Here is a 144,179-nt window from a genome sequence, read left to right as displayed (position 1 = left end):
CTTGATTTCATTGAATCAGTATGTGCAAATTGGCTTTGGTTTTTAATCTCTTAAGTGATTTGATTATCGTGATCACAGTAGGAGGATGGGATATAAATCCTTTTTAGATACAGTCAGTAAATAAATTGTCATGTACATCCTATATGCACCTTCTTGCTGCAGAAAAGGAGTGGGGGAAGTGCACAAACCAGATTTACTAGCATATGTCCCAACTGCATGGCATTCTCAATTGGCGTAGGAGTGCCTGAGACTTGCTCTGTGCCTTCACTAAAGAGTCTTTACATCTGACAGACAACGTGAATCAGCTCAGAAGGTCTGAAACCTCCATGAACAGAAGGCATATTTCATTTGTTAAAAGTTAATTTCTAGCCACAAGTATCCTCTTTCAAAAGAATTACCACACATATAGACAAGTTTGCAGCATTTTTGGAAGTGTCTTTAATCAAGGCAAAGGAGAATTTGAAGATTGTTCATAATGTTTTCCTTTTCTTCATTTCCTCACATTTCTTACATTTTATTCCAGGATTTTGATCCCTAGAGATGTCAAACATGTTCAGTTGTGGCTTGATTCAGTCAGCATTCTCAGTAATTGGTACAAGTAGCTTTGGATATGGCTTGATAAGTATTGCTCTGTGCTGAACTAGATTGACTGAAAACACCTTCAACAGTGCCTTTCATGTCCCTATTCTTGTATGTTCTGTAGTGATGCTAACTGTGACAGATACTATGGATGCTCTCCATATCAAGTTCTAGTAGAAGGCTTCAGGAATGAAGACTAATACTGAAAATCTTGGTAGGTTAAGAGAGTGGCTCTTTATCTCATAGGAATCATTTGGATTCTTTCTGTGTTGTGTGTGTGCATGCCTGACTGTTTTCAAAAAGTATTAAGGAGTACAAAAGGAGGAAGAGAGGAGAAGAAATTCACCAGAGTATTGGAAGTACTCCACTCTAGTGACATATGTCAGGAAGGGCCATCTTTGGTCTTTGTAAACCTGGGAGTAGGTTAACAATAATATATGAATCTATTAACAGACAAAGTTGCCTTCTGCTATCAGAAGACTGTTCTCTTTGTGCCAGTGACAATAGCTCTCTGGCATCTCTCACAGAGGTACAGTGGTGCCTCAACTTTTGAACGTCCCTACTTACGTCCATTTCGAGTTACGACCAGCTCCGGTTGCAAAATTTTGCTTCTGCTTGCGACCGGAGCTTTCATTTATGAACAGAAAAAGGCATGGAAAAAGGAGGGAAATTCAAATTGCTAACTGTAGGTGGCGAAAGAGTCTGCTTCTTTGTAACAGTTAGAGAGTGTGCAATCCGAGGAGGCTTTGGACTGCCTCCTTCTGCTTCTGAGTGAGCATGTGTGTGTTTGCAGGGAGGCTTCGTGCTGCCTGGTAAGGTAACGTGCTGTTTTCTGTTTTTGTTTTAAAAAAAAAAAAAACCTGTTCTGGGTGTTTTTGCAGTGTGGTTTTGGGCTAGGGGGTTATGCTTCTGTGCTGTGATGGGTCTTGGGGGGGTTTGGTTGGTTGGTTTTTTCCCCATTTCTGATGGATCTTGGGGGGTTTGATTGGTTTTGGGGTTTTTTTCCCCCATTTCCGATGGGTCTTAGGGGGTTTGTTTGTTTTTTGGCTCCCACACACACACACACACACTTCCAATGGGCCTTGGGGGTTTTTGTTGCTTTTGGGGTTTTTTCCCGCAGTTCCGATGGGCGTTGAGGGTTTGTGTTTTGGCTTCCCCCCCATTTCCAATGGGTCTAAGGGTGGGTTGGTTGCTTTGGGGTTTTTTTCCGCATTTCCGATGGGTCTTGCATGCTTCCCTTGCTTTTTCCCTTGTTTTCTCTGCATTTCCGACCTGATCCCTTTGTTCTCTGTGCATTTCCGATCTTATCCGTTTGTTTTCTGTGCATTTCTGATGGGTCCTGCATGCTTGATTGCTTTTCTTCCCCCCCCCCCTTTGGCCAGAAGGGATTAATTGTGTTTCCAATGAGTCTTACAGTAATTTTTGGTGTGTGTGTGTGATTTTTTTCTTTGCCCAGAACAGATTAATCGCATTTCAGTGCATTCCTTTGGGAAATGGTGCATCAAGTTACAATCATTTTGAGTTACGTCCATCTTCTGGAACGGATTATGGTCGTAAGTTGAGGCACCACTGTATTTGCCATCCTTGTCACCTGAACTGTTTAACTTCAGACTTGTTTTGAAGATGTCAGTAATTGAAGGTGTATTCTTTGCCGTGTAATCATCTTTTTCACAATGAACAGATAGGCCTTCTCCTACTTAGAGTAAAGCAACCTTTTCTATATTGCAGCTTCTGTTTTCTGTAAGAGACTGTATAGCATAGTGATTATAGAGCATCTGATTGGCAGACCCATGTTCAAATCCTGATTCAGACATGATTGTTATAGAATGTCTTTGTGCTTTCTTTCCACTTTACCTATCTTTTTGTAGATGTTTTAGAAGTGTCTAAGTGGGTTTACTAACACAGCTTAACAGGAGTTGTTGAAAGAACTGTCTAGAACAAGAAAATCCAATGTGAGTGCAGGAGTATACTGGATACCTTGCAGTTGCGGCCAGGTATACATTGGAACCACAAAACGAAGCATCCACACCAGAATCAAAGAACATTTTATTTATTTATTAATTTATTGGACTTATATACCGCCCCATAGCGCTACAAGCACTCTCCGGGCGGTTTACAATTTTTTTAATTATGCAGGCTACACATTGCCCCCCTCCCCAGCAAGCTGGGTACTCATTTTACCGACCTCGGAAGGATGGAAGGCTGAGTCAACCTTGAGCCGGCTACCTGGGATTTGAACCCCAGGTCATGAGCACAGTTTTAGCTGCAGTACAGCATTTTCAACCACTGCGCCACGAGACTAAAACAACCAGAAAAATCTGCAGTAGCTGAACATGCCCTAAAACAAACTGGACATGAAATTCTATTTCAAAATACTGAAATACTGGACAACACCAGCAATCATTACGTCATCATTATGCACAGGGAAGCCATTGAAATCCACAAGCACCAGAAAACTTCAACAAAAAAGAGGAAAGTTTGAAACTCAACAAAACTTGGCTCCCAGCTCTCAAAAATACAGCATGCAAAAGGTCACGAACTCTACCCAACCGCAAGGTCAAGGGGATCACTACCATCAACCACAGTGACAGATAATCTCCTTATCACAACAATACACCCACAACAAAAAACACTAATCACCCCTCCACAGAAAACAATACACCCACAACAATACACACTGATCATCCCATCTCACAGCCATAAATACTCCATGCCCTAGCCAAATTACACCAGAGCACAGTTTGCTGTCCTCTGAAGATGCCGGCCACAGAGACTGGCGAAACGTTAGGAAAAAGCACCTTCAGAACATGGCCAAGAAGCCCGAACAACCCACAACAACCATGAGTGTTATTTGTTGTTTCCATAATGCAGAAAAAAATTAAAAACAAAAAAGATACAAATAAAAGGATCAAAGGAAATGCATTTCAGGATGAATTCTGCATAGATCCAGCTGTTCTGAAATCGTTGGCAAAATACAGTAAACCAACAATAACTGGATAAATGTATATATGATACATTACAGTTCTTCCTTTTAGAATTTGTGGGCTAGAATTACAGTTGTGTGGTTTTTTTCAAAAGCATTTGTGGCCTTTAAAGATGATATTGGAAATATCCCACAATATATATATTTTTAATTTTTAGTTACACTTCTGGGTTTGGGTCTTTTGTCTGGTAGCTGCTAGAATAAAGTCTTGATTGAAATTCTGTATAAGTAGGATGAATGCCTGCTGTGGAAAGCCAGAAACAGATAATCATGATTTGTACCCCTCCTTGGAAGTCTCTGTCTTAATTGAAGCAAGTGAAATTTTAATTAGCATGCTGGGGCATAATGATGTTCGCAGCATCTTTATCATGTTAATAGTCTGTCCTAGTTGAATATGTATTGATCTCTTCAGAAGTTGCTTAGAAGCATCTTTGATGCTGAATTACTGGAACACAGTGCTCCAGTCTGAGTTATATTGTTGTTGAAGGATTGCTTGCCAGAATGTACAGTTTTTAGAGATATCATTCAGCTGCAGCTTGGATCAATATCTAGTAGTTGGAACATGGTTGACTCATCATCTTCTGGGAGAGTTTGAATACAAATGGTTTTGCCTTCCTCAGATTACTGTTTTCTAGCCCAATGTGCTATTCTTTCCTCTACTGGCTTTTTCAACAAATTACTGAGCACATATAGAAAGGTACACAAGTGAAGAGCAATATTATGAAAAACAGCGTTCTTCTTCGTAGTCTCTGTAAATGCACACTAATGGGTTTTATCTGCGCCTGCGCAAAGGTTTCCGGAATCTTCTAGAGCTTAACACTGTTTGCTAGGACTGTGGTTTGCCCATCCTGGCAAGTGCCTCAGTTCCTTTTGCTGCGGAGAAGCCCTGGGAGACCTCCCTGGGTGTCCCTGCCACCCCGATCGGCACCTTCGGAGGTCTCAAAGGGCTTTCCCTCTGACATTGGAGGAATCCGTTTGAGAGCTCCGAAAGCAAAAAGGCAGGGAGAAAGGGCAGGAGATTCAAATTTCCAGCCCTTTTGCCTTGCCTTTTTGTCTTCGGAACTCTCAAATGGTTTCCTTCGATGTTGGGAGGGAAAGCCCTTTGAGACCTCTGAAGGCGCAGATCGCTCCATTGGCATCGAGTTGCGAATGGAGCCTCGTTCGTAGGTCGAGGCTCTGTTCGCAAGTCGATGCCAATTTTTTCCAACGGAGCCATTCATAAGTCGAAATATTCATAACTAGGCCCATTCGTAAGTCGAGGGCTGACTGTATCTTTTTTCCTGTCAGCTTTCTTAACTCTAACACCTTTGGCAGTAGGAAACCATTCTATATATATATATTCTGTTCTAATCAACATTCTCTGTAAGCTGCACTGCATCAGGTGCACCATGCTGCATCAGATGCGTGCAGCTGAGCCAGTGTTTCTACCCATTTGCTTCCAGTTGAAGCCAGAATCCTGTGCACATAGGACAAAGCCCCTGCACAACATTCCAGAAAATGAGAGAGAATGTTGGTCCTAATAGTAGTTTCTTGTCCAGAATACAAGTTATGTATCAGGTCAATAAAATGCTGAAGCACACCAGTTTCTTTCAGAACAAACATAGTTTCTCATGATCTGCACAGTCAAAGATTTTGCTTTAGTTTATAAAGCATAGGCTGATCATCTGAAATTCTTGGGTGCTTTGGATGATCTTGAATGCCTCTTCCTTTTTGAAATTGAGCCTGAAGATCAGGCACTTATCACTCCTTATAAAGTAAAAGCCTGTGCTGCAATACTTTGAGCATAATTTTGCTTGCATGATAAATTAAAGCAATAGTCCTATAGTTACTGCACTCCTTGGCATCTCCGTTCTTCAGGACTACAATTTATATAGAGCATTTCCAGTCTGTGGGCCATTGTTTTTTTTCTGTATTTGTTGACCAATTCTTGTGAGGATTTTTGACAGATTCATTCTCAGTGGTATGAAGCAGTTCTGTTGATATTCCATCTACCCCATGTTATTTATTTCTTCCTAATGCTTTCATAGCAGCTTTTACTTCTCTTTCTAGAATTGCAGGACATTGACCTAGTGCAATATCGATGTGCAGGAATAAATGGCTATGAATATCATTCTTGTGATCATTCTCAAGGACAGAGAATTCCTAATCAGAAATATTTTGCTGGCCTCTGAGCATATGGAGAACATTTTTCTAAACTATCAAATTGATGTATCATCTGTCACCCCACTCACTAAGAATTAAGCATAGTTTAAACCCAGTGCCATCATGTGAAGAGACAGATTGTCTTACATTCTGGTTACAGAGAGCATGTAACTCCCTTCCTGCAACAGCTTTACTAGCTGCCAATCCAGGCCCAATTCAAAGTGCTTATTATTATGGTTGTTGTTGTGGGTTTTTCGGGCTCTTTGGCCATGTTCTGAAAGTTGTTCTTCCTAACATTTCATCAGTCTCTGTGGCCGGCATCTTCAGAGGACAGCACTCTGTGCTCTGGTGCAGTTTGTTTGAGAGTTAAGTATTTATGGCTGTGAGATCAGCTTTTGTCCTTTTCAAAAAGGGTGATTATGGTGATCACTGTGTTTTTGTTGTGAGTGTATTGTTGTGATAAGGAGGAGAGATTATCTGTCACTGTGATTGATGGGTGTCATTAGCTGGTCTATTGTGTGTAGTGATCACCGGTCCTTTTGGCTGGATAGAGTTTGTTTATTATTATCATTACTTACAAAGTCCTGTACACTTTTGGTCCAGGCTGTATGTAGGATTGTTATTGCTGCTTATGAGCCATCTCGGCTTTTAAGATCTTACGGGGACCCCCTTTTCTCAGTCCAACCATCTTCCCAAGCTCACCTGGTGAGGGTCCAAGAGGGGGTCCTCTCAATGGCTGCTCTCGTGTTTTGGAATGCACTGCCCTAAGGAAGTCAGGTTGGCCTTCGCTTTTTTGTCCTTCTGTCATCAGGCAAAGATCTTCCTTCTCAGGCAGGCCTTTTAATAACAAGTGGGGGTGGGGATCTCAGGATTGCTATATTTATTAAATTTGGAGAGTTTAAAATATTTTTCAAAATGTTTTTTAAATGTTGTGGCAACAGAGTTTAGGGCATGTGGGGGTTGCTGTAACAAATAAAAAAGCTCAAGGCCCTCTGGCTGCATTGAATTTAAAACATTGCTTAGCACTCTTAGTTCAATGTTCTGATATTTCTGTGCATATTAAAATATAAGTTTCTGAATATAAATGGGTTTATACCAATAAAAGTGCGCACAGAGTGCAGATTTTTAAATAATTCATTCAAGTTAGACCGTTGTTGCTTCATCATATATTATTTGCAGTTGACTTTTCTTTTCAGTTAAAGAAGAGAGCTGTTATAAATGGTCCATTCCAGCTTCATGCTTAGCAGCCTAATTAGTCAAATACCATGTGCCTAACTTTGCGTGAAATATCCTATTACTTTTGAGATTTCAAATAGTGGAATTGTCCATGTAGTGCTTTTTTGTAAATTAACTACTGGCTTTTAAACTTTTTGTTGTGAAAAACAATGATGGTCAGTTTATTTATCCATACAGATTGCTTGCAGTTTCCTCATTCTGACCTTGACAAGGCTATAGTAACAAGAGATGCTTGTATAAAATGTAGTTAAACATGTCTCCATTTAAATATGCCTCTGTCCGTGGAGGGGTGGACGGTATCATCCCATATAGGTTTCAAACCCAGTTTCCTTATTCTAGATTGTAAACATGCACACACACCCATATTTCTATACAGTGGTGCCCCGCATAATCGTCGCTATCCAGAAACATCGCAATGCAGGGGGAGAACCCGATAGGGTTCCTATGGGGCGAAAACTCACCGTTATGCGAAGATCCTCCATAGTGCTGTCATTTTCGCCGCCTCGGTAAGCGAGGAAATCGTGCAAAAATGGTTGCGGCGGCCATTTTGGGCACCTGGCAGCCATTTTGGAACCGTCAATCAGCTGTTCCGCAAACATCGCAATGCGATGTTTAGGATATTAAAACATCGCAATGCGATTGCATTAGCGATCCCAAAAAATAGATCACTATGCGGATTCGTTGTTAAACGGTGCTCTCGTTATGCGAGGCACCACTGTAGTGCTTATGCAGATGTGTCCACTCAGTAAGAAAATGCTTAGCCTTCAGATTACTTTTGGTAGAGGTGTCCTCATGCACAACCTGTGACATCTTAGTTTGATTCATGCTGAAGGAATGTCCAGCTTAACTAAAGCCCACTGTGAGCATGCCTTCCCTAGCTCTGTCATGAAATTGTGCAGAGTGGTCCTTGAGACTTTTTGCCTCTAAAGCATCAGTTTGTGTGGCTCTGTGATGACAAACCTTATTGATGTAATGAATAGAGATGGACATAAATTAAGTTGTCCCCGACCCAGGCAAGGCGTCATCACGTCTGCACAGGTGTTGTGCAGACATGGCACCCACCTCCCCTGCATGCTCACCCATTCCTCGAGCAATGCACACTTCCCTTCCTGACTTCCCCAGGGCAACTGGCCACCCACCTTTTGCAGTCTGCTCTTCTGTCTTCCGCTTTCTCCATCAACCAGCCATACAAAGGCAGTGGAAAGGAATCCCTGACCCACCTTCTCATCTGAGAGGTCAGCTGACAGAGAAGGTGGAAGACGGAAGAGCAGGCTGCAAAAGGTGAGCGATCAGTCGCCCTGGGGAGGTAGGTAAGGGAAGTGTGTATTGCCTGAGGAATGGGTGAGCTTGCAGGGGAGGCAGGCATCATGTCCACACAACAACTGTGCAGGTGTAGCAATGATTGTTCTGAGACAGGCATGACTTAAATTTGTGCCCATCTCTAGTAATGAACTCTTGAAGAGAAGTTGGGAGGCCAGCTTCCAAAATATGACTTCAGAACAGAACCTTGTGCCTCAAGTAGTCCATCTTTATTCAACCTGTCTTCCCTCCACTCATTCTCTAGGTCTGTTAGACCCGTGATGCAGATACAATTGACAGTGGTACTCTGCGAGACAGCAACATGAGCTAATGGCCTTAGATGTCGTAAAAATTACATCTGTTGACTTGATATGCCTGTGAGTACTTTTGCTAGGCTTCCTCCTTGAACTCTGTTTGCATTGCTGATGGATTACTGCAGTTCTGGCTTAATATAAGGGAGATGGGGCTCTTCCTAGACTTTATATTTCTAACTGCTTTTAATTATTATTTAAAGAGCTCATGATTGCTGGCAAAGTTTGCGCATATGACAGCTGCATTTTCAAGGGTGATTGCAATTATACCATAAAATGGTTTAAAGAAGTATAGAAATCTGTTTTTCACTGATTTTATTTTCTTCTTTTTAAAGGTGACTTTCTTGTTCCAGATGCACAGTAGTCTGTTGTTGTAAACATCCCCGACTGGAAGCTGGAAGCTTTAGCTTTCAGTCAGATGTTTGCTACCACCGGCTATTCATAGACAACGCTGGAAGAAAATGATCCATTGTAAAGATCCACTGTTTTAACACTGAGATATACTGTTTTGTATACAGAGATTCCAAGCCATTCTCTTTACCATGTGATTGAAAACACTGGGTTTTGTTTTTTTGTTTTTTAAGGGTTGTGAAAATAAGGGTTCCCAAATTTACATTTCAGCCTTAGAAAGAAGGTACATATTCTCTGGACACATACATGGAATATCCATAGAGGTGGTTTCATTTACGTTCTCCTACAACATCAGTAGGATGATGAGGCTGCTTTACACTGAGTTAAATTATTGGTAAATTATTGCAACTGTATACACTTAATATATACACTGTCCAGCAGTAATTCTCTAAGACAGCGGTCCCCAACCTTTTTGGGGCCACAGACCAGCTGGGTGGAGTGAGCTCCATGTGGGGTGGGGCGGGGTAGAGGCACCCCCATGCGAGCGTGACACGCCTGCCGTGAGCACAACATGCCCCTGTGCGAGCATGACATGCCCACCGTGTGTGCGGAGATCCATATCCACGGCCCAGTTCCGGCAAGGCCGCGGACCGGGGATTGACGACCCCTGCTCTAAGGCCTCAGCCGGAGGTCTTTCTCAAGTCTATGAAATGTTTCCTAAAATCAACTTTAATAGAAATATGGAGATACCTTTGTCGTGACATGAATCTGCAGCAGTCATTTACACACCTCTATTTTTCAAACAGGCCGGTTGCATGATATAGTAATCTTGCCCCAAATCATAAAGGCCTGTCTGTTCAGTTTCTGTTAAGCGAGAGCTTGGAGGAACCAAACAATCTGTCTTCCCAAGACTCCTAAAGGAAGACATGATTTAAAAAGAAGAATATATTGCCTACCCTGTGAACTATTATTGTAGAGTGTGTGTGAAAGCCTGTTGACAGGATAGATAATATCTTCATGCTTATTGAACAGTATTTCTATTCATCTGAGTAAGATCTGAAGGTCACGGTGCCCAACTGTATACAGTAATGCAGCAACACAAACGTTCTGAGGACAAACGTGGTTCATGAGGGGAGGTGTGGGAACACCCAGAGGCTTCAGATATATTATTATAGAAATAGACTGAGTAAGGAAAATCCAGATACTCCATAGATGAAATGGATCAAAGGCTACTGAGGAAGGTTTTTGGCGGAGGAGATAGGGAGAGAAACAAAACCTAGAATTACTGAGAATTTCTTGCCCATCTGAAGCACAAACATCTAACTATGCTGGGATTTACGTCAAGACCAGCAAATAAAGTTTCTTGCCTGCTTAGTGAGTTGGATAAAAATCAGTAATTTTTAAAAATTGATTTAAATCACAATTTAAATTTCAAAAATGAAAAATCCAATTTTTTAAAATTTGTATTCTGATTTAAATCAATTTGATTTAAATCAGTTTCCCCCTTCTACTTGGTGTTTCTTAGCATTCATTTTTCATGTGTTTGATAGTATATTGCCCTCATTAGAAGGTGGAAGAGGCACAGATTGATTTGGATCTTAAAAAGCCATGAAAATTTGTGGCTCCTAAGTAATCTTGGGATGTATATTTCTGTAAGAGTAGATTATTGGGCTAAATGGCATACTGATTTTTTAAACAGAGGATTCTTCTAGGATAGGTTTGTAGGTCTGACAAAATAATCTATTTATTTAATTTTAGAGGGTGAAAAGTCAAATTTTAGAGAGTTTACCAAGGTTCTCTAGTTTTGCACTGCAACATGCAACAGTTTTTAAAGGTAGGTAACAGCCATGGAAGGCAGCCCATCTAGGAGAAGGAAAACTCCAATTTCAAACCTCCACTGCCTTGTGGCTATATCCACTCATGGAAAAGGCTTCAGGAGTTAACCTCGAGGCAAAATCCGGAGCTGGAGTCCCGAAGGCAGCATGCATCGTTCTGCCAACTCCTGCGACATTGCTGGAACCAGTTGTATTGGCCCTTGCCTTTCCATTGGACCATTTCAGCAATGTGGAGAAGGGGGATCTGCTGCTTGGGTAATAGCCTATCCTCCATATTACCTTACCCGGGCTTTATGCTCTGGAGAGGACACTCCTCGATTCAGAGCATGTTACCATAGTCTCTTGAGACTGAAGGATGCCTATGCTATGCAGAACAAAAATGAAAAGAAACGTTTATGGGATAATATGAGCTTTATTAGCACAGTTATGAGTTGTAAAAGGACTTGGATCCAGACTTCATTTGGCTTAGAGCAAACCTATGGAAATCAGGTGGTCTGAAGATAGTCATAACTAACTTGCTTCTGTTATTTTAATGAGTCAACCCGACACAGGCTAAGTTTAGAGCCAACTTAACTATTGCTGGGTTATGATTTTCACTCCTTGGTTTGCTTTTTAACTTCTTCAAACATTACAAATTTAATACTCCATTAACAGAAAAAGGGCAGAGAAATCAGCATACAAACATGCTGTTAAAATATATATATTTTACTTTAAAGAGGGCTTTGTAGATAACCGCATTGAACAGGCTGGTCTGAGCTTGAGCTGGGGGGGAAAAAAGGAGGGGTGAAAAGGAATGCAGATTAGCTCCATGGCATTCAGTGTACTGGTATCTCAAGATACTGAAGTGCAAGCACCTTTAAAGTGCAGCAATTCTGTATTCATTATTGTCGCCCCTTTTTTAGTTCATGTAAACATCCTACACTCAGCTGTATCACATGGAATGGCTGGGTGGTGGATGTTTACTTCAACTGATCTGGAAAGGCAGCCTTCCTGAATATCAAGAGTTCTGTTGGGGGTAAAGGCCAGTCAACAGCTTTCATTTCATTCGGCTCAGGTAAATGCAACTGTATACAAGTACCTGTGAGTGTTACATCTACAGTATAGTTCATCTTCAACTATGTAACTGAGTGAATCTTCAGTGCTGTGTGAATATGTGCCCCTAAGCAATATTTTGCGTCAGTGGTTCACTTAGAGATTTTATTGAGAATCTGAATTCAAAATTTACCCTTTTTTCATTTTTTAAAAAATCATAATTCCCAATAGTTAATGGTCCACTGTGTTGAGTACATTCTGATTTTGTGTAAAGGGAAACAGTGGATATTGAATGTAGCAGTCAGTACAGGTGGAATAAATGGCTTGCATACTTCTAAATCTAAAGTGTTGTGGAGGGGTGTGTGTGCCAAAATGAACATTTCAATTTCATTGAAATGCTTAATGACTATATGTGTTCCTGAAAGTTGGAAAGATGGTCTTTTAGAAGACATGGAAGGAAGAAGTAAAAAAAGAAGAGTCAAGTGGCAGCTTTTATTGAAAGGACAATGGGTAGAAAATATTTCTAGGAGAACACTACTGTCATCTAAAATTCTATTGTTTGGTAGTAAGTTGTACTAGAGCAAGTCATATTGAATCAGTGAATGTTTGGTGAGTCAACCCCTTAAGTTCCATGGATTTTAATGGGCCTAGTCTAGTAACTTGATTTAGCGTAGTAAATTTAAGTATAATAGGACCATTTGCATATGGGGACTTGTGGAGAAGTTGGCTTGCTGATTCAGTTACTCATTATGCTAACAGGATCTCAACCAATATGTTTTAAATAGTTCTTGATATGTGTATTGCAGTTGGCCAGATAGTTGTGTTTCTTACACATTGTAAGTTATGTAGCCATATATATCTTAAAATGTATGGCTTTACCTGGTGGGTGGTGACTACCCAAGCACTTAGCTGCCATTCAGTAGCTATTGACTCCTCCCTAGCACAGTCCACATATTCTCATTGTGTGTTCAGTTTTGCATAGATTATATGCTTCTCTACAAAATGGCTGCATTGTTTTGAACAATGGGGAAATAAATAGATCTCAAAGAAGAGGGCTCCTTAACACTGGTGATTTGATGTTCTTGTTTCTGCTGTGTTACAGTAGTTGTGTTTCTTTTGCTTTCCTGTCTAGTGCCCAAAAGTATAAATAGTGCCTCTCTGTGTTTATGTCTCATTCACGTTAAACTGTTAACCCTTCTGTTTGCAAACCTTCATATTTTATCCACAAAGCAGAAGGTACTGTACAAAGCCCAAGAAAAGTTGAGGAGTGACCCGTGCATGTCTGTGGTAGCAATTTTTTGAAATAAACATCTGACACACAAATCCCATTCCGCAATGTACAATAACAAGTCTTGAGACCTTCAGGGAATTGGAATTTTTTAAATTTCAGGTGGGGGGGGTGTTGATGTCTTCAGCTTTATGTGGTATGGTTTCTGGCAACAGGATTTCAACTGCTGTTTAAATCCAAGACTACAGTTATTGTATGAAGAGGAGAGAAAGCGGTGTAAGTTTGTACTCTATGAAACGTGAACATAAACGTTTGTCATAAGGTTCACTGTAAGGAACCCCCCCTACTGTTTGAACATTACAGATCAGACAGACACCATGTCTTACACTGATCATCACGCTATTTGCTACTAACCTCCATTGAATCTACTAGTAGAGCAACTGCTGAGCTACTAATGGGACATCTACTGGAACCCTAAAGACCTTTGCTTTGAATCCAGTACCACCAAATTCTTACTGTCTGTCTTTTTGATGGCCAGCTCTAGCCAGTGTGTAGACTAGAAGTCTAACCTGAGCTGCCACAAGCTCATTTAAATTAGAGAGGAGGAGAAATGGACTGGGCCATGGAGACGGATCTCACACACCCCGGACACATGCACGCTTCCCCGGACGCACGCTAAACCGGTCTGCGGTGTCAGAAAGGTTGGGGACCGCTGCTATAAAGGAATGCTTTGTTGGTTATTTCTAGTTATGGAATAATGACTGGTTTTGCCAGGGGTTTTTAAGAGATGGCAATTAATTCTGTAAAGTAGAAACCAAAGCAGTGTGAAATAGGAACCTAGCAGAAATCTACTCTCTCTTGGATGGTCTAAGAAGTTGAAAGAGGAAATTGAAATAGTGTCTATAAACTGAGGATGCAAACAGGCAAAGAAAGACCAGGAACTGGAAATCAGAACCAAGCTAGGGACTGAGGTGGAGGCCTGAGAGACCAAAAAGAAAAAGGGAACTGAAGGCTGGAACGTATGTTGCCTAAATCATGGGGTGAGCTAGTTGGCTTTAAATAGGAAAACGGTTTACATAGTCGTAGTAAGGATAGCTGTGTTAGTCCGTGCAAGCATTATAGGAAAAGTTTGGTGGTACTGTACCTTAAAGATACAAAAGTCTGAAAAAGTGGATTTTTCTGTGAAAGCTCACATTAAAAAATTAATAAAGTTAGTCTTGAAGTTGCCATCACAGTTTTACCTTTTTTCATTTTTATCTCTTTAACCTATAAAGCTAGTTTGCTTTCTCCCATCTCCTGATGGTACAGGCTGTGAGACCCAAATATTTTACATAAAAATAAATGGAAAATAGAAGTGTTGCTCAAGAAACGTGGATCTTTACATAGGCAGAGGATGTAAAGGAGATTGCACATTTGACTTACATTTAATATATGCCACTCTTGTATCCTTCATTTACACTATATTAATAGGCCAACATGCCACTTATCACAGAAGCAGCAGCTATTCATTGCCTTCCATATCCTGTCCTTCATACACAGCTGTTTTTACATTCAAGTGCCGCCTTAAAGCACATCTGTTTACCTTTGCTGATACCAATTTATCACCTCTGCCTCCTTCTTAATGTGTCTTGTTCTTGAATAGGAAACCTGTGCCTGGGGCTTATGCTCTTATACAATACCTGTCATTTCAGGGTGCTTTATAGGTAATTCAGTTTATCTAGTAAGGAAAGTATTTCAATCATGGGCTTTCATTTTATTTATCCAATGCTGCTAGCAACCAACAAAGTGTTGCTATAATTCAAAAAAAGGCCTCCCATGCACCAACCTTAGTAACTGAATAACAACTTGAAGATGGCTAGTATCATTAATCTACTGTATGTCATGCCAAAAAAGCCAGCTATCTTCTTGTCTCTACAGTTCCTTACATAACCAGCTGGAAAATTAATGTGTTTTGTAGAGAGGAATATCTAAATATGAAAACCATTTCTTCTCAGGGGGTCAAACACTAACGTATATAAGATCAAAAAGGCTTCATGTCAGTAATGGGATGAGCACACCATTCTGTGCAATAGGTTCTCATTAATTTCTTACCTCTGATCACGAGCTGAATAGGTATCATCAGAAGACAGAAACTGTATGGAGAGCTTGTGAGGACTGTAGAGCACTGGTTCTTAACCTTGGGTTACTCAGGAGTTTTGGACTGCAACTCCCAGAAGCCTTCACCACCAGCTGTGCTGGCTGGGGTTTCTGGGAGTTGCAGTTCAAAAACATCCGAGTAACAAAGGTTAAGAACCACTGCTGTAGAGGACAGCCAGGCATACTCCCCCACCTAGATTTACCAACTGCACAATGAAATAGTGGCTTAAGATGGCAGATCTGTGCTATTGAAATGGGAGAGTGTGTGTCTGTGTGTAAATATGTGTGTGTGTACTGTATACAGAGGGGTTGGTTGCATATAAAAATGGATATGTACTACCTTTAAGGTGATATCCTTCTCTCAGTTTTGCTGTCCTCAAAGGCTTCTCACTGGGTATTCCAAGGTGCTAGTTTTAATATTGTTATATCTTGATTGTTTTTCCAATGTATTCCACTGTGAGTTTTAACTGTGTTTCACTGTGTGTTTTTTTTAATTTGGGTACCTCCAAGGGGAGAAAGATGGTGTACAAACAATGAAATAAACAAGACTATTCTAAGGTGTGATTTGACAGACTCTGATTCCCCCCCCCCCAGCCCGCATTCCTCTGCTAGAATTTTAGTTATGGCTGGTTCAAAGAAGGGCATTGTGTTTGAGAAAAGGCACAAAATGATTCGGAATTCACTTGTTCAATACTGTTTTCACCTGTACTCTCTGGTAAGTGTAGTATTGAGTTACAATCTGTATGTAGCACATGCAAACAAGCAATAGCTGTTTACTGCAATTAGATCTGTCTACTAACCCTGCTTTTGTCAACTATTTGCCCTCCAGGTATGTTTGGCTATGACTAATCTTGTTCGAAATGGTGTGGGGATACAGTCCTCACATTTAGAGGGCACCAACTTAACTGACTTTAACTGTAGCACATATATAGGGACAATTTTTCTGTACAGTTTTTCATGGCTATCAATCAACTTTTTCTCTGTAGGGCTCGTTCTTGAACAAGATTATAGCCCTGATGTCTTATTAGACTTGATTCCCTTTACACTAATAGAGTGAGTTAAAGTTTTGCCATGTTTGAGCTGAATCATTAAATTTGTTTGGCTCAAGTCCACAAAAGCTTAACACCAAATAAAACTCGTTAGCCTTTAATATGCTGCAAGCTTCTTTTCAAAGTTTTGGTGCAATAGACTAACACACACACATAACAGCAGTAGTACAGAGGCTTGAGTAAGCATCCACATATAAATTTGATACTGACAAATATAGTCTTAGGTCTAATGAGAACACAGAATCGGGGACAACTGCACAAGGACTGTCCCTGTCACCCTATTCACTACAGAGACATGATGGCTGAACTTCAGAAGCACCTGGAAGAATCTTAAGATGTTCCTCATGGCGATGGACAGAATGACAAGGCTTCAACCTGTGCTTTTATCTGCAGAGACAAGCAATTGCAAATTGAAACCACCATCTCTGATTTTGTGCTGACATAGGAAATCAACATTCTGCAAGGCATTTCTAAAAATGGAGGCAGCTCAAATAAAAGTATATACCTATATAAGCTTTAAACTGGGCTCCAGAGCAGCGCAAATCTGGCACAGTTGCAGCTCACAGTCCGCTCTTGCTCTGTGTCTAATTGGGCAAAAGGTTTTCAAGTGAAACCTTGAAAAGAAACCGTTCTCTGCTATTCACAAACACACCCCGATTTTAAATTGTTCATATAAATTAAAAAGACCAACCTTGATTGTCTTCAAACAGAAAGGTTGGCTGCATCCACACCCCACCCCACCCCACCCCCCGGAAAGGATCCAGGCTTGGAACTCTTATGCAGCAATAATTCAATATGTAAGTTTTGCTCAGTTCTTGCAAATGAACAGCTGTGGTTTCCTTTGTGACAAACCTGGATCATGTTAGACCTTCCTCTCTTCCTACTGCCCTCCCCCAATTTTTCCCAGCAATATTTTCAGGTTAGTTTGTTCTCGCTATATGTGCATGGTAGGATAGCCTCAGTGTGAGCGGGTTCAACTTTGGGAAAACCCCATTCCCCTTTTTGTTCCCCAAAGAGTGGAGACAGGCCTTCTTCATAAACGTTTCTTTTACAGGTATTTTCAAACACCAGAGAATCATGAACAACTTCAGTTGGACCAACGGATCCCTCCTTTTTTCCCTTGCATTCAACATAACACTCCCTTAACCTGGGCGTCGCATCAAGGGTTCACTCCAAACCATTCGCGATCTGTGGGTTTTCTCATGGGCTTCCGCAGACTGGGACATAACGGTACCGCAACAGGGGTGCCGAGCCCACTCTCCCTCCGTGGGCATTTCTAGATGAGACATCACCACCTGTTTGGCCCCCTTCTGCCATGGATCTTCCTTCTTGGGAGGGGCATATACTGTCCATTCCACTGGTTCTGTTTCCCTCAGCGGCACAGCCAATCCTTCCTTCCTTTGCCTTTTCGGCTATTCTCCCTCTTTTCCTATCTTACTCCCCTCAGGTGTCATGTTGCGATATTGCTGTCCCCTTTCTATTTTCTCTAGGGGAAGTTTCATTTTAACACCCTCTCCTGTCCGGGGGTCTTCCATTTCTAAGCAACCCCATCCTAGAGGAATGTCTTCTTCCTTCACCTCCTTTCCTCCTTCTCCTTTATTTTATTTATTTATTTATTTATTTATTGGACTTATATACCGCCCCATAGCGCTACAAGCACTCTCCGGGCGGTTTACAATTTTTAATTATACAGGCTACACATTGCCCCCCCCCAGCAAGCTGGGTACTCATTTTACTGACCTCGGAAGGATGGAAGGCTGAGTCAACCTTGAGCCGGCTACCTGGGATTTGAACCCCAGGTCGTGAGCACAGTTTTAGCTGCAGTACAGCGTTTTAACTACTGCGCCATGAGGCTCTCAGTCTCCCGGTCTACCTCTCTTTTCCCTTCTTCCTAGCCCCCCGTCACCAGCTATCCCTCTGTTACTGGCTCGTCCCCTTTCTCGTCATCCTCTCACTCTTCTTTCCTGCTCTTTTTCTCCTCTTAGTTGGGCTGCTGCTGGCCTCAGCGTATACACTCGCTCTCATATCCCTCTGTGGTGGACACTGGAGGGGATGGCTCACCCTCCTCTTTTCTGTTGAGCAGGGGTACCTCCTCATTGTTGGTTCGCTCCTCTTTTTTGCTCAAGTGAGTGTTCAGGCTTGATTGAGTGCCCACTTCCCTGTCTTTCTGGTGGTGCAGAAAGGCTCCACACACAGCACATTTCAAATGAGTTGATTCCCCTCCTGTCTTTCTTCACTGTCTCTTTTACATTGCATGGATGATTTTGGTTTCCAGTGACAATTTTTGCTAATTCCAAGCCCTCTCCCCCTCTTTTGAAATTTCAAAATATAGAGGGATATCTTTAAGAAAACACACACACAGAGAGAGAGAGAGAGAGAATGTTTGTAGAACATTTTGGCTTTTTCCACTCAGCTTACCTATCCTAAGGAAAGGGTCTGGAAATCGGAACATAGCTTTCTAGTCTTCATTTTTCAAAGTGGGCATGGCAACATTACTTCACTGGAGAGGTTATGTATGTTTCTCTGTTGTATGTGTTGTACTTATACCTTTGCTTCACCATTTCATTAAGTCCTAAAACAGCCCTTGCAAATATCTTGGCACAGAGGGACTACAGCCACATCCCAGCTGTTCTTCGTTCCATCTTCTCCCAGCAACCATAGTACAGATCATGTGCCCATCTTCTAGGATCCTCTTGCACTACATAATCATACAGGAGGGAGGTTTTTCTTAGAATGTGTGCATAGTGTATGTATACTTTAAACTTGTTTTTAAAAGCCAGGAAGTTCAATTTGGGGAAAAAAAACACCTCCACTTTCTGAATGTAGGATATTGTGCTTCTGTATTTATTTATTTAATTTATATCCCGCCTATCTAGTCAATTAAGACCACATCCATGATTCAAACTGGCAGAAAATGGCCCAATATTGCTGCACATTATCACACCCACATTGCTGGCAGAAAAAAAGGATGCCAAACTTCACATAGCAAAGGACAACCTGAATTTTGAGCAGGGGGAAGATCCAGAAGCTGACTCCTTTCTTCATCAGTTAACCACTTCTCACACAAAAGCAAATGTCAGGGTGTTTTTCAAAACATTATTGAGGGAGAAAAGTTCCTGACAAGTTGGGCATGTGTATGCACACGTCTCTGCCTCCCTTTTTGCAGCTCTCTTTCCTCTTCCATGCAACAATTGCATGCAGTCACGGGCAAAGTCATGTGCAAGGGAGGCGGAGCCCTGCCCAGTGGGGCTTAAAATTAGAGCGTACATTGCCTGGGAACACAAAAGTAATCAAAATGCCTATACAAAATGTGTCTTTCAGAAATGCATTTTTTTGATCCAGTAGCCTCCCCGGTACATGCTGTAGACATACTGACTTCAGCAAAGTCTTTGACATTGTGCCCCATGATACAGTGGTGCCTCGCTTAATGATTGCCTCGTTAAATGATGAAACCGCTATAGGATGACTCTTTTGCGATCGCAAAACGATGTTTTAATAGGCAAAATCCATTTTGCGACGATCAGTTCCCTGCTTCAGGAACCGATTCTTCGCATTACGACGTTTTTAAAACAGCTGATTGGTGGCTTCAAAATGGCCGCCCGCTGTGTAAAATGGCTCCCCCCTGTGTTTTTGGACAGATTCCTTGCTTTACAGGCACCGAAAATGGCTGCCCCTATGGAGGATCTTCGCTGGACAGTGAGTTTTTCAGCCCATTGGAACGCATTGAACGGGTTTTCAATGCATTTCAATGGGATTTTTTATTTCGCTTAACGAGGATTTCACTTTACATTCCGCTGGAACGGATTATCCTCGTTAAGTGAGGCAACACTGTATTCTGATTAGCTGGCTAACTAACTGTGTGCTGGCTAGAGGAACTGTCAGGTGGATGCATGGTTACAGAACCATAGCCAGTGCATACTTAATTGATATCTCCTCCAACTTGAAAGATAAGTGGGTTATGAGAAGGCTCAGTTCTGGGTCCTGTGCTCTTCAACAGTTTTAACAATGACCTTGATGAGGGGGTGTAGACAATGCTCTGTTCCACATGAAACTGACAGCCATAAAACTCAGTGTCGTTACATGTTGAAAGCCTGAGGTCTTCATGTTTCCAGTGAAAGGCATTCAAAGAGAAACTCAACAAGGTGGGACAGTGCACCTTCCTCTGTGCAAGTGGAACAACCTGCTCTGAATGATACCAGCTTGTCTATGTCAAACTGCCTCTGTTTGATAAGCGCAGTTGCCTTGTCTAATCCCATTGTAAGGAGGGACTGAGGAGAGTATGTATTTGCATGATCTTTGAACTAAAGGATGCTTTTCTAGGGCTTGGTTCTTTCATTGAAGAAGGTGAAGAGGCCCTGAAAGAGTGAAAAACATGCATACAGGAGAGTGGTCCTGCTGGGCAAGCTAGCTGACTTGATTGCGGTCTTGCTAAAAGCAGGAATCTGCTCAGACCAATAATGCCCTTATACTTTTGAAAGAAAAGTCACGGTTGGACTACAGATCCAGTGACCATGCTGGCTGGGGAGGGGTTATGGAAGATGCAATCCAAAGAGTAACTTAACTTTTCCAAACTTGATATAAACAAATAATAACCCAAGGACATGAGCCCAAAATAAGCTCTAGGTCACTCCAAATGGCAAGACTCAAAACAAGATCTTTCCATTTATATCTTTCACTGGCCTGGCTGCTCGGATCATTTCCATTTTTTTGCTATTTCACCCAGAGAATAAGATAAGCTTTTTAACATGTGAGAGTTATCCAGATAAGTCTTTGAAGAGCGATTTTAAAGATATATTTTTTAAAAAAGTTTGAACTGAAGCATCATTCCATGGTATATGGAATATTAACAAAAATGTCCTGAGAGGAAATCAAATATTACCATTAGAATGTAATTAAAAGCAAGTTCCTGTAAGTGGGAAATGCTTTTTAAAATCCTAATATGTATGAGTCTTCCTCCTGTATATCTTAAAAATTAGCTAGCTGTTGTTTATATAATTCATTAACAAAGATAAACATGAACTTCATTTGCAAGCCTGATCAGACAGCTTTTTTTTTTTAAATCCATCACTGCAGAAACCATATTTCATCACCTTGGGCTTGGGCCCAACCACTTCATTAGCTCTGGGGCTACTCGTACTTGTCCTCTGCTCTTCCTCAGTAGCCTGTTGGCCGCCTTCCGACCTAAGGGGCCCATCTTCCAGCCTCGTATCTTTTAGCCTTTTGTTTCTGTTCATGGGGCGTTCTTGGCAAAGATACTGGAATAGCTTGCCAAATCCTACTCCAGGTGGATCGCGTTTAGTCGGAACTCTCCACTATGACCTGTCCGTCTTGGGTGCCCCTGCACGGCATAGCCCATACCTTCTCTGAATGACTCAAGCCCCTTCGCCACAACAAAGCAGCAATCCGTGAAGGGCTTATTTTTGGGGAAACAGGGTATGTTAAATAAATAAAGACAGGTGTCTTTGAATTAGACCATACCCAAGCTGTAGCACCAGCACAGAAAAGGCCCAGGTTTTGGGGTATGTGTGTGACAGCACCATCTCTATTGTTCAAACGCACTTGGCTATGGGCATATGTGCAGGTCCCAGGGCCTCCCTCTCTCCCTCCCACGTCAGCGCTAGCTAGCTAATTAATTAATTAAGGGCATCCTTTCCACCCGGACCATTGAGGGCAGCCTTGCTCGGCCTCTTCTTACACCGGTCTCTCTTTTATTTCTTTCACACAGACACACACACACACCCCTTCCACGTATGCCAACTACTACAGCATCTCAGCATCTCGGGGTCCGGAGACTCCAGGCAGTCGCGCCTCGGCCGCCTCGCTTTCTTTTTCTTTGCGCGAGTTCTTTGGCATCATCCTACCCCCGCCGCCGGCTACAGGTTCGTCAAGCCCTTCCAAGCTCCTTATCTCTCCCCCCCCCCCACAATAGCTCAACTCTCCTCCATGCGCCCAAATGGATGTTTGGGGCGGGGGGGGGGGGAAGAGCTGCTTCTCTTGTTCCCACTCCCGGGAAGGGAAAAATAAAATAAATCAAAAATATTCCCAACATGAATCCTGTTCCAACGACCCACAGGCACGGGGAGGCCCCACGGCACCTCCTTCACCATCGGACCCTCCCCAGTACCCCCTCCCACAACAACAACACCCCTGCTCCCCACCCCATGCAGTCCGTCTGTGCATGTTGGATCTTCTCTAGAAAGAAGCACCTGCTCTCTCTCTCTCCCCCCCCCCCGTGCTGGTTTCCTCACCTGTCGTGCATCAGTGCAGCTCCTTCCCCATCATCTTTCTCCCGGAATTAATTGCATTGTGCTCACTTCTGGATAAGAAAGCAGAGCAAGGCAGGCACCCCCGACCCACCCGCCAGCGCGCCGCTTCCACGCTCGAACCGGAGGCAAGCCCCCCCCAATCATCTTCCAAGCAGGGCACGGACCAAGCGCGCCCCGCTGCTCACCTCGCTCCGACCCTCCGGCCCAAGAGGGGGATCCGCCTCCCGTGAGCCCCCCCCGGCCCGGTCCCGATGGGGGGGCAGCCCAAGGAGCGGGGGGGGGAAAGAGAGAGAGAGAGAGAAGAGAGAGGAATCGAGCGAGCATCGGGGGGATTTTTATCCTTTCAGAAACACAAAACTTGACATCCCAACATTAAAAACGACCGGGGGGGGGGGGGAGAGAAAGGGCAAGGATCCTCGTGAGAGGGTCGAGGTTCTTCCCATTGCTGCGGGAGGGAAAAAAGGAAAAAAGATTTTGCCCCCCCCGTCTTTTGCCTTTCCTAAATCCTAACTTTTTCCCCCCTGCAGCCCCAAAGAATTTTTTGCTGATCTCGAGCTGCACCTGGTGTATGTATTCTGTTCTCCTGAAAACAAGACCTAACCTCAAAATAAGCCCCAGCATCGTTTTTCAGGATGCTCATAATATAAACCCTACCCAACCCCCCCAAAAAAGCCCTAGTTCAGTGAAAGCTTGCCTCCCACCACTGTACAGCAATCAGAAGATGACATGACCGACTGTAGATGGTTGTGCCTGAAAAAAATAAAGCATCCCCTGAAAAATAAGTCCTAATGCTTTATTTGGAGCAAAAATTAATATATGCCTCTGTCTTGTTTACACGGTAAGTCACGGTGTCTCATTTCCTTACACCCCTCCTTTGTTTAGGGAAGGGGGGGAAGGTCATTTAAACAGCCCGTGGAGAGATCCCTGTAGGGATCTGAAGCCTCTCTATCAGTTTTCACCCCGCTCCCCCCTGTGCTCTCCTATGCAAACTTCCCCCAACACCACCAATTCAATATACCCTTGTGCAGAGAGAGCATCGCTGGCCCTCTCTATTCACGCTTTGCAGGGGATCCAACCCCCCCCCCTCGGATTTCCGCAGGGTCCTAAAGAAAGCGCACTCCAAGAGCAGAAAAGACTGAGATTTAAAACGTCCCATCCACAGATTCTTTGGGAAGGATTAAGATGCCGTTCTGCGGGTAACTTCCTTCCTACACCCACGTTTTCTGTTTAGAAAAAAAACAGATTTAACAGTTAAACAGGGATGGCAGGTCCTCTCCTGCATCTGAGGGCAACACATTGGTACAGGGAAAGTAGAGGGTCAGTGGTTTTTAAGGTTTTCTGGAGCCAGAAGTTAAGAGTTCGATTCCCCACGGCGCCTCCCCCGATAGGGTCCCTTCCAGTTCTGTATTTCCATGACGACGAGGAGAAAAAGTAAGGCAAGGACAAAGAGGGGGGGCTGGTCGTTCCTCAAGCAACCTTCATCTGTCTAGGACTTTGGAGGGCACTGACCCAAAGGCAAGTGAATAAGTGCAGAAGACGACCCCCCCCTCCAGAATAAGTAATTGCCTTTTTTTTCTTTTTAATGTAGATTTCAAGATAAGGGCCATCATTTTGGCTGCTTACTAGCCAACTGAATCTTTGGCATCCTTTCTTGCAAGTACAACGATCAAAAAAGTTCAACCTCCCGCAAGAGCTCTACGCCACCTTTCAAGGCAGACCAACGCTTGCAGACCCTTTTATAGTCGCCAAGATGCGGCGCGCCTGCGCACGGAGGGAAAGAGAGGTGGGCGGGGGGGAAAAGAGGGACTCGGTGGGTGGGGTCTGGGCTCGCCCCGCCCAACCGTCGCTCCAGGGGAAACGTCGCGCGCCTGGATCGGCCCGACGGCAGCCCGCGCGCGCTCCCCCGCCCCTCGCTTTGCCGCGCGCGCCTCTGACGTCACGGGAGGGGGGGAGGAAGAATCAGCAGCTGCGATGTCGGACGTAGCAGATTCGCCATAATCCTGGCCCGCCGGCCCGTTCGCCGCCATTGAATAATAATAATTAATATTTATATACGGAAGCGTCTGCTTCGTGCTTTTGCTGTGTTGAAGGAGCTTCTTTCCCTTCAGGGTCTCGAAACAGAGGCGGGCGTTGGCCTTTTTTTCAGAGGGGGACGAAAGTGCTTCTCTTTTTAGTGACCCTTTTATTAAAAAAATAGATTTATTATAATTTTTTTTTGCTTCCCCCTCAAACCTCATAGATTATTTTACAGCTATGGAACCAACGTCGGCAGGTGAGTGGAAGCGGACGATTCGGGCCTTCATTTGTGGGGGGGGGGGGAAAGGAGGAAGAGGACTAAGAGGCGGAAGAACTCCCCACCCCCCTCCTTTGCGCGCGTAGACCTGAGGGACGAGGAGGCCGGAAATAGTCCTGAGATTTCCAAGGGGGTGCCGGGTCATGAGAGGCAACAAACACTTCCGGTTATTTTTTAATTCGTCGGAGGGTCTAATGCTCTGAGCGGCGCCCCGCATATGGCGGCGCTCCGGGTAGAACCGGAAGTTAATGTGACTGCATGTATTCCTCCCCTTTGCCCGGTCTCTTTCCGTGAAGGAATCCATCTGTCAGGAGTGAAGGGCGGACTTTTTTTTTTTGGATGTTCGTGTCCACTTTTTGGATGTTCGTGCGCGTAACAAAGTAGTCCCTGCTTCCATGCTGGTGGGACGATTCTCTGGAAAGACTCCCACTAAGGAGAGAGGGATCTTTTTTGGGGGGGGGGAGGGGCTTTTAATTATTATTTTATAATAACTATAATTATTTTACTGTACGAGTCCACCTTTTTCCTCAATACATTGTGTTTTCTTAGGATAATTCTGTAACAACGTTGTTTTAAATCAAACGGGTTCTTGTTCGCATGCGGCAATTTATGCCCCCCCCCCAAATTTCTAGCTGCAGGGCGAGAAAAAAAGATCGGGGACCAACGGAGCAGAATGAACTTCCGGTCTCCCCAGATTTGACTACCCCTTTTGGTTTGGTTCTCTTCAACTGGCACTTACTGGCTCAATAACTCATTAAGAGAAAGAATAAAAATGTTCCATTGACTCACGGTTCTTCACAGATCCAAGTAGCAGGTTGTAGGAAAAAAATAACGAGTGGGCACAGGAATGTGGCCGAACCGATTAACTAGCTTCATCCTCTGACTACGCAACTGACAGAACACGAACAGACTCTTGACTAGATAACTCGGAGGTCCCCAGCTTGCTTCAGCCCACACTGGGTTTTCTTTAGCTTGCAAACAGGATCTCGATGCTTCTGATGGGTGAAGCCTGGTTCTTTTATTTTATTTCTTTATTTAAAATATTTTTATCCTGCCTTTTTTTTCCTTAAAAAGGACCCAAAGCGGTTTGCATCATTAAAAGACAGTGGTTGCTCCATGTACAGGTTTTGTGTAATCTCACCAGACCGAGATGCAATTTTGACCTGCATTTTCCTAGAAGCTGTCACCCTCAGGAGCTTTCTTGCTGTGCTGTGCTTGAGAACAGGATCAAAGGTTTCATCAAAGTCTTCTCCGTATTTTTATAGAAATCCTTTAGCTACCACCATAGTCTTGCCTTGCAGCGTCCTGCTTCTCCATTTGCACCTTCTTTCAGCTTGAATGCCCGCTTGCACCCGATGGCTTTCTTGTCTGGTGGTAGTTCCGTTAAGTGTCCATGCCTGATTCTTGTGCATTGCTTCTATTTCTTCCTATGCATCTTTTCTCCAGCTGGTGCGGTCTGCTTAATTTCCTCCCAGGTTGCAGGCTTTTTTTCTTTGCAACAACCTTGCGCGGTAGGACAAGTGAGGAGCGGGTATACCCTTGTTGGGTCGTGAGAAGCGTCTTTTGGGGTGTTTCATCCAGTTCAACAGCCCGGACATCTCTGTGTCATAAAACACCTACCTGTGCCACCCAGTCCTCTCAAGGTTGCCACTCCAAGGGAGGCCAGGAAGTCATCATCTGCTACCAACAGGGCCTCCTTGGTCATGGCCCCCTCCCTTTGGAATGGGCTCCCGGTGGAACTGTGCCTGAACCCCTCCCTCACAGCGTTTAAGAGGATGCTTCAAACAAAGCCGTTCACCAAAGCCTTTGAGAACGTACTCTCTTAACATTCCATGGATTACCATCTTTATGCTTCCCATTTTCCATTGCTTGGGCCTTTTTTTATTTATTAGATGATTATTGTTTCACTTGTTTATATGTGGACCTTATTTCTTAGTATATTATTTGAGTTTTATTTTGCATTTGCTTTTACTCTGGATGCGCTCACTAAATATTTTTCAGTACAAAAACAACTGATTTTAGAAATCAGAAATTTCTATGTCACAGATGTGGGTTAGGAGAAAAAAATGCTTGAAAGGAGTTAATGGGTTGATTAACGGTTACTGAGCTCAAGAAGAATATACTAACAATAAAAACTCACTGACTGCTGACCTGTATTGAATAAGTTTCCTGTCTTTGCTGCTGACATTTCGTTATCCCGCCCTCTTGTTTTCCCATTTATGTCTTCCTGCCGCCTCTGCTCGTTACACCTTTACTCTGGTTCTCTGTTCTTTTTCCTGCGCGAACTCTGCGCATGCACCTTTTCCTGCACATGGCCCCAGAGTTGCAATTCTCCCTGATCCATCCTGTTCATTTGTTGACACGGCGGAGGCTTCTCATAACTTCCAATGACCCCTTAATTTAGCATTTCTGTATAAAATAAAACTTTGGAGCTGGGGGGGGGGAAGAGAACCGTATGGTATGCAGGAGATGAATCTCAGTGTGTAGAAAACATTTGCAAATTATCTCCTTGCATCCTTTCCTCCTCAGATTTAATCTGTCTGCTTCCAATATTGTTTCCAAGGTGCTTCTCTTCTTGAGCTCCACAGCTGTTGTGGGTGGCCGCTAGAGGTGGCTGTGAGCACACACAATGTGGTTGTTTCAGTTTTGGGAATGAACATGCAGCGCTTGACTTAGGAGCTGTTTGTTTTAATAAGCAGGATTGTCAGCCAGATAATTACTTTCAGTTATTTGAACCGATGAAAGAGAAATGATCAGTTACCTTTAAAGAAGTATCTGGTCTGTATTCTCGAAGGCTTTCCCGACCGGGATCTAGTGGTTGTTGTGGGTTTTTCGGGCTCTTTGGCCATGTTCTGAAGGTTGTTCTTCCTGACGGTTCGCCAGTCTCTGTGGCCGGCATCTTCAGAGGACTGGAGTAGGAACTCTGTCCATGCTCTGTATCTGGTCCAAGTATCTGGTCTGTTTGAAAGCTCAGGATAAGTGTATTTTCTTGTTTTTAATGTTTCAGATATCAGTTTCCTCCCTCTAAAAGTAAATTTTTTTTTTTGTTCTCATTGCGATCAGAGTGGAAACTATTTTAAAGAGTGTGTCTTGTGATGCATCAGTATCTACGATCTAAAGGTCCAAGCTGTCTCAAAGACCGTAACTCCCATGATGAGCCAGCTTGGGTGTTAAGATCATCTGGGGAGGCCTTTCTCTTAGTCCACCACCTTTAGAGGCGTGTCTGTTGGGGACACAGGACAACAGATCAATCGGCTATTAGTATCCGTCATTCTTGACTGCCACTGTAGGGGTGTTAACTTGGTTTGGATTCCTCCTGCTCTTGTAGAGTTGCATTTTGTTGCTTAAAATCCTCCATGGGTACTGTATGATTTATACGGTGGGAGGAAGAGGCATTATCATACTACTGGCTATTGATTACTTATTGGTGGTTTGACAGTTCTCATATCATTTCTCTCTTTTTTCTGATACTAGTCAGTCTTTCAGTGGCAGAATGGTTTTGATTCCATATCGAAGATGGGCAAATTACTGCTTATACGTTGAGGGTGGAAAACCACATCAATGTGCAATACTGTAAGTGGATCTAGCACAGCCCTGAGCAGGCTGGGACCCCGATGTACGAGTTTGCTAAGGGGTCAGCTTTACTCCTCCTTAAAAGTAAAGGTAAAGGTTCCCCTTGACAATTTTTGTTCAGTCGTGTTCGACTCTAGGGGGCGGTGCTCATCCCCGTTTCCAAGCCATAGAGCCAGCGTTTTGTCCGAAGACAATCTTCCATGGTCACATGGCCAGTGCGACTTAGACACGGAACGCTGTTACTGAAGACAATCTTCCGTGGTCACATGGCCAGTGCGACTTAGACACAGAATGCTGTTACCTTCCCACCGAGGTGGTCCCTATTTATCTATTTGCATTTGCATGCTTTCGAACCGCTAGGTTGGCGGGAGCTGGGACAAGCGATGGGAGCTCACTCCGTTACGTGGATTCGATCTTACGACTGCTGGTCTTCTGACCCTGCAGCACAGGCTTCTGCGGTTTAGCCCACAGCGCCACCACGTCCCTTACTCCTCCTTACTGTTCCCTTTTACATGGAGAAGGGAGCAGACTTGACAAATGCTCAGCTACTGCCATGAAATGCAGGGGGATAGCTTCACACATAGGTCTCTCTCTCTCTCTCTTTTTCTGGGAATGAGAGATTTATTTATTTATTTATTTATTTATTTATTTATTTATTTATTTATTTATTTATTTATTTATTTATTTCCCGTCCATCTGGTCAATCGACCACTCTGGGCGGCTAACAACAGACAAAGATAAAACAATTTAAAATATAACAATAATATACTAAAAGATCTCGGGCGAAATTCCTCTGTTACCCCTGATTACTGGGAAGACCCACAAATATCCACCCCATATGAGTTAGAGGCCCAGCCCATTCCTCCTGTTGTTACTGGTTACAGCTATTTTAACCAATAGCTTATTTCTTTCCATAGGCAGGCTTCTTGCTTAAATCAATAAGTTTTGTTTACCCTGAAGGCTCAGCACTTTTCTTTGCCATCTCTGTGAGCAAAGACATGGCCTCTTGAATATTATTATTATTTATGATTTGATTTACATACCACCCATCTGGCAGCCAGGGCCACTCACAACAGATGAACGTGAACATGATGAACAGATCACAATATAGCTTTTCTCACTACTTGAATTCTTTTTTTATTGCTGTTTATTGTATGAGCCAGGAACTGTTAAGGTTTTAAGATCCGGCCGATTCATGTAAGTAAAATCTTCATATCCAGTTCAGAAGTATGACTGGCCCTCCCATCTCATGCCCCCAAATTATCTCTCTTGAAAGGTGTTTTCTTTTTAACTTGAAGCATTGTGGGTTTTTTGGGTGATTTTCTAAATTTAAATACGTTATTCATTTATGACTAAGCAATTAGTTACAGTATTTATAAATACACAAGTTAAATTACTTATGTTGTAAATAAGAATATCAACATCATGTGACATCAAGTCTATTTTGACATGGTGGCCCTTTTCAGGGGGTTTCCTGGTAGAGAATACATAGAAGTGATTTACCATTCCCTCCTTCTGGGGCCACCCTGGGACTTTGCAGCTTGCCCAAGGCCACCCAGGCTGGCTGTATTGGTAGGAGGCACAGTGGGGAATCAAACTCCTGACCTCTGCAGCCAGATACCTAAACCACTGAGCTGTCCAGCAAATAATTCAAATTTCCTGCCCTTCCTCCCTGCCTTCGGAGCTTTCAAAAGGCTTCCTCTGACATCGAAGCCCTTTGAAACCTCCAAAGCCAAAAAGGCAGAGAGAAAGGGCGGGAAGTTTGAATTTCCTGCCCTTCCTCCTTGCCTTTGGAACTTTCAAAAGGCTTCCTCCGACATTGGCGGAAGCCCTTTGAAACCTCCGAAGCCAAAAAGGAGGCAGCATTGAGTGAAAGGAGGGAGCTGATTTCTCCCCAGCCACCCGGCTTGCTTTTCCATGGGAGGACTTCGGCCGGAATGGATTAATTCATTTCCAATGCATTCGTATGGGAAATGCTGGCTCGATTTACGAACTTTCCGATTTACGAACTGACTTCCGGAATGGATTAAGTTTGTAAATCGAGGGTTGACTGTATCTGACTACAGAACTAGAGGTTGGGAGTTTGATTGCTCGTTGAGTAGAGCCAGCCTGTGGGGCCTTGGGCAGGCTGCACAGCAATAAGGTGCCTGAAGAAGAAAGGCACATTGAATACATTTCATATACTCTTATGAAATGTGTTCAGAAGCAATGGATAGAAAAAAGAAGCTGTAAAATGCAAGCATAAGATTATGATTACAGTATTGTTTATTTATTTATCCAATAGGAATAGAATACGTCAGGGAAACTCCTCTGGGGAGTGTGCCTAGGACTGATGTCACGATCTTATGTATCAGAGTTGGAAGAGTGTGTGTAGCAACCCCAGACCTACTGGAGTATGCCACACTTTAACCAAGCTGCCACCAACCATTCCCTATAAGAAGTCACACAGACCAGGAATGGATTTTACTAAACAAAAGAACAAGGTTTATTTAAATAACAAACAGGGTAAATAAAAAGATCAGGTAAATAAGATACTGTAACGTGGCTTAGTCTCAATCATACATACAACAGTTTGGTTCCCCTAGAACCCTTTAAAGTAAAGCACAGACCCTGAACCTATCAGTTCTGGCTACCTATAAAGAAACCTGAACCTATCAGGTAGGTACTAACTGACACACAGTTGCATCCAGTCTGACACACAGACTCCCACTCTTTTCTCTCCACACAAGCTCCACATATATATACAGTACAGCTCCTCCCCCTGATGTCCCGCCTTCCACTCCCCATAGGATGGAACTTTCCCTCCAAACCCATGACAGACAGGTACCATCAGTGCTGTATGTAACACCTCCCCTCTTTATAAGTTGTTTTGCAGGGGAAAAGCTAAAGTGCTTTTCTCCAAAAAACAACCAGGATCAAAACACACAAAAACAGATATACAATAACATGCAATACCATACTTACTCTAGGTTAAACGCATCAATTAGGCATTTAAACATTAATATTTACAATACATTAAGTTACCTTTATTAATACAAACCAAGCTTGTTAAAAAAAAAACAACAGGTACATTTAACTTTTGGTCAACAAACTATACATAGTCCATAGTTTCTTCGCCGTCTTCACTCTTCGGGTCTTCTTGACAAGGCGTCAGCAACACAGTTCTTTGACCCTCTGACCACCTTCACTTCAAAGTCATAATCTTGCAGGTTTAAAGCCCACCTCATAAGTTTACTATTGTGGGTTTTCATTGTCTTTAACCACTGCAGTGGTGAGTGGTCAGTGCACAGAACAAAATGTCTTCCCCAGATGTAAGGTTTGGCCTTCTGAATCGCGTATACTATGGCCAGGCACTCCTTTTCCACGGTTGCCAAATGTCTCTCACCTTTCTGGAGTTTCCTACTCAGGTAGGACACTGGATGCTGGTCACCATTTTCATCCTCCTGGCAAAGAACTGCTCCTACCCCGCTGTTAGACGCATCGGTGTAGATGATGAACTCCCGGTCGAAGTCAGGAGCACGCAGCACTGGATAATTGATGAGCGCCTCCTTCAACCTCCGGAACGCCTCCTCACAGTCGCTGGTCCACGGGATGCGGTCATCAGCCTTCTTCCGCGTCAGATCGGTCAGCGGAGTCGCCATCTCGCTAAACCTCGGGATGAACTTTCTGTAGTAGCCCACCAACCCAAGAAATGATTTGACTTTTTTCTTGGTGTTGGGTCTGGGCCAATCACGAATGGCTTCTATTTTGGCCTCCAGGGGTTTGATCACTCCTCCCCCTACTATGTGACCCAAGTATTTTATTTCTGGGCTACCCAGCTGCAGTTTGTTCTCTTTGCAGGGCCTAGGCCAAAGCACTTCCTCCCCTGGGTTAAAGTGCCTCTCCCTGGCTTTCTGTTCATACCAGGTTTTCTTTCTGACCTTCTGAGCTTGCAGGTTCTCTGCTGCTAGCTCTAGGTTTCTCTTTAGGTCATTCATTAAAGAGTCTATATATGTCACAACGTCTTGTGGGTCATCCTGGGTGATCTGTTCCCAATTTTGTTTGATTAAATCAAGTGGACCTTTCACCCTTCTCCCAAACAAAAGTTCAAACGGACTGAACCCGGTACTGGCTTGTGGCACTGATCGATAAGCAAACAAAAGGGATTGCAGCTTCTGGTCCCAATTGTTTGGATTCTCTGCCAAGTAAGCCCTAATAATGCGCATCAGAGTCCCATTGAACTTTTCCGTTAACCCATTACTTTCGGGGTGATAGGCAGTGGTTTCCTTGTGTTTAATTCCACAGATTTGCCATAACCGTTTCATGAGCTTTGATGTAAACGATGTGCCCAAATCTGTGATTATTTCTGAGGCAAATCCCATCCTGGACATATACCCCACCAAGGCATCTGCCACTGTGTTAGTTTCAATGTTAGTCAAGGGTATGGCTTCGGGGTACCTCGTGGCATGGTCCACAATGGTGAGAATGAACCTGTTCCCCCTCTTTGTGGCCTTGGGCAAAGGTCCCACAATATCCACCCCTATACATTTGAACGGGGTGTCAATCACAGGCAAAGGGCACAACTTCGCTTTGGTCCTGTCACGGTTATTCCCCTGCCTCTGACACACATCACATTGTTTACAGAACTCCTTGATCTGCTTCCCTATTTCAGGCCAGTAAAAATTCTGTGTGATTCTCTGCTGTGTTTTGTTCACCCCTAAGTGCGCAGCAAACATCTCAGAGTGCCCCCTTTGTAAGATCATGGGGCGATACTTTTCAGGTACCACTAGCTGACTTCTGATCCCATCTCCCCCTTTTGAGATATTCCTCAGGGTCTCTCTATATAAAATTCCCTTTTTCTCACGAAATCTCGCTGGGGTTTCAGGTGTTAGCGGGGTGTCTGTCACCTTTTCGAAACACTTTTGGAGAGTGGCGTCTGCCTTTTGCTCTTGGCCAAATTTGCTGTCTGTGGTTAAGGTTTCCACCACAGCTTCGGAACTACCCTCATCTGCTTCCGTCTCGGGCTCTTCAGTACCCCCCTGAACTGTCCCCGTGGTGGCTTGTGAGCGTGTAATCACTAGCACCCGTTTCACATGTTCAGCCAGGTCATTTCCCACGAGCACGGCTGCTGGCAGAGTCGATGAAATCGCTAGCCGCCAAACTCCCCTCCAGCCTTGAAAGCTCACAGGTACCTCAGCTACTGGCAGTGAGATCACCTGCCCCTCAATCCCTGCCACCTTCAGGCTCTTATTTGGGATTATATACTGCCTAGGAATAATGTCTGGATGGCACAGGGTCACCTGGGAACAAGTATCCCTTAGCCCCCTATACTGATGGTCAAGTATTCCTACGTCCACCCCTGCGGTCTCAAACAATTGTGAATCTGTTCTCACTAGTAAGCAGCGCTTGACCTCCACAAGAGGACCATTTTCCCCAGCCTGATCAGCAGATGTAACTGTTCCAGATTGAGTAGCCATGGCAACAGGCTCCCTCAGTGGCAAGGAGCTTTGCTCTTTCTGGACACAGAACACAGCTTTTGGCTTGGTTCCACTCAAATCATGAGGCAAATTTCCCTTTAGCTGCTTTAATTTCTCACACTCTGAGATTAGATGGCCCTTTCCTTGACAGAAATAACATTTTCTGCTGTATTTTGAGTCTTTCTCATCTGGTTTTGGTTTTCCCTCCAAAATCTGAGGTCTTTGTGGTTTCATGTCTGAGGGCTTCCCTTCAACATGGGCCCCTCCCCCTTGCTGGTTTTTCCCTGGTCCCTGAGAGTACTTGCTGTAGGTTTCTTTGGGTTTACCTACAGATTTCCCCTCAGCACCTAAGGGCTTTCTTATTTGTTAAATAAAATCTGTTATCTCTGCCGCCTCTGTCACCGATTTCGGTTTCCTCTCCCTCACCTGGAACTTCAGTTCCCCATGCAGGACTGAATAAAACTGTTCCAGCGCTATCAGGTCTTTGAGCTGCTGGAAGGTCTCTGTCCCCTCCTGAGACAGCCATTTCTCTAGCAGCCTCACCAGTTGGGCCCCCACTTGGGTAAAAGTCTGCTCTGGTTTTTTGGTGAGTGACCTGAATCTTTGCCTCAGCTGTTCCGCATTTATCCCATGTCTGGCAAACACCAGTTTTTTAAACTCAGCGAAATCCTTCAACAGCTCCACTGGCATCTCTGCATAGACTTCTGCCAGGCTGCCACTGATCAAAGATCGCATAATAGTCATCTTCTCAGTTTCCCTTACTGAGAAGTCCACAAACGCTCTTTCCACGAGGGAAAAGAACACCTCAGGGCAATCTCCCTTGTGGTACACAGGGAATTTCTTCAGGTCAGTTTTAGACAGGCCGCCTTCCCCATTCCCTGGGTTCCCCTCATTATTATTGTTATTACTATTTCTACTCATTATCTCCAGCTTCTTCAGCTCAAACGCCATTTTCTCTCTCTCCAATCTTTCTTCTTTTTCCATTCTCTCTCTCTCTAATCTTTCTTCTTTTTCCATTCTCTCTCTTTCCATTTCTAATTGTTTCATCCTAAATTCATGCTGTTGGGCTAGGAGCATTTTTCTGTGTTCTGGGTTCTGTTCTCCCGTGCTCTCATCCTGCACTGAGCCAAATTCCTCCTCGGAACCTTGGTCTACCTGTGGGTCTCTTACTTCCCCCATTTCTGCCATTTGGCTTAGAGTCAAGGGCATAATCCCTCCCCAGAACAGGCTGCCTTCAAAAGTCAAGCCTCAAAATAAAGCGACGACTTTTTTCCTTTTGCCTCAGGAACAGCCTTCTATAGATTGCTGCTGTTCCTTCAGCACTAACTTGCTACTGTTGCCAGGCAGAATCCACCCCCTCTGCTAGGCATCTCAGCAGACAGGCTAGATCACTGTTACTTCACACAGCTTTGCCTCAGCCCTTTCCTGCCAAAACGGGTTGCCTCAGAGCTCCCTAATCTAGTCCCCAATCTGAGGTGGCACGTTCTTCCACTAGCGTACCTCCCCGTGAGGTAAGCCTAGAAGATTACCTACGCGCTCTCAGATTTTCCCTGACTAGACCCCCCTTGCTCTGGGCACACTTGCCAAGGCTTTGCTGGACCACTGGACAACTGGACCAGTCGTATCCCACCGCTGCCACCAATCAATGTAGCAACCCCAGACCTACTGGAGTATGCCACACTTTAACCAAGCTGCCACCAACCATTCCCTATAAGAAGTCACACAGACCAGGAATGGATTTTACTAAACAAAAGAACAAGGTTTATTTAAATAACAAACAGGGTAAATAAAAAGATCAGGTAAATAAGATACTGTAACGTGGCTTAGTCTCAATCATACATACAACAGTTTGGTTCCCCTAGAACCCTTTAAAGTAAAGCACAGACCCTGAACCTATCAGTTCTGGCTACCTATAAAGAAACCTGAACCTATCAGGTAGGTACTAACTGACACACAGTTGTACCCAGTCTGACACACAGACTCCCACTCTTTTCTCTCCACACAAGCTCCACATATATATACAGTACAGCTCCTCCCCCTGATGTCCCGCCTTCCACTCCCCATAGGATGGAACTTTCCCTCCAAACCCATGACAGACAGGTACCATCAGTGCTGTATGTAACAGTGTGTTCCTCCATATATAATGTACCACAACTTCTGTCAGTCTTAGCCATCATTGCCAGTGGTGAGGAAGCCTTAAAAGTTACAGGCCAGCATCATCTGGCTTGTTGTGGAAGTAGCACCCAGGTGAAATTCTGGGGAAAGGCATTTGTCTGTGCCTGGCCCAAGAGCCACCTCTGTCTGAAAGGATGTACTTTCAGCTACTTTGTATGTTCTTCTTCGTGGTCTCTGTGAATGCACAGTAATGGGGTTGCTGCTGCTGAGGTTCCGTCTCTTAGACGAGCTGCGAGCTGCGTTCGCCTCCTGCTTTCCAAAAGGAATTTAATCACCCATTAATGTGCATTCACAGAGACCAAGAAGAAGAAAGAGAGGTTACTTACTTGTAACTCTGGTTCATGGAGTGGTCATCTGTGAATTCACACTTCCCGCTCGTTCTCCCCTCTGTCCGTCACATCTGTTTCATTTTATTCAGCGGTGGGCAGTTTTTGGAACTGAGGCACTAGCCAGGACGGGCAGACCACATGTACTGGGGGGGGGGCAGTCCTGGCGAATGAGTGATTCCAGAAACCTCTGCGCAGGCACAGATTAACCCATTAGTGTGAATTCACAGATGACCACTCGAAGAACCAGAGTTACAGGTAAGTAACCTCTCTTTTTGCTCTCTTTTTGCAGACCTGTCTCCACTTTCTTTGGGGTGAACCTAGCAGAATTCAAAGGATGTCTGTCTCAATAGAGATGCATGGAATTGCAGAATACTGTATTACGCTGTGTACATTGTTGTATTCCTTGTTATGTGCTAGTCTCCATAAATACTGATGTGAGTTGAGGGATACAAGCAGCAAACCAATTAACTAGCAACTAGCCTCCACTGCAATTTATGCCATTGCACTTAAAGCTGGCTTAACTAACCAGTAGGATTCTGGGCAGGACTGCAGAAGAACTACACAACTTTAATGTTGACAATGAAGAAACTGAAATACAGTAGTTAGAGTTTTTGTATACCTTGGTTCAGTCATTGATCCTTATGGAGATTGCAACCAAGAAATCAGAAGAAGACTGAGACTAGGAAAGCCAGCAATGAAGGAATTTGAAAAGATCAGCACATGGAAGGATGTGTCACTGGAGATCAAAATCATGATCATCCACACACTCTTGTATTTCCGATTACCATGTATGGGTGTGAAAGCTGGACAGTTAAGAAAGCTAATTTGGGGGGGGGGATGTGTTTTGTTTGAAATGTGGTGCTGGAGGAGAAGCTTTGCAGATACCCTGGACTGCCAAAAAGATGAACAAGTGGGTCCTAGATGAAATTAAGGCTGAATGTTCTCTGGAAGAAAAAAAAATGCTGAAGCTGAAGTTGTCTTGCTTTGGGCACATCATGAGGAAGCAGGATTCTCTGGAAAAGACAATAATGCTGGGAAATATAGAAGGCAGCAGGAAAAGAGGAAGACCAAATGCGAGATGGTCTGATTCCCTAAAGGAAGCCAGATGTTTGCATCTGCAGGAGCTGAGCAGGCCTGTTGAGGACAGGACATTTTGGAGATAGTTCATTCCTAGGGTTGTCATAAGTCGGAAGCAACCTGATGGCACATAACAGGATTCTGGGCCACGTTAATCAATTGGATATTATGTCAACATCTCTACAGATATCAACTGGGTAAACTAAGTACCACAAAAGCAGCTTCACATGAAACATTCTAAGGTTGCCACCAGTGAAGAGGCCTTTTGCCTGTTGACCAAAGCAACGAGGCTAGCGGTGGGTTGACCATCCTACTATTGTGGTTGGCTGGCCCACTCGTCGACCTAGTCTGTTGGATGGAAGTCTGAAGGCACCGCTGCATGTAGGCACTCAGGCTGCTTCCGCCGAAGAGGAGGGAAGTACGATGAGAGAGAGAGAAAGGTTCTTTTCCGCCCTTGGAGACACAGAGATGTGAAAACCAGTCTGTTTTGGTTCATTTCTCAAAGTCCCACCAGCACTCTTTCTTGTTCAAGTCTTATCTCACCTTTTGTGACTTTTCCTCACCTTTCAGCAGGGAATTGTTTGCCTATTTGGTCATTCGTGTTTCTTAATGCATGGATATTTCATGCATTTTTGCACTGGCTAATAGAATGTGCCTTTCCATGTTTTCTAAAGAAATACCTTTTTCGTCGCACGCATGTCCCCTTGCCTCTGGTTCAGAAAAACAAAGCAGAACCTGATACTCACCATTTTCCTCCTGGCCACGGTTGTACAAAGATAGGACTGCTTTTTACTAATGTTCTCACGGACTATGAATTGGATAAATCTGAAAATGACAATAATAAAAAGCTGTGGTTAATGGATCCCCCCCCACACACACACACACCATCTTGAGGCATTTTATTCAGAAGTTCAGAAGAGCCGAGCGGCTCTTTTCATTGCTGATTCTAAAGTACCTTCTTGGACAGAGTGGGAGTCATCCGAGAAATCCAGCACTGGCTATCCTTAACCTCAAATTTTGCCCCTCCCTCCAGATTAGGAGGTGGGATGTGGTGACGCTGAGGGTTAAACTGCAGAAGCCTCTGTGCTGCAAGGTCAGAAGACCAGCCGTCGTAAGATCGAATCCACGCGATGGAGGGAGCTCCCGTCACTTGTCCCAGCTCCTGCCAACCTAGCCGTTCGAAAGCATGTAAAAATGCGAGTAGATAAATAGGTACCACCTCGGTGGGAAGGTAATGGCGTTCCATGTCTAATCACGCTGGCCAAGTGGCCACGGAAACTGTCTACGGACAAACGCTGGCTCTACAGCTTGGAAACGGGGATGAGCACCGCGCCCTAGAGTTGGACACGACTAGACTACATGTCAAGGGGAACCTTTACCTTTACCTTACCAGATTAGGAGCACAGTCTGAAAACCAGTAGTACACTTTTGAGAAGATCCCTTTGCTCCTGTTGGGTTCAGGGACCTCTCTTCTCTCCTGCATGCACCCTAAAAACCTGCCTCAGATGTCAGAAAATCTGGCACTGGCTCTTACAGGGAGAGGAGGGAAAAAGTCCCAATTCTGCTGTTGCTGAGTCCGGAGGTATCTCATGGAGTCTTGAATCTAGTCTATAGGGCCTAGCTGGCTTGGAAAGGTTACTTTTAAAAATGACATGTCTGAGAAGCCCCCATCCAGTTTGGTCTGTACCCATCCTGGCTGGAGGATTCTGGATGTTGTAGTGCAAAGGATAATTTTCTAAGCCGCCTAAGTCTAGCCCAACCCTTCCTGCTCCAGAGTGCATCACCGTGCGTCAGTCACGACAGGAGAATGGACTATTGGCATAGTTCTGATCCTCAACAATGAAATAAATGTGAATTGTAGTCTTTGATCCTTTTGAAATTGCTTGTGTTAAGCAATGGCCAGACTAGCAATGCCATCCTGGGCATTTTTATTGAGAAGTAAATTATACCGATGTGACCCTACAGCGCATCTGACTCTCTAGAACTCCAGCCCGAGGTGGGATAGATAATAGGAAAGTTGCAAGTACTGTATGGTGATAGCAGCTGATTAGTTCCATTTTCAAAGATCTTTTTTCCCCCTGTCAAATTAAAAATATACTGGAATAATAAATTCGGTTTGAGGGTGGTAGGGCAGGAGGAAAAGGTCGCAAACAGCAAGATGAATATTTTTCCATTTGGTGTACCTGCATATTTAATATATTAGCAGCTTTGATTCTCTGCATATGTAATTTGTTGTCTAATTAATTGCTCCGTTGACTTCTCTCCTGATGAATTGCTCACTGCTTCCTCATCAATTCTATTCATCCTTAATTTGGAATATTGCTTATTTGATTCTTTGCCTAAATTGGCTCTTTTAGTTTTTGCCCTGTTGATTCTCAGCCTAATTATCACCTGATTTATCAGTAATGCCCCATGTGTTTGTTTAGCTATTAACGGCAACAGGAGGAGCCTTATTAGTATTATTATTAGTAATAGCTATATGGTTTGTGATGTGATTTTCTTTTTAATTGCCATGAAACTTGGAAGTGAGAGACGTAGGGAACACACTGGTGACTGTGGTTTTCACTGTCTGCAATGGGTTTTGCATGCTGGCAACTTTGCATTTTTTTAAAAAAAAACAGTGATGCTGGTGGTCTCTTGGTGGGAGTTTCAGCAACTCAATAAATGTAAATAAAATATAACCAAAAAGCCCCACCTCTTGTTGAATGAAATTGCCATAAGTTGTTGAATGGGACAGTGACTGAAATAAAACTGGCAAGGCAATGCCTACAGAAGTGGTAGGTGGTCAAAGTGGAGAAGTCAAAGTCTCATCCAGGGCTATGCAATTTCTGCAATTACTTGTATGATAAGTGGGCCAAAGATTCCATATTCTTACCCGTGGCTGAGCGACTCACCCTATACAGCAGCCATTCTCAAGTTTTATTTGGCCATGGTCATAAAAAACTATAAAGTGGCGTGTGAAGAATTGTTTCCATTCTGTAGCCTCCTTCAAAATCTGCCCATGCCCCCATTGAGAAGGGATGTTATAGAGTGTTGATCAACATTTGAGCTGCTGTGGGAGATTATACTTCCATTTAGAAAGTGTACAGATGAGCAGCCCAACAGTGGGCAGGGGACTGGGTCAATCTCTGTGCTGTACTGAGAAACATCTGTGGCCATGTACTCTGATCCAGTGAACCATGCTAGAGCCATGCCCCATTGCCTGTTGGGAAAAGCAAAGATGGATGGGTACAAGAAGCTATTTTGTGACTTGTTGTTGTTTAGTCGTTAAGTCGTGTCCGACTCTTCGTGACCCCATGGACCAGAGCACGCCAGGCCCTTCTGTCTTCCACTGCCTCCCGGAGTTTGGTCAGATTCATGTTCGTAGCTTCAGCTTGTCCTCTGTTGTTCCCTTCTCCTCTTGCCTTCACTCTTTCCCAACATCAGGATCTTTTCCAGGGAGTCTTCTTTTCTCATGAGATGGCCAAAGTATTGGAGCCTCAGCTTCAGGATGTGTCCTTCCAATGAGCACTCAGGATTGATTTCCTTTAGAATGGATAGATTGGTTCTCCTTGCAGTCCAGGGGACTCTCAAGACTCTCAATTTCTTGACTATAGTGAGACAATTCTGGCTGGGCTTGCTGAACGTCTTTGGGCTCCAGCCATTATGCATTACTTCTTAGTGGCTGAGCCAAAGGAAGAACAACAACCAAAAAGAGCTCAACGTGAATAATTTTATGGCTTTTCAGATGACTTCCTACAATTGAAAAATGTTAATAACCCACTCTTTTTTAATGTATTCCAGGGAACAGATCCATCTTCATGTGTAAGCTCTGTAACTTATTTTCTCCAAACCAATCGGAGCTGGTGTCTCACTTCTCTGAGAAGCATTCCGAAGAAGGGATTAAGGTGGATGACATCATTATTCCGCTCAGACCTCTTACGACGCCTGCAAATCTAAATAAAAATGGAGAAGGTACTAGCAGAAGTCTGCAAAAATACAACTCATTATTACGGCTATTCTATGTCTTAAATTTCTAAGTTTGATTCCATCTCGAAATAGCCAGAGTCTCTGCTTAATACATGACAGCAGGAAAGTCTTTGCTTAATTTACGAAATCTTCCAGCTACCGTGATTAAATGTCTCTGCATAAGGCATAGGAGGTTTTGATGGTTTTACAAGTCTGCCAGAAGATTTGTTTGTTTCATGAATTATAAGTATTTGCTTAATGCCTATAACTTTACATTTTGAGCAGTTCTTCCTTTAAATTTTTTTAAAAAGCACGAATTCAAAAGCCTTTCATCTGTATGTAGGTGTATGCTAATAAACTCAAGTTACTTCTGCTAGCAGAGATTAAAGCACATGGTGGCTTATTTGGTTCTAGGTATGAAACAGAAGGCATGTGAAATGGTCTCAATCGGTATAGGTTTCTCAATGATCTGGTTTGTTCTTAATTCCTGGACTGACCCGTTGTGTCTTCATACTAATGCCTGGGGACCGAAGGGAAACTATAGTACCAGTGATGCCTCACAAGACAACATTAATTCATTCCGTGAGTCATGTCATATTGTGAAAATTTCGTCTTGCAAAGTGCGGTACTAATGATTGTGCAATTTAAAACAAACAAACAAAAGAAGAAAACATTTGTCTTGCGAAGCACGGCCATAGAAAAATTCATCTTACGAGTCACCAAAAAAAATTGCAAAACGCTTTCGTCTTGCGAGTTTTTCGTTGCATGAGGCATTCGCCTTGCAAGACATTACTGTAGTTTGTATCTCTGGGTGTTATGTGCAGAGGGATGCGTTAAAGATCTCTCCAACAATATGCTATATTTTAATTAATTGCACTGCCATTACATGAATGGCATCCACCGGCCAAAAGCCTTTTGTGCAAATAGCGTAACATTTGATGGCAAATTGCCCCAAATTAAGAAATTGCTGTAAACTAGAGATGGGGGTATTTGTATACGAATACCCTGGCAGAGGTGGAGATAATGAGGGTCACATTGTAGAATCGAAAACAGGAGCAGTGTTGGAACCTACTGTCATCTACATCAGCCATTCTCAAGGGGGCCCTGCCACATTTGAGGGGCCACAGACTGAAAAATGTGAGAAGTTTTTGAATTATATCCATTTGAGTTTTATCCTTGTTTGATAAGGGGCCCTGGAACCTAAGAAGAGCTCCTTAAAAGGGCTGGAGCAAATGTTGTGCTTGGTGCTTGAGAACTCGATAGCTCTGAAAGAAAAAAACAGTTAAACTTTTCTTTGGACAGAAGCCACTCCATCACAAATAATATTCTGGCCTGTTTGGCAGACCGATTGGCACAATGTGATCGTAGCATTTGCCAGAACAAAAATCCTCTGTGATTCATCTCCTCTAATAGCCTTCATTTTGTGCGAAGACAGAAGTGGGATTATTCATAATTCAGAATGGGAAATTAACACTAGCAGAAACCACGCAGCAAAGGTTGAACGATTTAGCTGATTACACTTATTCTGCCTAAGCAAAATGACAAAGGCAAATTCCTTTCATTTCAAAGGACAACATAGGCACCTGAAACCTTCGTATTACCATAAAAACATCCCTGAGAAATGTTGGTAATATTGATAAAATTGCCAACTAAGCCATCTGTGGCCTTTTAAGAAAGAGCCAGATTTTATAAAGCTTGTCCAGTCTAACCATCTTCAGGTCTTTCTTACTTTTCAGGAGACACAGCATGGGAAGACATGGGTGGGAGGGAGGATCCTTCGAACTGAGAAAAATAAGTGGCCTAGGATGATGCACAGGAGGAGCTGAAGGAAGCCTGCAATATGGAGCAGCAGGGCAAGTGGGATGATGTGTTGGAAGAGGACTATTGGACAGGGTAGAATAAGCCAAGTATAGAATGTTTCAAATATACTGTATAACAGAATAAGTTCACAGTGGCAGTTCAATTTGGGTTATGTGGTCTAAAGATATACATGAATTTGTCCTCAGTAGAGTGATACGTTCCACAATTACGAGACCACCTTGCACTGGGCTATTTCAGACAATCTAGTTCTACTGCAGTCCTACTGCAGAAACCATAGTGAGCGTAGTAGGTCCCATCTGCCAACTCCAGAATTTGCTCTCTTTGACACTAGTCTACCTGCGAATGTGCAATTTTAAGCTACTTATGATTGTAGACAGAGTCAATGGGGTGCAGCAGATAAACTGTTGTGCACGAAGGCTCGGGAGACCTGGGCTCAAATCCCCTGTTGCGTCCATTACATTAGTGTTTGTTTAGTCGTTACGTTGTGTCCGACTCTTCGTGACCCCATGGACCAGAGCACGCCAGGCCCTCCTGTCTTCCACTGCCTCATGGAGTTGGGTCAAATTCATGTTGGTCGCTTCGATGACACTGTCCAACCATCTCATCCTCTGTCGTCCCCTTCTCCTCTTGCCTTCAGACTTTCCCAACATCAGAGTCTTTTCCAGTCTTCTCATGAGATGGCCAAAGTACTGGAGCCTCAGTTTCAGGATCTGTCCATTACATTAGCTATGAAAAAATACTTGTAGGAAGGCCATGGTAAGCCACCCCTTGAACATCTCCCATGCCTCAAAAACCCTATTAGGATAATCAGAAACTGGAAGCTACTTGGTGGTACCTTTAAGCCTAGCAGATTTACTTTCTTCTGAGCATTTATCCATTTCGGGTCAATTCTAATGCATGAAAGCTCACACTGAAATAAGGCCGTTAGTCCATCTTTGTTATCCAGGCTGGAACACATCTTTCTCTCTGGATATCTGTAGCTGGTGATCCAAACCTAGCTATTGATATTTTTTTTAAAAAAGAGTGTGAACTGTTTTGCTGTGGAATTTTAATGCATAGCCTTCTCAAATACTCTTTCCCTGTCACTCATACATGTTCTCCAGGTAATCTGTGTGGTTATAAGTGCGGTTAAGTCATGGTTCTAAGAGTGTCACACAGTCTCTGATCGTATTATAGCATACTATTTCTGAAGCTCTTGAAATCCCAAAATTCTTTACAAAGGTAAAATCAGGTTTGCAATCTGTTCTTCGATGCAAATATATGATGCCAGTTAAAAGTTAACTGTTCCAAGTGCAGGGGTGAGAACAGTGATCTTAAAAACACTGTCGTTCTTCTCTGAGTATGTAAATGGAGAACAGCTACGTCTTGCTCTATCAAGAAATTCCTTTTAAAAAAGTTCTCTTATGCATTCTGTATCAGTTATGAAAAAATTTTAATGAAGCCAAGTGGTGTAAAACCCAAATCTGTGTTAACTTAGCCTCAGGCAGGTAATGAAAGCAAAGTTTATCATCGCAGCGGCTGTGATTTCTCTTTTCCTTTTTAGCAAAACATTTCATTCTCCTTTCCCGCCTCCCCCCTAACATGATGCACATTAAATTATAGACCACTGCAGTATGATTAGATGGTACTTGAATGAAAATGCATTTTTAAAAGAACAGTGAAAAAAAAATGGTTTGGCCGTGATCATTTATTTTCCCATCTCTTCTTGAAATGTCATTTCTGTGGGTATTAGTCTACACAGAATGGACTGCCTGCCCATACATTTGCATTATTTTAAACATAGGCTTCTTGCCTGTAATCTGCCGCATCATGATATAATAGAATCAGGATTGTACAGGTGGCTGCACTAAAACATTGAATTTGGGGCAAAAATTAGTTGATCTTCCCCCAGTGATACTAGTACTGTTCGATAAAGGAAAGCTGGAGCTCTCTTCACTCGTGGACCACTTAAGATGACAGTTTGGGATAGAGGGATTTCCCCCCCCCCCCGCCTTTGTAATCATCTGCACATCCTAAAGCAGAGACCTCTCAGCATAAGACTCCAGATTATGAGTATTCTGGAAAATTTTGCATTGGAAGATTTTTTTTAAATTATCCTGATGCCCTAAGTTGTTGTGAGTGATCTGATTGTGTGTGTGTGTGTGTGTGTGTGTGTGTGTGTGTGTGTGTGTGTGTGTGTGTGTGTGTGTGTGTGTGTGTGTGAGAGAGAGAGAGAGAGAGAGAGAGAGAGAGAGAGATAAGATCATTGGGTCCATTCCCTGTTGAGGAGGCACAGCGGGGAATCAAACTCCCAACACCCAGGCTTCACAGTCAGCTACCTAAACCACTGAGCTGTCTAGAAATTCTCTTTGACTAATTTACTAAACAAAGCCTTCAGTGTCCCAAAAGTGTCCTCTAATATATAAACCCCCTATTCAATAGTGCTCCGATCTCATATCTTCTCCACAAAATTCCACTAAGCTGTACCTGCCATATACATAAGCTGTTTCAAAAGAGAGAAGAATGTGGACCTCATCACCTAGTCTGTAGCCCTGAGAGAAATGTTACTCTTAAGATACTTGGATGCATGAACAACCTTTTGTATTATTGACATCCTTGGAATGTATTTGGTCATTACTAGATCATAGCACAGTGGAGATACTGCTTAAACCTTAGAACAGCCATGCGTAGCCACCTAACAGCTGTTCCTTCATGTTGCTTCAACAGAACTTCTTGTCGTGAAGAGAAAAAGAGGCAGGCCTAAGGGATCGACCAAGAAATTTTACACTGATGAAGAACTGGTGGAAAGCAGTAACTGCCCTCCAAGTGAAGATGTTAACCTGGTACACGAGGAAGGCGAAGAGCTGGCGGAAGTCCAGCCAGGTAGCTTGGAGTGCCGGAAGTGCAACCGGAAGTTCTCAAATTCTCGACAACTGCGAAAGCATATCTGCATTATTGTGAAACTTGAAGACCTAGAAGAAGGTGATCCAGGTAAGCGGTTTCTATGGGATAGTTTGGAGACAGTACTTAACTCCAGTGATGTTAAATCAAACATATAATAATTATTCTAACATGTGCTGGAGAGGGTGCCCAAAATAGGTATTTATTTTCATATGTGGTCGAAATGTGAGAATATATTGAAATGTTGGCATTTGGTTTTTAAGGAAATAAAAGAAATAAGCAAGCTAAACTTGAGCTGTGTGTTCTGAAATGGTGGTTTTATCAATATTTGAAAAGGAGGTATGCATCCTGGACAACTAAATAGTTAGTTTCTAGTTAGCAGCGACAAGATAGATTATAGGTAGGAACTGGAGAACAGCTTATAATTTCCAGTTAAGTGATTGGTATGGGGAAGCTTGGTTTATAGCTAGAGATGGGGGTATTCATATTTGTATGCAATATGAATACACCGCACAGATGGACATAACGAGGCCCCGGCCCCCTGGGGTCGGACCGTCCACTCACTCGTCTGTTGCTGCAGCCGGCTCTGCACTCCCTTCCAATCACAATGGAGGTCACAGTCGACTAGCCACTCGTCAGCCTGGCAGGGAGGCTCATCTTCCCTCCCTCCTGCCAGGAATGGCTAGTCGATCGTGAGCTCTGGAGCGATTGGAAGGGAGCACGGATCCCACAGCAGCAGTGGATGGGTGAGTGGACAGTCGGGCCCCAGAGGGCCGGGCCCCCATTATTGCCACCTGTGTGGGGGTTTCATATTCATATACGAATACCATCATCTCTAGTTTATAGCTATCAATGGTAAGCTTACATGTGACGTAAAAGTTAAGAGGGGGTAATTGACAGATATGTATTTATAAATATAAGGGAAGAATTTAACAATTTTTTATCAATAAAGACAGAGAGGCAAAGCCCATTGCAAGAGTCAATATAGTTCTAGAAGGGAGATGGGACTCCACAAGCGTAAATGGCGTAGGTGGTTACTCCCAAATGGTCCTAATAATTGGGAGCACTGTTTATTTATGTATTTGTATATTAGATTCCCCCCCCCCCTTTCTGCTTGTTTCTCAAAATCAAAATTTGAATAATAATACCGTATATACTGAAGTATAAGCTGACCCGAATATAAGCCGAAGCATCAAATTTTACCACAAAGAAACCTGGGAAAACTCATTGACTCGAGTATAAGCCGAGGGTGGAAAATGCAGCAGCTACTGGTAAATTTCAAAAATAAAAATAGATACCAATAAAATTACAGTGGTGCCTCGCAAGACGATTTTAATTCGTTCCGCAGAAATCGCTGTCTTGTGAAAACATTGTCTTGTGAAACGCGATTCCCCATTGGAATGCATTGAAATCTATTTAATGCGTTCCAATGGGGGGGGGGAAATAACTTTCTTGCAAAAATTGTCCATAGAAAACATCGTCTTGCAAAACACAGTTTCCCATACAAATGCATTAAAATCTACCATATTGGGGAAAAGCAACCCCCTCATCTGCACTGTCTTTGGAAATGCAGTGGGTGTCAGATTACCTTCCCCCTCTTTGTCTCTCTAGCAACAAAGAAAGAGGGTGAAAGGAATCAAAGCAGCCCCCTGGCTCCTGACAATGGTGACTCCTTTTGCCCTGATCCTTTACCACTGGGGAGAAAAAGAGTAAGAATGCAATACAAGACATCACCAGGACTTGCTGCCTTTGCAGTAGGTCCTGATGAGGAAAAAAGAGATGAAAAGGATTCTAGAAAGACCAGGGAAATCACAAATGCAGTCTCCCCCCCCCCATTAACACAAATTATGCAATTGAGTTCCCCACATTTGGGGAAATCATACGGATCAGCACACCCAAAGTGCAATGGATGAGCCTTACCCTGGAAAAAACACTTTCATGACCATGGTACAGTATTTCTCCTGCAAGGAATGCGTTGGAGTGGCCCTTGCACCTCCTACCCTCTTCTGTGCCCTGCCCCCCCAAGGCATGGTGACCCTGGCTGCACCTCCTGCAGTCCTGCCAGAGACCACAAGAGCTCCTCAGTATTTTGGGGCACCATGAGAGCTCCTCAGTGTTTTGGGGCTCCCCATCAGGGGCTAGGTGTTCCTCCCACAATCCTCTAGTGTACATGTATTAGCATAAGGTATTAGCATTTGCTAATACCTGTGCACTAGAAGATTGTGGGAGGAACACCTAGCCCCTGATGGGGGTCCCGTGGAGCACCCAAGGGGGAGATCCAAAATAGAGGTACAGGCAGGCAGAGAGTATAAGATAGAGTGTCAGAAGTTTGCACATACACAAGGAAACAAAGAGCACTCTTTTTAAGTTCTAACCAATCCATTCCTTTTACAGATTAAAAAATACCATTTCCCTATAGGTCTTCTTATCTTAGAATTGCAGAGCTGGAAGGGACCCTATGGCTAATCAGTTCCTATCAAGGAGGCACAAATGTGAATTGAATTTCCAACCTCTGGCTCTACAGCCAGATCATTAAACCACTATTGGATGAAAAAAATTTCCTAGGTAATTTGACAAAAAGTGAAAGAAACATAAAATAACACAAAACTTCCATGTTCCCCTCTGTGTGAATCATTCATGTTTAAGGGTCTCTCTTTGGGGAATCAACAACAGAACGCAAGAATATAAAAAGAATCTCTTTCATTTTTGATGTCTTTTTTAAATTCAGAAATTCCACCAATGCCTACTACATTAACTTGCTATTTAAAAGGCAAGGACTAAATATGTGACTCCATATGCCAAGTATGTGCTGTGTCACTAATCACGTGCCTATAAGTCAGAAATGTGAATCACATGTGCCTCCACCTTTGCCTGCCTCCTCTTGATACCTCTTACCCACTTCTTTCCCAAACAGAAAAAGTGAAGGACTGGCACCTCTCAATCAAGAGACATAGCTTTGATTTAATTGGAGGAGACCAATTCCAGTCTTTTGTTGTTTCAAACCTGAAAACAAAGTTCATATCAAATCTAGGTGTTTTTTCTTTTAAGGACAATGGTTGTTTTTTGGGAGGAGGTAGCTCCCAGTGGGGAGCAGTAGAATTAGCTTCCAGACCCTGCCCATCCCTTCTGCAAGAGGCTGCATGCTGTCTGAGCTATCTGGCTGTCTAGTTTGCTGGGAATCTGGCAGGTCAAGAAACTGTTAGGAATATGCAGTCTTAAGAGTTCACCCAGAACCCGAGGGATGAGTTTTTCCAACTAAGAAGGCAAGCCAATTTTGGCAGGGCTTAGTAGAACTCTTCTCATTTTCTTTGTGTCTCCTGTAGCCAAGCTGGCATCAGGTAATACCAAAGGTGCAGTAGTACCATTTGGCCATCCAGGATGGTGGCGCTACAGCACAGCAGAGAGCACATGACTAGCTGCTGCTTCTCAGACAGAGATGGAAAGAAAAAGGAGACTAAGTTTTACTGCTAGAATCCCTTGCCTTGTTTCATGTGACTCTTTATTGGTTTTGTTGATACATTTTTGCTCACCAACATTCAGGGTATTGTGTAAGCTGCAACAGGGAGGAAATAGTGCTTATATTGTTAACCCCTGGATGGCCCAGGAGGAATCTTGATATTCAGACATACTGGATCTTTTCATCCAGAAGCTTTGACCTCTTCTCCTTCTACAAATCTGCAGTCTTTGGGGTTAATGTACCATCCAGACTCTGCCCAATAACTACTATGCACTGGGTTCTTTGAGAGGTTTCCTCTATATATCCTAACAGGTAGTGAGACTAACATAAAATCTTGTATCCCACATACAAGGTTTGGTAAGTACATGAATCTCTGTTTTTCTTTGTAGCAACACTTCAGCTGTGGAGAAGCTGTGTATTATCAGGATAAGTGTCCTTTTCGAAAGGCCCATATAACAGTGATGGAGGGTCACATGGAAGCGAGGAAAGCTCCTCTTTAAATTACTGTTTTTGGGCTGCAGCTCCCACAAGCTGGAGGAATTCCTGGCGAATTCTGGAAGATGTCCAAAAGACATGAAAATCCATTCCCTTCTGGTGCTATAGGAAGGGTTATAATCCCATAGATGCAGGTGTAAAAGAGGGCTTTTTGTAGTTAGGTCTTCATAAAAATGTGAAGTAATGTAACCTGAACTCTTCATTGCTTGCAGCCTTGATTCTTCAGGGAGAGAGGATTGTTCTTCTCTGTGCAGAACCCTTACGTTTAGGCCTTCCTCAAACTGGCTTCAGCTCTGCCTTCTCCTGTAACAGACAGGCCCTGGATTGTGAATTTCAACTTTTTTGAACCCTTAGGACAAACATTTTTTTCACACTTACTTTGTTGGAAAACATTATTCTTGGTCGTCCTTATGTTTGTTTTGTTGGCCTGCCATTGATCTGGGGTCTCTCTCAATTAGAGGAAATCTTTGTCTGCTTCAGAATGATTCACTTATTTCTTGTCCCCTTTTTACCAGAAGGTAGATAGCTAATCCCATCAAAACAAAAAAGTTCTTTTAATCATCTTTTTCCCGCATCCAAAATCAGAACTTTTAAGGTTTATCTGGGACAAAAAAAATCAGTTCTCTTTCTCTGACTTTTTCCTTGTTTCATTTCACACAGCTGCCATGGGCCATAAAGTCTCTGGTGTCGCCCTAGCCAGCTGGCTAAAGATTTGTGTCTCCTTCTGTTATCAGCAGTCTTGTGCTGTTCCTGATGGGCTCCAGGCACACTCCACTAGGAGTATGGTTAACCTTACTGCCTTCACCATGTCAGCACTTTTATTAAATATTTAATTCTGCAGACAAACTAACCAACCAACCAACCTCCAGTTTATGAATGTGTGGTTTTGTGCTTCAGTACCCAGGGTTCAGAAAACCAGGAAATGGCCCAGTATTGCTGCACAGTATCATGCCCACAGTATCATGCCCATCTCGTGAGAAGAGAAGACTCCTTGGAAAAGACCCTGATGTTGGGAAAGTGTGAAGGCAAGAGGAGAAGGGGACAACAGAGTATGAGATAGTTGGACAGTGTCATCGAAACAACCAACATGAATTTGACACAACTACGGGAGGCAGTGGAAGATAGGAGGGCCTGGCGTGCTCTGGTCCATGGGGTCACGAAGAGTTGGACACGACTTGACTAAACAACAACAATCCCCCCCTTTTTAAAAAAAATATTTGTTTATATAACCAGTATACGATATATCATCGTAATGCAGTTTTGTCGTAAAGCGGGGCATGTGTAGGCATCCTTCAGTCTCGAGAGACTGTGGTATCGTGCTCTGTATGGAGGTCTTGGAACAGTGTCTTGTGTGGCTGAGAAGGCCAATTCGAGAGTGACAATCTCTTCCACATTGAAGACAAATACAATCTGTCCCCTGTCCAGCTCCCTGGTTTTGTTTGTTTCGGGATTGCCTCTTTGCCTCGGTCTGCTGTACAAGTGTCTCTTCAAATTGGGAGAGGCCATGATGCACCGCCTGCCTCCAGGCTGAACGCTCAGACGTCAAGGTTTCCCATCTGTTGAGGTCCATTCCTAAGGCCTTCAGATCCCGCTTGCAGATGTCCTTGTAACGCAGCTCTGGTCTCCCTCGGGGGCGGCTTCCCTGCACTAATTCTCCATACAGGAGATCTTTTGGAATTCGACCATCAGCCATTCTCACGACATGCCCAAGCCAACGTAGACGGCGCTGTTTCAATATTGAATACATGCTGAAAATTCCAAAATTAAAGCGGGGCATGACTATACTTTAATCAGGTCACGTCTGAACTCACAAGAGTCAGCTGAGCTTATTGTGCCCTGCATATAATCCCATATAACAAGCCTTATAAAGTGGTGTGTGAAGAATTGTTTCCATTCTGTAACCTCCTTCAAAATCTGTCCATGCCCCCGTTGAGAATGGCTGTTATAGAGTGTTCATCAACATTTGAGCCCCTGTGGGAGATGATATTGCCATATAGAAAGTGTACAGATGAGCAGCCCAACAGTGGGCAGGGGACTGGGTCAATCTCTGTGCTGTACTGAGAAACATCTGTGGCCATGCACTATGATCCAGTGAACCATGCTAGAGCCATGTCCCATTGCCTGTTGGGCAAAGCAAAGATGAATGGGTGCGAGAAGCTATTTTGTGACTTGTTGTTTAGTCGTTAATTTGTGCCTGACTCTTCATGACCCCATGGACCAGAGCACGCCAGGCCCTCCTGTCTTCCACTGCCTCCTGGAGTTGGGTCAAATTCATGTTGGTCGCTTCAGTGACACTGTCCAGCCATCTCGTCCTCTGTCGTCCCTTTCTCCTCTTTGCCTTCACACTTTCCCAACATCAGGGTCTTTTCCAGGGAGTCTTCTCTTCTCATGAGATGGCCGCAGTCTTGGAGCCTCAGCTTCAGGATCTGAAGCTGAGGCTCCAAGACTTTGGCCATCTCATGAATAGATTATACTCCTGGGAAAAGCGGGGTGAAGCAATAGAAAAAAGAGGAAGACCTAACATGAAATGGGTTGACTTAGTAGAGGAAGCCACAGCTGTTAGTTTGCAAGATCTGAGAAGAACATACAGTCAACCCTCGACTTACAAACGGCTCGAGTTACAAACATTTCGACTTACAAACCACTCTGATAGAAAAATATTGACTCGACTTGCACACTTAGATTCGAGTTACAAACCAAAAAAAGTGTTTGAGGTGGGGAAAGCATGACGTTTGAACTTTTAGTTAACCGTTGGCCAGTGAAGAGGGTGCTTATCTACTTCCTCGCTCTTCCCAGTGTTTTGAGAGTGGATTTGGAGACAGTCTTCAGACTGCCTGGTATTGCCTGGTACTGCTGGTATTGCCTGGTACAGTGCGGTACGGACTGTATTTTTATTTTTTGGCGCTTTTTAAATTTTTGATTTTTGGATTTTTAAAAGGTGTTCCCTCCCTCCTTTGCTGCCCTCCCTTTCCCCAAAAGGTGCTTGTATTGGCTTGTCTTGATTTAAAAGGTGCTTTTCAAGGTGATCTGTGTTACATAACAGCACTGATGTTACCTGTCTGTCATGGGTTTGGAGGGAAAGTTCCATCCTATGGGGAGTGGAAGGCGGGACATCAGGAGGAGGGGCTGTACTGTATAAATATGTGATGCCTGTGTGGTGAAGGGAGATGCTGAGACAGACTGTGAGACACTGGGTTGGGACGAAGCAGCAGCTGGGGAAGAAGAAGCTGTTGTGGGAGTCTGGGTGTCTGACAGGGTACTACTGTGTGTCAGAGTACCAACCTGATAAGTTCAGGGGTCTGTGGGTTAGCCAGAACTGATGGGTTCAGGGTCTGTGCTTTAAGTTAAAGGTTCTAGGTGAACCAAACTGTATGCTTGTGTGTGTGAGAATAAGCCACGTTACTTTATTTTATTCACCTGATTGTTTTATTTACCCTGTTTGTATTTAAAATAAACCTTATTCTTTTGTTGTTTAAAAATCCATCCCTGGTCTGTGTGACTTATTATAGGGAATGGTTGGTGGCAGCTTAGTAACTGTGTGATAGATCCCAGTAGGTCTGGGTTTGTCACATTGATTGGTGTCCAGCGTGTGGGATACGACTGGTCCAGTTGTCCAGCGGTCCAGCAAAGCCTTGGCAAGTGTGCCCAGAGCAAGGGGGGTCTAGTCAGGGACAGTCTGAGGCGCGTAGGTAATCTTCTAGGTGTACCTCACGGGGAGGTGCACTAGTAGAAGAACGTGCCAACTGGGGAGACTTAGATTAAGGTGCTCTGAGGCAGCCTGATTTTGGCGGGAAAACGCTGAGGCAAAACTGCGTAGCAACAGTGAGCTAGCTTGCCAGCTGAGAGGCCCAGCAGAGGGGGGTAGGCTCTGACTCGATACTGTTGCAAATTTAGTGCTGAAGAACAGCAGCAATCTCTAGGAGAGCTGGTTCTGAGGCAAGAAGGAAAAAAGTGGTCGTTTTATTTTGAGGCTTGACTTTTAAAGCAGCCTGTTCTGAGGGGGGGTTATGCCCTTGACTCGAAGCCAAGTAGCAGAAATGAGTGAAGTGAGAGACCCCCAGATTGACCAAGGTTCTGAGGATGAATTTGGCTCAGTGCAGGGTGACAGCACAGGAGAGCAGAACCCAGAACTTAGAAAAATACTCATAGCCCAACAGCATGAACTGAGGGTGAGGGAAATGGAGGAAAGGGAAAGAGAGAAACAGCGGCAATTTGAATTAGAGAGAGAGAGAATGGAGAGGGAGGAAAGATTGGAGAGAGAGAGAATGGCGTTTGAATTAAGAAAACTGGAAATGATAAACCAGAACAATAATAACAATAGGGATTCTGAGGGAGGCCAACTGTCTAAAGCTGACCTGAAGAAATTCCCTGTGTACCACAAGGGAGATTGTCCTGAGGTGTTCTTTTCCTTAGTGGAAAGAGCGTTTGTGGACTTCTCAGTGAGGGAAACTGAGAAGATGACCATCATGCGATCTTTAATCAGTGGTAGCCTGGCTGAGGTTTATGCCGAGATGCCTGAGGAATTGATGAAAGATTTTGCAGAGTTTAAAAAACTGGTGTTTGCAAGACATGGGATAAATGCAGAGCAGCTGAGACAAAGATTCAGGTCCCTCACTAAAAAACCAGAACAGACTTTTACCCAAGTGGGGGCCCAATTGGTGAGGCTGCTTGAGAAATGGCTATCGCAGGAGGGAATAGAGACCTATGAGCAGCTTAAAGACTTGATAGCCCTGGAACAGTTCTATTCAGTCCTGCAGGGGGAATTGAAATTCCAGGTGAGGGAAAGGAAACCGAAATCTGTGGCAGCAGCCGCAGAGATCGCAGATTTTATCTCCCAAATAAGAAAGCCCTTGGGTGAGGGGAAATCTGTAGGTAAACCCAAAGAAACCTACAGCAAGTACTCTCAGGGACCAGGGAAAAGCCAGCAAGGGGGAGGGGCCCATGGTGAAGGGAAGCCCTCAGGCATGAAACCAAGCCCTCAGAATTTGGAGGGAAAACCGAAACAAGAGGAGAGGGAATCCAAATGCACTAGAAAATGCTATTTCTGTCAGGGAAAGGGTCATCTGATCTCAGAGTGTGAGAAATTGAAGCAGCTAAAAGGAATGGTGCCTCAGAATTCTAGTGGGACCAAGCCAAAAGCTGTGTTCTGTGTCCAGAAAGAGCAAAGCGCATTGTCACAGAGGGAGCCTGTTGCCATGACTACTCAGTCTGGAACAGCTACCTATGCTGATCAGGCTGAGGAAAATGGTCCTCTTCTGGAGGTAAAGCGCTGCTTGCTGATAAAAACAGATTCTCAGTTGTTTGAGACAGCAGGGGTGGACGTAGGAGTACTTGACCGTCAGTATAGGGGGCTGCGGGACACTTGTTCCCAGATAACCCTGTGCCATCCAGATATTATTCCTAGGGAGTTTATAATCCCAAATGAGAGCATGAAGGTGGCAGGGATTGAGGGGCAGATAATCTCTCTGCCAGTAGCAGAGGTACCTGTCAACTTTCAAGGCTGGAGGGGAGATTGGCGGCTAGCGATTTCATCGACTCTGCCAGCAGCCGTGCTCGTGGGAAATGACCTGGCTGAACATGTGAAAAGGGTGCTAGTGATTACACGCTCACAAGCCACCACGGGGACAGTTCAGGGGGGTAATGATGAGCCAGAGGCGGAAGCAGAGGGGAGTTCAGAAGCTGTGGTGGAAACCTTAACCACAGACAGCAGATTTGGACAGGAGCAAAAGGCAGACGCCACTCTCCAAAAGTGTTTTGAACAGGTGACTGACGCCCAGCTAACACCTGAGACCCCAGTGAGATTTCTGGAGAAAAAGGGGATTTTATATAGAGAAACCCTGAGGAATATCTCAAAAGGGGGAGATGGGATCAGAAGTCAGCTGGTGGTACCTGAAAAGTATCGCCCCATGATCTTACAAAGGGGGCACTCTGACATGTTTGCTGCACACTTAGGAGTGAACAAAACACAGCAGAGAATCACACAGAATTTCTACTGGCCTGACATAGGGAAGCAGATCAGGGAGTTCTGTAAACAATGTGATGTGTGTCAAAGGCAGGGGAATAACCGCGACAGGACTAAAGCAAAGTTGTGCCCTTTGCCTGTGATTGACACTCCGTTCAAATGCATAGGGGTGGATATTGTGGGACCTTTGCCCAAGGCCACAAAGAGGGGGAACAGGTTCATTCTAACAATTGTGGACCATGCCACAAGGTATCCTGAAGCCATACCCTTGACTAACATTGAAACTAACACAGTGGCCGATGCTTTGGTGGGGTATATGTCCAGGATGGGATTTGCCTCAGAGATAATCACAGATTTGGGCGCATCGTTCACATCAAAGCTCATGAAACGCTTATGGCAGATCTGTGGAATTAAGCACAAGGAAACCACTGCTTATCATCCTGAAAGCAATGGGTTAACTGAGAAGTTCAATGGGACTCTAATGCGCATGATTAGGGCTTACTTGGCAGAGAATCCAAACAATTGGGACCAGAAGCTGCAATCCCTTTTGTTTGCTTATCGATCAGTGCCACAAGCCAGTACCGGGTTTAGTCCATTTGAACTTCTATTTGGGAGACGGGTGAAAGGGCCCCTTGATTTGATCAAACAAAATTGGGAGCAGATCACCCAGGATGACCCACAAGACGTTGTGACTTACATAGACACCTTGATGAATGACCTAAAGCGAAATCTAGAGCTGGCAGCAGAAAACCTGCAAGCGCAAAAGGTCAAACAGAAAACATGGTATGACCGCAAAGCTAGAGAGAGGCACTTTGACCCGGGGGAGGAAGTGCTTTGGCTTAGGCCCTGCAGAGAGAATAAACTGCAGCTCAAATGGGCAGGACCATATAGGGTCATTTCCAAGATGTCAGACCTGAACTACCTAATAGAGCAAGAGGAGAACCAAGCAAGGAGGGTGGTTCACGTGAATGCCCTAAAACCCTACTACAGAGGGGAACAGAGGGTTTTATTCGCGATAAAAGCAGCTGAGAGTGAGGAAGCTGAATTACCCTTCTGGGAGGGTAGAGGGGAAGTAAAATACAACCCAGAGGAGGTAAAGATCAGTCCTGCACTCACCCAAGACCAGCAGCAAGAACTAAAAATGCTGCTTAGTAAATATCAACAGGTGTTTTCCAACAAGCCGGGGATAGTGAAGGGAGTGATGCATCGGATCCACACAGGGGATGCACCCCCGCAGGCAGTATCCCCATACCGAGTAACGGGACCCTATAGGGACAAGGTGCGGAAGGAGCTGGACGAGATGCTTAGGGAGAACATAATCGTCCCCTCTTCTAGTCCTTGGTCCTCTCCGATAGTCCTTGTGGACAAGCCTGATGGGAGCATTAGGTTTTGTGTTGATTACAGGAAATTAAACCGTGTAACCACTCCTGATGCCTACCCAATGCCCAGGCTAGACAACCTGATTGAAACCATAGGGGGTTGTCGGTTCATCTCATCATTGGACCTGGTAAAGGGATATTGGCAATTAAGAATTGATCCCAGGGATCAAGAAAAGACTGCCTTTTGCAGCCCTTTTGGTCTCTATGAGTTTCGAGTCCTGAGCTTTGGTCTCAGAAATGCACCAGCCACATTCCAAAGGCTGATGGACCAGACCTTGGCAGGGCTCAGTGACTTTACAGTGGCCTACATTGACGACATAGGGATCTTCAGTAATACCTGGGAAGATCACCTGATACACCTGGGGTTAGTGCTGCAGAGGTTAAGTGCAGCAGGGCTAACAGTAAAGGCCAGCAAGTGTCAGCTGGGTAGCCCAGAAATAAAATACTTAGGTCACATGGTAGGGGGAGGAATGATAAAACCCCTGGAGGCCAAAATAGAAGCTGTTCGAGATTGGCCTAGACCCACCACCAAGAGAAAAGTCAAATCATTTCTTGGGTTGGTGGGCTACTACAGGAAGTTCATCCCGAGGTTTAGCGAGATTGCGGCTCCGCTGACCGATCTGACGAGGAAGAAGGCTGATGACCGCATCCCGTGGACCAGCGACTGTGAGGCGGCGTTCCAGAGGTTGAAGGAGGCGTTAATCAACTATCCTGTCCTGCGTGCTCCAGACTTCGACCGGGAGTTTATCATCTACACCGACGCGTCTAACAGCGGGGTAGGAGCAGTTCTGTGCCAGGAGGATGAGAATGGTGACCAGCATCCAGTATCCTACCTGAGTAGGAAACTTCAAAAAGGTGAGAGACATTTGGCAACCGTGGAGAAGGAGTGTTTGGCCATAGTCTACGCGATCCAGAAGGCCAAGCCTTACATCTGGGGAAGACATTTTATTCTGTGTACTGACCATTCACCATTGCAATGGTTAAAGACGATGAAAACCCACAATAGCAAACTTATGAGGTGGGCTTTGAACTTACAGGACTATGACTTTGAAGTGAAGGTGGTCAGAGGGTCAGTGAACTGTGTTGCTGACGCCTTATCAAGAAGACCTGAAGACTGAAGACGGCGAAAGAACATGGACTATATGTATATAATGAAAACAAAAAGTTAAAATGTACCTGGTTTTAAATTGGTTTGTATTAATAAAGGTAAATTGGTGTAATGTATATGGTAAATGTTTAAATGTCTATTTGCTTTGTTTAACGTGGAATGTAAGTATATGTAAGTATACTATGGTAGGTATAATGGTTGTTGTGTATTTTATGCAGGTTGTTTTTTGGTGAAAAGCACTTTTAGCTTTCCCCCTACAAAACAACTATTAAAGAGGGGAGGTGTTACATAACAGCACTGATGTTACCTGTCTGTCATGGGTTTGGAGGGAAAGTTCCATCCTATGGGGAGTGGAAGGCGGGACATCAGGAGGAGGGGCTGTACTGTATAAATATGTGATGCCTGTGTGGTGAAGGGAGATGCTGAGACAGACTGTGAGACACTGGGTTGGGACGAAGCAGCAGCTGGGGAAGAAGAAGCTGTTGTGGGAGTCTGGGTGTCTGACAGGGTACTACTGTGTGTCAGAGTACCAACCTGATAAGTTCAGGGGTCTGTGGGTTAGCCAGAACTGATGGGTTCAGGGTCTGTGCTTTAAGTTAAAGGTTCTAGGTGAACCAAACTGTATGCTTGTGTGTGTGAGAATAAGCCACGTTACTTTATTTTATTCACCTGATTGTTTTATTTACCCTGTTTGTATTTAAAATAAACCTTATTCTTTTGTTGTTTAAAAATCCATCCCTGGTCTGTGTGACTTATTATAGGGAATGGTTGGTGGCAGCTTAGTAACTGTGTGATAGATCCCAGTAGGTCTGGGTTTGTCACAATCTGTTGTCTGAAAGGTGCTTGGTTTTTTCCAGAAGGTACTTGTCTTGGCTGAAAATGTGCTTTTCAGGGTGTTCTGTTGAAAAGGTGTCTGTTCCCTCCTTCTCTCCCTCATTTCTTTCCTTTTTTTTAACCTAAGTCGTCTTAGGTTAAAAGGAAAGAAAGAAATTCTGCCCCTAGTGGTAGGAATGGATTAACCGGCTTTGCCTTAGTTCCTATGGGAAATGCCCCTCAACCTAAGAACCAAAAACAGCCAGAACAGATTAATTGGTTTTCAGTGCATTCCTATGGGAAATGCTGATTCGACTTACAAACTTTTCGACTTACAAACTGCCTTCCAATACGGATTAAGTTTGTAAGTCGAGACCCCACTGTATTGGAAAGTACAGTACTGCTAGGAACGAGAGGCAGTAGAAAGAGAAAACAATCTAACATGAGACATTGCTAGTTTGCAAGGTCTGAGTACCATTGTTAATGATAGGACATTTTGGAAGTCAGTAACTCAGTAGTCACCACACATCTAAAGTGATTTGATGGCACTTAGCATCTCTGGAGTTTTTTTTCCCCTTAATTACCAAACTGGCAAGATGGAATAGGCACCAAAGTTCTATAAGACTATCTCCAGTCACAAAGCAAAAACCAACAAAACAAAACAACACAAATCCTCCCAGTAATTTCACAGCTTAAATGAATCAGCTTCTGAATATTTATTCTCAATTTTCTTAAATATCTTCTTAAATATATTTTAAAATAAGTCCACCCCAGAAATACAAACTAAAATCTCTGTTTGGTCAGGAAGGAGTTAAAAAAAATCTCTTCCTGAGAGTCATTTAATTTGGCCCTGATTGGCAGGGTTAAAAGTTCAGATTTCTCTTCCCATTCTCAGTTTTTCTGTTTAGAAGGTTTGTGCTCATAACCAGTTTAGAAGAAAAAAAGTCAGAAAGTCAGAAGTTTTTCCCTTCTCAAATGGCTTCCCCCCCCCAAAGTTAGTATTAATCCCCCCCCATGCATGGATTTTCTCCAAATGAAAAAAGGGGGGCTGAGACTGACCATTCTCTTTCAAGATAAGCAAGTTTGGTCTTTTCAGTGTATTTGAAGTGTCTTAAATCTGCAGACAGAAAAGCTTGCGAGTATCTGCACAGGGGGTGTTGCAACAGCTTTACATTAAAAAATTTGTGACTCAAAAACCATTTGCCCAAACCTCCCCAAATTTGGTACAGAGCAAGAGCAGATGTTCTGCTACATCTGTGCCAGATTCAGTGCTGAACCAAGTTTCTAAGTTATAAATTTTTTGTTGCACTCTGGGGAACCCTGCAGGAAAATGGAAGGTTCGGCTTCATGTGCAATACTGTTCTGCAGCACATGGAGGTGGATGTGCTTTTGGCGTTCATCAGACTTGGTATCTAGAATGGATTTAAGGAATAGTATTTTGACTCCTGCGCAGCTGCCGTAATGCACGTATCCATGTTCTTTCCCATTCCAGAAATCATCAGTCATCATAATCAATCACTATCTTGCGCCATCAAGTCAATTCTGACTTACGGTGACCCTTTTGAAGATTTTCCAGGTAGCTAATACTCAGTAATGGCTTGCCATGCCCTTCTTCTGGGGCCGCCCTGAGACTGTGCAGCTTCCCAAGACCACATAGACTGGCTCTACTCACAGGAGACCCAGTGGGGAATTGAAGTCGGAACCTCTTACTCCACGGCCAGATACAGTGGTGCCCTGCTTGATGATTACCTCCTTAGACGAGGAAATCACTTAACGATGTGTTTTTTGCAATCGCTTATGCGATTTCAAAACGATGTTTAGATAGGGAAAATTTGCTTTACGATGATCGGTTCTCTGCTTCGGGAACCGATTTTTCGCTTTACGACGATAAGCAAACAGCTGATCGTCGGGTTTCAAAATGGCTGCCCGCTGTCTAAAATGGCTCCCCGCTGTGTTTAAGAAGGCTTTTTCACAAGACAGGCACCGGAAAATGGCTGCCCTATGGAGGATCTTTGCTGGACGCTGAGGTATTTCACTCATTGGAACGCATTGAACCGGTTTTCAATGCATTTCAATGGGCTTTTTCATTTTGCTTGACGAGGATTTCATTCTACAGTGATTTTGCTGGAACGGATTATCCTCGTCAAGCAAGGCACCACTGTACCTAAACTACTCAGCTCTCCAGCCAGCTCCCTTTCCAGTACAGTCCTGCACTTAGAGAGTTTCTGTTGAAATTAATGGGAAGATTCTTTTGTGTCATGGCTTCTCGATGTAAGTGTGAGAGTGAGATGGAGAGAGAGAGAGAGAAAGAAGAGAAAACCATCTGAGCTGCTCATGGGTTGGATTTACAGTGCTTCCTAACTTTGGGTCCCCAGATGTTCTTGGACTACAGCTTCCAGAAATCCTGGCCTGCACATCGAGTGGGGCAGGCTTTGTGGGGTTTTCATCCAAGAATCTCTAGGGACCTGAGTTAGAACTTCAATCTATGAGATCCTCACATCCAGCCTTATATTCCTTGCCAGCCTTTTGAGACCCCAGATACATAAAACATAGCCAACCAATGTAAAACTTTTTTTTTAAAATCTCCCTCCTTTCCTCTCAAACATTCAAACCATCGTGCTTACAGTTTGTGATTCAATTGGAATTTGAGCCTTGGGGAGCTCACCCATTGGTATTTGAAAGTAATTTGTCACATTGCAGTTAAACTTTTCATCTGATATTGATTCTAGGTGAAAATGGAAAACCTGGGTTTGGAATTTGAAGCAGCTGTTCTGTTCTTCATGTGGATTTTATATTTGGAAGAGCAGCTCAGGCCTATCTCTGCTGATACTGAAATTTAAATGTCTGTAAATTATTTTTAAGAAAGCAGATAGCTACTGACCCTGTGTAATGTTTTTCTTTTAAAGGAGTGTTTTTTTGTCTGAAATGACATCTTCTCGTTCTGTAATGGAATAATCAGGACTCATTTTAGACATATAGCTCCCTTAGGTGGATTTGGTTCTTGTCGTATCATTGTTTTCTTTTTTTTAAAAAAAATAGTTATTGTTATTGGATGCTTTCAGTATTGTACGGCTAGGATTCTGTGCCCTTCCATTTTTACACTCACCTGGATCTGCTCCTACAAAATATTAGTCCTTTTTTTTCTTCCTGTCCTTGATTTTTCTCCAATGAAATTTCTGCACAGCAGAATCTTTCTCCAGATCAGAAAGGGAATGGTAAACTCCTTCTAGTTGTCTAGCTACTGCAAACTCCGTGCTGTGTTTCCAGGACCAAAGAAATCGTTGGCGATCTGACCATGTTTGATACTAGAACAAGACAAGCTCCACCTCTAAGGTGCGGTAGCTCTGCAGGTGAGGACTTAGAACAGGTTTAAATCCAGACCATTTCTGTAGTCGATGTACATTTGAAAACACACTTGTTATTTCGTAAGTGTTGCAAGACTGCACACATAGCCATCTTGATTTCCGTATTGTGCTAATCACAACCATCTTGCAGAGGAGAAATAATGAGCAGGCTAACATTTGAAACAAAACAGGCCCTCCCCAAAGCAAACCTTCCAATGGCAAGTTCAGAGTATCAAAGTGGTCCCCAGCCTTGGGCCTTCAGATGTTCTTGGACTTCAACTCCCAGAAATCCTGGCCAGCAGAGGTGGTGGAGAAGCCTTCTGGGAGTTGTAGTCCAAGAACATCTGGAGGCCCAGGGTTGTGGACCACTGAATTAAGGGATCATGACATGTTCTAGGGACTTTCTTATTAAGGATGCACAGTACACGACAGAAGCACCCATTAGGGGCACTGGATAGAATATGTTGATGGACTGGACAGTCTGTCTCAAAAGGCTGTTGAACATACTGATTCGTATGTCACCAGCAGCCCCATCCCTCCTCAATAGATATATGAACGTCCTGTAAAAGCCGTCTAAATACAGATGCAGCCTAGCATCAAATTGCTGTGTGGATGATGCATTGGGATTTAAATTACACAGATCTGGATACAGGAGGTCAGTTTATTAGGGTTGCCAAATCAAAGTGCCAGCTGTTGAAACTGATTGCTCAATGTTCTTCTGCAAGGGAGAGCTGGAATGAACACTGTTTATCTCAATCAAGCTGTTCACAGAGAGAGAAAGAGAGAGAAAATGTCTTTAGAAGTATTTGTTTTGCTCATTCTGAGCAGAATGGGTTTGATATTCAGCCTAAGCAGCTTGTAAATCAGAGAGAGGCCAGAAAAGGCTGTGAGAGGTCCAGTTTGTGAGGCCGGAGCGGGGTGGGTGGAGGAATGTGGCCATATGCACGCCAGCAGGCTGGGCGTCTCTATCGGTCCAGGAATCGGGTAGGCTAATGAGAGAGTAGAGGGAAGTGCCATGGTTGATTCTCACAGTCCATTTGGCACCAGTTGATATGGAAGAACCAGGGACGCCTCGAATTGATGTTGCTCAGATTGTCGCTTGCCACGTTCCTTGCCATTGTCCCAACACTATGCGAGAACCATGTACCCATCAGCTGGCTGGCTTGGGATGCCTCGGTCACCCCAGCAATCAGGTTGACTCATATTAGTTACACGATGCCTGAAATTCTTTTGCACAGTTATGCAAAAGAGTGTCTTTTAGATGGGAATTCATATAATCTAAGAAATTGCTGTAGACGCTATCTGTTACAACTCAGTATTCAGCAGATACAGTATATGACTTCTTAACTTATGCCGTTCTGCATCAAAAATTCACACTGTTTGCATCATTGCACGGCAGGATTTCAACCACTGTAGTCTTGAAACATTCCCGATGCTGTTCTTTTAGAAATTATTGTTTAGACTACAGCAAAGAGTACCGTAGCAACTTTTGGATGTTTCTGCTGCCACAGATTAGTATGACTCTCCCTTTTTTGGGCTACGACCCTCAGCAAACCCCCGGAACTAGCCAGGCAAAGACTAGTGTTCCCCCTGCTTCAACAAAGAAAACCATCTTCACAGCTACGTGCTCCCCCTCCAGGTACATTCAGACCATTTTAAACTTTCTCTTAATCTGTTCCAGCCATCCTGTTTATGGGAACAAAATCAGAAGACTCTGCTGAAGTATTTCAGTTGCCAAGAAGACTTTCTGCCTGTGTACTGTTGACACATTAGCTAGATTTGGGACTTCAGAGCAATTCTTGGCCTTCGATAAGCTTAGATAATCTTAGAACTGGGGAGTTGGAAGGGACCCTATAGTATCATTGACTCCAGCCCCCGTCAAGGAGGTTTGGTGGGAAATTGAACGCCCAACGTCTGGCTCCACGGCCAGTGACCTAAACCACTAAGTGACTCCAGGGTTTTATCTGGTCTGGTCTGCTCTCAGCTGCACCAGTCCTCCTCCCTCTGCTGCTTGGCCATGGCCATCCGCCCAGCCTCATACATAGACTAGCTTTCAGGCTCTAGAGGTCTTATCTCTGAAATGCTTCTTTGTTCTTCGTTGACTTTGATATCTGAAAGTGGTTGTTGGCCTTTTAGAGCGCAGTCTCTGAAGATGTAACCGACTGATTAGTTGCCTTATTAAAAAAGGATTTGATGTCTGTTCATTTCTTCTTTTGTGCCTACATATTTGGACCTTCATGCATCTTAGCACTTTCATTGTATTGCCTCATATTTTGGCATTCTCTTTGCAGCTCCCAACAGACTTTATTTGTTGGCTCGTTCTGTCTGCAAGCCCCATCTTCTAATAGATTTGTACCATATGTTCAGTTAAGCCACTTCGTTTGCATTTGCACAGCTGCTAGCTTGCGTGTTGGCTGACTCTAATGGGCCTTTTCCCTCCCATTCATGCAGTCCAGCTTTTTTCTCTTCACTTGTACAGGAGGTGGTGGTAGGATCCAGTCAGCTGCCTGACCCATTCGCTAGTCCCCTTTGAAAAGCTTCATCGGTTAATGTTTTCGTTAAAAGAATTGCAAGCAAAATAAATGAGGCACCCATTGGAAAAAGAAAGGAAGCCTCATATTCATTCACAGATTACCAGTGTTATGTAAATCAATGAACATTGATTATTATAACAATGCTCAACATCACTTCAGTTTAACCCAGCTAGTTGGCAGAGTAGCAAAGCAGGATATTGAAGGGGGGGGGGGAGAGGAAAGAAGATGCTTGTGGCTTGATAGGATGATCAATGTTGACACCATCCTGGCCCCACCACTAAGCTCCTTGAATCAGTGGCAGTTACTGTAGGATTTTAATCTATTTTCTAATCATCAAAAGGAAATAATAGTTCTGCCAAGTACAGTGATTACTGTCATCTTTGCTCAGGCTTAGGGGAAAGAAATCCCTTCCCATTTTAGGGTGAGACACATGGGGAAATAAGCGTTACTGGTTCAGACCAAAAGTTTAGCTAACCTAGTAATGTGTAGTTGCCAGTGGCCAGCCAGATCCTCGTGGCAAGCCAACAAATGGAAGACATTGAGGTTGGCCATACTCAAGTGTTCCTGTCCTGTGTCTGTTATTCAGAGGTTGACTGGCACTAAACAGGGAATTCGCTTTTAAGCTATGACAGCTAAAAGGTGGAGAGCTCATTCAGATGTACACAGATGTTCGAAGGAACAGGAGACCAAACTCGAAGCTGGCAAGTTCAGTTATCAGGTTTACATGGGATGGAGTGAGGAATCTGGATAGGCCAGTGTGTTCTTAGAGCACCACCAGAACCACTTCTGAGTACTTCATGCCTTGAAAACTCTGGAAGAAGGGGGTGACCACAAATTTGAATCGAGTTTGCAGTACATGATAACTATTCATTTTCTCAACCCCAAAAGCTTTTCCAACTTGAATGTATCGGTTATTGGCCAAAATAAAGCTTTAGCTTGCTAATGTAGGCCCATTGAATCAGGAGAACTTGATTAGGTGTTGATTCTGCAAATCTCCACTGGTTCAATGCATGTACTCTAGTTATGACTTGCAACTCTTTTCACACGGGAGAGGCTGTGATCCCCAAGGAAGTCAAGCTCACTCTGCAGGGGTGATGACTGAAGGCAAGCAGTCTGTGTACCATGTAATGTACAGTGGTGCCTTGCTTTACGATTGCCCCGCAATTGCGATCGCAAAATGATGGTCTGAATAGGCTTTTTTCGCTTTGCGATGACCAGTTCCCTGCTTCGGGAACTGATGCTTCGCAAAACGACGATTTTCCAACAGCCGATTGGTGGTTTCAAAATGGCCACCGGGTAAATAAAATGGCTCCCCGCTGTTTTCTGGGACGGATTCTTTGCAAGACAGCCACCGAAAATTGCCACCCTATGGAGGATCTTCGCTGGACGCTGAGTTTCCAGCCCATTGGAACGCATTGAAGGGGTTTCAATGCGTTTAAATGGGCTTTTTATTTTCGCACTACAACGTTTTCATTCTACAGTGATTTTGCGGCAACGAATTAACGTAATGTGAGGCACCACTGTATCCTGAGAGAATTTCCCCACTGTATCTGGCAGGATTGCCAAAGAGACCACGTTCAGTAGTTGCTGTCATCAAGCCTCCTAAGGCACCAATCCATGAGTACCCCTGTTCCTCTTCAGAATATCCTACCCCAGTAGCGGTTGAACTCTTGTCTCCTCTCCTCATTGGTACTTGTGACAATTCGGTCTTAAATTTCATTCCCCAATCTAGGCAAAGAGCATCCCCTTGCCCATGTGGACATGTCAAGGTAGCCGCCTCATTCTCCTCAGTGTCAACCATAGATGTAGGATCAGTTTTGTTCTTGAGTCACAAAATGCTTCCCTTTCTCTTCCTTCAGTTTGGTGTTAAGACTTCCCCAGCCCTGGTGTATATTGGTGAGGAGGGACAGTAGCAAAATGTGAGCGCCAGTGTAGGAAATAAATCCCACCTCAGATGTGAAGCTGACAGGGTGAACGTTGGCCAGTCACTTCCCCTCAGCCTGATCTCTCTCAGAGGGTTGTTCTGAAGGTAAAAGGGGACAGTATCTCATATACTCCACCAGGAGCTCCCTGGAAGAAAGTTGAAATAGAATATGAAACCTTACATTTTAAAAGTAAGTTGTATTACTAATAAAGAATAATTATAACATATTCGCGAAGGCTTTCATGCCTGGGATCTAATGGTTGTTGTGGGTGTTTCGGGCTCTTTGGCTCTCCTCTGAAGATGCTGGCCACAGAGTCTGGCAAAACGTTAGGAAGAACAACCTTCAGAACACAGCAAAAGAGCCCGAAAAACCCACAACAACCAATAATTATAACCTTTGAACAGCAGATTTGGAAGGGACCCTCGGGTTCATCATCTTAAGGAAGCTCAGGGGGGAATTGAACTCCCAACCTCTGGCTCTACAGCCGAAGATCTAAACCACTGAGCTATCCAGCGGTACTCATTACTTATTAAATAGTTTATTGTGTTAATAATGTTGTGCTTTATTGTTTACCCAATAGGCCACAAAAATGCAGAGAACTCTGGTGGCCAACTCAGATGGCACCCATTGGAAGTTCTTATAAAAATACAGAGAAGAGGACAAAACAAAATAATACTTCCCTTGGCATCTATGGTGGATAAGAAACTGTCATAAAGCTTAGAACAGACTGTTTAAAAATGTTCCTAAAATGGCTAAAAAATGTCGTTTACAACTATCTTTATGAAAGTAACTATGGGTTCCTTATTGTAAGTAATGTGTTAACCTGTTATACCTAAAGTAACTTGTAATTCCTGATTATACCTAAAAGTAGCAAGTTGCAGATAACTGTTACATGTGACTAGTTACTCCAAGTTCGGCAGTGAGGCGTAAAATGTATTGAATGAGCCATAGTAATAATAATAACAGCAACAAAACAGAATACTTCCTTAGCCCATTGAGTGGTATAGATGTATCAGATGGGCGGGATATAAATCAAATAAATAAAATAAATAAATAAAATAAAATAATTGATGGTGTCCAGTAATGTACTAGAGAAGAAAGCTTCACAATCATCCTTTTACGTTATTTTTGATGTTTTGGTCTCTAGGTAATGATTCTGACGTTGACCTTGACAGGAGGGAAGACGAGCGAGAAAAAGCGCCAAAGAGGCAGCGTCTCCAGAGGACGGAGAAGAGCTTTTCTGCGAAAGAAGCAGACCAGGTCGCCGGAGCTAAGAACCCTATTATAAGCGTCTTTTTGACAGCCCATGAAGCTATTCCAGGTGACTGTTCACTTGTGGGAACAGAGAATGCTTTTATTTTCAAAAAGTCGTTAAGAGTAACCAGAACAGCTCCCCAAAAACATGGGCCCTAATGCGGAGAAGGGGGCGACAGAGGATGAGATGGCTGGACAGTGTCATCGAAGCTACCAACATGAATTTGACCCAACTCCGGGAGGCAGTGGAAGATAGGAGGGCCTGGCATGCTCTGGTCCATGGGGTCACGAAGAGTCGGACACGACTAAATGCCTAACCAGCCACAAAGTGGACTTGTCCTCGCCTCTCCTAAAGATTTTACTTGCACTTAACTCAGATCTTGCAAAGGCTTAATGTGCATGTAGAGTTGAGGATAGGCATGTCTAAACCTTTGCCTTATATTCCTGCAACTGAGAATCAGAGAACTAGACTTTGAACTTAGGATCTTGTTTCATTTTTTTTCCTGATCTGGGGGAAGGGAGGGAGGAAGAGTGTCAAATGCTGTTGCTTCTAAGCACCAAATTCCAAAATCCCAAACACTATATTTTGAATTTGTTTGAGGTGTCGTGAAGGGCTGACCTGGAAAACACAGAGAGAATTTTCCCATTGATTTTTCTCGCCTTCGTAGCCTTAACATTGCAGGCAACAAAGATATCTCTTTATCTCTCCAGTCATCCAGTTAATTCTCATTAGGCCCCTTGTCTTAAGAGCCTAGCATAAATTTTTGCAGGACCTTCCTTTCCCAAATAACAATATATTGGTCTTGTAATGCAGTTGTGCCTTAGTGCGGTGTCATAAAAAGCTTGTGGCTTGGCTGGCTAGTAGAGTCAGTCGTCCAGAATAGTATATTCCCACATTTACTCTGGCTTTTTGATTTCATTAGGCAATCCATTCACCAAAGGACAAGTCAGCACTTCGAGTCAATCATTAGCATGGCAGCTGAATTCTAATTGCCGAAATGGAAGTCCACTTGTAAGAGTGATCTCTAGTTCCCCAAACAATGCATAAATAGGAATCTTTGTATACAAGGCTACGACCTCATTCCAGTCCTGAAGAAGACACAGTCTTAAGACTTTAGCCCTGAACATTTGTAGAGGGCATAAACGAGAAGGGGTAAAGACCATTCTGGTCACAGTGGCCTGCTCTGGTTCCTTGACCCATTCTTAAGTCCTCCTAGATTGGTGTTTCCCAATATGTGTTGTTGTTGTTGTTTGGTCCTTCAGTCGTGTTGGACTCTTCGTGACCTCACAGACCACAGCATGACAGGCCCTCCTGTCTTCCACTGCCTCCCGGAGTTGGGTCAAAGTCATGTTGGTTGCTTCGGTGACACTGTCCAGCCATCTCGTCCTCTGTCGTCCCCTTCTCCTCTTGTTTTAACCCTTTCCTAACATCAGATTGGGTTGGGGTACCACCAACGGCCTGGGGGAGGTCGGGCACCAACCTGTAGGCTCTCAGTGGAGCACAAATCAAGTCAAAAGGCTAGTGTATATGTACTGATTATAATTAGTGATTATTTGTTGTTGTTGTTTAGTCATTAAGTCATGTCCGACTCTTCATGACCCCATGGACCAGAGCATGCCAGGCTCTCCTGTCTTCCACTGCCTCCCGGAGTTGGGTCAAATTCATGTTGGTCACTTCGATGACCCTGTCCAACCATCTCATCCTCTGTCGTCCCCTGCTCATGTTAAATAATTTCTTCCTTGACCTTTCAGAGCTGAATATTAAAGTTAGCATGTTTATGTATGCATGAGAAACAGATCCTTTGAAGGAGAAAGAAGCCTCTACTTTCTGAGAAGGGGTGACTTTACCCCATTAAAATTCCTTTTTATGCAGACTTGGCGGGGAGGCGCACAGGTTACTTGGCGAATATAAAAGGGAGTCACTACTTGAAAAAGGTTGGGAACCGCTGTTCTATACATCTGACCCATCTCTTGCCCCTGCCATTCTCTTATCAATGAGTGCTGGTGTGATGTTAGATGTCCCATCTCATTGGAAACTGGGAAGGAAAGTATCCTTATTAAAGCCCTGAAATGTATGTAAAGAGTGAGTGGCTACGTGTCACTATTTATGTCCTTTACTTACCAACCTCTTGGATGTATCTAGATTCTATGCTTTTCCAAAGCTGCTCCCACACCCTCGACTTCTCTTTTCATAGCCCCCATAATGATCATGTCTGAATAACTTCATTTCCCCAGAGAATGGTTCCAGGACTGGGACATGTGTCATGGTGATAATAAACATTTTACATGTATACGAAGCTGCACAATGAATAATAGATTGGGGGAAGGTGTAATGGCCCACATACAAGTAGGGAGACAGCATTCACAATTATTTGTCGAATGCAAGCTTTATCTGTTTATCTGCCAGGTGTTCTTCCTTTCTCATCATGCCTTCTTAATTATTTGTCCTTCATTTCCATTTGCTTTATTTCAGTGGTTTCAACAAAAGCAATCCAGCGTGGCCTTTCTAGATGAGCCCTTACTACTATAAACTGAAATGTGGTGCAGGAGTAATGTAATCTGACGAGAGTTCAGGAAAATACGATTTTACACTCCGATAAAGCAAAGCGGTTGCTAATAAGGAAAGGTGCATTGTGGATTTGAGGCTGAGCTGCACCCTGGGGCAGTCAGTCAGTGAAGTGTAGTAAAATGTTAGTCTAGGACTCAGGAGAACTGGGTTCAAACCCATATTTGGCCATGAAATTCGCTGGATGTCCTACCACCACTCCCTCTCTTCCAGCTGACCTACCACACAGTTATTTTTAGGACAAAGTGGGAAGCACAGAATCATGTATCATGTTTTAAGCATTTTGGTGGAAAGGTGGGGTGTAAATTAGAGACGGGGGTATTCGTATTCGTATACGAATACCCCACACAGGTGGTGTTAACGAGGGTCCAGTCCCATGGGGCTGGATGGTCCACTCATTGATCCACTGCAGATGCGGACTGTGCGTTTCTACCAATGATCCACGGTGCGCGATCTGCTTGCTGCTCCTGACAAGCCTCGCTGCAAGGTTGAAGAGTGGTGAGCAGATCATGCGCCGCAGAGCCATTGGTAGAATCATGCAGTCCACATCCGCGGTGGATCGGTGAGTGGACCGTCTGGCCCCATGGGACTGGACCCTCGTTAACACCACCTGTGCGGAGATATCGGTATATGAATATAAATACGAATACCCCCATCTCTAGTGTAAATGTATAAGATAAAGAACTACTATCATAGAATTATAGAATAATGGAGTTGGAAGGGGCCTATAAAGCCATTAACTCCAGCCGCCTGCTCCGTGCAAGAATCCAAGAATCCAGATCAAAGCGTGGATATTATCCTGGCTAATGCATGTTGCTCCATGCATATAATATTGTGAGTTGAGAGACTTGCAAGGGAAAAATCAGTGAGTGGGAGGGAGGCTGTTGTCTGCAATTGTCTCTCATTTCCAAATCCTACAGGAGGTGGCTTCAGTTGGTAGTTTCAAAGTTATATTTTTGCTTATTGAGGATGGTTCTGCCATTTCTCTCCTGCAAATGTCCTGTCTGGTACATATGACAAATACCAAGTTAGATGCCCAGATTTCCAATTAAAAATTGATTTTTTTCTGCTACTAAGGCTAAATCTAGAGTAACTTTGATCCCACATCTAGCACATTTTATTCCAAGGAAGAATGTGTAAAAAGGCCTTTTGCTTCTTTTGTATGTACTACTGGTTTGAGGTCTCTACAGCTCATAATAAATTTTAGTTCCAAAGTTTCCCTTCCCTTCCCTTCCCTTCCCTTCCCTTCTTCCTTCCTTCCTTCCTTCCTTCCTTCCTTCCTTCCTTCCTTCCTTCGTTAAATATACATGATAATTGACAACAGAGCATCAGTCACATATACATGTTGTTGAACGATTAGTCAATAACTAGTAGGGCTGTAGTTACTGTTGTGTAGAATTACATCATGTTGCTCATCTTAATAAATGATATGCTTTTAATTTGCTTGCAGGAGCTACAAAAATAATTCCAGTGGAGGCTGAGTCTCCAGAAACCGAGCAAGCAGCCAATCCAGAGACAACCTCTTCGGATGCCTCCCGGCGAAGAGGGTATCAGGAATATGCAATTCAACAGATTCCTTATGAGCAGCCAATGAAATCAAGCCGGTAACTTGCATTTTTTAAACAAAGTTCTGCTACATTCTGTGTGGCAACATTACACCTCCTGAAATGTCAAAGAGTAGTCCACCATGACTAGATAGGCGGGATATAAATTAAATAAATAATAATAATAATAAAGAGAACCATACAGCTGAAAGCTACATTTCGAGGAAGATTATTTGGAGAGTAACTATCCAGGAGGGAAAAATTATTTTCAGGAGAATCATTTTAGCAGTTTGTTTCAATACGCAGCACAAATGTTCTTTCAGGAGACCCTGGGCATTTTGATTTATGCTATGTATATAATATGAACCACTGGGATTTCTTCTTTTCCTATAAGAAACTAGGCAATGGAGCCACCTAGGAAGGCTGGCTCCTGAAATATGATAATCCCCATCATCTGTTTTCTAGACTCATTATATTAGTGCTGAGAATTTTCATAACATTTTTGTTTTATGCTAGTAGGGTAGTTGAGATTCCATTTTATGCATGGACATGTATCTATAAAGCGAGCCTCGTGGTGCAACATTTAAACTGCTGTACTGCAGCCACACTCTCCTCGTGACCTGGGATTCAATCCCAGGTAGCCGGCTCAAGGGTCACTCAGCCTTCCATCCTTCCAAGGTTGGTAAAATGAGTACCCGGCTTGCTGGGGCAGGGGGCGCCATGTGTAGCCTGCATATGAACATGTAAACCACCCAGAGAATGCTTCAAGCACTACAGTGGTGCCTCGCTTGACGAGGTAATCTGTTCCAGCAAAATCGCTGTAGAGCGAAATCCTCGTCAAGTGAAATAAAAAATCCCATTGAAACGCATTGAAAACCATTCAATGCATTCGAATACCTGCTCGTCCAGCGAAGAACCTCCATAGGGCGGCCATTTCGGGTGCCTGTGCAGCGAAAAATTCCTCCTAAAAACAGTGGGGAACCATTTTGAGCAGCCGGCGGCCATTTTGAAAACCCAACGATCAGCTGTTTTGATCGTGGTAATGCAAAGAATCAGTTCCCGAAGCAGGGAACCAATCACCAGGAAGCGAAAAAAGCCCATTAAAACATTGTCGTGAAGCGGATTCGTCATCAAGCGGGGTAATCATTAAGCAGGGCACAACTGTATAGGGCAGTATATATGCAGCATGCTTTGCTTTTTTGTGTGTGTGTGTGGTAAATCTCCTACAGCTAAACAGTTGCTAAGCAATACTAAAATATATCTTGACCTATGCCTTCTCCCTCAGAACTGAGGAAAGCAAACGTCAAGGGATTACGTCAACCTGAGGAGGGTCTGTCTCCCTCCTCTCCCCCCCCCCATTTCCTGCTGATAGGAAATGTAGGCACAGCGAGCATCCGCTCAGCCTTTATCAGCCTGATATTGCCGTTTAGCTTCTGTTTGCCTGCTTCTCTCTTAGGGCATTAGGTCATTTGCATTCTCCTTGTGCTTCTCCGTAGGTTAGGCGCAACTCAGTTGAAGATTTTCACCTGCGAATATTGCAACAAGGTGTTCAAATTCAAGCACTCCCTTCAGGCCCACCTACGGATCCACACCAACGAGAAGCCGTACAAGTGCTCCTTCTGCAGCTACGCCAGCGCCATCAAGGCCAACCTGAACGTTCACCTGCGCAAGCACACAGGGGAGAAGTTTGCGTGTGACTGCTGCCCGTTCACGTGCCTGAGCAAAGGCCACCTCAAGGTCCACGTGGAGCGCGTCCACAAGAAGATCAAGCAGCACTGCCGCTTCTGCAAGAAGAAGTACTCCGACGTCAAGAACCTGATCAGGCATATCAAGGAAGCCCACGACTTGCTCGACAAGAAAGTGAAGGACGTCTTTGACGAGCTGTGCTTGATGACTCGAGAAGGCAAGAGGCAGCTCTTGTACGACTGTCATACCTGCGAGCGCAGGTTCAAAAACGAACTGGACCGTGACAGGCACATGCTTGTCCACGGGGACGAGAGGCCCTTTGCTTGCGAGCTGTGCGGCCACGGAGCCACGAAGTACCAAGCCCTGGAGCTTCACGTCCGAAAGCATCCTTTTGTGTACGTCTGTAGCGAATGCTCCAAGAAATTTGTCAGCTCCATCCGGCTCCGGGCGCACATCAAAGAAGAGCATGGGGACTTGGCAGAGACGTCTGTCTTCGACAGTTCGATCAACCAGAGCTTTTGCCTCCTGGAACCGGGAGGGGACATCCAGCAAGAAGCCCTCGGAGAGGAGACATCACCAATGGCCACAGAACTCTCGCTCCTAAGTTCCAAAGAGCTTTGCGTAGCAAAGACACCGGGAGGCCCAGAGGAACTGAATGCCGTGGAGGGAAGTCAGTCCGATAACCCTGGTGGCAAGCCAGAAGCTTCCGCTTCACATTTAGATCTTGAAAGCCCTCCCGCTGAAGATGCAACGGATCCTTCGTGCCAGTCATCAGTGGAATTAACGTCCTTGGATGCATGCCCGCTTAGCGCTTCGGATGACTTCCTCCAAAAGGAGGGAAGTGCTCCTTCTGGTTCAGATGAGGAAAGGCCTCTTCTTGAAACGGAAGCTGAAGCCACCAGTGACCTATCGGGGAAGGAGCAATGTGAAGAAGACATTCAGCTGTCGGGCGATGGGAGCTCCGAGGTGAAGTTGCATTGCCAGGTTCCGCAGTGTGCTCCCGATCTCGAAGAAATGGGTGAAACCATCCATCTTAATGATCCAGAAGCTAATGAGTCAATGCCTGGGAAGGCAGGCTCCTCCCTCCCTCCGCTTCCTCCAGAAACTGAGGAAGTGCTCGGCGAGACTTCTGATTCTTGCCCACAGCCTACAGATAACCTGACTGGAGCGGCAGCCTTTATGCAGATTTTGGACCGCTTGCAAAAACGGCAAATGAACACTGCCCTTTGCGAAAAGATCAGGAAGGTCTATGGAGATTTGGAGTGTGAATATTGCGGTGAGGAGCATGCAAAGTTTGGAGGGTGGGGTCGGGCGAATGCAGGAGAGCAGCCTTGGTACTGCTTGGGACGTGCAACCCAGCAGAAAGGTTTGCTTTATTCTCTTCCATGCCTAGGAAAGAGAAAAAGAAAATGCAAGTTTTGTTTCCTTATTAGTAAGCATTAATCATTTTTACTGTGTCAGCTTTAAATGGAAACAAAAAAAAAGACAAACCATACTAAAATTACTAAAAACATCACCCAATGACCAGTGGATAAAAATCAATGTTTTTTTTAAAAAAAATCTGATTTATTTAAACCACATTTTAAATAAAGAAATATTTTTTAAAAAATTTTTGAATAATCAAAAATAATCAGATTATTTTTTAAAATTAATTTAGGGTTGATTTTTAGCCTTTTGTTTCTGTTCATGGGGTTTTCTTAGCAAAGATATTGGAGTGGCTTGCCAGTTCCTGTTCCAGGTGATTTTGAAGCTGAGGCTCCAATACTTTGGCCATCTCATGAGAAGAGAAGACTCCCGGAGTTGGGTCAAATTCATGTTGGTCGCTTCGATGGCACTGTCCAACCCTCTCGTCCTCTGTCATCCCCTTCTCTTCTTGCCCTCACACTTTGCCAACATCGGGGTCTTTTCCAGGGATTCCCTGGGGGGCGGTTTCTCAAAGCTGTAGTCCAATGGCCACACTTTCTCAAACTCTCTCTGCTTACCACGATCAGGATCCTAGTCATGTCGCTTCAGACATTCGGTTCACAAGCTGAAGTACTTTCCACTCACCTTGTTTTGTATCTACGCTGTTTTTTTTCCAGGCAAGCTATTTTGGTACCAGGTCCATTACGACATGCATGTCCGTACGCATACACGAGAACACCTCTACTATTGCTCTCAGTGCAGCTACTCCTCCATCACCAAAAATTGTCTGAAGCGGCATGTCGTCCAGAAGCATAGCAACATTTTGTTGAAATGTCCCACCGAAGACTGTGATTATTCGACTCCAGATAAATACAAACTCCAGGCTCATCTGAAAGTGCACACAGAGCTGGTAAGTGTGAGTTGTAGCCAATATTTCTGGTTAAAGTTGCTATGTTCTGTACAGAGTAAGTCACAAACCATGACATCATTCTGCTGTTTCGCGCAATGCGACATCTAAGTTGGTTGTGTACAGCTCTCTTGCTATCTGCTTTCTAAAATTCTCCAGGTTTTTACTGGTACCGTGTATTTGTTAAGAGAAGCCTATCGTAGTGTCTGTAACTTTCTTTTAGCCCTAGAAAACTCTGAATTTGGGGTGAATAATTGTAGGTTACCAGTAGAATTATAAAGGGAGTAGCAGTGTCTCCTTACTAGGATCCCATCTTGGCTATGAAGAGGGTGATTATAAAAGCAAAAGGTATCAGTTGATTTTGGGTAACTTGATTTCTGCTACACAGGTTAAAGAGACTAAGATGTATCTAAAGGAAGGATGGAGAATGTGGAAGTTCCCCTGGTCTTGCCACCCCCTCCACCAGCAGATTTACAGCAGTGACATCCACATTTGTAAAAGTTTGGGCAGCTAAAAAGCTGTTCTGGAGAAATGTCTTGTTTTCAAGTTCTTCCAGTTTTAACAGCAGCAAAAAAGCTCTGATGAAGCCAGTTTGAGGCTCTTCTGGTGGACCCTAAAAGTGTTCTCTATACACTTCCATCTTTAACCATGCTTGGATTAGGGGCGTTGGGCCCCCATGTTGATCAAAATCTATCTATAACTCTTCGTTGTTGTTGTTTAGTTGTTAAGTCATGTCCACCTCTTCGTGACCCCATGGACCAGAGCACGCCAGGCCCTCCTGTTTTCCACTGCCTCCCGAAGTTGGGTCAAATTCCATAACTCTACATACCCCAAAAAACATAACTACAAAGCATAAATAGTTGATTCTCTTTCACACACACATACAAACACCTTTAGGCAGAAGAGTTCTCTCTATAAAGGTTCTCTTCTGTAGTGTTGACAGTTCTTTCCATACAGGACTGTGTGTCATAAGCCTTAAAAGTCTTTATGACCCCTTCATCTAGAGGCTGAATTATAGATGTTGTGTTTGGGGTAAGTAGGCCACTTTGATGTCTTCACTGTTTGGATTCATGGGGTTCTGGGTTGTCAGGGGCACAGTATTTACTGAATATTTATTTGTTCAATGGTTGTTTGTTGGTATATTTATTGAAAAAAATCCATGTATAACCAAAACCAAGCTATTCAAACCTATGCAATTCAAGTGGAAAATGTACTCTTCCCCCCTTATCTGTTTACAGCCTTTATTACTGTGTTTCTTTTAAAAGCAAGAGTCAGACACGATACATCTAATGTTCTTAAATCTCTTTGATGCTGACGGGAGCTGGACTATTGGCCAATACCTCCAACAGTTAGAATTTCTGTATGAAAAAAAGAAAAAATGGTGAAGTTTACCTCCTACTCAGACTAACTACTGTGGTTTCAGAAGCTACAGGATAGATTTTGAGAAAGCAGTAGAAAGCTCAAAGAAAAAGGAAAGAATCCTTTTATAAATGCATGTTGTGATGCCTTGTGTTTATTGGAGTCATTTCATTCGACTTACGAGAAGATTTTTTTTTCAGTTAAATTTGTTTTTCAGATAACATTTGAGCTTGGTATCAGGTCATGTTCCTAGTTTTTATTTTCACCATGTGTTTTCTCACCAGGTGCTGGTTCTCAGTGTGTTTGTTTCTGTCAGATAGTTTGGTTCTTGTTGTTGTTTAGTTGTTAAGTCGTGACTGACTCTTCGTGACCCCATGGAGCAGAGCACACCAGGCCCTCCTGTCTTCCACTGCCTCCCGGAGTTGGGTCAAACTCATGTTGGTCGCTTCAATGACCTTGTCCAGCCATCTCATCCTCTGTCGTCCCCTTCTCCTCTTCCTTTCACACTTTCCCAACATCAGGGTCTTTTCAAGGCAGTCTTCTCTTCTCATGAGATGGCCAAAGTATTGGAGCCTCAGCTTCAGGATCTGCCCTTCCAGTGAGCACTCAGGGTTGATTTCCTTTAGAATTGATAGGTTTGTTCTCTTTGCAGTCCTGGGGACTCTCAAGAGTTTCCTCCAGCACCACAATTCAAAAGCATCAATTCTTCGGCAGTCAGCCTTCTCTGTGGTCCAGCTCTCACTTCCATCCACCAGTACTGGAAAAACCATAGCTTTGACTATGTGGATCTTTGTTGGCAAGGTGATGTTTCTGATTTTTAAGATGCTGTCTAGGTTTCCCATCGCTTTCCTCCCCAGAAGCAGGCATCTTTTAATTTCGTGGCTGCTGTCACCATCTACAGTGATCATAGAGCCCAAGAAAGTAAAAATCTGTCACTGCCTCTGTATTTTCCCTTTCTATTTTCCAGGAGGTGATGGGACCAGTGGCCATGATCTTAGTTTTTTTTTTGATGTTGAGTCAGATAGTTACCTACAGCTTTATATATAAGTTTAAACCTAGCCCAATGGCTGAAGATAGCAGGGAGGTTTTCTACATCTGTCCTGGGGATAAAAGAAAGACAGCCACCAAACCTCTGTTTCAGGGAGTAAAGGCTACTAAACATAGCTATTTCCTAGACAAATGCGTTGTAACAGATTTTCCTGGTAGGCAAACACCATCCATTGGTTTTTTTCTCTGCTCATAAGAAGGTGATGTTACCCAGGATCTCCCGCCAGGATGCCAGTTTTTGGTCAATCTCAGCAGCCAAGCTTTGCTTTCTCATTTATGGGGTGGGGTGGAGGGGTCGTGGAACCATAGGACTAACACAGAATTCCTTTACATTCCTCTGCAATGGTGGCGATTCATTTTATTAAAATCAATGCAATACATTCACAACCTATCCAAGGTTTTTGATTTCTCTAGAACTTTTCACATTAATAATCATTGAGGAGGAAGGAAAGAGCATTAAAGTAAAAATAAAATAAAATAGGTGTAGTGCTTAAAACCACACAAGCCTTCCATTCAATTCAGACTTAAGATGGAAATTAGGGTCTCATTGAGAAGCTCATTCATATTTTTTTTTTAAATGAAATCACTGGACCTAGAGCAGTGATGGTGAGGCCGAGTGCCCAAACTTGAACACAAAGCCAACTTATTTATTTGAAAGTGCCAACACTGTGATTTAACCTGAATACTGAGGTTTTAGTTTAGAAAAAAAACAACTGGTCTGCACCTCAAGGGTTAAATGCTTGGGTTTTTTTTCCCCCTAGGGGTATTATTAACAGAGAAATACTCATTGGTCCTCCATTCCCCCCGTCGGGCTAGACTCGTAATGGCTGCCATTGCACCCCTCCGCTGGACCACTGCACCAGCAGAGGGGAGTACCGAAATTGGCGGATGGGTATGTATTTTTGATGGCAATTTATGACTCATACGCCCACGGAGAGGGCTGTGTGCGCCAGCTGTGGGACGCGTGCCATAGGTTCACCATTGCTGTGTGTCTTCCATCCTCAAATATACTTGAGGCTGCATTCTTCTGGACTGGGGTGAGGGTCAATGACATCCCTTTTCCATGGCTTCCCTATCGTAAAAGTTGGATAGCTCGGTGGTTTAAGTCTCTGGCTGTAGAGCCAGTGGTCGGGAGTTTGATTCCCCATCCTGCCTCCTTGGAAGGGGCTGGACTCAACAATCCCTACTGTTGCTTCCAGCTCTGCAGTTCTGTGATGTTGATGATGATGATGATGATGATGATGATGATGATGATGATGATGAAAGTTTGACATGTGTTGGGAGAACTGTTTCTTTTCTGAATGATGTGGACACTTTCACGTCATCATCCCCCCCCCTTTACATTCTGGAATGGTGCAGCCCAGTAATACGCACAGCACATCCTTCTCCTGATTTGAGTGTGTTCGACCCTAAGAACCCACTTTTGAAATCCACATTTCTTTGCTACGAAGGTTTACGCGGGAAGGTATGGAGGAAATAACCCATGTTTCTTCTGTTGTGGGAAGAATCTAAAAGTGCTTCTCACAGAGAAGGAAAATGGTGGTGGTTGTTGTTGTTGTTGTTGTTGTTGTTGTTGTTGTTGTTGTTGTTGTTCAACCGGTGGCTAGTCTGAGTGGAAGATCTGTTACGCCAGCAGCCTAGATTCTGTTTCTTCTCTGTTTCTCCGGTCACAAGAGCAGCCTCCATGCAGAAAGAGGTTCAGTGCCCTTGTTAGCATTTCCTGTTCCGAGAACGAGGAACCGTGCAGAACACTACAGACCTCGACCTGTTTTGGCTTCCCGTTTTCGAGGGCTCTCTCTGGCTTTTCAGCCTTGAGCTTCCCTAATGGAAGCAGGGAAGCAGAAAGACAGAAGTAGACCTAATGAACTGCCACTTTGAGAAATACCACACTTTGCAGAACCAGGTGGCATGTGTCGACAGCAGTGTGTATGGAATTTTATTCGCAACATTTGCAGCGCTGAGTGCCTCCTCCTATTCCTCTGAAGATGCCGGCCACAGAGGCTGGCGTAACGTCAGGAAGAACAACCTTCAGAACATGGCCAAGGAGCCCGAAAAAACCCACAACAACCATCAGGCTTTCCTTCGTCGGACTGTTCAGGAACCAGGGTTAACAGGAGAAAGAAAACATAAAATAAATGTGACAAGAAAGGGGGAGAGAGGCTTGAGACGACAGCAGAAGAATATGCAGTTTTGGTGGAGTATATTGACACTCCGGGAGATCTGATTAGTGACTAGTCTCTACATTTGTCTGAATGACTCGGTATTGGTGCTCCTTGTGCCAGTTCAGTGTGCTCTGAAAAATTGTTATGTGATCTCCCCCCCTTGTAAAGCAGGTGCACAGTAGACAAAAGATTTCGGGCTCAGATTTAGCAGAGAAATGCTGCACTTGGTCTGCTAAAGCAATACACCTACGTATTGCCTGAATTATTCTATTAGGCACATGGAAGTTCCTGTCTTCCATAGAGACAGGGTTCATTTCTCATTTTTCCACTGCAGAATTTGTGCACTGGATTTTAATTTTTTTTTCACCCTGTCATAATTTTTGACAGGCTTCTGTGTCCTTTTTTTTTTAAAGTGCACGGATGTTTATCATGTTCAAATATGTGCATTTCTGCATGCCGTTTTGCCAACAGAGACATTGTTCAGGGGAGGTTTTATTCTGCAGCAAAATAAAATACTTAAAAATGAGTGCCTTTTCTCCCAATATATGTATTTTTCTGCATACTGTTTGAAATCTACACATTTTACTTATTCTGTGAAGAGGATAAACTGCATTCCAAGGTTCAGAAATGTACTATTTTTTTGACAGAGGTGATGTTTTAGTTCTGAGACAATCTGTGATTTAGTCTTATTGGAGTGTTGGGATAGGATCCTGAGTCAATTTTGGTCACACACCAAATCTGTGAGATTTTTTGACAAAGAGAGTGATTTTTGAGGCTGTTTCTGAATTATTGGAGTCAGCATCTATGCTGATGTGCAACCAGCCCCATTTTTATTCTAGAATAACACTTCCATGAAGTTGCAACGCTCCGAGACTTTCACTAAAGTACACATAGCCATCTGAACTCATCTGTTTCAAGACTCTTGGCATGCCATTATTTCCTAGCCTCAGTTTCCCAATTGTACCTCTTTGAATGGCAAAGAAAAACAAGAAAGATTGTTAAGGACTATTCAGTGTGCAGGGTTTAGGCACGTTCTGAATCCCTTGCCTGTCACTGTCGCCGCAAAAGTGCCATTGTAGAATATTTGACCTTTCCTTATCTCCTTCTGAAGTCTTCAAAGACATTTCTAAAGGCAGAAGTTCTGTTAAGCACGGGATAAAATAGCCCTCTGTTTGCCAAGGGAGGATGCAGATATAGAGAATGTGATGAGCTTTTTTTTCTCATAAAGCGATCTTTTATGAATCCTTGAGAGACGTTCTTCATCCTAATGATGAGTCCCTCATCTGCGATGGAAGATTTTCCTCAGGACTATCTACATGTTGCCCAGATAAGTTCGAGAATGCAAAGTCTCCAACTGAAAAAAAAAAAATCAGAAGGGCCACTAGAGCAATTAACCCTGAAATAATTACTCAGGAACACATTCTTTGGGCAGCAGAGAAAGAATGCTTTGCAAAAAAATGGCGCATGATGGAAGCTGCCACATGGACAACCCTTGAAGACAATGGCTTTGGCAAGACTTTGTGAAGGTCTCACAGGTCTCCTCTGAGGAACCAATCTGTTAAGAAAGACAACATGAATGTCCATCTACAGTATGAAGAGCGTAATTCCCTTTGAAGATAGTGGTCTGTGGAACTGGTAAGGGTGACTTTCAACTTGCCATCTTTGATGCCTTACTGTTGAACATGTGACTTTGGAGAAATTGTTGGGTATGGGTTTTTATTACATGGCTTCAAGTCTCTATGGTGTCTGAGATCCAGAAACTTATTTGTATAGTCTACCAGCCACCCCTGGGTGCAGTCATCAGGGGAAAAATGTGCATTTATGAAGAGAGCCGTATAACAATCTTCACTTCTCAAGTGCATTCCCTTTGCTACTGTGCCTGTTTGCCTGCCTCACCACCCCTTGTCTGTTTGTCCCCCAGTTCATCCTTTTTTCCCCCGTATTCACGTTTCAAACAGCTCCGAATTGTCACTTGTGAAGATGCCTTTTTTCAAAAGACGTTACTGCTGAAAAATAACGGATATATATTTTTTCTTTGAAGGTTGTGTGCATTGTATGTTGTTTTGATCAGGAAATACCTGTAATCCTCTTGTATTTGGGGAAATGTGAGGAAAATTCTAGCCTGCCATTCAAGAATTGCATATTTGGAGACACTTTGAAGATGGTTGTCAATCCATCAAGATTCTCCGTTTGATCTTGTTAAAGCTCATTGTTGGAAGCGCTTTCTCTCTCTCTCGAATGCATGCAGCTTGCCAAGGGAAGCTATGTAGAGATAACCATGCTATTCCAACTAGCCAGCATACCAGAGTCCTCAGAGATAGCAGATAGCATCTCCTGCTTTCCTTTGTGCAAGGTACGTTCTCTTGCCTTCTCCTAGTTTCTTCGCAGGACCTGTATGTTTTTATCCCTCGTCTCTCTTGGCATTTTGCTTTTTCATCCAGCGAGTGTTGGCATTTGCAGAAGCGTAGCATTGCATCTTTCCCAGCCTTTAGAGTTCCCAGGAGTCCCAGCTGAACTCTGTCCATATGTTGAAGATTGAGTTAGAATCTCAAAACTCATCAGCTTCACTCTGGATTTGTAATGCACATGAGGTTTTGTTCATTTATTTATTGGTTTCTGAACGATCTGGCTTCGTTATGAAGATAACCTATGGCACTTAGAATCCCTTCCCTTATAGCTTCTCTTTATTCTCGAAGAAAAGAGCAGAATGTAGAGATCGAGAACTGAATTCCTCTTTGACATTTGCTGAAAGACAATGGATCCAGTGTAACAATGTGTAACAATTCCTGGACTGCAAAGAGAACAAACCTATCCATTTTGAAGGACATCAACCCTGAGTGCTCACTGGAAGGACAGATCCTGAATCTGAGGCTCCAATACTTGGGCCATCTCATGAGAAGAGAAGAATCCTTGGAAAAGACCCTGATGTTGGGAAAGAGTGAGGGCAAGAGGAGAAGGCGACGACAGAGGATGAGATGGTTGGACAGGGTCACCGAAGCGACCAACATGAATTTGACCCAACTCTGGGAGGCAGTGGAAGACAGAAGGGCCTGGCGTGCTCTGGTCCATGGGGTCATGAAGAGTCGGACACGACTTAACAACTAAACAACAACATGTATGTATGCATGTAACATATTTTACCCTGCCTTTTTCCTTAAAAAGAACCCAAGGCAGTTTACCTCATTACAAGACAATATTTAAAGTTAAAAGTACTAAGTACAGAAATAGTAAAAAGGATCAAACAAATATACACACACACACACAAAATGGTGAAAGAAAAGCAGCACCAAAAACACATTGAAAGCAGTAAAGCACAACCATCTATTTAAAAATGCCACTCAGGTCATTCAGGGAATCTTGGCCAAACAGAAAGGTCTTTGCCTGCTTGCAGAAGGGCCACCAAGATGGGGCCAGGCTGGCTTCCTGTGGGAGGGAGTTCCAGAGTCTGGGAGCAGCGACAGAGAAGGCCGTCTCCTGTGGTCCCCACCAAGCGAACCTGTTAAGGTGGTGGGATCGAGAGAAAGGCCTCTTATGAGGATATTCACACCTGGGCAGGCTTGTAAAGAGAGATCCAGTCCTTGAGATACCTTGCCCTCCAGCTGTTTCAGGCTTTATAGGTTAGAGCCAGCACTTTGAATTCTGCCCGGAAACGGGCTGACAGTCAGTGGAGCTGTTGTGGCGGGGGTGTGTGTGTGTGATCCCCGTGTCCAACCCCAGTTCACAGTCTGGTTGCTGTGTTTTGTCCCTGCTGAAGTTTCCTGACACTTTCCAGAGGCAGCCCCTGTGCTCAGTTGTAGTTAAAACTGCCTGGAAATAGGTCTCGTTGTATCCATTAAACATATAAGTAAAGCCAGAGAAAGAAAGAAAAATGAAATCTGAAAATGTCATCAGGAATATTGCAAAAATATTTTGGCTCCTCGGCAAGCCTTCCATTATTTCCAGTCTAAACAGAGCTGTTTCAAGCTGCTTTGCTGAAATCTTTGAAGACCTGCTTGGAGTTGAGAGCTGCAGGTCCTGTAGCCCTTTCCTTGATGTCTAATTTCTTGATGGAATGACCTCAAAGCAGAGCCTCTTCAGAGGGTCTTGTTCTGGAACATGGGTCTTTCTGATAATGCCAGGAGCAGAGAAAGGTGTAGTTGGCCAGGTATGACTGGACTGCTGTTCTCAGCAGGTTTAGCTATTGTAGCCACGGATGATGTTGGTGGTTCAACAGCCCCTGGAGAGCCAGCGTTTCCCATCTCTGCATTTAGAGCCATGCGGTCTTGCAAGAACTCCCACAGTAGGGATCTACACTTCCTGCAACAATCCACCCCCCTCCAAGAAGTCACAGGGAGATCCATTTGCAGCCTGAAGTCAGCCCTCTTAAAAAAACACAGGCTGGAATTCAAATAAGTGAACTCTATTCTCCCACTTCGTTCCCATTTGTTGCCTTCATAGGATCCAAGCCTATATGGAATTGCGTTGTAGGATATTTCTGCTTCTGCCTTGAAGGGGTAGGTCATCAAAGCTGCAAATCGTTCCGAGATTCGTAGTGTAGCAATGAAGTTTGATTTTTGTGAGTCTTGTCATGATAACCGCTCTTTGCTTTTCATAACACCAGCTGAAATTCTCATCTGGGCCTTCCAGTGGTCACCTTGTTGGGAGCTGTGTATTATTTATTTATTTATTTATTGGACTTTATATACCGCCCCATAGCGCTACAAGCACTCTCCGGGCGGTTTACAATTTTAATTATACAGGCTACACATTGCCCCCCCAGCAAGCTGGGTACTCATTTTACCGACCTCGGAAGGATGGAAGGCTGAGTCAACCTTGAGCCGGCTACCTGGGATTTGAACCCCAGGTCGTGAGCACAGTTTTAGCTGCAATACAGCGTTTTAACCACTGCGCCACGAGGCTCTTATTAGTCAGCATGCAGGGGGTTTAGTAATCAGCTCAGTGAGCTGATGATATAACCTTTTCTTATTTCTTTAAAGGACAAAAGGAGCTATTCCTGCCCTGTGTGTAAGAAATCATTTTCTGAAGACCGACTTATAAAGTCACACATAAAGACAAACCATCCAGGTAAGATAAGCCCCACTGATGGTTTTTAATCCGGTCTATTAATGATAGCCTGGCCTGCTTTACTAATAGACTGTAAGTGCTTTAGATTTCCTACTTATCATTTTGTTTTTCTTTGTGAAGGGAATAGAAAGTCTTGAATGACAGGCTTGTTTATCGGGCCAGTTCCCATGGTATTAATATTATGATGACATATAGAGACCAGGAAAAGCAAAGCTTTTCCCAAGATTTAAAGATGAAGTGTTTGGAACTGAGGATGAATCTTTTGAGTGAGGGTAGCAAGTACCGTATTTTTTCCCTGTATAAGACCCCCCCCCACTTTTCTAATCCAAAATTAAGAAATCTAAGTGGGGCTTAGCAAGGGTGGGGGGAAAGGGATCAAACCGCTGCAGGATCGCTTCGATCCCTGCTTTCCCCTCCACTTGTTTTTGTTCTCTCCTCAGCTTACTTCTGTGTATAAGACGACCCTCAATTTTTAGTCTAAAGATTTTAGACAAAAGTATAGTCTTATACATGGAAAAAATACATTAGTTGGATGCTAAAGCCATACCTCCTGCACCACTAGATGCTCGGTCTGTGCTGCAGTGAAGATGATATAAATAACTTGGTATGCCATTCGTTTCTCTTCCGCTTATTCATAAGTCTGGTCCATCCAATTGGTGCATCACCTTGCAGTACTTTAAAGACACATGAAAATTTGCATGCGTTTTTCTGCATGTGCATTTTCTGCTAACATACATATTTTGCTTGTATGTACAGTTTTCCTTAAGAGACAGTCATGAGATTGTACTGCCCATGAACACGTAAGCTCTGCCGTCAGCCCCAGACAACCTCTCGGTTCAAATCCCGGTCCCTGCAGTCATTTCTGTGTTTTATGCCAGTGGTCCCCAACCTTGGGCCTCCAGATGTTCTTGGACCACAACTCCCAGAAGCCTTCACCACCACCTCTGCTGGCCAGGATTTCTGGGAGTTGAAGTCCAAGAGCATCTGGAGACCCAAGGTTGGGGACCACTGTTTTATGCCATGTTCCTCCCATAAGAATGCACTCGCTGGGTACATCTTTTAAAACACCAGTGTTAAGGCCGGTCATCATTATACGGGATGGAGATGGGAAAGTCTAGCCTTTTCATGATTTCTAGCAATTGCAGCATCACATCTGGACTCGCAAGCCTTCTGCAGTTGTTAACAAGCTGTCTGTGTGGATATTTCTGGCTCCCTTGGAAATCCCGGGTGAAACTTTAAACAAATGTTATGTGTCTCTCTGAGAGTATTGATGATCATAAATATTTGGTTAGCAAAGCTGCCCTGTTAGATATTGGCCGCCCGAGAATGCTCCCTACAGGAAAAACAGTTTCTGCACCGATGGTGCAGCTAGGCTGTAATTTAGCACTGAAACAGCTGCCGTGGAAGCTGACGACTCACAAGAGCAACAGCCAGTGCCAGAAAAGCCACAAATTAATGGAACTATTTCCTTAAGACAGGAGAGAAAGTAATGCCCAAGGAAATACACTTAAAAGATGCAACACAGGGCTATCTAAATATGTTCTGTTTTATTTATTTTTGACATGTGTTATCAGTGAAGGCAGAGCTTAGTCTATTTCTCATACTCCTCTGCTTCCCCCGACTTCTCTCTTGCCATTCCAGAAGTTTCGATGAACACCATCTCTGAGATTGTTGGCAGGAGGGTTCAGCTGAAAGGGCTGATTGGAAAGCGAGCTGTGAAATGCCCCTATTGCAATTTTTATTTCATGAAGAATGGATCAGACCTGCAGCGTCACATTTGGGCCCATGAAGGTAACTGTGGCTTAAGCAGCACCTTGCCGTTTTAGAAATCACACTCCGTAGAGAGCTGGTTTGGTCTTTAAAACAGAAGCAACTAAAAGTGTTTGCCCAGGAACATGCATAGAAAAAAATGTACATATATTTCGGGGGGTGGGGGAGTGGCGGTAAAAGGCTAGGTTATGCTAACAGCCATCATCATCATCATAACACATAGGCCAGAGTCCTGCCAAAAAAAAAGAGAAGCTCACACAACCGTAAATATGCACATGGTTTGCACACTTTAATGGGATGTCTATCCTGCAACTCTTTATAACCAATTTTGCAACCTGTGGGTGGGTGGTTGTGCAACAAGACACCCAGATTGCACAGACGGTTTGCATGATTGCTATGGTACACATTTTCCGCCCAACAGCATTCAGGCCGTGATAGGTACATACGTAATTTCTTGTTATCCAGTTGGCCCTCTGCCGGGTAGGTGGGGCTCGTCAGCCATGGAAGGTATCCCATCTGATAGAAGGAAAACTCCGATTTCAAACCTCCACTGCCTTATCCACTGATGGAAAAGGCTTCAGGAGTTAACCTAGATGCCAAATCCGGAGCTGGAGTCCCGAAGGCAGTTCGTATTGTTCTACCAACTCCTGTGACATTGCTGGAACCAGTTGTATTGGCTCTTGCCTTTCCATTGGACCATTTCAGCAACGTGGAGAGGGGGGATCTGCTGCTTGGGTAACAGCCTATCCTCCATATTGCTTTACCCAGGCTTCCTGCTCTGGAGAGGACACTCCTTGATTCAGAGCATGTTACCATAGTCTCTCGAGACTGAAGGATGCCTATGAGTTGGCCCTCTGTGGTCAAAAACTGTGACTGTTTCCAGTCAAGTTTGAGGGTTCCATATGCTGGCAGACAGAATCCTAGAAAACCTGCAGAAGGTTTCTTCTACTTCCCTGTAACTTTTGCCCATTAAAACTTCTCAGTCTTTTTAGCCTTGGGTCTGGTTTGTACCTGTCGAGTGGATGCTTGATTTCTCACGTAACCCCTGGAGATCACAATTCAAACACTGAATCTCATGAAAAGTATCAAGCTGAGATGGCCAGTGGGTGACTCTTGAGTTACGCATGTTGATGGCTTGTTTGTGCATGCAAGTCTTACTGTGATCCTGCCAACATTGTGTGCAAACCTGCACATGCAAACTGGCCTCATCCAATATCTAGGGGAAAAAAGGGGGGTTGCTGATTGGATTGTGCCACATTATAAAACTGTCACAGGGTAGAGGAAAGTGATGTGATTTTGATTTGCAGTCTAAGCATTTTTCTTGCTGATTTCTGCTTGGTGCGAGAAATCTGGTAAGTCTTGGTGGCAAGTCGCTGCTCGTTAAGGAGGTGCCAGTCGCACTCCTAGATGCGTGAACAGTCACACAGTTGGATATTTGCCAAGGAATGCCACCAGTAGCTGGTTAATAAGTGGACATTTGCCACCGAGACTGACGGGGTACGCCTTGCCATAACAATAATTGGTATACCTCTAATAAAGGCAAATGCTTCTGTTTGTGGGGCATGCGGTATTAAAATCAGTGTCGTTAATGCTGCCATTTAAACATAGGACTTTGAAGGCTGTCCTATACAGAAAGCTAGCACAGAACCCACTGGGGCAGAGCTTATACTTTAATCCTCTGCTTATTTTATCTTTGCATTCCTCCTGTATCACAGCTGTGGTACGATTAATGACATCCAGTGTATTCCCCTCCCAACCCTTTGTGGCTTTCGTTCTCTGAAAGCCATGCCTGACATGTCAGCTTTTGGCAGCCTCCCGCTGTATTCTCTTTTGGAGTTAAAGCAAGGTTTATGTAAATGAGCTGTTTGTGCCTCATCTAGTTGAAAAATACATGTTTTATGATTTTCTGCCTCAGCAGATAAGTCAAGAGTTATTCTGTAATTAATATTTTGAATCTCTTTTGTTTGTGTACTGATGAATCACAGTTAGTCCTCTGAGTGTTCTTCCCCAAAATGCAGCTATGTGCAGAAAGCTAAATTAAGTTATGACTATTGTCTGAGCAAAGGCTGCGGTTTTCAGTTCTGGGTAATCATGAAAAGCTCTTGTCACACAGGAGAGAAAAAAAGTGAAATATTGTGCTCTTACCTTGTTACCTGCCCGCCATGTATTGCCACCAATGTGTGTGGCACTGCATTTCTTCATCATAGGCATCCTTCAGTCTCGAGAGACTATGGTATCGTGATCTGTATGGAGGACTTGGAACAGCGTCTAGTGTTTTGACGCTGTACGTGAAGCTGGAGTGTCCTCTCCAGGGCACAAAGCCTGGGTAAAATAATATGGAGATTAGGCTGTTACCCAACCAGCAAATCCCCCCTCTCCACATCACTGAAATAGGCCATTTCTTATTATTTATTTATTTGAAATATTTTTACCCCACCTTTCTTTTTAAAAGGGCCCAAGGCAGCTTACAACAATTAAAAGACAATACGGATCTAGAAGCTTAAAACAGTAGGTATACAAATGTTTTGAAAAGGAATTTGACAAGTATTATTTTAAAAAAACAGAAAATAAAATCAATACTAAAAACACAGTTTAAAAACCGCAGAGCACCACAGTACATTAAAAAAAAAAAAATCTTGGTTTTCCAGTTGCTAAGGAAAAGCCTGCCTGAAGAGAAAGGTCTTTGCTTGGTTCAAGAAGGATGTGCATATGGAGAGGGCATGCAACCTGTCATTTGTCATAGAAAGACAACAGAGGAAGAAGAGGCATGAGTCAATGATGAAAGAATGTGGGTTTTTTTAAAGAAACAACAGTGGTCCCCAAACGTGGGCCTCCAGACGTTTTTGGACTACAGCTCCCAGAAGCCTTCACCACCACCTCTGCTAGCCAGGATTTCTGGGAGTTGAAGTCCAAGAACATCTGGAGGCCCCCGTTTGGGGACCACTGACCTAGACATAACTATGTGTCTTGCATAGTTCAAGGCTGTACCTCCCTGGTGGAGCACATGTTTTGTACCCAGAATATACCAGGTTTAATCGCTGGCACATCTAAGTGGAACTGTGGAGGAATCTGCCTGAAACCCTGGAGAAGTGCTGCTAATGGCACTTAGCATGACCAGGGATGGCCAAGGTGTGGCCAACGGACTGCATGTGGGCCCAGTGGCATTTCTGCTCCCACTCTTGGAGAAAATAGATCCTATAAAGAAACATCACTTTTTTCCTCTCCAGGAAAGATTCAGGAAGGTCGATTTTGCAGAAAGCCGCACAAGCCCCCACCAACTTGCCCTAAACAAAACTCAAAGTAAACTTTTAGCTGTTTCCCTGGTGTGTACTTTTCCCAGCATTTTCAGCCCATGGTAGGTTCTGCAGGTGCAAAATCGGGTCCTGGGCATCAGAAACTTGCTAGCCTCTTGATGGTCCAGGTGTTTGACTCAGGATTCCTGTTTTCCTAAAATTTAATACTCCCCTAAGCCTGATCCCAGCTTGAGAGGGGAAAGGATAATAACCTTTACCTGCATGCTGTAATCATGCTCAGAACCCCTCCCACCAATACCTCCTGTTAAATTATTAATTGATTGGATTGGATTTAGAGATCATCTCATTAGTGCACTTGCTACTGTTGAAGGAAAGCAAGCCTGTTCATATAGTCAGAGTCCTACAAAGGTCTACCTCTCTATCCAGTCCCATCGCCGCCACCCCCTTGCCATTGAGCTCCACCAAACAGAAGGGGGTTTGGAGATGAAGAACGGCTTCACAGAAGCAACCGTTTTCTCCTGCCCGAACACTGGGTGCGACGGACGGGCCGGCTTCCCAAACCTGCATGCAACCCTGTTTGTTCCTCTTTCTGTAGGCATCAAGCCGTTCAAATGTTCGGTGTGCGAATACGCCACGCGCAGCAAAAGCAACCTGAAAGCCCACATGAACCGCCACAGCACAGAAAAAACCCACTTGTGCGACATGTGTGGGAAAAAGTTTAAGTCCAAGGGTACCTTGAAGAGCCACAAACTCCTCCACACGGCTGATGGTAAGTAGCTCTTTACCGGAGCTAAAGATACCAACTTGTTGAGCACATTTTAAAATGATACTCATCAAACAGAAAGACCAGAATCTGGAAAACCTACTCGTTTTTCACGATTATTGCACCCCTCAGAATCTCCTAGGTACCTTGGCCGGTGGGATTCTGGGAATTGTAGTCCAAAAGGAATGTTCCCCCCCCAAAAAAAAGCTTTGAATGACTCCACCACAAAATTGCTTCTGGTAACAGTTCCATACACAGTAGGACCCCTTATCCATGGAACTAGTATCCGCTGATTCACATATCCACGGTCCGAAAATATTAAAAAGAAAATCCTAGTAATACATATATCTAAAAATGAAGTTATCAGAACTGGTCACTAGAAGGAGCCGGAGACCATGCTATGTATGACATTTGTTATTAAAATAGCGTTTGCTATAATCATCATTTTTCAGCATCCACAGATGGGCTTGGAACCAATCTCCCGCAGATATGAGGGTCCTTACTATAGTGGAACATGACGTTCTGGTTCCATGTGCCTTTTACCCAGTAGTATTCTAGGTCTCCACGTTTACCCAGCAGCTGCTTAGAAAGTGCGGTTGGGGTACATAGTATTTCCTGACAAATACAATAACGATCCACTTACAAAATGAGGATGATTCATAGCAATGTTTCACCTCATGCCTTACTGGATTTCTTTGAAAGCTTTATAAAGATTTCCAAATGTCCTCTGTGGAAAATGCATCCATTTAAAAAAAATGCATGCCCCACATTTGGTACCTAGTTTTATTGTTCTAGGGTAGAAAAGCTGAGAAGCCCTTTTCTAGTGTATAAAAGTGTCCCTTAAGACAAGAGTGGCCCATGGACCAGGAGGTGCTCCTCACCCTGATATTTTGGGGCACCCTCTACTGCGATACAAGCTACCCTTGCCTTCTGGAAACTGTATATGTTTTAAAATAGATGTGCTGCTTTTGAGAACTAACTTTAGTGAACCTCGTAGCACAGTACATTCTGCAGCCAAAACTCTACTCACAAGCTGGGTTCAATCCCAGGTAGCCAGCCAGTGGTTGACTCAGCCTTCCGTCCTTCCGAGGTTGGTAAATTGAGTTCCCAGCTTGCTGTGAAGACAATGTGCAGCCTGCATAATAAAACTGTAAACCACCCAGAGAGTGATTTAAGTATATAAGCAGCACACTTTGCTTTTGCTCTGCTTTAGTGTATAAAGTGAAGATTCCCAATCATCAAGGTGAGGTTATCTGGAATTTGCCATGACTCCGTTTCCAGATTTAGTGCATAAAGGTGAGAACTGCTTGTAGTATACAACAGTGGTCTCCAACCTTGGGCCTCCAGATGTTCTTGGACTTCAACTCCCAGAAATCCTGGCCAGCAGAGGTGGTGGTGAAGGCTTCTGGGAGTTGTAGTCCAAGAACATCTGGAGGCCCAAGGTTGGGGACCACTGGTATACAAGACTAAGAATCACCTTTCTTGATCAGACCCCATGTTCAACTTGCCCGGCATCCATTATCAACTGGCCCAGTCATTCTTACAAGCTTAGCTCCTCTCTGTCTCCCACTTTTCCATTCCTTACTTGATTCGAGAACGTCATCACAGCACCAGATCGATCCGTCTAGGTTACTTGCTATTTGTGGTAACTAATGAGGCTTAGAGACTGACTTTTTCCTTAGCCCAATTAGACAGAGAACATTCTAAACGTCGAGCCTTTTCTTTGCTCTGTTCTATGGAAACTGTCACCTTCTGTACAGGCTGCTGCAAAATTTCATCAGTAACTTAGAATGTCAAGAAGGAAACTCACTTTCTTGACACGTTTGTATAGATCTGCCTTTTTAGTTTGCACTTTTGGGGGTCTGTTTTAAGTTGTTGACAGCTGTATCTGAAAGGTTTTCAAACAGCATCTCTGTGTCTTGGCAATAAAGGAGTAGAAGAAGTAGAATAGGGTTGTTTAAATATTGCCTTCAACACACATTCTCACAAGTTTTAGAATGCTGATAGTGAAGAAGAAAAGGAAACCAAATTGTTCTGCAGTTGAGGAATGGGCAATGTGGAAATGGGGAAAATTTGAATGATGGAGGCAGATGTGGGAGGAACTAGTTTAGGTGTAGATTTAGAGGAGATTCCAGTAACGTTGCCGAAATTTTAACCTGATGACCACTAGAGAGAATCTGAGCACCATGTCATCCAATCCTTGTCACCAGATCATTAGGGAAAACTTCTCTCATTCTCTGCCTGGGGGCTGCAAATCAGAACACAGAGCGAATCTTCGCGATAAAGCAAAACAAACAAAAATGTTATTGCTTTCAAAAGTAGGAGAATCGCTGAAGTGGTTCTCGCAGAATAATAAAAGAGATTGTTTTCCAAGTTCTAAGTGGTAATTCCAAAGTACAAACTGAGCAAAGCAGGAATGCATAATGTAAAGCAGCAGCATGCATCTTACGACGACAGCTTCTCTGGCCAAGAAATGTTTTTATCTACCATAGTGCCTCTGCTTGACTTGACCCGGTGAATACAAACTTTCCAGACCCTCTCTGATGTCCATATATGGACACTTCCATATTCTCTCTCTTCTCCCACAAAACCAACTCATAGCCCCCTCCATGAAAGCTTTGAACTTCTAGAAATAACCCCAAGGGTGATCCTGATCTCTGATCTCGAGTCTAGTAGACCGGGCATGGACAATTTCGAGACGCCCAAAAGCCTCGCATATCCATCAGTTGTCTTTGGAAAGCCCCGTCCTCCCTCATGATCCCAACCCCTTCAAAAGAAAGAATACAAAAAATGAGGAAAGAATTTTCTGGTGGTGGGGGGAGGAATTTACTGGGCCACTTGCTAGTGGCCAAAAACATTAGAAGTATTTTTGGGGTGTGTTAAGAACTCTAGGGCTTCTGGGGGCTCCTCAAATCATGGCAGAATGTTTTCCCATGCCCTCAGAGGACAGGAGAAGTTGAAAGCCAATTGTTTTTCTTATTTTTTTTCTTTCTAAATTCAGGGGTGTGGTCAGCTGCACTGGTGCACATTAGTCTATAGGGGACAGGGATGTATGCAGCCCAGTATTACTACTTTAAGTGATCAGAAGTGAAGTGTGGAGAACTGATGGAGATACCATATTCTCTCAATCCTGTCCAGAATGGTGATTGAATCCCATCAGTTTTCCCTAGGCAGAACAACATATGAAGAGCATTTTTAGGGCTGCTATCCCAAGGTGACAGCAGCCGGTCCCTCCCTGTCAGTTTTTTAAATTGTTTTCCCACTATTTTTGTGGTGTTGAGGGAGAGTTTTATGGATACCATGGACCACCAGAAAGTTGAATTTGAATAGGTTCCCAATCCAATCAAACCGAACTCTCCTTAGAAACAAAAATTTCTAACTTGAGGCTTTCGTCATTTGGTCTCATCATGAGAAGACACGAATCGCTGCTAAAGACAGTAATGTTGGGGTACACTGGAGGCAATAGGAAAAGAGATCAAATAAGAGATAAAGGTAAAGGTTCCCCTTGACGTTTAGTCCAGTCATGTCCGACTCTAGGGGGCGGTGTTCATTCCCAATTCCAAACCATAGAGCCAGCGTTTGTCCGAAGACAGTTTCCGTGGTCACGTGGCCAGCACGACTCGACACGGATTGCCGTTACCTTCCCATCGTGGTGGTACCTATTTATCTACTCGCATTTTTACATGCTTTCAAAGTGCTAGGTTGGCAGGAGCTGGGACAAGCGATGGGAGCTCACTCCGTCACGTGGATTCGATCTTACAACAGCTGGTCTTCTGACCTTGCAGCCCAGAGGCTTCTGCGGTTTAACCCGCAGTACCACCACGTCCCCTCAAATAAGAGATAGATTGACTCAATATAGGAAGACATAGGCTCGAATCTGCAATAGTTGAGTAGGGCAGTTGAAGACAAGACCTTAAAAAGTCACCTATTCATCATACTGTAAGTCTGAAGTGACTTTGATAGCAGGAAACAAGAACTCCTCATCCTTCTTTAAAAATGAATTGGTTGGTTTCTGTTTCAGGAAAGCAGTTCAAGTGCACAGTTTGTGATTATACTGCTGCCCAAAAGCCACAGCTTTTACGGCACATGGAGCAACATGCTTCATTCAAGGTAAGAAGGCTGCTGCTAGTATGACCCGATTTTATGCGCTGTTATGTTGCTCAAATAGTTCTTGTTAATGAGGTACATTGACTGCTGTACTACTATAACTGTTGTTGCGCGATCATGATTTTGAACTGAAATAGACAAGGGGGCAGCTTCATAACTAGAAGGTGATTCAATTTTATTGCTCATCTACTCTGATTGCACAGTCAACATGCAAAGAATACCTATTGCTCCCATATGTTCCCCGTTGAGAATGGCTGGTCTACAGGATATCCTCTTGCGCTCACTGCCATTCGCACTTGTCGGAAAACAGCCCCAGCAATTGCTTTGTGTTTTGAGTCAGCTTCTGGGATTTTCCCTTGCTCGGTGTCACATTTATTTTAGTAATTATTAAGCGCTCAAAAGATAGCAGAGCATTATCATTTAGAATCCATCCTACAACTTCCAAAACAAACTCATATGTCTCTTGTAATCCTAGCTTAGAAGTTTTAAAGCGCTGTATTTTTGCTTTGTTTTTGAGGCATTATATTCCCTCTGATCGTCATTCTTGTGGATGTGGAAGGACACAAACAAAGGTTGCCTGCAGACAATTCCAGTGGCTTTCAGCAAATGCACATTTAATGGTCAAGGTGAATTTCAGTGTCATCGGAGCCAATTAACAACACTGTGCTCTATTTAAATATCCAGGACGTGAAATACTCTGGGAGTTGGTGCAGGGTTGATAATGGTGGCTTGTACTCTGGTGGGAAATGACGCTTCTTGAAGAAGGGACAGAACGAATAGCTGCTCGAATGGCGTGACCTATCTTTGTTTTACAAAGCCTAGAGTGGTCTTAATTGACTAGATAGGCGGGATATAAATAAAATAAATAAATTTTACAATGAGACGTTGGCTAAAAAGGGAGAATTGAATATTTAGAACGGACGGACGAAGGAGAAAAACACAAAAAGAAGATGAGCCAGAACCACATTGTGTTTATAGTTCAGACAGACTGGGAAAGAGGTGAGAGAACAGGAAAGATGCATGGATGTTGGCAAGTCTTTGGGACTGAGTCCGGAGGCCAAGTTTGAGTCTTTGGGTACCAGATCCCCTGGTCTGAAGTCCCAAATCCCAATCCCAATTAAAAACAAGCTTTCCCCCGCAGAAAAAAAGGGAGGATGTGGCTAGAGTTCAAGTCACTGGGGAAAAAACCCAGAATTGGGTCTGAGACGAGTCACTAGTGTGATTTAAGTCCTACTTGACAGGACGTCCTGTGACTTGACTCCCCACCCCTGGAAAGATGAACTGTCTTCTTGTTCCCAACTGTCTTCTTGGACATCATCATAGCTATTTTGGCAGTAGATGTAATAGCTCTAAACAGGGGCGCTGTGTTATCTCCAACTAATCTCCTTGCATTCTTCAGCCCATAAGTTCTTCTTCCTGCACTTCTTTTCTCATTTTTTTTCTTTAAATGATCAGGTATACCAGTCTGTACTTTTGTTTTCTCACTCACACTGTAAATATAATAATAATCTAATAATAATAATATTTATTTATGTTACGCTGTATACCAGAGCTCACGCCAATTGCCAAAAAACCAGTTAAAATTACAACCATAACATAATTACAGTGATAAAAACATAGAGTAAGCAATTATCATTCCATAAGGCAATAAACAAACAATCAAAATAGCTATCATGACAGTATAATAATTAAAGTACGGTAATTCTGTCCCAATAATTGCCCATTTCCATGGTCAACCCCTATGGTTCCAGGTTGAACAAGTAGGTTTTTAAGTCTTGTTTGAATTTGTCCAACTCTGGTTCCACCCGAAAGTATTGTGGAAGGGAATTCCATAATTTGGGGGCCAGATGAGAAAATGCTCTAAGTCTGGAGTTAGCCACCTTTGGTCTGAGGGACTAGTAAGAGACCAGAATCCACAAATCGAGTCCTCCTATGAGGAATATGCCACCCCACAAGTTCTGCTAAATAACTAGGGCAAGATAAATGTACTGCTTTAAATGTCAGAACAAGAATCTTGTAATATGTTCTTGATCTGATGGGTAACCAGTGCAGTACCTCTCCCTTTTTGCATTTTGTATGTTCTATGATTTCTTGGTCTTTGTTCATTCCCTTTAGTACTTCTTCATTGATTATTCCCTCAATCCAAGAAATCCATAGCATTCTGAAATAAATCCACATTTTAAATGCTGCTATATATATATTTATTATAGCATGTGTTAAAGTCTACAATTTCATAATATAGTATTCACATACAGTAGGAAATGGCCTTGACCTGTCACAAATGATAAATTGAACCACTGAAGATAAATTGTTTCTAAGGATTTTGTGAACCCAAGAACGTATTTACATCATATTTACATTTTTTGCATTCTGAGTTCATTTGGGACCCCTTCCTTGCATCCATTTTCACATATTTATTTTATAAATATGTTTCTCTTTTTTTTTTCAACTAGAGTCCCCAAAGCATCTTGCAACATTCATAAAATATAGTATTATAAATAATGGATACTTGGTTTGATTTTGTACGCTTCACTTTATTCCAAATGTAATAGAAAAAGATTGCCTTTCCGAATGACTGCTGTTTTATATTGACACACATAAAAAGTCCTGAGATAAGATTCCATAAAATTCAAATAATATTCAGAAGAAAATAAAATGAGGAAGAGATGGAGAGTCCAAATGGATTATGATTGGCAACAGTTATTAAGGCTTTGTCCCACGTATCAGCATGAGGAGTTTCTAGTCCACAAGCCTGAAATCGCCGGGTCAGTAGCCTCTCTATCTTTCTTGTCGGGTAGCATCTCCAGTGGGACAGAAGGAATCCTTGAGGACAGATGAGAATCATTTCATGTTACTGATCAGAGATAAGAGCTCTACCTGATCCCAGATAAGAGCTTATTTTTGCTTTGCCTGAATTGGCTGTTCTTATACGAGTTAGCATGGTCACTGGTTTCCCCGCCCCATTATGCTGGGTAGAAGATTCTTGAAGTTGTCATGCATAAATGTCTGCCTTCACTATAGTTTAGTAAAAATCAGGAAAAGGCTGTGTGGTCCCCTAAACCAGTAGGCCAATAAAGGTATCGCCTGTTCCTGCATTTGCGTTGCTTTTACTATAATATAACAGATTTGTTTCCCTCAATGCACCTGGGTCCTCATTTGGTTTTTGGTTAAACTACCTCCTGAGTACCATACAGGAAGCAGTGAGCTGCCAGATAGGATTTATTTTATTTTATTTCATTTTATTTATGGCACGATATTTCATTGAATCACTGCTTCCTCTCCTCCTCCTCAGCTTCCCCTTCCTGTTCCGGCTCACGGAGAGTTCTTTGAAATATTAATGGGTTTCGTGTTCTTAGAACAGCCCCAAAAAGTGACTTCCAGAATGGTTGGCAGAACCGAGGTGAACCTAAGAAAATGGGATTTTCACACCAACCTAGCTGTTTTTGAGGGCTGAGGAAAAACTCGTACCCCATTCAGTTGTTATTTTTTTCCTGTGGAAACTCACACAATGAGGGGAGGATTCTCAGTGTGTCCCTCCTGTTGTTACTCCTGCCACAGGCAGTGTGTTGGAAGAGCATCTTCGGCTGTTCACGGGGATGCGCCACATGAATGGGAACCCTAGAAAGTCAGAGTCCAGGATCACACGGAGAGTGGTCATAGATAGTGGTACACTCTCTGCTCAGAGTCATCCCCCCTCCACATGTTAGAGGGAAAGGAGACTAGGGATGGAGAGGGACTAGAGTGCTCCTCTTCTCTGGATAGCTCAGAGAGTTTGATATCTGCCTGAGGAGCCAGTGAAAGGGAGTTCAATTCCCCCTTGGGCTTCCCAGGAGAAGAGCCAGCCTGTGTAGCCTTGGGCAAGCTTCACAGTCCTGGGGTATCCTCAGAAGAAGGGAACTTTATGCCGTTTCTGTGTACTCTGTGTCTTGAAACCCCTGAAAAGAGTCACCATAAGTTGAAATTGATTTGATATCAAATGATAATACAGTGGTGCCTCGCTTAACGAGTGCACCGTATAACAACGAATCCGCATAGTGATCCCGAAAACGGGATCGCTAATGCGGAGGCATAGCGTCGGCCCCAATGGGCAAAACTCGCATAGCGAAGATCGGTAAGCGTTTCGCTTACCGATCTTCGCTTTGCGACGCCCGCAGATCAGCTGTTCGGCGGATTCAAAATGGCCGCCGGACGCCCAAAATGGCCACGCGCAGCATTTTCGCGCCCTCCCCTCTCTTACCGAGGGCGCGAAAATGGCTGCCAGACCCTGGAAACTTCGCTAAACTGTGAGTTTTGTGCCCATTTGGGCTTCCCCGTTCCGTTTAGCGAAGTTTTCACATAGCGAAGGTTAATCCGGAACGGATTAACCTCGCTATGCGGGGCACCACTGTAATTAGTATTTTGCATAGTTTCTAATGGTCTGAATAAGGCTTTGACCTTTTAAAAAACTATCATTGGTGCCAAAGAGTCTCTAAAAGCCCAGTTGCGGCAGAAGGAAGGAAAGCTTTTTTCCAAGCACGTGGTGTTGTGACCTTTTCTCAAAAAGTCATGGTTTTATGACTATTTAGGTGAGTGTGATTCTGTGTAGAGGACAGCTGGGGAAATGTTTTGTGCATTTCTCTGCCTGGGTGTTGTGTCTGTTTGTGAATGGGCATGCATGAATAGGATCTAGGTATTCATGTCGTTATTGCCTTCGTTGGTAATGGAGGGTTCCACCCACTGTTGGTATGGGCCACCCAATGTGTTTGCCCAACACCAGTTCAAGCCTTGGGCCGAAAATGCTCTCCATTCCATTATACTTGATGTGGGAATAAAACTCATTGGCATTAATGCGTTTACAAGTAAATACAGTAAACAGTACATAAATGTGCTGGAAGTGAGGCCAACATGATCTCTAGAGCTAAACTCATAAGGGACTTTCATATTTAGTCTTCATGATTTGCTTGTTGATTTGCTTGGTGGTTTCAGAAAATAATATTTGGTTATCTTGGTAGTCCATTACGCCTGTCTGGAATCTGTAATAATCTTGAAAGAAATGTTCAAGGTCATTTATACTGAGCGATAGTGCCGTCACAAAAGTGTTCAATTAAAGTATCCACAACTGAGTGGAGAAGAGAACCAGAAAAACACAGTCCGACAGTGGCGTTGAAGGGGGTCTGTAGAATGTTTGTTATTTTCATTGAAAATGCATCTAAATCTAGATGTAGAATTATTCAAGAATTTGAAAAATGTTCCTTAAGGCGTCTATTATGCCAGGAAGTTTTTTATCTTAAAAATGAATAACATAAGCATCTATAATTCTGAAATCACAAGCAACATTGTGGGTTTTAAGTAGTCCTTTGAATACATTATTCGTTCTTTCCACATATCTCAACACTTCAGAAGACTGAAAGACACTTCAGGTTTTTATTTTGCAATTTGTCTCTCTTTTTTTAACTTTTCCATATTTATGCAGACACAACAGCAGTTGTTTTTCAGATGGGATTGTTCTATCCACAGTAGTGTATTGTTCTGTGATATCCCTGAAGAGTAAATAAAAGTGTTTAAAGGTAGAATCAAAATCTGTGATTGCTTGTCCTTCTTCATCCTGTGGTCTTTATTACATTTCATCCTCCGTTCCCGATGATAAATGAGGAATGCAAATAACTACTTCTCAGAATTCTTATGTATCCAAAACATGTTTTAGAAATGTTTATGCATTCTTATATTTCATATAAAGTGCCTGACCCCCTTATTTATCTTCTGAGAAATCTATATATGGAACAAGAAGTAATAGTTAGAACTGGATATGGAAAAACTGATTGGAATGGAGGAATCCCAAACCGGAATTAAGATTGCAGGAAGAAATATCAACAACATCAGATATGCAGATGATACCTCTCTGATGGCAGAAAGTGAGAAGGAATTAAAGAACCTCTTAATGAGGGTGAAAGAGGAGAGCGCCAAAAATGGTCTGAAGCTCAGCATCAAAAAAACTAAGATCATGGCCACTGGTCCCATCACCTCCTGGCAAATAGAAAGGGAAGATATGGAGCAGTGACAGAGTTTTCCTTGTTGGGCTCCATGATCACTGCAGATGGTGACAGCAGCCACAAAATTAAAAGATGTCTGCTTCTTGGGAGGAAAGCGATGACAAACCTAGACAGCATCTTAAAAAGCAGAGACATCACCTTGCCGACAAAGGTCTGCATAGTCAAAGCTATGGTTTTTCCTGTAGTGATGTACGGAAGTAAGACATGGACCATAAAGAAAGCTGACCACCAAAGAATTGATGCTTTTGAATTGTGGTGATGGAGGAGACTCTTGAGAGTCCCCTGGACTGCAAAGAGAACAAACCTATCCATTCTAAAGGAAATCAACCCTGAGTGCTCACTGGAAGGACAGATCCTGAAGCTGAGGCTCCAATACTTTGGCCATCTCATGAGAAGAGAAGACTCCCTGGAAAAGACCCTGATGTTAGGAAAGTGTAAAGGCAAGAAGAGAAGGGGACGACGGAGGACAAGAGGGTTGGACAGAGTCATTGAAGCTACCAGCATGAATTTGACCCAACTCTGGATGGCAGTGGAAGACAGGAGGGCCTGGCGTACTCTGGTCCATGGGACACAACTTAATAACTAAACAACAACAAGTATTTCATATGCTAGTCAGCCAACCTATTTTCATGGATTTATTTGTGGTATCTACAGGGAACTTTGTAGGACATTGGTTCCAATTGATTTTTATAAGGTAATTAATTTTTGCACAGGCTGAAATTCCATTTTAGCTAGAATACCTCTGAAATAAGAGCCTGCATTTGTTTAGGGAACAGTGGTATTTCTGAGAGGCTGCCACTTCCATGGACAAGTATCTCAAACTTTCTGTTATAAAAACTAACATTCTAATAAGTTACTGGAGCACATTGCCTCCCTCTCCGTGTCTTGGTGCTACCCAAGGGCTTCATTCTCCCTCTATGTGGTGAGCAGAAAGTCTGGAAGCCATGTGCCATCCAAACCAATTCAAACAGAGGTGCCCCAAATCAAGGTCTGGAGATTCAGCATGGCTTTCAAATGTTATATCCACCACATAAAATGCTATGGCGCCAAACTGCTTCTCTGGATCCTCTCTATCGGAATATAACTCTCATTAAACACTTCCAAGTTATTTCTGATTTAGGGCAACTCTGTGAAGGGGTGACCCCCAAAATATCCTATTGTTAAAAGCCCACTCAGTTTTTGGAAACCCAAGACTACAGTTGTCCTTCAGCTTTTAGGGGATGAATTTCAGGGGACAATTGAAAACAGTTGGAGAATCAGACTTCAGAAGTGTCGGCTATAATGCTTATCAGACATTACTTGGCTGGTAAAAAAAAGCCAGCGTAGGAGCAGAGAGAGTGTTTGGTCTGAAGGTGCTCCTGGTTGAAAGAATGTGTCAGAAGTACATATCAGGTGGTCAGGATGATCCTACTCAGATATCAAGGTAAAAGTAAAGGTTCCCCTTGAGAATTTTTGTCCAGTTGTGTTCGACTCTAGGGGGGGGTGCTCATCCCCGTTTCCAAGCCATAGATCCAGCGTTTTGTCCGAAGACAATCTTTCCGTGGTCACATGGCCAGTGCAACTTAGACATGGAACGCTGTTACCTTCCCAACGAGGTGGTCCCTATTTATCTACTCACATTTGCATGCTTTCGAACCGCAAGTTTGGCAGAGATATCAAGGAGCACATCCCAAATGGAATCTGCACATAAATATCATAACTGATACTGAATAGCTTTCAGCTTGTTGAAGGCCACATTTACTACAATACATTGCATATATGAAGACAAAAGCTGTTTTACAAATTACATAGCATTGCATCTACAGTAGTACCTTGGTTTACAAAATTAATGCATTCTCCAGAAAGTTATGCAATGTGGAAGATTCGTAAACCGAAATGCGGATTGCCTTGGGAATTGGGGTGGCACTATAAATCTCCAGGCACAGTGTATCCTGGGGAAACTTTCTTCGCAAACCAAAAAAAGCAAAGAAGGTAAAACATAAATCGAGGGATTATTTTCAACGGATTTCCATTTGTAAAGTGAAAGTTACATAAACTGAGGCATTTGTAAACTGAGGTACTACTGTATCTACAGCCAAACCGAGTTATGGCACATCTCAGCCTTTTCCAGCACACTAGCATCTAGTACAGTGGTGCCTCGCTTGAAGATGTTAATTCGTTCCAGTGAAATCGCTGTAGAGCGAAAACATCATCAAATGAAATAAAAAACCCCATTGAAATGCATTAAAACACGGTTAATGTGTTCCAATGGGCTGAATACCTGCTCGTCCAGCGAAGATCCTCCATATTGCAGCCATTTTCGGTGCCTGTAAAGCAAGGAATCTGTCCTAGAAAACAGCGGGGCCATTTTGAAAGCCGGCGGCCATTTTGAAACCTGACGATCGTAAAGCGAAAAATCGGTTCCCAAAACGGAACCGATCGACGTGAAGCAAAATTCGCCCATTTAAAACATCGTTTTGCAATCGCAAAAGCAATCGCAAAAACTTTGATGTAATACGGATTCATCGTAGAGTGGGTAATCGTCCAGCAGGGCATGACTGTACACTGCTTCTCAGTCTATGGTATGCATACCACCAATGGGAAACAAGATTTTCATAACATGGACATTTGTTTTCAATTGATTTCCAACAATTTTATTGTAATTTTTTTTTACACTTAAAAGGTTATCTTAAATTATAGATCTATTACAGAAATAACTCTAAATATACAAGGGTCTTTTTTTAAAGTGAGCTTTCCATTTCTCTCTTTTTTCCTTTTTTGGGGGGGTAGGGCTTAAGATACAGAGATTGAGAAAGACCTTTCTTGGTCTTGAGCATCAGAGTATTAAAGCTGCATTTATTAATACTGCAGGACTCCTATCTACTATTCCATTCTGAAAGAAGTCCATCTTGAGCTTTTGTGCAGTTGAAACATGGCTGAGATGTTTTCAGTGGATAATTTGTGCATGATTGATTTATATTCTTTTCACTATGAATTATCTGAGCCTATGGAACTGTGTTAATTATGTACAAACCGTTGTGAATATAGAATTTTCTTGGATGCGGACCTGATACTTATTATTTGAGAGTAGAAGCATTTGAGGGTTTTATATTATTATTATTATTATTATTATTATTATTATTATTATTATTATTATTATTATTATTATTATTATTATTATTATTATTATTATTATTATTATTATTATTATTGTTATTGTTATTGTTATTGTTGTTGTTGTTGTTGTTGTTGTTGTTGTTGTTGTTGTTGTTGTTGTTGTTGTTGTTAATTAATTATTAGACTTAATACCCCGCCCCTCTAGACAACGTCTACTCGGGGCGGCTTACATGAATAAAATCACAGCAATATAAACAATATAAAATCATCTAAAACACAGTTTTAACACCTTCTTCTTCTTCTTCTTCTTCTTCTTCTTCTTCTTCTTCTTCTTCTTCTTCTTCTTATTCTTATTATTATTATTATTATTATTATCATTATCATTATCATTATCATTATCATTATTATTATTATTGGCTAGAATTCCGTTATATATTTACAGTGGTGTCTCGCATAACGGGCGCCCCCGTTTCCTATGGGGAAAATCGCTTTGCGATGATCGGTAAGCTGTTTCGCTTACCGATTTTCGCATAGTGATGTTTTTTCCCCAGCTGATCAGCGGTTCCAAAATGGCCACCTGGTAAAACAGGGACAGATTCCTTGCTTACCGGGCAGCTAAAATGGCCACCGTATGGAGGATTTTCGCTTGAAAGGTAGGTTTTAAGCCCATAGGAATGCATTGAAGGGGTTTCAATGCATTCTTATGGGCTTTTTAATTTCACATAGCGACAATTTTTCCTGCATGGATTATCGTCGCTGTGCGGGGCACCACTGTATGTTGGCACAAAACCAACAGCATAAATTCCAGGGGCCAATTGCCTCCAGTGAAAAACTAGACTGTTTATTGTGTTGTGTACCAAATCATGCAGCCGCTGGGGTGACAAGCGAAACAAGCACCGGCTTCTTAACTAGCGGTAATTCAGTGCTGAAATTTATGTTGTTGGTGTTACGCTGGTGAATGGAAGTATCAGTATTATGGCCTTTCTTATTCATAGATCTTTTTTCTTAGGCATGTTCCATTGGCATTTATGACACTGGATGTCTCTGGCCTTTCCTGTATTCCAGAATTACATCTAAAGGCCTGCTGGAATATTTGCGACTTATCCATGTGCATACTGCGTATCTTGTGTCGTGTACTTCCTTACTCCTTGCATTAATTTCTTTTTTAGTAGCCGTTTTTGAAAGGGGGACATGCTCGCTTGCTCTGAGAATTGTGCGTCTCCATTAATACAGGGCATTAATTTTATTGCTCTTTGATGTATTGAGTCACTAAAACTGCCCCAGTTGTTTTTGTAACTTCCCAGAGAGTGATACTACCTGCTGTGACAATCCATCTTTTTCTGAAAGAGATCAGAGTTCAGCAGTCTGGGCAAATGAATGCTTCACTGCACGGTTCTATCTTACTGTAAAATGTTGCAGATCGTAAAGATCTAATAAAACGCTGGCCGTATGACCAGCTGGGATGATGAGTTTGCCGGTGTTGCTTTGTATGTGTGAAACAATGGAACAAATCAGATTGTTTAATTATCTATTGAAACAGACCTAGAAAGTCTGGATTTGTGGCGTTGTACCTTGAGTGCATTTCTAAACGGTCTGGCTAATTCATTTTCTTCTCCCTTCTTTAGCCTTTCCGATGTGCACACTGCCATTATTCCTGCAATATATCTGGTTCTCTGAAAAGACACTATAACAGGAAACATCCCAATGAGGAATATGTAAATGCAGGCTCTGGAGAGCTGGCTGCTGAAGCCCTTCAACAACAAGGTAAGCTTATTTTAAAACATACAAGCCAATTCTTTCTATTAAGGGGCCAATATCCTTATTGCTTAGCTCCATTCATGGCTGCTGCTTCCCACTAATTAAAGAGTTTTCTTTTTTCTCTCTCTCTCTTCTTCTTTTCTTTAAATGTTGAGGTATACACTGGTGCCTCGCAAGACGATGATAATCCGTTCCACTGAAATCACTGTTTAGCGAAATCATCGTCTAGCGAAAAGCATTTCCCCATTGGAATGCATTGAAACCTGTTTAATGTGTTCCAATGGGGAAGAATCATCGTCTAGTGAAGATCGGCCATAGGAAAGCCGCTTTGCGAACCACCGATCAGCTGTTTAAATAGCTGTCTTGCAAAGCTTATATCCTGAAAACACCCGTTTTGCAAGTGCAGAGGGAGCTGTCAAAATTGTCATTTAGCGAAAATTGGTTTGCGAAGCAGGGACCAAACATTGTCCAGTGAAATTCCCCCATAGGAATCACTGTTTTGTGAATCGCTATAGCGATTGCAAAAAGTCAATGTCTAGCGAAAAAGTGTCATGCGGGGTAACTGTCTAGCGAGGCACCACTGTACGCCGCTTGTGTGCAATGATGCAAAGCCTTATGCACTTTGGCATTAAATAATAATAATAAAACAATGAAAAAAACTCTTTACTGCCAATCTGATTTTATCCTCAGGCCTATGCAATAGGATACTGCCTGCATATGGTTAAATTTTCATGCAGAGAATATGTCGCGATTGGTTTAAGTGTTTACTGGCACAGAATTCCTTTTTGTTCATGGTTAATGGCTTTGGCACCACCTTCAGGAAAAGAAAAAAAACTTGTAGTGAATTTTAGGTATGAATTGAAAATCCCTATGAATGAGAGAAAAGAGTAGCCAGCCCATTGTCCTTTTGTGGATCAGTTTGGGGGAAAATCTGTGCAAACATGATGTGTGCATGATGTGTGCATGTTTAAAATTTGTGCATGATGTGTGCATGTTTAAAATTTGTTGATGCAACTTTGCTTTGGTCTGGCGTCTTCAGTCTTGAATTCAATTAGGAAATTATTTATTTATTTTTATTTGTACGGAACCCTTTGCAGAGAACAGCATCCCTTGGTTTAATAAAATATAACTGATGGAGTAAGGAAGCCTGACATTCAACTCGTGAATGACTCACACGGATCTAAAACCATTGGGTAATGCCAACCAGAGTTGAACCCCTTGAATCAGCTGGAACTGAAAATTGAAACTTATGTAAATCTTTCAATGAGTCAACTCTGGTTTAGACATGCAATCATCACAGCTCTAATTGGGGAATAAAAATCTGATCAATTAAAATTCTCAGCATGCTTTCCCTGATGCTTCTACAGGGCACACTCAATTTGCACTCTTTTCCTGCCTTTCTCATGTGGGTCCCACTAAAGTCAGTTCAACGCCATTATAAATAATAAGTTAAGCATTAATGGCCTGGAAAAAGCATATTTCAACTATGCTTGCTATATTCTATTCTAATAGTCACTGGAAGATGGAAATTGAGGATTTGTATTAGTATTAGTAGGGACGTGGTGGTGCTGTGGGCTAAACCGCAGAAGCCTGTGCTGCAGGGTCAGAAGACCTTGCAGTCGTAAGATCAAATCCACGTGACGGAGTGAGCTCCTGTCTCTTTGTAACAGCTCCTTGCCAACCTAGCAGTTCGAAAGCATGTAAATGCGAGTAGATAAATAGGTACCATCTCGGTGGTAAGGTAAAACGGCGCTCCCTAGTCACGCTGGCCACGTGACCACGGAAACTGTCTTTGGACAAGCGCTGGCTCTACGGCTTGAAAAACAGGATGTCGGACACGACTGGACTAAAAATGTCAAGGGGAACCTTTACTTTTACTTATTAGTATTAGTGGTACCCAGTAAGATGTAATGGACAGAGTAATGGATTAGGACTTAGGAATCCTCAGATAAATTTGTCAGCTGTGCCCCGAAAACTCACTGAGAGTGTGGGGCTGGTAAATCCAGTTGTTAAATATCTCATTTACCTTGAATGCCCTGTTCAAGTCACTATAAATTGGCACATAAGAACAACAACATTAGTATTAGTTCTATTTATTCCAGAGTAGGAGAAAGAGCTGAACAGACAAGAGCCTTGAGGGTTGCGTGCAGGGCCCTAATCCAACTAGAGTAGCTGACACTGAATTAATAGAATGTCCTCCATGGATGTGCTATGATCCAGTGTCTTACCCAAAGTGCTTTTCAATTTAAGAGGCATAGTTCACTTTGGGCCCTCCATAAAAGGTTTGGCAACTCCATGGACACAGAGAAAACCGCCGGAGTTGTGTGTGACACATTTTGGTGTTGTGCCGTTGGGATTCCTAACAGCCCAGCTTTTGAGAGGGGTTTAAAGATTCAAGACATAATAGTGAAATAACATTCCTGCAAGGGAAGAAGTGGAGGAGACCAAATTAGATTGCATTGTAGTTGAAAATGCCGAGCTTTTCAAAAGAGTTGACTTTCTTATTTTATTTCTGACAGTTTGCAAGTTTTAAAGCCCCCCTCCTTTTTTTTCCTTCTTCAGTGACAAAAGGCAGAACTCCTCTGCTCCTGAGGAGCATCTAGTGGGGATTTAAAATTTCCCCCCCTTTTTTTTGTTACACTAGAATAGATGCTAGAATTACACTGCAGCTCCGGATTATGAATAAAACATCATTTTCCCAAGCGTTACATTCTAAAAGCATTTTTAAATTCTTCTTCTTCTTCTTCATTTCTTTATTTGCAAAAAATTCCAGTCTGACAGAAATCCTAACAGGCCAAATGCTCCCCTCAGTGTTGCAAGGATAGGGATGAAAGACAAAAACAGGGGGGAAAGGCTTTGTCCAAACATTAGCATAACTCTTGGAAATGAATGCACAGATGCAATTTTCTGGGACTTTAGGAAAAGCATGTATCAATTGTTTCATGAGTTTTTGAAGGGTTTCAGCTCTGTGGTGGAACCTTCTTTACAAAAGTGTTCCACTTTCAGTAAATAGGACTAGGAAAGTGGGTTGTTGTTTGTTTTTTTAGTTGTGATGCTGATGTGTGACCTTCCAGATCAGCAGCCACAAATATCAGTGCATCTGAAGAAGAGTATTACTTCCATATCCTCTTTATAGGCTTCCCAGCTGCATTTGGGCAGCCACTAGTCTGATTACTAGAAGAGAATGGCCTGTTTTCAGGATGCAGCCAAGCCGTCCCAGTGAGCGTTACTATCTGCAACAAATCTGTAATTTTGCTGTTTAAACCATCCTTGATTTAAACAGAAGTTTAAGGATCTGGAGCAGTAACAGCAGATTATGAATCTGGAATAGAGAAGTAAATGGGTACATAATATTTTTTGAACAGTTCCCTGTGGATACTCTTTCATACTACAATCTTATTCACCCTCCCAAACCATTACGAAATCTCTAGGAGAGCTTAACAGCAACACTGAGGTTTTCATGGGAATCCTCAAATAAAATAAGATAATGTCCATGCCACCACACAGCATTAAAGCTTGCTTGCTTGCTTGCTTGCTTGCTTGCTTGCTTGCTTGCTTCCATCCATCCATCCATCCATCCATCCATCCATCCATCCATCCATCCATCCATCCATCCATCCATCCATCCATCCATCCATCCATCCATCCATTATCAGCTCCTTCCTTCCTTCCTTCCTTCCTTCCTTCCTTCCTTCCTTCCTTCCTTCCTTCCTTCCTTCCTTCCTTCCTTCCTTCCTTCCTTCCTTCTCCTGGTTTGAAACCACGGTTCATTAATGCAATATAAAAATAACATTTGCAAGAGACATTTAATACATCGATATACAATACTTTTTGTCTATAAAAACCATGGGATTTCTCAGCTGGCATTTCAGAAATGTGAACTATTCCAATATGATTGGACTATGCACACTGGTGTCAAAAGTAGATAAAATATGTCACTCGGTGACCTTTTAGTCTCTATAGTGGAGTATTTAATGAATCAGATAGAAATTAATTTTCTTTAGCTCTCATGTCAATTAACTGCTACACAGTTTTTCTGCTAGCAGCTCAATGGCATGCGTCCATTTGTTTTTCCTTAATTAAAGTCACAGTGACAAAGGTGGCCATTTTAATTAAGATAGTCTTATTGTTACAGTAATTTTAATTTAAAAGAAATATAGAAAGGTTTTTTTCTTCCGATTGGGTTTTTATTAATAGGGTGGTAGGGGATGAATATTTCATTTCAGAGTCGGTAACTGCTGGTATCTATGCTGTGCTTTGTGCCAAAGGCACATGAAAATTATGTACTGTTATTAGCAAAGAAGCCATTCCTATGTAGCATAAAGAAACTACATGTTTAAAGCATTTAAATATAGCATTAGAGAGGGCTTAGAAAATCCTTAGAGGTTAATAAATATCAAGGGGGAAAGCATCATTTTAATTCAGTTTTACCAAACAAAATAGAGAAAATAATTCTGTTCCAACTGCCTATTCATTAAGTTCCTGTTGATGAAATCCACCTTCTTCATTTAGCATGTTTGTAAGACAGGTGTTCCCACAAGTGGTAAACTATGTCTGTTTCTCATAGGATATGATTTTCCTTGCTTATTTATATTGCATATAGCAGACTTACTTTTGTGATTGGTCATTTCAAGCTAAACACAACCTTAATTTGCAAGTCTGATTGACAGTGCACATGTCCCTGAGGAAAGCCTATTACAGGGTGAATAATAGATGAATAATTGGAAATTGTCTAAGTGCCTCCACTGACTTATGAGGATATTTACTCACCTTGTAAGCCTTTCCAGGAATGTTTTCTCATTCTTGGAGCCAGCTAATAGATGCCTTATTGGTATCACAATCAGCCTGTAGATGAGGCTTACATTTTGGGAAATACACTGAGTTATTTCTAATACCTGTTGTTCAGTTTAGTATCTATTCTGGAGTTCTTTCTAAGGTGCAGTAAAACATATTTTGGTCTGTTTTCCTGACTTACCACCAGCATTATTAGTGTACAAATATCCTCCCCATCATCCTTTTTCAGTAAGTTCTTATTAAAAAAAGGGTTTGGATAAGCCTTACAACTATGTCATGTTGTCAAACTCAGGGGGAATAAAAATCCCTCCATGTTTTGTCTTCATCCTTTCATTGTAAGATGTCAGGGTTTCTTTTGGATCAGAACAGAAAACTAAAAGCCTGCAAACAAGGAGGAACAAAACCAATTTAAAATTGCCACATATAGTGCCAGAGATTTTGGAAAATGGAACAGGAAACACCGATTTCCAGCTCTTGTTAAAGACTTAAAATATGTGTGTAAATTATTTATTAGTCACATCTACATCTTACTTTCCCTCTCATTAGATCAAGCCAAAATACCAGTCTGCCCTTCTCTCCAGTTTATCCTGATAACTGGGTGAAGGTCATCCTAGAAGTCTTGGAAACGCCAATTTTGAAGAACTGTAGAAACATTATTTAGTGCCCTCTGGCTTCTCTGAAGATGAATGGGGTCCAGCCTTCAGTGAATTCCAAGTTAAGTGGGTATCCAATCTAAAGATTCAATTACAGGAATATATGAGGGAAAGATATTCTCCAAAAGATTAAATAGACAGCTCTGAAGTTACACTTCCAACCTATCAGCATAAAATTATACGGAGAGCACCGTGGCCTCCTGACAGGTTAATTGAACAGAAATCCAGCAACGTTGTAATTACCGTCGTAACTCATCACGAGTGTTGGAAAATGTTCCCTCACAAATGCAACACCAGCACGGTTGTAATTAAGCCCTTTTTGGAACTTCATGTTTCAGATGATTAATTGCATGTTGAGTGCTACATGTGATGTTGCCACATTATACTGTTTGGGATATTTACCTTCAGAAATAAATCCTCCTTCAGAGGAGCTAGAAATCTTGGTTCCTCAGAACAGTCTCCAAGTCATTGGTCTTGAACAGTATAAACTTGACTGTCCACATATAAGAGGATGATTAGAATTTCTATTCTATCAGTGGTTCCCAACCTTGAGTCCCAGATGTTCTTGGACTACAAGTTCCAGAAATCCTGGCCAGCACAGCTAGCAGTGAGGTCTTCTGGGAGTTTTAGTCGAAAAACACCTGGGTTACTTATGGTTGGAAACCATTGAGATGGTGGTTAAAACAAAGATTGGCTTGGGTTCTCAAGAAGCTGCTGAGAAATATCTGAGTATTTGGACACCATTTTGATACCTTTTGGTAACTTTGTTTCTGTCTTCTAAACCACTTGGGGTTATATAAACAAATATTTTTTTAAAGGGGGGATTGTTGTTGTTTAGTCAAGTCGTGTCTGACTCTTCATGACCCCATGAACCAGAGCACGCCAGGCCCTCCTGTCTTCCACTGGCTCCCAGAGTTTGGTCAAATTCATCTTGGTCGCTTTGATGACACTGTCCAACCATCGCGTCCTCTGTCATCCCCTTCTCCTCTTGCCTTCACACTTTCCCAACATCAGGTCTTTTCCAAGGAGTCTTCTCTTCTCAAGAGATGGCCAAAGTATTGGAGGCTCAGCTTCAGGATCTGTCCTTCCAGTGAGCACTTGGGGTTAATGTCCTTCAAAATTGGAAGGTTTGTTCTCCTTGCAGCCCAAGGGACTCTCAAGAGCCTCCTCCAGCACCACAATTCAAAAACATCCATTCTTCGGTGGTCAGCCTTCTTTATGCTCCAGCTCTCCCTTCCATACATTGCTACTGGAAAAACCATAGCTTTGACTATGCGGACCTTTGTTGGCAAGGTGATGTCTCTGCTTTTTAAGATGCTGTCGAGGTTAATGAAAAAGTTAGGGAGTAGAAATACCAAAAATAAGCAAATAATTGTGTCTAAACTCACTCTTTGTCTAATAGAGAGCCAGTTGAGATGTAACGAGAATATGCCCAGAAACATGTTAACAGCTTGGTTTAGGGTTTTCTGTGTCTAAAAATTAAAGGATTCGGAACTGTTAAGCCTTTCAAAAAGCATACTGTGGGTAATCTGCCATGTTTATGCCTAATCTGAGAGAACAATATGATGGCAGGTGCAAAATCTTCACTTGATTGTTTGTTTGTTCTTACCATTGCAAAACTTTCCTTCCCCCCCCCCCAGGTGGCATCAAATGCCCAGTGTGCAACTTTGTGTACGGGACAAAATGGGAATTCAACAGACACATCAAAAACAAACATGGGCTCAAATTAGTGGAGCATGATGGAGAGACAAAATGGGAGGTAGGTGCATAAATGGGAGGTATCTCTCAAATGTTGTATATTTTTCTGGCGTGGGGTTGAAGAAAAGGTGACAGAACTGGAATAAGATGAAAACAGAACTGCATGGACTCTTTGTGAGGTCAAAAGTAACGTCCTGTCTCTATTCTTTCTCGCCTATGCAGAGGTATAAGCCATTAGCAAAATAAATAAATAAACAAACAAACAAACACCTCTCCCCTGCCTTTCACTTTAATTTTTTTTTTAAAAAAATTATCAATCATGGATCGTGACCACTCACTTTTCTTAGCTGAAAATTATATTTGGTGTGGCTGACAAAATAAATAAATAGCCACATCGTTAGCTAAATAGCATCTCTCAAAGCTGTACACTTCAAGCCAAACCACTGGCAACTTAATTCAGACAATACAGATGTGGGTGGGGTCAGGAAATCTACAAATTTGATATACTAATGTTTTGGGGAGATGTAGTCCAAAAAAAGTAACGTTTCCAATCTCTCTTTCTGGGCTCAGCAGCTGTGGCCGGCAGTACCTTTAATCATCTTCTTCTGGCTGTAAAACTGCCATTTTATCTGGAGAAAAAAACATCTCACTTTAGTCACACATACATCAGTTGCATTCAGCTGGGTTGCTATTACTGTATACATACTACACAGGATCCCTCTTAATGTTTAGATTCGTAACTTGTTATATTCAAGGCTAAACATGAATTGAAAGTAACACAGGACTTAGTATATTATTTTCTTATCATGTAAAGTTTTCCTAAAGGACTGCCTTCTTCCTGCATCCTTACCACTGATAAGATTAAGTAGGTCAGTATGCATGAGAGAGAGAGAGAGAGAGAGAGACGGGGCCTTTTCAGTGGTAGCTCCATTATATCAGAAGGTAAGATTAAGTAGGTTAGTATGTGTGTGTCTGTGTGTGTGTGTGTGTGTGTGAGTGTGTGTGTGTGTGAGAGAGAGGGGGGGGGCTTTTCAGTGGTAGCTCCATTATAGCAGAAGGTAAGATTAAGTAGGTTAGTATGCATATGTGTGTGTGTGTGTGTGTGAGAGAGAGAGAGAGGACCTTTTCAGTGGTAGCTCCATTACAGCAGAAGTACCTTCCTGTAAAGGTGTGCAAAACTTAAAGCTTGGCATGAAAAATCATTTCTCTTTTTCTTTAACTGCCTTTATTCCACTGCATCTTGAATCCATCCTTCTTGCAATACTGTATTCTCGTGGTTTGATTCGTCAAATACTGTATTTCGCCTGATAGTTTTATGCTGCTATGAGACCTACGTCTTGAAAGTCGGTCTATAAGTATTTCAAATGCATCCGTAACTTGACATCTTCATGATATGCCTGTGTCGGCTGATTCTGTTTGATGACCAATCAATCCCTGGGCCTTTTTTAACAGCAAACCATAGAAATTTCTGAAGAGATGCCTACACAGTATCTCCAGATCACAGAAGCCGAAGATATGCAAGGAACACAGGCTGCTGTAACTGCTTTGCAGGACCTGCGATATACTGCAGATGATGGTAAAATGTTATCCATAAGGAAAAATGAATCTTCCGAAACACGGTTTAGAAATGCTCAGCATTCATAGCCTGTTTTTCTTTAGTCATAGCGTAGCATAGTTCTCTGGTGGAGGGAAAAGTCTGAAGCACAGCTGCCTCCAGCATTGTTACCAACTTTTCCCAAATGGCTTTTTAAAAATTATATCTTCTACGGAGCAGTGTAGATTAAGATGAGCAGGCTGAGTAGGTATCTGACATAAACTGGGTCTATGCAGAGTGTTCACCTGTTCTTATTTTAATGCACTGTTGAGCTATAGGGTCACCATCAAAAATCTGATCTAGATTGTAGCTTCTCTGCCACCTGCCACTCTTAAATAAGCTGGTTCATTTAGGATCATGTATAAGACACATTGAACGGGATTCTACCCATTTTATAATGGCTTTGCCATTTTTGTCATCGTGTTCATAGCCCTAGATGTTGCTATGGCTATTGAAATTTCCAACTAGAAAGTGAGTGTTTCGGTTTTCCGTATTAGATGTCTTCTGAAAAAAGAATAGTATTTTACGTATAATAGTATATTAGGTGCGGTAACATTGATATATAGTATACAGTGGTGCCTCGCTTAACGAGCACACCGTTTAACGATGAATCGGCATAGTGACGCGGTTTTTGCGATCCCATTGCAATGTTTTAATAGGGAAAACATCCCATTGCGATGTTTTTTAAACAGCTGATCGGCGGTTCCAAAATGGCCACCGCATCCGCAAAATGGCCGCCCACAGCATTTTTGCGCCCTGCCCTCACTTACCGGGCAGCGAAAATGCGGTCGGATCGAGGATTCCCCGCATAGCAGTGAGTTTTCGCCCCAATAAGAACGCATTAAACCTGTTTTAATACGTTTCTATGGGGTTCCCCCCCTCATAGCAATGAATCCGGATAGCGACGTTAATCCTGGAATGGATTAACATCACTATGCGGGGCACCACTGTATATCGATGTTACCACACCTACATTCATCCAGTGCAACCATGAAGATTTCTACGTTGTCCTCTTCGGCCAAGTCCGTTGAGTGGAGTCTAATACCTGGTCTTACAAAAACAGCACTTCTGTTTTGGTTGGCGGGGGGGGGGGCTCTCAGCAACTAGACGCCATCCCAGGAACTTTTGGTTGAGGATGATTGGTTCCTCTGTGACTTTCCTGAACAGAAATGATGCCACGTTCCCATTTGCGGCAAAGGGAAGTTAAGAGTTCCTCTTCAGATGAAGAGATCCCCTCTTCTATTAACAGAGAGAGGATCTCTCTGATGGTCATTTGTGCTCCTAAAAAGAACCATTGGGTTATTTTGCTCATCAGTAAGTTTACGATACAACCGTTCTGGAAGTGAAGGATTGGCTGACTTGACTGCCATTGCCCAGGAGATCCCTTGGGTGTACTTGCAACACTTTCCCAGTGTTTGAGGAGGGTTCTTCTAGGCTGCTGCTTCAGTGGCTATATTTTCCTCTAGTCTGTTTACTTGTTGGGTGATCCCACTCCATCAGTGGTTACATACAAGACTAAAGCTGGAATCCTCTAGTAAGTCACAACTAAATTTGGCCCATTAAATGAAAAGAATGAATGACTAGTTGACTCACCAAATCCCTGTTGATTCAATGAACCTTCTCTAGTTGTGGCTTACTGCTGGATTTCGGCCCAAGTGTCACAATATTTGGTAGCACATCAGATTTAATTAACGCACTGAAGTTTCTAAAGGTAAATCAGGGTGAGAGTTATAGTTCTTAGTACCAGCTGCAGGGGTTCTTCTGAATAGCCAGGGCTCACTCTTAAGAACCGAACTGTTTTTCAGCGGTTTCACAACTGCCTCGCAAAAATGAGAAGATAGGGAAGATTTCACCAGGAAGGTGGGGGAGTTTGTTTTTTCACAAGAGTGTGGTGGAATCTGCAAAATCAGACAGGCGACAAAAGGTTTTTATGTGATCTTAATGCTGGTCTTAATATTATCATTCGGTCTTATTCTTTTGGATCAGGGGGACGACTTGACTCCACAGCGGTGAACATTCTGCAGCAGATCATAGAACTGGGTTCGGAGCCTCACGACGCCACTGCCGTGGCCTCTGTGGTCGCCATGGCCCCAGGAACTGTCACCGTGGTGAAGCAGGTAATGAACAACAACACAATGAACCACTTTTCAGTTGCTATGGAATGTAATGCATGCATGTGTGAGTTCCCTTGGAACCGGCTTTTGCTGTGAATGATATCTAAGGTAAAGGTAAAGGTTCCCCTTGACAATTTTTGTCCAGTTGTGTTCGACTCTAGGGGGCGGCACTCATCCCCGTTTCCAAGCCATAGAGCCAGCGTTTTTGTCCGAAGACAATCTTCCGTGGTCACATGGCCAGTGCGACTTAGACACGGAACGCTGTTACCTTCCCACCGAGGTGGTCCCTATTTATCTACTTGCATTTGCATGCTTTCGAGCCGCTAGGCTGGCGGGAGCTGGGACAAAGCAACAGGTGCACACTCCGTCGCGTGGATTTGATCTTACGACTGCTTGGTCTTCTGACCCTGCAGCACAGGCTTCTGCGGTTTAGCCCACAGCGCCACCACGTCCCTTGAATGATATCTAACTTAAGTTTTTAAAAAATTGTGTGAATTTTAATGTTGTGAGCTGCTTTGGGTCCCTCGTCAGGAGAAATGTGGTAACTACATAATAATAATAATAATTAGAGATGGGGGTATTTGTATATGAGTACCCCCATCACTAACAGTAATCTTATATGTTTAGGGAAACGCTTGAGCAGGACAGACTCTTTCCACCAAGACGCTTATGAGTGGGCCAACCTTATGATACCACCTGGAACTATCTATGTTTGTGGACCCAGCTGTAGGAACACGTCTGACGAACAAGCCTAAAACTGAGCAGTATTGTGTTGGTCATGTGTACATGTAGAAGTTTCGAGGGGAGACATTAATCTGAGCCCATGACGTCAAAGGTCTTTTTGCAAGCCCTACTGTGCTAGGGTCATTAGTGACTGGCAGCTGATTGAAGCAATTAGCTGCCCTGCCACACCATCCGTTTCTGGGACTTTGCCAGTTCAGGTTCTAGACGAGGGGGTGGAGGCACTGCTTATCTTGGAAACTGCTTCTCCTCTGCTCAGAAATCTTTGCTGTCAGCAGATGATCAAAAAGATTGGTCTCTCGCAGAAGTTGGTATTGTCCTTGCTGATTTTGACACAGGGGAATTCTCAGACTAGATTTTACTTTTCTGGGCTGCAGTGCCCTGGATATCCCAGCCAGCCCAGACTCTGAGCATTCCCTTCCATGAGAGCATGTAGTCACATGTATTGTTTGCTGTATTGTTTGCTCCCTGCCTCTTTTGCATTGGTGTTTTATTTAGAGTAACTCCATTTCTTCTGAAGACGGGTTGTCGTGGTTGGTAAAAAAAAAATGGCTGCTTAAATTAGCTTTGAGGCAGCACAGCTGAGGAGGTTGACCTGCTCCCCAGTGTACATATGCATCTGAACATCAAGCTGTAATGAGGTAGCCTGGGGGCAGTGAGGTGCAGAGATGCCACTGAGGATGCGTTTGATTTCTGTAGCGAAGTTAGAAGGTGAGAACGCAGGTATAGATAAAAGATGCAAATATGTGTGCGTGTTGTTGTTTTTCCTTGTCCAATGTGCTGCTCATAAGGAAAGAGCCTTGTGTAGGTGGCTTGCAACCAGTGGAGGGCATTCAGTCTCAGACTGGAGAGGAGAAGCGTCCCCCACTCCAGCCATCACTAAGGAACTTGTGATTGCAGTTTGCACATAAAAAACGGGTGTCTGCAGATGCACAATGCATGTAACGGGTCTTTACTGTAAATTGTTGGCTTTTCTTTTCTGCAAAAATACCGAGAAAGACTCTGGAGTTAATTACCAAATTGCTTCTTGTGCAGCTTTGCTCAAAATCTTTGTGTTGGTGACAGTACGGTCATCTTCACGGTCCTTTTCCAGGGAGAAAGAAAATTGGATAGACGTGTGTGTTCAAGCAAGTTCAGTTATAGAGAAAACATTTCGGGTTCTTAGCAATGATGATCAAACACTGAGAAACTAGTATCATATAAATCTCGCCAAATGTCGTTGAGCTCATGTTTCTTTTGCACCATTCAGAACTCTGTTGAGGCTAAGGAAGCATTTCTTTTCCTTCCTTCCTTCCTTCCTTCCTTCCATTTTGGGCAACAAACCCAAGAGTACCCGCATTTTGGATTTCTAATGTTACCTTCAGCTCCAGTTTCAACAAAGCCAGTCCTTCTTTTAGTCTAGAGACCAGAAAACCCAAAACCCAACACAACAGTGACAGATGGAAATGGTTTTTATTTAGTTAGTAGGTTAGTTAGTTTATATACCTCCATTTTCCCCATAGGGGACCTAAGGAGGCTCATGACAGATAAAGTAAGAAATTTTAAAACACTAAATAAATATAACATTAAAAAGCACACATGTATTCAGATTGAAACAATCAAGTATAGATTTGTTGTTGTTGTTTAGTCAAGTCATGTCCGACTCTTCCTGACCCCATGGACCAGAGCACACCAGGCTCTCCTGTCTTCCACTGCCTCCCGGAGTTGGGTCAAATTCATGTTGGCCGCTTCGATGACACTGTCCATCCATCTCGTCCTCTGTCGTCCCCTTCTCCTCTTGCCTTCACACTAGATATAAATTAGATTAATATACTGTAGATTAGATTAGGCATCCTTCAGTCTGGAGAAACTATGGTAACGTGTTCTGAATAGAGGACTTGGAACAGCATCTAGTGTGGCTGAAAAGGCCAATTCGAGAGTGACAACCCCTTCCACACTGAAGACAAATACAGTCCGTCCCCTGTCCGGTTCCCTGATTTTCCTGGTTTCAGGACTGCCTCTTGGCCTTGGACTGCTGATCAAGTGTCTCTTCAAAATGGGAGAGGCCATAATGCAGGCTCAGAGGTCAAGGTTTCCCATCTGTTGAGGTCCATTCCTAAGGCCTTCAGATCCCACTTGCAGATCTCCTTGTATGGCAGCTGTGGTCTCCCTCTGGGGCGATTTCCCTGCACTAATTCTCCATACAGATCTTTCCAAAAGAAATCAAGTATAAAAGAAATTCAAAAACATTTAAAACCTGTAAGCTAAAAAACCAGCATTCCTGAGATAACTCACTGCTTAAAAGCCTGTCTGAAGAGGAAGGGCTTTGTCCAAAGAGGGAGGGAGCCAACCAGGGGAACGCATTCCGTAGCCTGGGAGCAGCCCATGAGAAGGCCCTCTCCCATGTCCTCACCAAGCAAGCTTGGAAAGGTGGTGAAACCGAGAGAAGGTCCTCCCCAGAAAGCTCCTATGGTTTGATGCAATCCTTCAAATAGCTTCCACATCTTGTTTCCTAGCAGGTAGAGCAGGGGTCTCAAACTCAATTTACCTGGGGGCCGCTGGAGGCAGAGTCTGGGCTGCATCAGATTTTCCACCAAGTGGAGCAAGAGCCCAAGGAAGCTGCCCAGGAGTTTACTTAGCCCGGCCGGGGCTCCGAGGAGGAGGGGCGTGCGAGCCCTCATTGCCGGCCACAACCCTCTCCCCGGCTCCTTCTTCACTACCAGCAGCAGCAGCAGGATGAAGAAGCGGAGAAGGGAGAGAGCGGCAGCAACCGCCTAGCCGGGGGGGGGGGGGCACGACATAAAATTTTTTTAAAAACCTCACAGAATCACCTTGCCAGAGGAGAAAAGCCCCCATCGGTACCTGCAAAATTAAACAGAATGGGGCAGGGCCCCAACAGTTGTGTGCGCACGTACGTACACAGAGGCACTGTCTTGGGAGAGAGCCGGCAAGCGAGGCGAGGCATTTTATTTTATTGAAAGCAGAGGACACGTGGGCGCTTCGGGGGGCAGGCAAGACGGGGGCCATAAACTATCATTCAGTGGGCCGCAAATGGCCCCTGGGCCGCATGTTTGAGACCCCTGAGGTAGAGGGTCTCTTCTGACATTCTGAAGTTTCTCAATTCCATCTTATATATTTTGACATGATCTTCTTTTCATTTGCCACTGCTAGCGGTATTTTATATTCCTTGTTGGCACCCTAAGTCCAGATGCCGCCACCATCAATAGGGGGCTCCCCTCAGCCCATTTATTCAAGAAATGGGGACAGATTGGCCTATGGGACAGTTGTACGCGAGTAACAGTGGTATGAGGCTGCAGGTGGACGAGAACTATTTGCAGAATGTATCTGGCAGACTCTGTCCCGCTCTTCCCACTCCTTAGCAGTTCCTTCTGGTCTCCTTTACACGTCCCCGGGGTCCCTTTGCTCACCAGAAGTGATGAGTCAGGGAATCGGACTGACAGCCTGAGAGACCCAAATTAGCTGAGAAGGACTTCAGTAACTCCTTGGCTAACCTTGCAGAAACTCAATTAAGTTGAGCAAAATAAATGCCCAGATTACGATTCGTTGCTTGATTGTCAGCTCGCTCAAATGTGTTTGTTGAAACAGGAGTGCCTTCGTTTATTCTAGAGTTCTAATAGACAAGGTAGGAGAAAGTAAAGAACTGGCATCCAGCTTCAGCAGTGCATATTGTAAAATAAGATTTTAAAACTACAATCAAGGGCTTTTAAAATACAGTAACACGAAGCCACGGAAATCAGTTTGTTCAGGCATTGTGCTGTCAAACCAGCAGGAACCATACTTGATCTTGACCCCTGAACAGACTTTAAGAGTAGATATATTGTAAAATTGTAGGAAGTAGAAACAGGGCACCTGAAATAACCTAGAACATGGATCATCATCCTTGTTCATAAAAACCTAATAGAATTTCTAAAAAAAGTTTTAATAATTTTTTTTTAAAAAATAAAAATGCTAATTAAAAAACTTTTCATCTTAAGGAACAAACTGTGTGATCTTTATAAAACAATGAATTCTATAAATAGGAATGGGATGGAAAAATTATCCTCGTTACGTCGGACCTCTGCTCTAGATGGGCAGGATAGAAATCTAATAAATAAAATGATAAATAAATAAAAATTAAAAAGCATAACCTCGGGCAATACCAGTCCTCGTATGATTTTTTTTAAAACACAAGTATAGAAAAAGAAACCCAGGAATTTTCTTTCTCGAAATGTTTATTCACTTGGTGAGCTAAGTATACATACGGGTTTGGAAACTTTGCCCCAAAACGTGAGTCCATTGCTTGGAAGAGGTGAACAGACCTAACAGACCAGTGTTATCTTCTACAGCCTGTCTGTTGAGACTGGGCAAAGTTGCTGATGCCTGTCCTGCAGTGAACATGGTCACGTTATCTGTCAAAAGCCTGACGGTGCTTCAGAGAAATCCTTTCTAGGATAGATGTCCTGCTAAGCCAGCCTTCCAAGCCCATTGGAAGCGTCTGCTTTGTGTCCTGCCTTCATTGGCAATAGGCAAGCCTTATTCCAAGTCAGCAAGGAACCATGTCTTCCTTGTTGAGTTACAGTGATGTCTTCCTGCCTCATTTTTTTTGACACTGACTTTGACCGTTCCAGTGAAGAAATTTCCCTGGGCTGTACAGTCACTAAAATAGGTATGGGCAACTTCTAAGGTGGCCAGGGAACACCTAAGCTGTGCATGAGCTTCATCACACTCAATCCATCAAGCCTTTTATAGAAAGTAGAGGAAGACTCTTCTCCATTTTGGTCAGTCCATAATAATCTTATAATAATCATCATCTTAGTACTTCCTTTCAAGAAGACACAGGGGGGAATCAAACTCCCAACCTCTGGATCCTCAGCCAGATGCATAAACCACCGATAAGGGATAAGTTGAGGAACCCTGGGGCTAGTATTCACCGCTTTTGTTTAACGGTATTGGTCAGGGTTTCTCCTCAACACTACAGTGGTGCCTCGCTTTACGATTGCTCTGCATTACGACAAAACCGCTTAACAACAATATTTTGCAATCGCAATTGTGATCGCAAAATGATGGTCTGAACAGGGGAATTTCGCTTTGCGATGATTGGTTCCCTGCTTCAGGAACCGATTCTTCGCAAAATGACATTTTTCGAACAGCTGATTGGCAGTTAAAAATGGCCACCGGGTGATTAAAATGGCTCCCCACTGTGTTTAGGGACGGATTCCTCGCTATACAGGCAGCAAAACTGGCCACTGTACAGAGGATCTTCGCTGGACGGTGAGTTTTTACCCCAGTGGAATGCATTGAACAGGTTTCAATGCGTTTCAGTGGTGTTTTTATTCTCAGTTTACAATGTTTTCGCTTAACAGCCATTTTCCTGGAACAGATTATTGTCGTTAAGCGAGGCACCACTGTATACCCTGAGAGGCCACTTGAGATTACTTTCCCCATAACCATTGATCTGCCACACAAGAAGAATGCCGAGGAAAGCTGTACTCATGCAGCGCCTCAGCATAACCTGGGAGTAGTGGAAGAGCCTCGTGTAGTCCTGCAACCAAAACTCAGCTCACAACCCAGGTTCAATCCCAGGTAGCTAGCTTGAGGTTCACTCAACCTTCCATCCTTCCGAGGAAAGTAAATTGAGTGCCCAGCTTGCCGGGGGGAATTAGGGGCAATATGTAGTCTGCATCATTAAATTGTAAACGTCTCAGAGAGTGCTTTAAGTGCTACAGGACGGTATATAATCAGCACACTTTGCTTTGCTTCCTCTCCGTTTCTTTTCTTGATCAGCAGGGGTTGGGACATAGTGACGCCCGTTTCCTTTTCTCCTCTGTGACATTTCCCCACACTACAGGCAGAGCGGAGGAGAAACAGGCTGCTCGCTGCAGGACAGGAGTCTGCAGGCTTCCCCCAATGCTAATAGACAGGCTGCAGAAGATAATGGGGGAAAACATACTGCTTTACTCTTGCTGATTCCCCATGAGTTCCTACCATCCCCCTGTAATCCATGCTGGGAAAAGCTGGGGTGTGTGGGATGATTTGTGGTCCACCTTCCACCATGCCATAGAGTGCCTTTGTTACTCTTGCCACGGAATCCCAAATGCAATCATCTTCAGGATTAATATGGAGGAAACGAATGAAAAGAAACACCTGCTGCTTATTTCTCCTTGAAGGAAGGCTTTCATTGTGAGAAAGGTGCCTTGTCAATTTGAACCTCTTCTGGATTCCTCGTTGCAACCTGCCTGCTCTCATTTCAAAGCATGCGTTATCCTTTTCACTTTTCTCTTGGAACAGCAGCATTCTGCTGCTCTCCTAGCCCTGTGACCTTCAGCTAGTTTAATGGATAGCAAGAATGAAAAATATTCAAGGTCCCCGCAATATATCAGTGTCGCCTGTCTCTGCAGTCCCCGCCCTTGTCCTCTAATTGCCTCGTCAAGTCCTTGCTTAGCAACAGTGGAGATCACAGATGTAATGTAAGGTAGGGGATAGGTTGCATCCCCTCCCTATACACTTCCCTCCGCACACCTATTATATGTAAAGGATCATAGATGCTCAGCTGGCCACCACATCTTGTTCTGCCCAAACCCTTGCTCATTTGACATAGACTGAATTCTTGAAATGTCTTTGTTTCAAGACATCTTAAGTTCTTGGGATAACTCCCGGCTGTCTTTTTTTAAAAAAATCACTTCTAACCTGATAGGATAGTCATTTTCATATAGTGCTGTCCACCTACCCTACATTGCCTGTTCTGTTTTTATCAAGAAAAAAGCTCAATTTGTTTCCCCTACCATATGAATTATATGTACTCCTCTCTATTCTTTGTGCCCTCCTGTGTCCCCATTCCTTTCTGAACAGGCACATTGTCCATCAATTTGTATGATCTACTTTCATTAAAAAGAAACGCTTGTACTTAATTTCCTGGTGTGAATATACTCTGTCCATGAACAGCAGCTTCCTAACAGGCAGTGTAGCGGAGAAGCAAGAGGTTCAGCGTTCATCTCAGCAATCAAACCTCCGAATGCCTATTTTCCAGTTTGGAATATACGGCAATGTTTCTCTTGCCTTTCATGTTGCTTTAAAAAAATGGTGTGCCTTAACTCTTAAGGAATTACAGTTGGTTTAAGTTGTTATAAGAAAGCAAAGAGAATGTAGGAGCCGCCAATATGTAGAAATGGAAGCTTTGCTAACAGCTGTTAGCAGCTCCCATTGACTTCTTTTTGGAGGCATATAAAAGAAGCATTTTGGAAAGGTGTTATCCAATGGATCAATCCAACACAAGCCACGTAAAAGGTATGTGAGTACTGAGCCAATTCACTGTGACTAGCCCAAAAAACAGGGCCATTTGTAATGCTAAGAAGATTATAGATAGATGTCCACCATCCAAGAAGAATGAGAGAGAGAGAGAGAGAGAGAACAGAAAGTGCCGCTAGGAAAGGCATTTAATCATTTTTCTTTGAATGACAATACCAATAAAACATATGGATAAAGGCTATTCTTTATTGGCCATTTTCATTTCAAGAGAATATAAAATTGAATAAGCATTCAGTTTGGTGCCCTTGCACTAGATGAGATTCTGGTTTCATTTCACCACTATGTCAATGGCATTTTATTTATCTTCCTCGCCTTGTTATTTGTTTGCACATCTCTGCTGCACTTAACATTATGTATGGCTTTCAACAAAAGCAAGCCAATTTTGACTCCCATTCGAGCTACATTATACTTGCTCGTAGGTCTTGGCGAAAGTAATACCACGCTCTCTTGGGCGGCAAGGTTTGTCACCTTGAGGATTATGTCTATGTTGCAAAATCTCATTTGCGGAATGAATTGCAAATCTGTTTTGTGATACCTGGTATAAACACTAAGCAACACCTTGCCTGCCAGCTGAACAAAGATGTTGAAATTCTACTACCAATGACAAATGGGTTTGTACCCAAAGCTAGTAAGCTACAGAGAGAGGACTCTGCGTTTATTTCATTGGCAGAAAAGAACCTCAGTCCTTCGCTGTTGCAGGGAGGGAAAGGATAAAGGAGGACACAACTGCTGTTAGAGCAGTACGACAGTGGAACCAATTCCCTTGAGAGGTGGTGAGTGCTCCAACACTGGAGGCATTCAAGAGAAATTTAGGCAACCACCTGGCGGGTCTGCTTTGAGTTGTGTTCTTTCGTTGAGCAGAGGGCTTGACTCAATGGCCTTATAGACCCCTTACCACTCAGTTATTCTGTGAGTCTCATTCCAGGGCCAGAACAACGGCCCTTGGCATCTCAAGGAAAGAGCATGATGAAGAGACGATTTACGATAGCCAGCATATTCTTAGTTGCGCTTAATGCCATAATGCTGTCAGGTTAGAGATCCTAATGCCTGATCATTGCCCCAAGAGTCTTCTAGACTTACAGATGTCCGGGGGGGGGGGGAATCAGAAGCCTGTGTTCGTCACATTTGCCATTTCTCCCAATAAAGCTTCAATCCCAGAATGTAACCAAACAATCTCAGACACTCATATCAATATCCATCTGAGTATCAAGGTATAGGTATTTCACTGTTGCAATAATCCCAGGCAACTTCAGCTTGTCTGTTTCTACAAGCGTTTGAAATCTGCATTGCTTCTACCATGTTTCCCCCCAAATAAGGTAGGGTCTTAAATTTATTTTTGCTCCAAAAAAACACATTAGGGCTTATTTTTAGGGGATGTTTTAATTTTTTCATGTACAACAATCTATATTTATTCAAATACAGTCATGTCGTCTTCTTCTGGTTGCTGCACAAGGGTGGAGGGCGGGGTTTCACTTAACTGGGGCTTATTTTGGTGGTAGGGCTTATATTATGAGCCTCTTGAAAAATCATACTAGGGTTTATTTTCAGGTTAGGTCTTATTTAGGGGAAACAGGATGCGTTCCGTATGAACAAAATTACTTCAAAATTGTAACATCCAAAAGTCTTACAGTTGTTAGAAGAACTATAGGCACATATAGTTAAAAATATTTCCTTCCAATTTACAAAGGTTCTAGCGGTTAAAACCTAAGTTGTAGGCAAATATGTCAAAATACAGGAACAAAATATCTTTTAAGAATTTTTTTTTAAAAATGAAAGTTTTGCCAAGGTTCTCCAGAGGAGACATTTCAGAACCCAGCCTAGTAGTCCTTTAGAACAGTGGTCCCCAACATTGGCCCTCCAGATGTTCTTGGACTTCAACTCCCAGGAATCCTGGCTAGCAGAGGTGGTGGTGAAGGCTTCTGGGAGTTGTAGTCCAAGAACATCTGGAGGCCCAAGGTTGGGGACCACTGGCTTAGAAGACCAGCTCTAGAAGTCTGTATAGTGGCCAGTGTGTGTAGTGGCCACAGCTCCAGATTACAATGTTGGAAATGTGGATTCAAATCCTGCTAAGCCATGGAGATTTGCTGTGAGGGTGCCAGTAGTATATTCCTCCTTGGACATTTCTCATACCATGAAACTCTTGTTAGTGTTGCCGTGGATTGGAAGCAACCTTATAGCCAAATTTGTTACTGTTGGGTCTGGGTCATTGCAGTTCAGTACTTGATTCCATGGGGAGGGTGCTGGTTGTGCACTTGTGTGTTGTTTGTGTATTTCCAGGCAATATGTTCTGATATTGTTTCAGATACAGTGGTGCCTCGCTTAGTGACCGCTCTGTTGAGTGATGAAATCACTTAGCGATGGGGTTTTGGCCATCGCCAGAGCGATGGCCCCTATGGGGAAAAATCGCTTTGCGATGATCGTGGGGAAGCGATCATGGCAAAGCAACCCTTTTTGCACAGCTGATCGGTGGTTCCAAAATGGCCGCCAGAAAAACAAAATGGCCGCCCGCTGTTTTGCCTCGCTTTAGAGACACTGAAAATGGCCGCCCCTATGGAGGATCTTCGCATAAGGTCAGTTTTTAAGCCCATAGGAACTCATTAAACACGTTTTAATGTGTTTCTATGGGCTTTTTAAAATCGCTTAGCGATTAAATCGCTTAGCAACGTTTTTCCTGGAACGGATTGTCGCTAAGCGAGGCACCACTGTACTAACAATAACGATGTTGAAAAAACAAATTTTGTTGTTTAGATGAAAAAATTCATAGTGTTTTCCAAGAACCCTTTTCCTGCAAGATTTTTCACCTTTATTATACTGTAGATGCATCTTGCCTGAGGCCCACCTGGTTCATGGCGAAGTTGACCTGTACTCACACTCTCTGCGGTTGCGTTCTACATTCTAATTGCTATACCGTACTTATAGATTACTTTGGAGTTGTAAGATGGAACAAGTGAGGAAAAAGAAAAGCTTTGGGAAAAGTTTGATCTGAAGACATTACTGATGTTAGCAAAACAGAACATCTGTGTTCAGAAACGGTAGGGGAAGGAACAGGATAAGAGAAAGCTGCAGCCTTAATGCTCTTTTTGTGGGCTTTCAAGAGTTCTGTTGCTGACCACTCGGGGAAGCAGGACATTGACCAAGCTGAACCTTCAATATGATCCAACTAGACTCTTAAATTAAAACACAGTCCACTGCTCTACCTCTTTCAGTATTGCCAGCTCTGACTGACAGCATGTCCCCAGGCTTTCAGGCAAGATTCTTTCCTAGTCCTGCTTGGAAATTGCTGCTATTTGGGTGGCCTTTCTTCTTTCTTTGTTCGTGTTCATGCAAGTGTCATTTTCTTAGGTTCATCTTGGTTCTGCCAACTCCACTCTGGAGCATATCAAGTGATGATGCTCCTCTTTTAACAAGAACAACCTTGCTTAATTTTTCTGACACTGGTGAAGCTCAGGGTGACCACTATGAACAAACCCAGACTTGTTGGATTTCAGAGAAGAGTCCGTCTTCAGATCCTGGGGAGTTTCTGCCTTTCAGAGCTGACAACGCTGGATTAGCTCAACATACTGGTCTTATAACCAGTTTGACTCAGTATAAGACACTTCTTCATTTGTTTTTTTGTTTATATTTTCTTTTAAAGTTATCTAGGTAAAACTGATGAATTTGACGCCTTCACAAAGCTGAGCTGTTGATCATTTCCTTCATCTGTCTTTTCTGCCAACATGGGTATTTTATCTGGGCTACCACATGCTTTTTGTTTTTTTTTTTTCTCCTGCAACCAAGGGAGCTGCCAGCTCTGTAGTTTTCCTCCCATTGTTCTCAGAAACAGGGAATTCAGAGTTGATGTAGTGCGAGTGGTTTTTGTTTCGGATGGCACGCCTTCTCTTGCCCACGGGTGGCTTGTCTGTGACTGCCTGTCACTGTGACATGTCATGTTAGATTTTTCTAGAGCTATAGCTTCCTGTGTGTTTTGCCTCTCCTTGAGACTGAATTAAGCAAAAGCCGAGCCGGCATAAAAGATAGTTCAAGCAAAAGTTGAAGCCAATCTAAATCAATTGAATGGCGGTACTAGTGTGATGTCCGCTGATCAATGGACCCATAAAATGGCCTTCTGTTGAGCACAGCTGTGCCGCAGAAGAAGCCTGTTGGAACAAAGCAATTGTGTCTTTCTCTTCTCTCAAAAATATGATGATTGCTCCTTTCTATCTCGTTTTTCTTTTTCTCCCCCCCCCCACCTTCCTGCTTCACTACCATTACTGTGTGGCAAAGCAAGAATTACGCAGACAAAGGGTACCTCAGGCCCCCTGATATTTCTATTACTGTTCTGACAGATCCTCACTTGGTTGATAGGTACTGGACAAGTTTTATGGCTGAGAAAGTTGATTCCCCTTTCCCATTTTATTTTATTTCTTTAAATAACATTTTATTAGTTTCTCAATCTATCTACATTCAATTCGTATTTGTTGAACATCGTGTTACATGGGTTGCTTATAATTATTTGTGAGTTTGTTTGTTTTTTTGCGTCTTGGTGTCTTCTTAGTTGTCCCTTCAAAATCTATACATTTTTTAATCCTTTAGACCATTCGTGATTGTATTTTAGTGTACAATATACTAATATGGTGGCTACGTATCATAATATGGCTCTTATAGTATACAATGTTCTCAAAGTCTTCTAATAACATACCTAATAAAACTAATTCTAGTTTCAAATTTATATAATTTTGAGGTGATTTAACCGACCAACTTTGTATTTTATATCAATAATAACTAAATAGGTTCCTAACACATAATAGATGTTACCTAAGCATTTTAATAATAATAATAATAATAATAATAATAATAATAATAATAATAATTTATTGTCATTGTAAGTATATACACATACAACGAAATTCACAGACACCCAGAGACCAGACACATGCACACACATAAAATTCCCAAACACTCCCCACCCACTAAAAGTCCCCCACTAAAAATACAAACATCTACACCGCAGGCCAAGTTACACAGTCCAACTAATTATTCACTACTGATGGTCTTTAAGCTCATTATTAATTGCAATTATAGCTCTGGGATAAAAACTATTGAGAAAACGTGTGGTCCGAGTCTTAATTGTTCTATATCTTCTGCCAGATGGTAACAGTTCAAAAAAGTTATAAGCAGGATGGGAAGAGTCTCTCAGGATGCTATGTGATTTCCTTAGACAGCGGGATGTGAAGATGTCATCCAGGGTTGGTAGCTGGAGCCCGATGATATTCTGGGCAATTTTAATGGTTCTCTGTAGAGCTTTTTTGTCCGCTACAGAGCTACTCCCAAACCATGCCAGAATGCCATAGGTTAGGACACTCTCAATGGTGCTACAATAGTATGACAGAAGCAAATGCTGAGATAAATTTAACTTGCCGAGCATTCTCAGGAAATACAGCCTCTTCTGTGCCTTCTTCATTAGCATGTTGGCATTTATAGTCCATGAGAGGTCCTCTGAGATGTAAGTACCCAGAAATTTAAAACTACCAACTCTCTCCACTTCCTCACCGTTTATGTACAGTGGTAAATGTACATATCTCTTCCTCCTAAAATCAATTATGAGTTCTTTAGTTTTTTTGATGTTAAGTGTGAGATGATTTTCTTTACACCAAAGTATCAACCTTTGTACTTCCTTTCTATAAGCAGACTCATTGTTCTTATTTATGAGCCCCACCACTGTCGTATCATCCGCAAATTTAATAATTGCATTGGTGTTATACAGTGGGGTGCAATCATGTGTGTACAGGGAATAGAGGAAGGGACTTAGCACGCAGCCCTGGGGAGCTCCTGTACTTAGTACCAGGGTAGAAGAATGGTGAGATCCCATCCTTACTGACTGTGGCCTATCTGTCAGAAAATCCTTTATCCACATGCATATCTCCTGAGGTAATCCCAGGTTGATCATTTTAAAAAACAACCTATTTGGTAGAATGGTATTAAAAGCAGAGCTATAATCCACAAACAACAGCCTCGCATAAGTTCCCTGATGTTCTAAGTGGCTCAATACAGTATGGAGTACAATGGACACAGCATCATCAGTAGATCTATTTTTCCTGTATGCAAATTGCCATGGGTCCAAAGAAGGTGGAAGACTAGCCTTAATGTAATCCAGCACCAATCTCTCAAAACATTTCATAACAACAGATGTTAAAGCTACTGGTCTGTAATCATTGAGAGATACCACAGCTGACTGCTTGGGGACTGGCACTATAATAGATGTCTTCAGGCAAGTGGGGACTGAACACTGCAACAAGGATAGATTGAAAATATCCGTAAAAACTCCAGCTAATTCTGCAGCACAGCCCCTAATAACTCGTCCCATGATTCCATCTGGTCCAGCTGCCTTTCGAACATTAATATTCTGGAAAGCGCGTCTCACATCTGAAATCTGCAGTACTAGTGGTTGTCTGTTGATGGTAGATTCTAGTGATGTATTATAGACAGTAGGTGCTGGAATAATGGTTGTTCCTGTTTCCACCTCAAAACGGCTGAAAAATTGATTTAACTGCTCAGCCAAAAAATCACTGCTGCTACACAGACTGTTTTTGTTACTCTGACCAGTGATTTGTCTTAGGCCGTGCCACACTCGGCGAGTGTCAGAACTTTCAAGGTGTTGTTCAATTCTCTGGCTGTACATAGCTTTGGCATCCTTAATGCCCCTTTTCAGTTTAGCTCTAGCCTCTCTGTACTGTAGTTCATCACCAGAATGAAAAGCAGCATTTCTGGCTTTTAATAAAAGGCGCACTTCTCTATTTAGCCAAGGCTTGTTATTAGAAAACACTCGTACTTGTCTGGTAGTAGTAACAACATTGATGCAGCTTTTGATATAAAACAGTACTGTTGAGGCATAAGTATCAACATTGTCCTCCTCAAACAGTGCCCAATCAGTGCTCCTAAAGCAATCTTGAAGTTGCTCAGATGCATCCACTGGCCACACTTGTATTTCTCTAATTGATGGTCTGATTCTTTTAACAAGAGGTCTGTATGATGGAATCAAAAAAAGAGATATATGATCTGACTGTCCCAAGCTAGGCAATGGCTTCGTCTTATATCCATGTATGATGTTACTATATACCTGATCCAAGGTATTTTCCCCTCTAGTGGGACAGTCCACATACTGATAAAAGTTAGGGAGGACGGTCTTTAAATTGGCTTGATTGAAATCACCTGCTACCACCAGCACTCCATCTGGGTAGGCCTGCTGCTGTTTGCTGATAGCAGTTAACAAACAACTCAAAGCTGTGGTTGTGTTAGCATCAGGAGGTATATATACTGCTGTTATTATAATAACATTAAACTCACGAGGCAGGTAAAAGGGGCGGCATTTCACTGCCAAATACTCCAAATCAGGAGAACAGTGAATGTCCAGTATTTTAACATCTGTGCTCCAATTATCGTTTGTGTAAACACAAACCCCTCCACCTCTGCTCTTCCCAGATTCAACAGATCTGTCTGCTCGATGTACTCTGCGTCCTTGTAGTTCAATTACCTCCCCTGGGATGGAAGAGTCAAGCCATGTCTCTGTAAAGATCATAACGCAACAGTCTCGAATATTTTTCTGTAGGGAGATAGTAAGTTCCAGCTCCTCAATCTTGTTGGGTAGAGATCTAACATTTGAGACAAAAAGACTTGGCAATGCAGGCTTGTGAGGATTTTTGCCTAACCTCACTCGTAGACCGGTCCTGCAACCTCTTTTCTGCTTGCGTTTTCTCCGTGCTCTTTTCTTCCTGACAGGGAGAGCAGGGGGAGTAACCCCCGGATATGCAGGCTGTCTTAAAAGCTCAGCTGGGATGTTGTAAGTTGAGACCGTCGATTCAAAGTTGTAACCTTCTCTGCCAATAGATAATAATTCTTGTCGACTGTAAATTACTTGCGCCTGAGCATGTAGAGTCCGTAATAAGGGCCGATCTCTGGAATGCCTAGCCGCTGCAAGTGCTTGCGCCGCCATCTTGACCAACCAATTTATACAGATTTTCTTTATATAATTGTTTAGCCATTTCTATCTCCACATTTTCTGTCATATCTATATCAATATCATATCTAATGTATGTTAACTAACTACTATTTGTTTTACCTCATCCTTATATCTAGCTTCAATTTACCTTAAGAACTACCATGATATGCCTTTACTCTGATTAGTGACCCCTTATTTCAGTTTAATTCCCTTTTCTAATATATAGGATATGTCCCCTTACAATTCCAAAAGTTAGGTATATGCATGCTTTCAATGTTGAAGGCCACCTTAATATTTTTTCCCTTTTCATCTTTCTAAATAACTCCTTCTATTGTTTGTCTTTTCCCAATTCTTATTTCTACTCTCTAAAAATTCTTCTGTCCTTTGTACCATCTGAGAACATTTTATACACTTGATCTATCTCCAATAGATCTTCCAGGCTATTTTTAGTTAAATCTGCTGGTTCTCTCCCCTTATCTTCCCTTAGGACACCTAGAACTCTCCTCGGTTCCAGGGTTAGAATTATATCTCCTAGATTTTCTCCTCTGATATCCTCTAGCCCCTCCTTTGATTGGCATACATCATCCACCACCCTCTCATTTCCTTGCTCATTATTCCCTATTTCCTGTTGATTATAGTCCTTCTTTAACTGCTCCTTGAATAATTTCACCTCTTCCCTGTGGGATCTCACTATTTCTCAATTTGCTTGAAGGGTAGACTTTGTTTCATCCCAAAATTTTCCTTGTTGTAGCATTAAAAAAATAAAAATAAAAATAAAAACATTATGTCCCAGATATCAAATAATTCTATTCCAAGTGAAAGTTGTACAGATGCTTAAAGTAATCAGTCCAGTTCTATCAATACTTGCTTCTGTAGGCCCACTTTAATAGATTGATAGTCTTTTATAGTTAAACTTGAGTCCGTTCTCAGACATGAAGAGCTTTCCCCACTTGCCAGCTCAAGGACACTTGCTGATGAAATAGTTCCTTCAGTGTTTGTATTCATGGCCTGAAATCTTTTGTAATCCAGCCCTAGAAGCAATCCATTCCAGTACTAATTTTCTCTCGGCTTATGTTCCAGTCAGGTTCAGAGCCCAGGATAAAGTTTAAAAGTTCGACTTTGACTGGATTAGGTTTTCTAGGGTTACTTTATCTATACTTTAATTCAGTCCTTTAAAAAACACCATAGAGTGTTCAAGGTGATTGTTCTAGGCCAGTGATGGTGAACCTATGGCACGCGTGCCAAAGCTGGCACACAGAGCCCTCTCCGTGGGCACATGAGCCATAAGTCACCATTGAGAAATACTTACCCATCCTCCGAACCCGGATTTCGGCACTCCCCTCTGCTGGTGCAGTGGTCCAGCAGAGGGTTGCAATGGCAGTCATTACCAGTTTAGCCCAATATGGGATTGGAGGACCAGGAAGTATTTATTTGTTAATACCGCCCGAGGGGTGGGTGGGGGACAAGCATCTAACCCTTGCAGTACAGGAGCAATTTTTTTTCCTAAACTAAAACTTCAGCATTCGGGTTTTAATTGCAGTATTGGCACTTTGAAATAAATAAGTTGATTTTGTGTTGCAGTTTGGGCACTTGGGCTCAGAAAAGGTTCACCATCACTGCACTAGGCACTCAAAGGCAGCCAGTGCTCTCAAGCAGCTGATTTTGCAGTACCAGTGTATTTTTGCCATCTATCCATGGATTTTAATGTATGCTCATCTCCAAATCATTGCCCGTCTCCATTTCCTCGGTTGTGGCACTGGCGTGAGAAGTTGGACTGGAAGCTTCTTTTAAAGTGGCATATTTTCTCCCCACTTGTACTCTGCAAGGAGCTGTCCATGGAGTGCTCATTGTGTTGATGATGAAGATGAGACTTGCCAGGTCTCAGAGAATGAGCTGCTATGCCAGGAAATGGCTGGGCTCCCCTGAATCTCCAGGCCAGGCAAACCAATGTGAGGAGCAGTGGTGGAAGGGAAGGAGCGAGTCTCGTTTATTGTTGTGGGGTGGCCAAAGTGTTTGGATACCCAACTCCAACCCTCTCCGAATGGCACCAGGGCTCACTGGCTTCCTGTGTCTGTCCAACACGACACATAATATACTTGCTTAGGAGCTCAGACAGGGAACCCACAATGCCTAGCTCACTCCCTCACACATGCATGGAGAAATATTATGTCCCCAATTCCTGTGACATCACAAGGCCCCACACCATGACTTCACAAAGACCCGCCCCAGATATAATGAGGGGATGGGAAAGATGATCCCGTGACAGCCCCTGACAAACAAGAGAGCAATTCAAAACCATTCTGGAAAATTCTTTTATTGGTTTTGGATAAGAAGCTAAATGGGTATCCTCAGCGGAGAGAACGGCCTGGTTCAGCTCCAGCAGGACGCCTGCCTTCTGGTCCCTCGCATCCCCCTGGGGAAGAAGACGCTTCGGGCCCTACGAGAGAGAGAAAAAACAACTAAGGGGCGAGCTCGTCCACTGCCATCAACCAGCTTCAACCCAGGCATATCCACCAACCAATCTTCTGGCAACTTCATCCCGAAGTTCCGCCTGCCAACATCTACTGGCTTCCACCAGGAATATCCACCCATTCATCTGTTCCACTCCGCTTCTGAAGCCAGCCTCCGCCAGCTTCTGAATGCTTGGGTCACACACACGCTCCAGTGACATCCCCACGGAACGCCAACCATCCCATTCACACACACACAGAGACACACACACACATACACACACACACACACACACACCTTCACTCCACCAGCCATTCACACACATGCCCAGGCTTCCATCCACCAATATCCACCAAGCTTCCACCAGCTTGTTTCAGGAGGCTAACGTTCCCCGGCTTCATCCGCCAACCTCTGCTGGCCTCCGCCTTGCGGCCTCAGCCAGCTTCCGCAGGGAGATTCCACCAGATTCACTCCTCCAACATCCACTGACTTTCCCCCGGTCCATCACCGACATCAGCCAGCTTCAAGCCACAGATCTCCGCCAGCCTTGAGCTGTCAACTTGCAAGCCCACTTAGCAAATTCATCTGCTTTCGTGAGAAAAGCCCTTGGCCTGAAGGGCTGGGTCCCCTGGAGCCGCTGTCGCTCTCTCTGCCAGACTGCCCTCTGGCCTCTGGCCTCCCTTCTGGTCTCCTGCCCTGCCCAGCAAGCCCCTTTTATCTGCCAGCAGAGAGGTGGGGTTCTATGAGGTCACAAAGACCCAGGAGGATGGGGTTGGGTTCCCAAGGCAGCAGCAGCAGCACCCTTGGGATTGGCTGAGTCCTGAAGATGATGTCAACAGCCCCTCTGATCATGTGATTCATCCACAAAAGCTTGCAATTTGCATGAATTTTTAAATTTGTGGCCTATTAATATATCCCCTGCGACCAATACCTCTTATTGTTAAATCTCCCCATGTTGGCCTTCTGACAGGATTCTAGGCTGGTGCTCCAAAAAGTTATCTTCCAGCATTTGCACCAAAAAGAACTTTCCTAAGGCCAGAGCTGGGTGAAAAATGAAATGAATGAAGGAATAAGGATGGGCACAGTCACACCATGAAGCCTTTGACCCTTTTTTGCCTCTTTTTGGTCATTTTTTTCTTGCACTGGCCATGAAAAAGATATTATAAGGAGTCCGTTAAGAAAACAAACTAAGTGTTTGAAACACATAAGAGTATTTTAACACCATCCCTGCACTATCAAAGATGCAGCTGTGTTTCAAAGACTCTCCCAGCCTTTGGAACCCCTCCCACTGGAAGGCAGATTTGCCCCACCAGTAAGTATTTATTTGTTAATACCGCCCATTGGGGGGGGGGGGGGGAAACAAGCATTTAACCCTTGCAGTGCAGGAGCAGTTGTTTTTTTTTCTAAACTAAAACCTCAGCATTCAGGTTTTAATTGCAGTATTGGCACTTTGAAATAAATAAGTTGATTTTGTGTTGTAGTTTGGGCATTCGGGCTCAAAAAGGTTCACCATCAGTGTTCTAGGCTTTTTGCCAAGCTGTAGATAACTATAGCCATAACATAAACAAGTTTGATTTCCCAGCGTTGTTTAGCTAATAATGGTTCTAAGAGAAAGGTTTTTAAGTTTCTAAAAACAAAGTAATACCAAACCTCCTTCCTCGAAGTATAATTAAATGTCTAATTAATGTCCAATCTATTTTCTTTGTGTCTCTTTGCATCTCTTCCCTTTCTCTGGATTCACAGCTGCTCAATAAGTGGGGTGGGGATAGAAAACGCTATCTCTGTTGTAGGGATTGTCTTGTCCAGGGATAGTCATAACACAATGTTAATTAGCTGATTTATCACTTCTCCATTGCCGGCTGCCGATGAGTTGTAAGCAAGCTATTTCAGCTGCTTGTTTCCACCCGCTGGTTGATTGGGGAGTTTCCCAGATCAAATGGGAGTAACTGTGCTGTCCCCCCCCCATGATCAGCAGGCTACTCCCCCATTTCACCACTTCTTCGGGGTGATTTTAACCCCCTGGGGGGTCCCAAATAGGTCAGAATTCAGCCCAGGGGACAGAGGCCCATCCTCCTGTTGCTGTCTCGTCGCAGCATCAAGCCAGAAGTCACCCCCCTTCCCATTTTAAGATATTCTGCTTTGGTAATCACAGATTGCTGAATAGAAATCCAAATTAAAGTGAGTTGAAATGTTCTGATTATTCGTCAACCACACAAAAAAAGCCCATTATATGCCACTACAGTAACTTTATATTTCTACCAGAGTGCTGTGAAAGTGGTCTTGCAATCTGCTGTTTATCTGAAACAGGTCAAGCTAGATAGCTTAGTGGTTTAGGCCTCTGGCTTCAGAGCCAGAGGTTGGGTGTTCGAATCCCCACTGTGCCTCCTTGACGGGCTAGGCTCGATGATCCATAGGACCATCCAGCTTTGCAGTTCTAAGATGATGATGGTGAAGACTGTCCTGGGAGAACACACAAATGATAGAAACCACTTGGGATATGCATTGATTTCTGGTCTCTATAACTCACCCATGTATATACAGTGGTGCCTTGCTTAGCGACGTTAATCTGTTCCGGAAAAAAGTTGCTAAGCGATTTAATAGCTAAGCGATTTTTAAAAGCCCATAGAAATGCATTAAAAGTTGTTAATGGGTTCCTATGGACTTTAAAACTAACCTTATGTGAAGATCCTCCATTGTGGCGGCCATTTTCGGTGCCTCTAAAGCGAGGCAACACAGCGGGCGGTCATTTTGTTCTCCGGCAGCCATTTTGGAACTGCCGATCAGCTGGCCGAAAATGGGGGCTTTGCGGTGATCGCTTCCCCGCGATCATCAAAAAGTGATTTTTCTCCATAGGGACCATCGCTAAGCGATCGCTCTAACGATGGCCAAAAACCCATCGCTAAGCGATTTCATCACTCAATGGAGCGATCGCTAAGCAAGACACAACTGTACTATGTTATATACTATGTTACCCTCCATCTGCCCAAAATCACAGCAGTGGCTGAAAACCTGTTGCTTACTGCAGTAAATTACACTAGAATAGGCCTGTTGAATCAGGGGATTTGGTAAGTCATCTCCCTAAGTTCCAATGATTCAAAGGGGCCTGTAGTTGCAGCTTATTAGTTTGAAGTTAGTAACAACTAATGTAGTCCCAATTGAATCAATGGAACTTAGGGAGGGGTTGATTCACCAAATACCCATTGATTTTTTTTTGGGGGGGGGGTATTCTACTGTGACATTAGCAACAGGATTTTAACCAGAAAGTATTTGCAAGGCTGAAAATATCTGCATAGTGCTCTAGATGTTGAATTGCTGAGTGTTCGGACTTGAGAACAGCATGTAAATTAAAGCATTGGCATTGAGATTAATATAATCTTTTTCTAGGTGGTTAGTTCTTTTTTCAGATGACCCACTGTGTTGGCAGGGCAGTGCTCATATCTCCAGTCTGCTGGGGAAAGAATAAATCCATATTTGGCAAATGTGCATGAAGATTTAATAAGACAAGATAAAAATAAATCCAAAATGAAATGGTTTAGTGTAAGCTTCAAACACAAACTGATATCTTTATGTTGGGAATGGTCAGAAGATCAGGTGACCAGAGAAAGAGAATGAAGGAGGTGAGGTAGTTTGAACATTTGAAACCAACAATAAGAAAGACTTTAATGTGTAGAGATGAAGGTATCCGTATACGAATATGAATACTCCCTCACAGCTGGACATAATGAGGGTCAGCCCCCCCAGGGCCGGACTGTCCACTCACCCTTCCTCTGTTGCTGCAGGCTCTGCACTCCCTTCCTATCGCTCTGAAACTTGCAGTAGACTAGTCACTCCTGGCAAGAGGCAGGACGACAAGCCTCCTTGCCAGGTTGAAGAGTGGCTAGCTGACCTGGCACTCTGGAGCAATTGGAAGGGTAGTGCGGAGCCTGCCACAGCAGCAGAAGGGTGAGTGAACAGTGCGAGGGTGAGTGGATCCTCTTTATGTCCACCTGAGCAGGGGTATTTATATACAGATACGAATATCCCCATCTCTATTAAAGTATTGTTTAGTAATAGAATCTAAATGGGCTGGATAGCTCAGTTTTAGTTATCCGGCTGTGGAGCCAGTGGTTCAGAGTCTCCTGGGAATACAGCCAGCCTGGGTAGCCTTGGGCAAGCTGCACAATCTTAGGGCCCCCCCCCCAGTCCTGAATATTTTCTACCTGGAAAACCCTAAAAAGTCAGAATTGCTATGGATGATTATTAATGTTCTTCATCGAATAGGCAGGTGTTCCAGATCATATTGCTGTTGTGAGCCTGGCAATTCATGACTGAAACTCTCTTCCACTGAAATGTTTCTCCTTGGATTTATTTTTTATCTTACCTTGATTTTATGTACCTTTGCAGGCTGTATCTTTGTTGTTCTTCAGAGGAAGTATTAGCATTCTCTAACAATGGTGACCTGAGTTCATCCATGATCTTCATGTGGTGACCTTGGGCCAAATGCATTGTTGTTCTCAGTGGATAATATGCATCTCATCTGGTGGCTTTGCAGTGAAACAGCAGGAGGGAACTGTACATTTCACCCTGATCTCTTTGAAAGAAGAACAGGTTTTATAATAATAATAAAATGGGGCAAGCCTTTAGGGCCGTTGCACTACAAATCAAGTTAAAATATGAGATGATGCCAGTCTAGCTTATGGATTCTCTTATGCCTTAGTGTGGAATTAAATGCGTTGTACTAAACTGAGGGCCACATCCAACTGTCCCACAAGGCACGGTTCCACTTGTGGCTCAGGCAGACCACAAGACGGTTGAAAGACATGGAATGGCATCCAGGATGGAGAAAATGCTTAAGGACATTGCACTTTTCCTTGGTTTTTCAGGATCTTTTAGACCACTGGTTCTTAACCTTGGGTTACTCAGTAGTTTTGGACTGCAACTCCCAGAAGCCTTCACCACCAACTGTGCTGGCTGAGGTTTCTGGGAGTTGCAGTTAAAAAACATCCAAGTAACAAAGGTTAAGAACCACTGTTCTAGACCTTCTTCTCCCTTAACAGACAAGTGGAAATCTATACACTTGAAATCCTTTGATTATGAGTTTATATGTATCAGGTTCCTCATTCATTTTTTTAGTGCAGGCTTAGACAAGTTGGGATCCACAGAACAGCTGTTTATGGTGGCCATCCAGGCATTCAGTAGACTTCTGATGTTTGCTACAGGCTGTTAAAATGCCTGGCGGGTTCCATTACATGGATGGATGGATACCTTTAACTGGATGAGCCATTGTTTGTGCAGTCAGACCTGTTCTATGAATGAAACACATTCTTCCGTTTCTTGAAGTACCATTCATAGAACTAATACAGTGGACCCTCGACTTACAGATGGCTCGACTTACAGACTTTTCGAGTTACAGACTTCTCTGGCCGCAAAATTTAGGTTCGACTTGCAGCCGGAGAATCGACCTACAGAGCGGGAAAAAAACCCAAAATGGAACAAAAACGGCCGGTTACGGATTAATCGGTTTTGAATGCATTGTAGGTCAACGGAGACTCGACCTATAGACTTTTCGACCTGCAGCCACCGTTCCAATACGGATTAATTCCATAAGTAGAGGGTCCACTGTATGAGACTTAACCATTGGTTTTGATCTCTTCATCTTAAATGTTAGCCGTCATGTGGACCTGCTTTGCATATTTCATGTGACGGTGCCCTTGATAACTTTGACCGTGTCCTTTACAGGTAACAGAAGAAGAGCAGTCAGCCAACCATACCGTGATGATCCAAGAAACGCTGCAGGACGCCTCAGTGGAGTTGGATGAACAGCATCATTTGGTGGTCTCCTCGGACAACGTGGAAGGGATTGGGACTGTGACAGTTTACACTCAGGGGGGAGAAGCGTCTGAGCTTATAGTTTATGTGCAAGAAGCCATGCAACCGGTGGAAGAACAGGTGGAAGTGACGGAACAAGCCACCGAGAAAATCTAGGCAAAGGTCCCAAAGTAGGTGAGCTTGCGGGTCTTTCCAAGTGGAAAAGCATTTTGTTTTTCCATTGTGCATTTAACGGCAACCCTGAAGGGAAACCCCCTGCAGCTGCTGGCCCATTGTTTGCTTAGCCTTTCACAGATGTGCGGGTGATTTTGGATTGGGCTGGTGGCCTTTGGCCAGCAGATATTTTGGTACCTATTGAGCCATGCGTAGCTTTCTTTTCGAAAGCCTTCCTCTCTTTTTTTCACGTCTGAAACAAAAAAAGAAAGAGAAAGAAAGAAAGAAAAGAAAGGAAAGAAAGAAAGAAAGAAAGAAAGAAAGAAAGAAAGAAAGAAAGATCCGTCTTTAGGATGAATTATTGGAGTTGCAGCCTACAGATATATGGAGAGGTGGATAGGAATAGCTAATTCTTTCAAGATTTAAAGAAAATATACTTCATGTTATAGCCCTATAGAGAAAATAGAAGACCAAGAAAAGCAGCAAGAAGTGAATCCAGTAAAAGTGGTTTAATGCCTCGGTGTGCTTTCTGTGCACTTTAAGAAGAATGCAGACTAAAAAAGGACTCTGAAGTGATTGTTGACAAAGCTGAAACGGAATAGTTACAGAGGACATTGGGGCAAAGCACAAGGGCGCACGGTGAAGCTCTTCACCCGAGTTGCACCCGTTGGAACCTGCTTCGCAATGTAAACCCAGCAGTTAAAAATACAATCGGATGAATCAGATTTCTGTCCATCCAGGGTCAGTTTTTTATTCAGTGCACATTTCTCCCACTTTCCTCTTCACAAGCAACTGCAGTAGCTGTATAAATACGGAGAAATTTCAGACAAACAAAAGGTAACAAAAGGCAGAGTAACCAAGTAATCACTTAGTGTCCAAACACTGAGCATGTTCTCCACCAGAGATACAGCTCTACAGCGCATACCAGTATCCGTCGGCTACAGACGGGAACTAGATGCTCTGTTATTTCCTTAAATAAGATGGGCAGCTGCTGTGAAGGTTCACCCAAAGTGCAGATATATCTTCTCTTGTTGAAGGAATGGGCGCATGAACTTGGGCTAAGCCCTGTGCGCGGGGTGCATTGTTCAGTGCGCCTTCGGTGGTGGTTACAGTTTGACCCTGACCTGTTATGTGTTCCAATTATGTATCCCTTTCCAGAGTGTGTTTGTGTGCATCTCTGTGGAATGTGATGAATTATCTGGATTGTATGCCAAAGCAAGAAATTTTATATAGAGACACACACTTATAATATATATATATATTGAACCATTATACATGGAAGGGCTGGTGTAGTTCCTGGAAGATAAAGAGTTCAGAAGAGTTCTGCCCCTCCACCGTCTACCCATCTCTGATGGATTCACAGTACAATTTCCTAAATGCTCTGTGTGTATGTATGTGTGTGTGAGAGAGAGAGAGTTAGAGAGTTCCTGGGAACATCCATATCTCAGCTGAACTGTAAGAGTGTGTCTTATATAAGCTGTGTCTGCATCTTTGTTGTGAAGGATGTTCGGTCATTCGAAATACATGCGGCTCGTGAATAGTACAGCAGAGCAGCTGGCCCCAAAAGACGAGGGGGGGGGAAATGACCTGTACCTGGTATTAAAAGAGAGAGCACCCAACTGGCTTATGTAATGCTGGAACTTGGCGAAATGCAAAGAAAGCAGGGGTGATGCTCTTCATTCCTTCTGGCATGTCATAGATCTAAACATGCTGAAAACAATATGGCAGGCTGACGCGTCTCCAATCCCGTGCTTAATATTTAGATATTGTAACTAATCATTGTGGAAACAACAAGATGTTTTCTAATGTATATGGATAAAATGTTTGCCAGGCCAAACTTTACATTTTGAATATGTCAGTGCAAAAAATATCCAGGTTCTAAAATGGCAATATGTCGGGTGGATTCGGTGCACAAGTTTGAACAGTTGGTTTCCTTATAGGAAACGCAGGCAAGTCAAGCAGGAGAGACAGGAGAGCTTTAAAATGTACCCATTTGTGCACCTCTCACAAATGACTGCAACCATATCTGGATTTTTGTCATAGAAAGTTGGTATTTTTTTCCAGAGGCTGTGTCTAAATATAATGTTAGACTTGGCAGTCAGTCTTTGCAGGATGAAAGTGTATTTTG

General features: G+C 43.2%; 1 protein-coding gene and 1 pseudogene across 1 annotated transcript; one reads left to right on the top strand and one right to left on the bottom strand.

The window, feature by feature from the left end:
- The first annotated feature begins 25,667 nt into the window (after positions 1-25,667).
- Positions 25,668-142,776, top strand: ZFAT (zinc finger and AT-hook domain containing). The gene is made up of 16 exons (XM_078391661.1): positions 25,668-25,752; positions 41,134-41,304; positions 45,826-46,089; positions 68,164-68,337; positions 72,287-72,440; positions 73,877-75,342; positions 76,148-76,380; positions 85,922-86,009; positions 87,651-87,800; positions 91,629-91,802; positions 95,818-95,906; positions 106,654-106,792; positions 113,874-113,992; positions 115,384-115,507; positions 117,512-117,642; positions 141,809-142,776. Exons 2-16 carry the CDS (start codon positions 41,151-41,153, stop codon positions 142,052-142,054), a joined length of 3,705 nt encoding a protein of 1,234 aa, XP_078247787.1. The 5' UTR covers positions 25,668-25,752; positions 41,134-41,150; the 3' UTR covers positions 142,055-142,776.
- Positions 47,801-47,975, bottom strand: LOC140707122 (U1 spliceosomal RNA; annotated as a pseudogene).
- Positions 142,777-144,179: the final 1,403 nt, after the last annotated feature.

The sequence above is a fragment of the Pogona vitticeps genome, chromosome 4 (genome assembly GCF_051106095.1).
Source record: "Pogona vitticeps strain Pit_001003342236 chromosome 4, PviZW2.1, whole genome shotgun sequence".
Lineage (NCBI taxonomy): Eukaryota > Metazoa > Chordata > Lepidosauria > Squamata > Agamidae > Pogona > Pogona vitticeps.
The sequence above is the reverse complement of the archived record's forward strand: the minus strand, read 5'-3'. Positions and strand labels throughout refer to the sequence as shown.

Coding starts and splice junctions, on each gene's coding strand:
- ZFAT (XM_078391661.1), top strand. CDS start 41,151: ATGTGTAAGCTCTGTAACTTATTTTCTCCAAACCAATCGGAGCTGGTG. Junction 41,305..45,825: donor TCTAAATAAAAATGGAGAAG/GTACTAGCAGAA, acceptor TTGCTTCAACAG/AACTTCTTGTCGTGAAGAGA. Junction 72,441..73,876: donor CAGCCAATGAAATCAAGCCG/GTAACTTGCATT, acceptor GCTTCTCCGTAG/GTTAGGCGCAACTCAGTTGA.